General features: G+C 43.6%; 1 protein-coding gene and 1 long non-coding RNA gene across 4 annotated transcripts; one reads left to right on the plus strand and one right to left on the minus strand.

Annotated features, from left to right (window-relative positions):
* Positions 1-16,828: 16,828 nt before the first annotated feature.
* GUCY1A1 (guanylate cyclase 1 soluble subunit alpha 1) lies at positions 16,829-80,012 on the minus strand. 3 transcript variants are annotated; one of them, XM_067737110.1, is made up of 10 exons: positions 79,296-79,486; positions 53,891-54,026; positions 49,341-49,730; positions 42,425-42,486; positions 38,927-38,985; positions 36,910-37,619; positions 34,950-35,435; positions 31,297-31,440; positions 26,489-26,643; positions 16,829-22,650 (listed from the first exon to the last, which is right to left on the minus strand). In XM_067737110.1, the coding sequence occupies exons 3-10, from the start codon at positions 49,596-49,598 to the stop codon at positions 22,449-22,451; spliced, it is 2,076 nt and encodes a 691-aa protein (XP_067593211.1). In that variant the 5' UTR covers positions 49,599-49,730; positions 53,891-54,026; positions 79,296-79,486; the 3' UTR covers positions 16,829-22,448. The 3 variants fall into 3 exon arrangements, with proteins under 3 accessions (XP_067593211.1, XP_067593210.1, XP_067593209.1); XM_067737109.1 differs by lacking the exons at positions 53,891-54,026; positions 79,296-79,486 and adding an exon at positions 79,721-80,012; XM_067737108.1 differs by lacking the exon at positions 53,891-54,026 and having other exon boundaries at positions 79,296-79,456.
* On the plus strand, positions 79,536-90,224 carry LOC137224110 (uncharacterized). Its single transcript, XR_010943252.1, has 2 exons — positions 79,536-79,724; positions 89,921-90,224. It is a non-coding gene; the product is annotated as an uncharacterized lncRNA (long non-coding RNA).
* The last annotated feature ends 53,955 nt before the right edge of the window (positions 90,225-144,179 follow it).

Here is a 144,179-nt window from a genome sequence, read left to right on the forward strand (position 1 = left end):
ACCGAGCAGGAACTGTCTGCTGGTTAACACTCTGTGCCCGAGATGCATGGACACGGTTGACTAGTGTTAGGTCAAGAGTGAGGAAGGAAAGACAAGCCGTGCTTCCAGGCACCAGTCTCACTGGAGCCAAGAAGCCAGGATGAGATTCTATGAGGAGAATAGAGAAAAATGTCAAAGCAATAAAAATTGTACTGACGTCTGTACCCAGAGACGGATGTTGAAACGTAATTGACACAGAAATGCTATATAGCAGACAAATAAGACAACAACCTATAAAAGTACTAATTTCTATCACTAATGGTGGATTTTTTAAATAAGTTAGAGGCTTTCATACCTTATATAATTATTAAAATATTAAACTGTTATTTAATATTAACTACAAATTTTTAACCATTAAAATAGCCCATTACTCTATGCAATCATAAAAAAGCTAGCTACATATTGGTAAGAAAGATGCATTGTTGAATAAACACGTGGCACATGTATGTAATCACCTTCAATTTTTTAATATATAAAATCATTGTATAGAGTAAGGTGCTATTTGGATAATAAGAGCACACACATTGCTATAAACATAACCTTCTGGGAAGATGCCTAGGAAAGCTTTGAGATGACTATTGTCTGTAATTAGAACCAGTGGCTGGAGGAACCAAGATTTTTACTTTTTGTATCATGACCTTCTGTACCTTTTTATTTTTTTCTATGCAGATATAATATTTTATTTAAAAAATTTTTTGGAGTATAGTTGATTTACAGTGTTCTGTTAGTTTCAGGTGTACAGCAAAGGGAATCAGTTATACGTATACATATATCCACTCTTTTTTAGATTCTTTTCCCATACAGGCCATTACAGGGTATTGAGTAGAGTTCCCTGTGCTATACAGTAGGTTCTTGTTAGTTATCTGTTTTATATATAGTAGTGTGTATATGTCAATCCTAATCTCCCAACTTATCCTTCCCCTTCCCTTACCCCCGGTACCCATAAGTTTATTTTCTACATCTGTAACTCTTTCCGTTTCGTAGATAAGTTCATTTGTACCCATTTTCTATATTCCACATATAAGCGATATCATGTGATATTTGTCTTTCTCTGTCTGACTTACTTCACTCAGTATGATAATCTCTAGGTCCATCCATGTTGCTGCAAATGGCATTATTTCGTTCTTTTTTATGGCTGGGTAATGTTCCACTGTATATATGTACCACATCTTCTTTATCCATTCCTCTGCTGATGGACATTTAGGTTGCTTCCATGTCCTGGCTATGGTCAATAATGCTGCAGTGAACATTGGGGTGCATGTGTCTTTTTGAATTATGAGATAAGACAGTCTCTTCAATAGTGGTGCTGGGAAAACTGGACAGCTAATGTAAAAGAATGAAATTAGAACACTCCCTAACACCACAAAAATAAACCCAAAATGGATTAGCGACCTAAATGTAAGGCTAGATACCTTAAAACTGTTGAGGAAAACATAGGCAGAACACTCTCTGACATAAATTGCAGCAACATCTTTTTTGATCCACCTCCTAGAGTGAAGAAAATTAAAACAAAAATAAACAAATGAGACCCAATTAAACTTAAAAACCTTTTGCAGAGCAAAAGAAACCATAAACAAAACGAAAAGACAACCCTCAGAATTGGAGAAAATATTTGCAAACATAGCAACCGACAAGGGATTAATCTCCAAAATATACAAACAGCTCATGCAGCTCAATACCAGAAAAACAAACAGCCCCATCAAAAAACGGGTGGAAGATCTAAATAGACATTTCTCCAAAGAAGACATACAGATGGACAACAGGCCCGTGAAAAGATGCTCAACATCACTAATTATTAGAGAAATGCAAATCAAAACTACAATGAGGTATCACCTCACACCAGTCAGAATAGCCATCATCAAAGTGTGCAGATGTAATATTTTTGTAACGTGTTAAAAAGCCCTGTTGTTATATCTCAACCTGTCTTCCTCTGAACAACAGTTGTGTTGTGTCTCAGTCCAGAGCATGCTGCAGTGTCCTGCACCTTAGACTCTGCAAGTAAAAGGGAGAGCACATTGCTCTGTTGTGGTGGAAAATGAGGAAAGTTCACCCGGAGAAAGATGGGAGAGGAAGTGAGCGATGAGCATCCCTGCCAACTGTTTTCCCTCTCTGAAGTTCACACTTCCGCCCACATGGACCTTTTTGTCCAACAGCCATTTGCATTTGTCAGTATATTATACTGTCTGCTTTTCTAATTATCTCATAGTCACCTGAGTGTAAAGGAAACTTTGCCGATGTTCCTTTGGCCCATGGGTACTACAGAGGATGTGACATTTAGGGAGAGAAGGGAACCTGCCAGCCATGAGAGCCCCAAAGCGGGTCGCTAGGCTTCTGCCAGCGCCCTATCCACTGTCGCCACTGCTGCCATGGGAGCGGAGCAACCGGGTCACAAGTAGATTGTGCTGTGTTCTCGGAAACAATCTGTTACTGGGCTCCCTTCTGGATGGCCAAACTGAGGAGAACCAGCTACAGAGGAAAAGGAGGTGCTTGGGGAACAGCTTAGCCTGCCCCCCCGCCCCGGAGTTAATGCAAACTACTTGAAGATCAGTCTAATGCATGAAAAATAAATAAGTAAAAAGGCAATATGTGGCTTTCCAAAATGTCAGCTGAAATGACTCACATTTTCAGCTGATAAAAATAAATGCGTTGGGTAAGTTGAATATTAAGAGTATTGTAAGCATTGTTCTCAAGGCTTTTCCAGTGATGGGAAGATAACGAACCTTAGGTTGGGGATAAAGAGGAAACCTTCGGGGGCTGTTTTCGGGTCTGTGCGTTGTTTTTCAATGCTTTGGTGTTTTTCCAGATTTTTTCCTACCAGGGAATTAGGGCTTCTATTTTTGGATCATGTCGTAGAGCATCGTGTGCTTTAATTTCAACAATTCCTTATACAATGTTTTGCTTGATATTCACATGCTTCTTTCATCTGGATGGCTCAGAGCCCGATTATTTTTTTTTTCCTCCATAAAGCTTCTGCTGCTTAGTGCTGGATAAGCACAGAGTAATCACCCCTCCTGTGATTTTCACTAATACAGCCACTTCAATACTTCCAGCAGAGAATTCAGAATGCTTATGAGCAACGAGGAAAGTAAGTTCCGGATGGCATGTTATGTGATGGGGTTCTGGACCAACGGAAGAAAGGAGATTCAATAATTCAGATTCCTAAAGAGGTGGCATTCAGATTGCCTTTTAATTTGCAAATCAACTGTAAGTTTAGTCACATGAAAAGGGTATTATTGAATATTAAAAGAAGCACTTTCTGAAGTTACTCTTCTGTACCAAATTCCTTTCGATGTTTATAGTGCCATCAGAATTTATAAACAAACAAAAAAATGCAGTCACACACATATACATATATATGTTCACGTATATGTATATATATACGTGAATATATATATACACATAAAATGCTCGAACTCTGTAAATAAATGGAAAGAGATTTAAAGAGAATTTAAAATGATGCTTCGTATTGATGTTGTAATAATTAGAAGCTTAAAGGTAAGTCAACTCATCACCTATATTTATACTGAAATATACGTAATTAAATAAAATATATTTTATTTCTGAGAAAAGCTTATGAAAACCATATTCAGCTCTCATATGCTTCTGCAGTCAAATTGATTAAAATAAAAACTCACTGAGCTTACCTTGGCCACAGTCCATACTTACAGAGTTTTTTAAATAGAAATAGATCTACCACCAACATGTCAAAGATTCATCCACTTTGAGCTCGGAAAGTTATTTTAAAGGCCATTTGGTAAAAACCTTCTTTCTCTATATCAGGAAAGCTCTATGCACTTTGCTTTGTCAGGGAACAATGAAAATTTTAAATGTCAGCCATTTATTTAAGAAGTAATAATGAGCAAAGTAATGAATTATTGTCCTCAGAAGCCCTGGAGGATTTTAAGATTCCCACGAAGCCAGGGCTAAATATACTTTCCTCTTTTCTCATCCACTAGTGGTTGGAATCTAGCACTTAAGCTCCGTGTGTCTTTTTCAAAGCGGTCCACAGCATTAAGAAGCCTCTAGATACCGCGTTAAACTTTTTAGTCTGTGTTCAGTTACAACTGAGCATTACTGATACAAAAGGAAATAGGGGAGAATGAGAGCCACAAATTCAACTGTTTGAATACCTTACTTTTTATCTTTTCTTAATTGAAAAAGAAAAGAACAAGGTCAGCTCTGGGGACAAAATATAGTGTAGTAGTTAATTGCACAGATTCTTTAGTCAGACTGCTCGTTTCCCACCACTTAGTAGAGGACTGACACTGAACAAGTCACTTTATTTTTTGAACCATAGTCTTCTCTCTTATCAAATGGGGAAAATAACAGATCAATACACTCCAGTGTTGAGAAGATTAAAAATATTACCAGCCTCACAGGTTTATTGTGAACAGCAAATGGCTTAATGCAAGTGTGATGCCTGAGCAGTGAAAGGCAGGTCTGAAGTGCTCAGAAACTGTGCTGACAGTGCTTTTGACATTGGCTGTTGCTAATATTGCTGTTTCTAGAATCAACCACTACTGTGGCGAAGCTCATAGTGTCCACCTTATAGAGGTGTGATGTGTCCACTGGCACCAGATGCGCAGTGAAAAGAGCTGACACCTGGCGGTTTGAGCATCTGGATCAGCACTGCTGGTTTCCTGCTTGGCGAGTTAGCCGGGGTCTGCAATCCCCCCTTTTATAACCATGACCAAAGTGCCTGGCCCACTTTCCTCGGCTAAGGTGCCAGGGGGATCAAAGGAGACCTGTGTGAAAGCTTCTCACAAACTGTAAAGAGCTGCCCACTCTGTCCCTTACTGACTGGAGTTCGTAAGTGAGTGGGCCAAGGACTCAGGTCGGAAGCAGTGGGTGACAAGGGACAATCTGACGATCTCTCGGCTGCATCTACCTTTCATCTCCTGAATTCTGTCCTTTTCTCTTGTGTTAAAAATTAAATCCAAACCTAACTAAAAGATACAATATTATTATGAATTTTCTAACAAACAACAGTTAAAAATAGTGAAGAGGAAGCAAATTATCCATTAATCCATTCATATAGAGCACGAGCTTTTTTTCCGGAAGGGGTGCTTTATTAGCAACGTAAAAAAATTGAAAATTATCCTCTGCTGATGTGATAAAAACCTTCCTCAATTTCACTGACATTTGAAGCAAAATAACTGTGTTGAATGTACCCATTAGTATGTTTATCAAACATATGTATTTATTACAATGGCATTTAGAATGTATTTTGCAGGATCATCCTTCACATGACAAAGAACATGAAACCTAAAAATGGGCAGAAGACCTAAATAGACATTTCTCCCAAGAAGATATACAGATAACCAACAAACATATGAAAGGATGCTCAACATCACTAATGATTAGAGAAATGCAAATCAAAACTACAATGAGGTATCACCTCACACCAGTCAGAATGGCCATCATCAAAAAATCTACAAACAATAAATGCTGGAGAGGGTGTGGAGAAAAGGGAACACTCTCGCACTGTTGGTGGGAATGTAAATTGATACAGCCGCTATGGAGAATAATATGGAGGTTCCTTAAAAAACTAAAAATAGAACTACCATATGACCCAGCAATCCCACTACTGGGCACATACCCTGAGAAAACCATAATTCAAAAAGAGTCATGTACCACAATGTTCATTGCAGCTCTATTTACAATAGCCAGGACATGGAAGCAACCTAAGTGTCCATTGACAGACAAATGGATAAAGAAGATGTGGCACATATATACAATGGAGTATTACTCAGCCATAAAAAGAAACGAAATTGAGTTATTTATAGTGAGGTGGATGGACCTAGAGTCTGTCATACAGAGTGAAGTAAGTCAGAAAGAGAAAAACAAATATCATATGTTAACCCGTATACATGGAATCTAAGAAAAAAAAGAAAATGGTTCTGATGAACCTAGGGGCGGTTCAGGAATAAAGACACAGACATAAAGAATGGACTTGAGGACACGGGGAGGGGGAAGGGTAAGCTGGGACTAAGTGAGAGAGTGGAATGGACATCTCTACACTACCAAACATAAAATAGATAGCTAGTGGGAAGCAGCCGCATAGCACAGGGAGATCAGCTCGGTGCTTTGTGACCACCTAGAGGGGTGGGATAGGTTGGGTGGGAGGGAGACACAAGAGGGAGGGGATATGGGGATATATGTATACATATAGCTGATTCACTTTGTTATACAGCAGAAACTAACACAGCATTGTAAAGCAATTTTACTCCAATACAGATGTTAAAAAAAAAAGAGTGTTGATATGGAGAGAGTACTCAGGATTTTCTGAGCAGGTCCAGTGTCATCACAAAAGTCCATGTAATAGAGAGTCGGGGGTGTCAAAGCCAGGGAGGATGTGCTGGTAGAAGCAGAGGTCAGAGGTGTGGATGGCAGTGGAAGGTCTCCCGCTTGTTCCACATGTCCTGTCACTATGTGCATCTGTCTCTTTTCCCCTGTTGGCTGTGCTGTGATTCAGAAGTACATCTCAGTGATGTACCTTGTATATGATGTAGGACACCCACCCTGGAATGGACAGCCACAGCCTTCTCTGAAAGAAGGATGTTTCCCCAGGATTAACTGTCATGGAATTTGGTCTCTCCATCAGTCAGAGTTCTGTATTGCAAGCAACAGAATCTTTGGCTGACTTAAATGTAAAAGAAATTTAGGAATAATGAGAATCATGAGGAAGACTATGAAAATAGTGGGGAAAACGTAAATTATGTGTAATTCTACTCGTTTCCTTCTTGAAAGGTGACCCAAAAGAGTCAGTTGTGTTGCATGTATTACATAAGTATGTGGATTGGGGGGGTGTGACTTTTTTACAAGGATATAGCGTTATTTAATAGTTTTTGGTTTGGGGAGTTCTTTGTGCTGGTAAGTGCATTACAGGGTCTAAAGTATTTTCCTGCCTGTCTTTTCACCATCAAAATCCTTGGTCTGTTTCCAAACACTGTTTTTTTTTATTAATATTGTCACATTTGAACATCAGGAATATGTAAAGGGAGATGGCTCATCCCGAGAAACAGCCAGCAGTGAAGCTCGAAGGCTGGGAAAAGAGAAGGTCAGCAGCAGATGAAAGTCTTCATCTTGGGGGCAGAGAAAAAACCCACAGGAAATGAGTCACGTTTCAGGGATGAGCTTGGGAATACAAACCAAAAACTGATTTATCACGGATTGCGCTGAAGATACTGATTGTACAATTGAGAACAAATGCAGGAAGAAACCCCTGTGGACCCATTGGTTGGCATTTCTAGATCCTGGTTCTACTGTTTCATCTTTGGTCTGTGGCTTAGTGACCACCCCGTGGCACAGGTTCTTACTGACTGTCATTTTGTCTTCCTGATGGTGTGTGGTCCAGCATGGACGGTCTATCTCTTCTGCTCTAGACTCAGGGTACTGGACCAGGCGGACATCCCTCTAACCTACTGAGCCGGGGAGAGAAGCCCAGAAAGCTTGAGGTCCCTCCACCTCCGTGACTGTGGCTATGACCCAGGAAGCAGGGAACTGCGGGTTGCAGTGCTTACATAGCAAAATCCACGTGGCTGGAGAGGTATTTGCAGTTAGCAGACCCTGCCATCGGTGGGTAAACACTGGCAGAGTTACCCAGCCCTTTGAGGAGGGCTGCAGGGGTCTCCTGGAATTGAAGACTCTGATTAAAGAGATCTCTTGAGGCATTTGGCTAAAATGCAGATTCTGGGGCCCCGACTCTGCCATTCTAATTGACAGGTCTGTGGTTGTTCGTGCAAATCTGCAACTTTACCAAGCACCCCCTTCCTCCAGTGATTCTAAAGCAGGTGGTCCACATTTAGAGGTCCTCTGTTCGGTCCCCAGGGTACGTCTCATGCTCAGTTCTCCTGGCTTCTCTCCCTTGATGCCAAGGTTGGAAAACGAACGGCAGGAACTCCCCCTGGAAAACTACAAGAGGTTCTCAAGCAGGGTGTATCGGCGACCAGAAAGTTCTGTGCAGACAACATCCAGCCCTGGCAGCAATAAGCTTCCGTTAGCATAGCAGTCGCTTGGCAGGCCCCTGCTCTTCGTGTGACACTCATCCTGGGAAGACACTTCCCTCAGCGTGCAGCGTCCACGGCCTCCTGACGCGGGAGCGGGGGGCATCCAACTCCCTCCGCAGAGGAACGGGTGGGTTTTGCCACGTTGCGATTCTCTCTCTGTCACCTACTCTGCGGGTGTCACCGCTCCTGGCAGCACTGACGACAGGCCTGGTCCGGCCCACATCACTCATCTCCTGGTTCTCTGGAAACTTCCAGTACCGTGTAGCACTTCTTCCTGGCGCCCCTTCCAGGGAGGCTGGCCACGCCCTAGGGTTCCAGCCAACGGAGGGGCATGTTCGCCTCCAGCCCTGGACATAACCCTCCACAGGGGCTTGCCCCTTTTCTTTCCCATCTGCCGACGGGGTGGGTGTCTGTGCCCGGGGGGACACTGCTTCGTCGGTCAAGCCCTGAATGGCTGGTTATGTGAGAACTAAACGGCTGCTGTGGGCGCCAGCCCTCGGGGGTCTGTTTGAGGATCTGCCTGTCTTAATGAACACGGCACCGGCTGGCAGCCTTGCCAAGGGAGGATTGCTTACTCTAGGGATGCTGCTGTTCTCTGTACCGCACACAGCCTCCCCGGGGGCAGGAAGCTGAAGAAAGGGTTTCCCCCAGGCTTTGTCCGTCCAGACTCGGGTGGGCCTGTGCCTGCCCTGACGTTAGGGATCCAGGTTGCAGTCAGGACGGCTACTCTTTCCGTAAGCAGGAAGCACAGGTGTGAGCTGGGACTTTGGTCTCAGTCAGAGTCGTCAGGCAGAGGGCTTGGGATGTGTCACGGCAGTCGAGCAGTGGACCCTCTGAGGACTGAACCCAGGGCTGTTAAATCCTGTACTATGGCCAGTTCCAGGATGCAAACCGACCACCACTGCGGCATCTGCAAAAGAGACACACACAGCTGTCTCCTGCCAGTACTAGGGCAGAACTGTGTTAAAGCGAACCTCACGGTACAGAACCTGTATTCTCGACAACACACACAGTTCTCAAGACCATGAATCACATTTAGTCATGCCAAGGGGAGGAGTTTAAGGCAACCCTAATATGAACTATGGGAGTCGACAGAGGAGGGCTGTTGACATGGTGAACAGTCCTTTTTATCATAATTCTCACAGAGCAGGTTTTGCTCTACTAGGGAGGTATGCACAGACCATGGCTCTAAAGCCCACGGGGCTGCAGGGGATGGAATCTGATGGGGCAGTGTGGGCAGGTCTGTTACCCAGTCCAAGCTCTTACGTTCACCGCTGGACAGGCCAACAAATCGAGAGCCGAACTGTTGGCACGAGGAAAAACGCTGTTACTGGGAGGGCCAGCAGACAGAGCAGATGGTGGGTTCGTCCCAAAGAACCATCTTCCCCACGTTAGCATTCAGGCTTGTTTTACACTAAAAGGGGAGGGGGTGTGGCTAGTTGTTGCAAACTTCCTGGTGTCCGAATCCTTTGTTCTTGCAGCTGTTATGCTCTGCTCTGCAATTTTTTATCTCTATTTGAATGTAAAGTGTTACCTTTAAAGGTCAAAGCCTTGAGAAGAGGCTACCTCCTATATTTCAGGCTGTAGGCAACATTCTTAACTTGTAGCAAAAGCAAAGGAATACACAGGTTACAGTAAAAGAAGCCGCTCCAAGGTGGGGTCTGTTCTTCCCTAGCACAAGTTTCAGACGACAGGGAGTGTTGGAGACTGCAGTGGGCTGCCGAAGCCTTACCAGCCCAAACGCGGCAGCAGCGATTCAGGGACAGATATTCCTTGATAGGACAGTGATGCCAAAGGTACTGAGATTCCCGAGTGAGATCTGTGATCGAGGCTTCTGTGCAAAATGGTCTCATTTAAAAATGTTGGCACCCTATCCTAAACACATCCCACTTGCAAGCCAGCAAGCTAGCCTAACGCTGTTTCAAGGATCCTGGCAGAAGACACGACACTCCTAGAATGGTGGTAAGCACTGTATTCCCCACCGCCATGGCAGTAGCCAGAGAGGTCAGTTTCCCAAGTCCCAGTTCCCACAGGGAGACACAAAGAAGGCCAGAGGACAGCTGTGCGTGCAGCGGGCTTTCTTCCAGGATAGCAGCCCTGGGCTTAGGGAGTTGAATCCTATATACTGGATGGTAAGCATCCCTCCCGCTGCTCTAGAGGGAGATACTGTCTCCATTTCCAAGGTACTTGGCTATACACACACCCTTGGGAAGACAGTGTGGACCAAAGGCAGTCAGAGCCTCTGGTCGTGAGATGTGCACACGTATGAGGGGCCCGTGGAGAGCTGTCTCGCGATGAAATCTGCCCCTCGTTCTACACCATCGTGGCATCTGGGGAAGTCTACCAATACAGCACTTGGATCAATCTGACTAAAAGATCTGCACCTAGATTTGTTCAATTTGCCTCATACAGCCTTTAAGTCCAGGTACTGTCAACAGGAGTCCAAGCAGCTATTAGGCCACCCTGCAGGGCTGACCCTAGGCACGCCCTGCCCCCCGATGCTCTGGCCGGCGGAACAAGTCCCAACGACCGCCAGGCCTGTCTTCCAAAGCCTGCACTCTCCAGCCGGTCCAGCTAGTGATGGCTCAGACTCCACACTGACCGCAAGGGGAAAGTCCAGGGCAGTGTTAGCCATCATTCCTGAGGACCCTGACCGCTGAGCTGAGCCTGAGTGGAACGCCTCCAGGACCTGGGTGGTGTCTCTGACGTCAGCTAAGACCAGCCGTCTCATCACAGGGGTAACAACCTGCAGTAGATGCATAGAGAATGCGTCAGTTGCCCTCCCTGAGTAGCCAAGAGTGGCCTCACTCCAGGGCCTCACGTCCAGGCCTCTTCATCAGTTCCTGGTGGTGCACCGACCACTTGAAGATTTGGTGTTTCTTCCTAATTCCTCCCTGCCCAGCAAGCTGGGGGGCGTGAGGGTTCCTGGTTTAGCTGTCTTTTCTGATGGAGGTCCTGCCCGAGGGCAGCAGGCCCTGCGTGCGTGCCCTACAGACCCACACCAGCAGCTGAAGACAGCCATTTGGCCCCGGAAAAGTCCAAGCAGCAGCTACAGGAGTGGGTGGGGAAGACAGACAGGTGTGTAAGCGCTGCAGAGCTGGAGCTACGCCCTGCTGCGCCGATAGAACGCGTCAGGTTAAGGGGAACGGGAGTTAAATCGTGTTCAGAGTTGTCTGGCAGGAAACGGCAGCCCCAGCAATCAATACAATTCAATGCATTTAAAACAGTTTGGGTAGCCACCCTGGGGCCTTTTCCTTTGTGAGAAAGGCTCCAGGGTTGACGATGGATGGTAAAGACCATGAATACCCTTCGCTCTGCCGCATCTGCCGTACCTCCTGGGGTCAAGGTGCTCCCCCCACAGGGGCCACTGACCACCATGGCTGCTCCTCGACCACCCACCGTGAATCTGTGGTCCTATTTCAGTAGCCATAACTTCAGCCTTTCCCCAGTTCTCCCAGACCACTCACCTGGAATAATCAGGTACAGGAAACACAAGGGCATTTTTTATAAAACCTAGAGACATGGGTTCTATTCCCCGCTCGTGCCCGGGTGAGCCACTGTACGGGGACTCGACGGGAGGAAGCTCAGTCAGGAGCCCTTCACCCCTGTGATCTGGGGCCGGGTCACTCCCGCAAGGGAACCCAGGCGGATGAACCAGAATTAAGTCTGAATTTTCTAGGTCTTCTTGTATCTGGGCTGCCAACCCAGAGGCTGTATAGCTGTGCTGGCCTGGTTTCTGCTGGGAGACAGAGGGAAGCATCTTGTGTGGAAAAGCTCAGAGGAAAATCCAAAATTTTCAGATGACGTCTCTTTTTCCCATTATCCTTTTTTATTGGAGTGTAGTTGATTTACAATGCTGTGTTAGTTTCAAGTGTACAAAGTGATTCAGTGACACACACATACATATATATACACATTCTTTTTCAGACTCTTTTCCCTTATAGGTTATTACAAAATATGGAGTATAGTTCCCTGTGCTATACAGTAGGTCCCTGTTGGTTGTCTATTTTATATATAGTAGCGTGTATATGTTAATCTCAAACTCCCAAGTTTGGTAAGTTTGTTTCTATGTTTCATATGTTTCATATGTTCATATGTTTCATATGTTTTCTATGTCTGTGGGTCTGTTTCTGTTTTGTAAGTAAGTTCATTTATATCTTTTTTTTAGATTCCGCATATAAGTGATAGCATATGATATTTGTCTTTGTCTGGCTTACTTCACTTAGTGTGATAACCTCTAGGTCCATGCATGTTGCTGCAAATGGCATTATTTCGTTCTTTTTCATGGCTGAGTAATATTCCATTGTATATATGTACCACATCTCCTTTATCCATTCCTCTGCTGATGGACACTTAGGTTGCTTCCATGTCTTGGCTATTGTGAATAGTGCTGCAGTGAACACTGGGGTGCATGTAACTTTTCGAATTATGGTTTTCTCCAGATATATGCCCAGGAGTGGGATTGCTGGATCATATGGTAGCTCTACAGTTAGTTATCCTTTTCATCCTTATCATTTTCACTACCCAGGAAGCAGCCGAGGGGAGATGATTCCTTTCTTGAGACAACTGCACTTAGTAATCATGCTTCCTTATCAAAGTGTGTAAACCGGGAGGAGGTGACGGGGGTGGAGCCAAAAGAAATTTTAGTCGATTTCTGAGAAGCCTGCTCCCGTGATCAGCAGTCCCAGGCGCTGGTGGGTGTAGGAAGCAAGGAAGGCAGCTGAAGAACTTACCTGTTAGCACATAGCTGAGTGGATTTTGCAACAAAAATACACCATTGTTAGACTGTAAATGTTCCCCAAACCTGAAGACGATATTCAGTTTACTTTCAAGGGCTATAATAATGTGACATCCGTGAGTCGATCTGCCTGGAACTTAAGCACTGTGACCTGAAAAGTGTCAACACTGATGGTGCAGCCCGGTGGCTTCACGTGGGGTCGAAGTGTGACGTGGTCTGTCTGCAGGAGGTGGGGAGGGCGGGTGCTCCAAGCCATTTGGCCACTCTCACCAGGAGACAAGTGGGGCCACTTTCGGCGGGAATCACAAGCCTAGCGGCAGGGGTAATCTCTGACTCCGAACCATATTGGCGCCTGGCCTGCGATGGCAACTGTGTTACGTTTGGTACAATGACGGATCCAGGCGGTGATGGCGGGAATGTGCGTGCAGCCTCCCACAGCCCCGGGAGTCCGGGCGGCATCCTCGAAGAACAGGCCCTTGTCAGAGGCACCTACACGCGGTGCAAATAGCGTCAGAAACTGTGACTTGTTTCCACCGTCAAGACCCCAAATACGGGAGCCTTTAGTCTGCTGGTGTGTAGTTTTTGAAGGAGCTAGAGTATTAGCAGTAACCCAAAGATAAGTGAAAATACAGCAAGACCCTGGGTTTCAGCTCAGCTGAACCATCAGTGAACCAGGCCCAGACGTGTTGGAAACCCCTGTGAACCGAGGGCTCAGTTGAACCAGTAGCTTTGCTGTTAAGTGGCCGAGGGCGTGTAAAGCTGCCCCCAAGGTGACAGTTGCCACTTTTTCCTGTGAAGCTGAGAGGCCGAGGGGCCAGGCTAGTTGTGTTCCTGAACAAGCCATTTCCACTTCCCAGGGGAGGCTGGGGGCCCTTCCCACCCTGTTACTTGTTGAGACTGAGTCAAGCTGCCCCAGTGGAAGCGGAGGCTGGAGAGCCCCACGGCCCTCCGGGTCAGGCGTTCGGCTTTAACAGAAGACCCACAGCAGCAGACCAGTAAGGTGGGCAGTAGGGGCTGCAGGTTGCTGTCGGGGGTGACAGGTCTGACCCTCAAGGAGGACTCTCGCGGCGAAGGCTGACTCTCTGTCAGGGCTCTAATCACCAGAGTTATCAGACCAGAGACCTGCAGCTGCTGAGTCGTGGTGTGCACGTCGCATCAGGCGAAGCCCCTCGGGCGCTGAGGCCCAAGGAAGCAGGGGGCGGACAGGTCAACTCCAGATGGACATTCGGACAGGCGTGTAACCACAGCACAGTGAATGAGCCTAAAAGGCCCCCCACGGGGCGCATGTGCGTCCCTTTCCACTGTGATTCTTGCCTAAACCCCGTTAATGTAATTCACATGCCCGTCGCACCGGGGAACCAGCTGGGTGGGCGACTTGTAAACAGCACAGTCGTAAAACCTCAATTCCCTTCACTCTCCCTTCCCCACCCCGCAATATTCAGACCCCTGACTACACACACACACACACACACACACACCAGGGGCAGGGAGACCCGGGCCTCACCCCTAACCGGCTCTCTCCTGAAAGAGGCGTGAGTAGGAAGGGCCAGGGAATGCAGAGGGGCAGGGCCGCTCCAGCCCGCTGAGCAAGGAGCCTTCGCTTGCAGTTTGCAGCCAGCTCGTGGCTCCACAGAGAGCCTCTGAAGTCTTGGGTCCGGCACCCTGGAGCACGAGGCCGGGTGCTCGTGACTGACACCGTCCACCTTGGCCTGGGGACCCTGCTCTCAGCAGCCCAGCAACGCTGAATCCAGCCTGGGCCGTGGGGCTCGCTCATTCCAGCTGATGAGGGGCTGACTTGCATAGCAGTGACTTCTTTTTAAGGGGATCATTTTAATCTGGGGCACGAGTTGCCCTATTACTAAGAAAATATCCTTAAATTCTTGCCCAGCTGATGTGCAAGGTCTTCCAGGGCCGTGGGTCTGACCTCAGTCATTTGTCTTTGTCAGCCTGTCTAGTCACTTGAATCAGCAGCGCAAATCCAATTCAGGGCATGAAAGGTCCAGACACTGCCTACCTGACTTTGCTAGGGTTGCCAGAACAGCGTATCCAGGTGCTGCCACTGCAGGAATTTACTGTCTCCCAACCCAGGAGACTAGAAGTCCAGGATCAAGGTGTCGGCAGGGTTGGCTCCTTCCGAGGGCTATGAGAAATACCTGTCCTGGGCCTCTCACATAACTTCTGGTTGGTTCCGGCAATAACTGATATTCTGTGACCCGTGGAAACCTCAGCTAGATGTATGCCTTCAGCGTCACGTGGGTTCTCCCTGGGTGGCTCTGCGTCCAAATGTCCCCTTTTTCCAAGGACACCCGTCATATTGGATTAGGGGTCCAGTCTATATGCTCTGGGTGACCTCATCGCAACTAATTACGCCTGCTATGACCCTATTCCCAAATAGGGAATGACACCATCTACCTCCACATACGGATTCTGGGGGGACACGGTTCAGCCCACAGCAATGCCTTATCTGTGGTTTCCACAGGAGTTTGTGTGTCTCCGGGCAATCCCCCCCAAAGAACCAAGCTCCCTTATGGCAGCCAGGACTACGGAAAAAGTCCAAGACCTCTGACTGTCATCTCTGCAAAGATCTAAGGTTGGCATGAAAGTCTGCAGAAAGAGCTCAGCCTCAGACTCCCTTGTTGCCATCCTTTCCCCACAAGCACGATGCATCCGCAGGTGAACTAGCCAACGTTTCCGTTTCACCTGGTTTCTGCCCACAGGGCATGTGGATTGTCTTCCTTTTCACTGAGTGTAAATGTCCCTCTCCATTACTGTTGTCTGAAGACGGCTGGAACCTTGCTCTAGTCCAGGACTGTTCTTTGTACTGGTTATGACGATGACATACATCTAAGGCTGGCAACCTGACTGGGGAGAAAGGCTCACATCCAGAGGGTGTCAGCAACAACACAGCCACTGTTGAGACAGCTGAATTTGCACCTCCCGCCCGGTGCGTGACATGAAACTCCACCCCCAGTCCTTCCTCACTCGCAGACAATAAAACAGACGACCACTTACTACCCTGTGGAACGTGAAACTTGGTCACCATCTTTGCTACCGAATCCCATGGACTCTTCCTTCAAATCCTGTCGATTGGCCCACAAGAGCCTCGTCCATCCTCTTCTATGGAGCCGTGTCTCCATCAGCATCCCATCCTTGCTTCCAAACCGTCAAGAACTAGAAGAGTGAGATTTTACTCTACCTGTGAGGTAACAGGTTGAACTGCTGTAGTGTCGCGAATTCTGGCGGAAGACGCGAGATCCCTGGGTCAGAGGCAGAAGACTTCACCACTCAAAACGACGTCCAGAGACACACGGAGAACCAGCCTCATCTTGCACTGGCTTCCTGGGCCCTCACTTCCGGAGGACAATGTGATCTCTGCACACACAGTGGGCTGCATTATAGGACAGAAGCCCTGAGCTTAGGAATGCAAATCTTGCGTAACGGGCAGGAAATATGGCTGCGCTTTTGCTCTGCGGGAGGGCATTATCTCACTTGCTAAGGCTGCCTGCTGTACAGACGTTCTTGAAAAGACCGTGTAAAGCAAAGGCAGCCAGTCCTCCTGCTTCTCTACAAAATGCAAGGCAGTGATGGAAAAACGTCTCCTAGCAACCTGCGGCCAAAGCAAATGGACCCCAGAGCTCGCGCTACTCACCGTTACACTTGGATAAGCTGAGCGCAGTTTTATTCTCAAATGTAGGTTTTCAAAACATGTATGGCTTTCGTTTTATTTGTGATTTGGAAAACTTGAATATGAGTTTTGTTGGAAATAGGAGTTTTACAGACTAAAGAAATGTATTTTGGTTATACCGGGACTGTATTCAACGTTAACTTTTTCAAAAGGGATTTTGGGTACACTGACCTATACACAGCAAAGGCCTGAATTAAGAGTTTGGGGTCCTTTTTCTCCCCACTGTTGTGTTGGAGGTTTCCTCTGTCTGAAACGGCAAGACCCGCAACAGAACAAATGTATTAAATAGTTTTTACTTGATTCGATGGTTCATTTTCTTTTTAAACAGAACTCATTTTTTTTTTTAAACAGAACTCATTTTAAATTTTAAGAAGATTTTTATTTAACACTTTTATTACAATATTTAAACGGCAACAATATCTAACAAGCTTCTGAGACACAGGATACATTTTTGATAGACTTTGCGACTCTGCCAGAAGCAGATCTCAAAATAAAGTGTTATTTAAAGCAACTGTGAAAGTAATCATAAAAGAAGTGTTGTTAGTATCAAGGTTTTCAACACGAGGTTCACCAGCTATCCTATTTCACGTAGAGGAAAAATGAAAAGAAGTACTTGAACTAGAAGAAAAAGTGGGATACCAAGAGCAGTGCACATTTACCAAAAACTTGAGAAAATGTATTGAGAGATATGTTAAATATTTGTTAAAAAGAAAACTTTAGTTGCTCATATGTGAAGCCCCATGAATCAATCATTCCATAGAATCAGGAGCAAAAGAACTTCTTCCCTTTTCTCCTCAAAAATCAAGGGGTCACATCTATGCCCAAACTCACAGACTTCTTCTAGTTCTTCATTCTCTTCTCATTTCAAGTAGGATTTGCTGTTTTTTCCCTTCTAGATAATGTTATTAGCCTGAGGGTCTCTGCTACCTCCCTGCGGTAGCCTAGGAGTACATTCCAGGGAATCCCCCAACCTCTGGAAATACACATCAGTCTTGGGGTGTAAGGGCATATGCACATTTTTAGAAGGGTGATGGCCTATATCTTTTATCCAGTTCTCAAAGTGATTTGTGACTCAGTGAAGGTGGAGACCCACTGGCCTGATGTAACAGTTTCTAGAGTCAAATATAAAGAAGATTCACTGGGGTAAGTGAAGAAAATACTAGAATTTCTATTCCTATTCATGCTTGCTTAAAAATAAGCTTATTACTATATTATTTCAGACTGAGAACAACATATTATATATTTATTAATCATAAATATTAATAATACTTATAGGATAAAATTTATTTTTATATACTTATAATAGATTGTCAACGTTCTAAAGATCTTACTAATGGTGTGCAGAATACAAGCGTCTGGAGAACGCTGCTCTAGGTTACTAACTATCAAGCTGTGTCCTTAAGCTCTTGCAGGGCATCTTTAATTTGCATGTGGGAGGAGGTGAAGGAACAGTACATTCTCAACGACTAAAACGTTTTTATCCACTTCAATTTTCCGACACACAATTTATCTGGGGAAGAAAGCAGCTCACTGTGATCGAACAGCCCTGGATGCCGCCTCGTGGGGCATCATTGTTTCCAAAGGCACCTGGGAGCACTGTCACTGTAACTTTCCAAAAGGTTCAGCTTTACCTTTTTATTCGGGCGTGTAATACGATGGATTGTCCGACTTCTGTAACAGCATTTTGTTTTGCTGTAGTTTTCCCTGAGATGACCTCATAGCTCTTCCCTCAATACAGATGGGTTTGGCAACCTTTCAGACTAAACAAACATCTTAGCTGATACTTTATAAGATTTGGGCATTATGCAAACTCGTTTTCTGCCAAGTGATCTTCTTCACGATCTGTAAGGTTTAGTTGCAATTTAATATATTTTTTGTTATATACATGTTTGTTTTAGTTTTTAGATTCTGCATATACGTGATAGCACACAGAACTGGTCTTTCTCTGTCTGACTTACTTCACTAAGCCTGATACCCTCCAGATCCATCCACATTGTTGCAAATGGCAGAATGTCTCAACATTAAATACTTAAAAAAATTGAAAGGCAGCACAACCTTATCGAAAATCTTCTAATCTCCAAAATATCTGAGCTTAAGTCCTAGATCTGCAAATTAAATTTTGTCCTGATTTCGATCCCTGTGTTTAAATCTTAGATATTAACATTTTCCTGAAACTAAGTTTATTACGATGAAAATGAATTTGCACTGATAGTAAAAGAAGCCTAGCGTTTAGAATATCACATTTTTCCCCGTTTGGCTTAGTTTTAAAATTTGAAAGCTATGCGTTTATGAAACCTATGCTATCTTGGTTTTGCAGGCACCGAATACAGGAAGAACAGTTTTAGAGGTAAAAGTGTGTGGATTGTGTGTGTGTGAGTTGGTCAAAACAGATGCAGGTGTGACAGGTCAAGGGCAAGGCTGCTTCAGGAGAAATATAGGTGGCAATAAAGTGTAAAATGTTGCAGGTGGCTTAAAGTACGAACACCAAGTGAGTACACGTCACCAACACCATAAAAGAAGCATTAAAGGGAGCCACACTTCTGCAGTCTGGAAGCGAACAGGCAAAGAGCAAAAGGAAACTAAAGGCAGCCAGGACTGCAGAGGGCTAATCCCTTCCAGAAGTTCTCGCCTCTCACAGTGGGACGATTATTCTTCCCCTCCTCACAAGAGAACACAGATTTCCCAGGATTTGAGGAAGAATTCCAGCAGAGAATGTAGGTCGCAACACTGTAAACTCTGGTTTACATTTACCTCTGGGTGTTCTCTGCTGAGTAAAGCAAGCTGTCCCTGCTTTTAGCCTCTGTTTGGACAAGGGGATCGCACTTTCCTATCGTCTCTGCAGCAACCTGAGGATTGGTTTTGCAGGACGTGTTACGTCCTCCATTACAGGATTTGCAAACCCTCTGGCCCAAGCCCCTCCGGACCGCCCTCCCCGCGCCCGTGTGTCACGTGTGTCACACCGCATCCTTCACCCTGCAAACCGGCCTTCACTTCACTTGTTCCCACGCAGCCGGCTCCACGGGGAAACGCACCCAAGCCCACCAGCAGGCACGACAGTTCTTTATGTTCTGTGGTTCGGGGAAGGGCCGTGTCCTTTAGAGTCCCTTCCACTGAGGAATGACGACTATCCAGGTAAAGCCCACCATTTACAGCCACAAGCATCCAGCGGCTCATTGGGCGTGGCTTTCCAGCCTCACGCAGCCTTAGGCATCGCTGGGGCTTCGCAGGTGGCGCTCGCGGGGCGAGGGCGAGTCTGCCCCCAGCCACTCCCCACGTCACTCCTCCTTGCTAGCCCACTGGCCCCGGCCAAGCAGCCTGCTCTGTGCCTCACCATAGCTGCCCCGGAGGGACTGGCAACGTCAGGGAGGAGGGATTTGGAGGACAGGCCAGTAGAACGCTGCAACGGCCCTTCCCACCCAAGAAGTCACGGAAACAACAGAACCTGAAGAGCAGCTCCTGGCGTTCTTAGGAGGAACCGGTGGCTTGGGACCCACATTATATACATTTTAGGACAGTTCACTTGGCAGTAAGATTCGGAACCCTTGGCTCCCAACCCTGTCAGAGACCCTCTGTGTCCATCCTTTTCTGCATCCTCAACCCCACGCCAGCCTCAGGCCCCCGTCCGGGTCCCTCACTTTCCTTGCGAACATACCCTCGGGCTCCGTCCCTGCCTACCCTCAGTGGTCTGGCCATGAATACGTCTCCCTCACCTCCACCCTCCAAAGTGGATCAGACAGAGATGGAAAAGGGATTCCTTAAAGTTTTCAGCATCCAAGTTGCAGATTTTGAGTGCATTCCATCATGGAGATGTTGTATGTCCATCTTGCTGAAGGGCTCTGAGGTATCCCATAGTTAACGAGCCTTTGCAGGCTGGTCTGGGGAATCTATCACAGATGACTTAATGTTTTCGAGAAAATACATTTTCGGTAACTTTTTATTTGGATAAAATATCAAACTTATGGAAAGGTTGCAGGAATAGTACAAGGAATTCCCATGGAGCTTTTGCCCAGATTGTTCACATTTTCCTCCATTGGTTGTGTGTGTGTGTGTGTGTTTACACACACACACAGAGAAAATAGTTTTTGAATTCTAATTAATTTACAACTTTTGGAACATAAATTATTAGCAAATTTGGGTCTGCTTAAATAGGTGATAAATAAGACACATTATTTTATGCTTTTCAATTTCCCTTAATTCCTAATATTTTCCCTGTAATAAGGGCTCATTTCCAGAAAGAAAAATGTATTTAAGTCTTTACTTTCCTTTTAAATACTTTTATTAACTTCATATAATTGTGAGACTATGTTTTCCCGAGGCCTGTGATACTCTCCAATAATAGGATTGGTATTTAATGAGCCCTGTTCAGTACCTCGAGACACTGGAGCATCACTGAGTAAATAATAATTATTGTGATATGTATAGTAATACGCCAGGGATGCTGGAGGCCAGCCAGTAATGGCCTTTATTCCCGAGGTCACCATGGACTGGCCTGGGGGCTAGTGGAGAGAACTGTTAAAAATTCCAGCTGACTTACCCCTCAGATCCCCAAATAAGAGTTCAGTGTATCTACAGCTCTGCTAATACTGATTTAAACACTGTAATGTTCAGCTTTCTCTTGCTTCGAAGTTGCGTTCTTTTTAAAATCAGATCCTTATCTCCAACCAAACTCTGCACGTTACTTAGTTCACCAGAGATCTTAGACTAACATTATTAAAAGTTCACTTTCCAGAAAAATGTTTTGAAATTTCTACAATGAAATCACAGCATAATTTTCTTCATCCATATTAACATCCTCTTTAAAAATATCATTGAATTAATTTCACTAGAATAAAAAATTCACAGATGTGTACGTAAGACAAAGAGTCCTGATGGTTCCAAGGACATATATACACACCAGAGTGTTGAACACAAACACTTAAAAAGTAAGCTATCAGCAAAAAGAACAAGTCTTATTTCCCACTTCTGAACTTAAGATTTTCCTGATGGAACTTATATACGGCTCAGCCTGGCAATGGAGGGTGTCTGCTGAAATAGGTCCAAATTACTGCTGTACGTTATGATTCATTCCCTGAATGCTGCCTTTACTCCATATTGCTTCTGGGTAAAGTAAATTAGAATAATATTATTGCATTTTAATGTAGGCTGTAACCCTCTTTTATCCTGAAGGTTATGACACAAAAATGAATTAATAGAAATGAAATTGCTCTTATGAATTAAAATGGCCTTTCCCATATATAGACTTTTTAAAATGTCAAAAAAGGAAATATTTATTGTTACGACACATTACGTTGTGGAGAATATTTTTATAAAATCATCTTTGATATTTACAGAAGAACTACTTTAGATTCATATTGCATCTAACCCATAATGGCTTATTTTCTCTAAAAAAAAGAAAAAGAAAAAAGTGCAACAGAAGAAGCCTCAATCTGTTTTGTTATGTACGCTAACAGTTAAATGAGGAAATGTAACAAAATGCGGACTTGAAAGGTTCAAGGAGCTTAAGGTATCAAAGACTATGGTTTCTTTTCAAGAAGCGTTTTTCAGGCAACCAACACTATGAGAAGCGCTTTGATAACCAGGGTGTTTGGCCAGGGCAGAAGGCAGGCGACTCCACCAGGCTGTACAGGTCACTACAATCGCCCGATATATGAACAAGGCGCTCAGTTCTGAGTATAGGTTATAAGCTATTCTTATATATCAGAAATACTCCCCCAAAGTCACTTTTTGAGGCTTCCTTCTTTCCTTCTTTCTTTCTCTCTCCTCTCTCTTCCTTTCTCTCTTTCTTTCTCACTGAAGAGTTGAACATTGAGGTGAATACATTTTTGTCATGTTAAGTGGAAGGAAAAGCAGGTGGTGACTTAGCTCCCAAAATGTTACCACCGCTCCTGAGCTCGCTGCCATCCCAGTGTGCTCTCAGAAGGTCCACACACGCTCCAAGGACTCAAACCCAGAGACTAACAATTGGGTGTGTATTTGGCTAATCTATTCCCGATGCTTTGCCTAAAAAATTGGCATTGGCTTCCTCAACATCTTTCTTCTGGAACCATGGCTTTGAAGTTGTTCCTTGTTGATAAGCTTCCAGAAAATGACAGATTCCAGGAATGTCACTAGGAAAGTTTGGTGGGAGTTCCTCCCTTGATCGAGGTGTAAACACAAAACCAGGACAGTCTTTGAGTAATCTGGAAATATTGAAACACAAATATTAATCATAAAACTTAAGACTGACGTAACTGTCTAGTCAAGAAAAGGTGACATAACTAAAGGAACATTCCTGAGAATATTAATAAACCAGCCATCTTCAGTGTCACTGACAGGAAAAATCCTAATGATGTTTATAAGCATCTTCACAGAAGAACGGCAAGGAGTCAATGCCAGTAACAGAAAGCCCTACCAAATACTGTAGTTCACTCATATTAGGAAAGATAACTATCAAATAGTCTTGTAAAGGTATCATCTATAATCTATAGGACAGTGCAATTCACAGCAGTGAGGAAAAAAAACCCAAACAATGCCAAAAGTCTAATAATACATGAAAATAATGTTACAGAACTGGAGGAGTTGAAAGAGATAAGACATTGTCAATTCATTCCTTTTCTAAATGTTACTGAGAAGTAAGCTTGGGCAAGACCTTGTGAAAGAAAATTCTATATAAGATATATATCTACATATAAAATGTGAGAGTAACTTTGGGATCTCGCAATAGAATTTTTATGAATTCTAGGTTAGTAGGACTAAAGTGAGATTTAGTTGTATATATCGACACTCTACTTACTATCTGATATTTGCAATATATTTTCTTCTTAAATTCTTAAGAATTAAATTTCACCTTAAATTCAGATGTTCTACAGGCTTTTATTATTTGCTGCATTTGTCCATGATGATAAACTCATTTGAAACTCTAATCATTTTGATTAAGTTACTGTCTCCTCTTCCCACTTGCTTCCCTAGCTTTCTGTCAAATGCAAACTTAATAAGCATCTCTCTGATCTATTATTCAGGCCGTGGATGGAAACTGGCTGTAAACCAGCTTCTGCAGAAAATCTCTCCTCGTATCTCCCCTTCCACTCCCCAGTCTGCAGTGAAAAGAGTGACGATGCTGCACGAGACTTGGGGACGCTGACGCCCCTCTGTGTGCTGAGGAAACCGCTGCACAGAGGTGCAGGTCTCGAGGATCACAGACCTCAAGCAGAATACATGGGAGTGTTCAGTCAACTAATTTTTATCAGTGCACCAATGAATATGTAGTCTGCAAAATCATGAGACTAATGAAATGATGTTTTAGTCATGGATTTGTAAATATTTTGAGTACCTATTATTTTTAAGGCATAGTATTTGGTAATATATAATGAAAAATTACAGAATTCCACACAATTGAAAGTATAAGCTTCAAAGTCTGGTAGGTTTGAATAACAGCAAAGATGTCAGATTTCTAGCCTTTCAAATGGGGATTAAAATAATACATGTCTCTTAAGACAGCTGTGAAGATTAAATAAATTGAACAAGATTAATTAAGCATCAATTAGATATCACATAACACCCGTCATATTGGCAACAATCAGTCTGATAATATCAGTCACTGGGAAACAGAAACCTTCAGACACCGTGGATTCTATTGGTACATATTACCAATATATACCAATAGATTGGTGAAACCAATCTGGACAGCTAACGGATGCTTAGTAAAGCCGAAACTGGGTATAGCCCACGATCTGGGAATACCATTCGTAGGTATATTATCTAGACACATATGTTTAAGAATATTTATCAAATCACGTTGTGTAATAATGAGAAACTGGCAATCCTCTAATTACCCATGGATAGAAGACAGACTGGCTTATTTATACTCTAGAATACATATTATGTCACATGCACATATGGGGACATGCTAGATTTATCTCGTACCAGCTTGTGAGAAACAGCTGTTAAACACTCTGGAATTCTGCAAGCCAGTTAAACCATCGGTAGCCTGAAACCTGCCACGGTGATAGTATTTACACCTTAAAAACTGGTAAAAGCTAGAAGTCAGGGAGTATCCACTTCACTCCGCAGGCTGGTTTACCAGCACACCACTGCGTTAGGAATACTGTAAATAAATGAACCAGATTTTTATGAACTGGATTTATATTTCATCAAGAAAAAAATCTCAAAAACATAGTATTGAGTGGATTGAAGGCAAGTTGTAAAAGGGAACGGGTGGAATCTATTTTCCTCTGGTTTTATTCTTCTATCTGGAGCATTCAGAAGTGGCTTTAAAGCAAATCACTTGAATGTATGAAGAGCCTCGCTCCAGATCGCACATCTGGTAAGCCCTGTGCTGTAGGACATGTCTTCTGCCTACAAATCCCATGCTTTTTAAAGAGACTTACAGATGTTTTGTTCATTAAATCATCTTTTTAAAAAGATCCAAATCTGTAAGAAAAACAGGTTGGAAAAATAAAACCATTTAGAAGAAAGCTTGCGTAAGATCCAAGAATAGTAGCCACAGTCCCAGGGCAGATGCTCACATGTGGAGGGAGGTTTTCTTTACCCTCCTGACCGGATGCGGTTTCCTGCAAGCAGCTGCACCAACTCTCCTAATTCGGTCATCGTCCCATAATCCCTTGTTCTCCTTGTTCCCTGGTGGACTTCAAGTCCTGCTTCTGTGCCACTGGTCAACTTTCCCGCCCGCACGGGGCACCTGCCAGTTTTGTCTTTAATGATCCTGCATCACTGCACGCAACCCTCCCTTTAATCCACTGACCCCAAACTCAAACGATATTGAACCTAGTGTCTGCGTTCTCTGCACTTCAGTAAAAACAAACAAAAATGCGGGAACTGTCCCCTAGAAGAAAACTCCTCATGACATTTAAAAGAAAGGAATGTCTAATTGCCATTACATTCTAAATTACTGATCAGAATCTGGAAGTGGAAGTTTGAAGGAAATGGATAGTTTTGGTTGTGCGTATGCAGTCTGTGTCCTAAAGTTACATGTGCTTCATAAATATATCAAGGAAGTTAACACTTCCTAATATTATTGTATTGGGAAACGCCATCCCTGAATTCAGTGTACTATCAATAAAGCTCTGCAAAGAAATAATTACCTTTCATATTTGTATAACTTCTCATAGAATCTCCACTTGTCCTGATCTTAAGAAACACAGGATGAGCTGAGATGAGCACCTGAGGGTGTGTCCAGGGCGGGTGAGGAATGTGTCTGTGAAGACGCGGCCTCTGACTTAAGGTCTGGTGTGCGAAGGAGGAAAGCAGGGGATGACCCGGGAGAGAAACGCAAAGCACGCATCCTCCATTCAGGAATCGGTTTGGCGAGCGTGATGCATAAAAACGAGGCCGGGTTGCAGGAGATCCATGAAATAAGGAGGGAGTGGAAGAAACCTTGGTGGTAGGGTCTGGCAGGACTCTGGTCAGAGGGAACACGTGAGTCCGTGGTTGCACGTTTAATTTTGTTCTGGCTTGTAAGGCCGGGGGACGGATCTGGCCTGTGCTTCACGAAGAGAACATGGGTACCACGTGGAGGGGAGCCTGGGTGTGAGTAGCGCTGCGTGCAGCACACTCATCTGCAGCGGGGTCGGGGCACGCACGGGGAAGGTGAGGGCATGCCAGGGTGCTGGTCCCAGGAAGCAGGTGCACGGAGGCCCTCTACCACCCAGTCAGGAGACTGATGGAGCTTGGCCGGTGGGAAGTGGGTGTCTTCGGGGGGGGGGGAATCAGCTGTTCTAATAGGATCACATTGCCTGTAATGGGCCAATTAGTCACCCGAGCAGAAATACAGGGCAGAGCTTACGAGTGGAGATTCTCAGTGGAGAATCATGGGTCGGGCTGGAGATCAAAGTTCCCGTGAGGCTAACGCGCAGTTTAAAAAAAAAAAGTTAAAGTGAGGATGATACAAGTTACGGCTTTTCTCTTCCTTTAAGATGGTTTAAGCAAGAACAAGTTATGAAGAATGAAACAAACCAATAGACAAAAATGACGACTGCGTATGAATGAAAATAGACTTCAGGCACTGAACGGGATCCGTACCTGTAGGTGGTAGGGCTGACGTTGATTTTCCGGGGGACACTGCAGGACTCGAACTTGTTAGCCAAGGTGACATTATTTCCAAAAAGGCAGTAACGGGGCATCTTAACTCCAACAACTCCGGCAAAAACCGACCCAGAATGCAGTCCAATGCGCATCTGAAAGCAAGAGCAACGCAACGTCCGGTCATGGGTGAACACTGCTGCTAGTCAGCGCCGGCTGCGTGCCTGTCCAAACCACCGGGCTCCTGGCTCTGCCCACAAGCCCTCCTTCCTCCAAGCCTGCAGCCCATCCCCTCTCCTCGCCACCTCCTCAGCCCCGCCTCTTCACGCTGCTCACAGAGCATCCTTTATCTCAACTGTCCTCCGCATCTGAATCGAAGCCCCCCACGAACGGACCACAGTCACCATGGTGACCAAAGTGCCCGTGGACTGTTGACGTGAACCTGCTCTGTCCGTCGGTGAGAGAGATCTGACTTCCGGCGCCCAGAAGTTGTTTCCCAACACGGTCAGAGGGGGCCAAGAAGCCAGTGCTCAGGATGCAGAGGGCGGGTTTTTAGGTGTTTTGCTTTAAAAGGGCCTTTGTACCAAACACTACCTCACTACTCAAATGATCGGGTGCAGAAAGAGAATTGTAATATTTAGGCAGAAAATGACGGAGGAAGCGGAAAGCTGGCATTGCTGACGCCTGCGTCACAGTGACTACACACACGTCAGTCAAAAACATCTGGACTCGAGGAAAACCAGAGAGTCCTGCCGCATCAGGATAGGCTGAGGTAAACGCTGAGGCACCCTGAAAGCTGTCAATGATCTGGAGAGCAGTTAAGACAGTGTTTTAAAGTGGGATCTTCCGGAAGCTCCAATACTGGCCGATCTCAGAGGAGGTACAGATTTTAAATTACTGCTGCAACGAAGCAAGTTAAAGGGGGGATGTTTCAAATGACAGTCAGATACCCTGCACGTTACTTTCAGTTCTATGTTTAGCTGACCATTTGAAACAAGTTTTATTAGATGTGCGTATTGTACACAGAGGCCAAGTACTCAGTGACTTAGATGTCCTTTAGAATCCAGAAGACTCCAGATCTCCCTAGTTTTACAGCTAATTTCAGATCTCTTCTAGAAACTTCTGAGAATCATTGGCTTATAACATGTCAAATCATGAATTCTGCAAAATTTTCAAACAGAAGCCCTACATCATGAATCAGGATCTTTGTATTAGAAACCAAAATTGTGCTGATAGCTGGTGCTCTGACCTACAATATTATATTAGTTTCAGGCGCACAACACAGTTATTCCATATTTTATAGATTACACTCCCCGCAGAGTTGTCATAAAATAACTGTACTCGCTGTGCGGTCCATGACATCCTCGTAACTTACTTATTTCACACCCAGTTGTCTGTACATCTAACCCTCACTCCCACGTTCCCCTCCCTCCACCCGCTTCCCTCTGGGACCACTGGTTTCTTCTCTGCATCTGGTAGTCTGACTCTCTAAATCTCCAAATCTCCCTTGTACTCTTTCCTCACCTAAAAAATGCAGGGTTGGATTCTTTTTAAAGTTCCTTCTTCATCCAAGTTTTACTTTAAGCAGAAAAACATAAATGTCTATTACATTCTGGCTTTTTCTTCCTTAGGAGACTACGGTTCTATATGTAAACACTATGACAGTGAACAATGTAGACACATAAAATAAGGTGACAAAAGGCTATCTTCTGCTTACAAATATCAGGCAGAATTTTAGAAGTTTTTACTGACTTTGGGCACTCTTCTGGTTAAATCAGTTTCTCTCTTTGTACCTAGTCACTCTAGCTTTTTTTTTTTTTTTAACATCTTTATTGGGGTATAATTGCTTTTCAATGGTGTGTTAGTTTCTGCCTTACAACAAAGTGAATCAGCCATACATATACACATGTTCCCATATCTCCTTCCTCCTGCGTCTCCCTCCCTCCCACCCTCCCCATCCCACCCCTCCAGGCGGTCACAAAGCACCGAGCTGATCTCTCTGTGCTATGCGGCTGCTTCCCACTAGCTATCTACCTTACGTTTGGTAGTGTATATATGTCCGTGCCTCTCTGTCGCTCTGTCACAGCTTTTAATACGACAAGTTTACCATGGCGTTTTACTGTTTCTTTTGCATAATTAATATGGAAATGCGTAAACATTTCCTCTTCGTAAACATCCAAACAACGCAGACAAAGCCAGTGTCTCTGCTTCCTCCCCTGCCCCCCAACTCCCCTCCCCCAGCCCTGAATCTCACTCTCAACCCCAAAGCTTCCTTATACGGGAACTTTTCAAATTTACAAGCACAATAATGGTCCAAAGTTTAACAGGCCCGTCACGCCCCCAGTGGAAACCTGCTGGGGAGTCTCCCCTTTGGGGCCACTTTTGATGTAGCCCCTCTGCACTCAGGTTCTGGGGCTGGGAGGGAGGCTCCCAGAGCCTGTGTCGGAGTTCGCTCTGCACCTTCTGACTCAGCCTGGCCCTGGTCTCCATCATGAGATAGCGTCCACCCACCCACCGTCTTCCAAGCCTCAGTGGGTGGACGTTAGTGAGGAAGTCGGTAGGAATAAGTGCATAGATGGTTTGTACGTACGACACGCTGGAGAAAACATAGAGTTTGTAAAGAAAAAAAGGAAATATTTCCTATTCTTTCACTGTGATTCCATGCCGTGGGGCAGGAGGGTAAGAAACACATGACTCCAAATCTGGATCCGTGAGAGACTCGACTACTCTTGTCTAGCAGTGAATTGTGGATGCCTTCTCATAATGTTGTTATACAGATTTTAAATAAGATGATGCTTAAGTCACAATCTGCTCCCTGTGATACACGTTAGTGCTTCTCTCTCTACTGAAACTACTCTGCACTTCTGCGTCTGTGATATTTCATGAGTAGCCCCTAAGGCTGTCAGGTACTTCCTAGGACTGCAGGTCAATACAAAGAAAAACGTGGTTTCACGTCTGACTTTACAGCTCAGTAAAGCTACTCTTATCACCCAGGTAATTATCTTTGAAACTAGCTATAAATAATTCTTGCAATCGCGAAACTCTAAAAGTGTATTTCTACAAATATCAAAAACCCCCCATGCCACTAACCCCCCTGCCCCAAACATACACATCTTATTACAAAATCCATTTATGTGGAGATCACTGGTTTTATTATTAATTGGGATATTTTAAGCATTTACTTTGATGCTATGAGTTTCCTCACCAAAAAAAGACAAAACAACAACAACAAAACACAAAAAAACACATAATTCTCTTCTAAAAAAGTATAGAAGTTAAGCATCTGGAAAAGTCAGATACTGTGAAACTTTTAAAGCACAGTGGAAAATTATGTCGCGCTCTTCCTATTGAAACCTGGGGTCTCAGTCTTCTCCCCTGTGGGCAGGCTTAGGGTTGCTGTGACCATTAGGACAAAATGGATGTGTCACAGTGTATCTCCTCAGGCCAGGGCATAAAGGCCATGCAGTGGAGGCAGACCTGTTCACCGGGACGTGGCCCCTACGTAAGAAGTGGGACGGCCCTGAGGCTGCCCCAGCAGAGCGTGACAGGTGAGCACCTGGGCTGACAGTCCCAGCTGGGCCCCGCCCTCCGCCAGCCCCACCCAGGGAACCAGGCCGGCGAGGGAAGCTCTGGTTCAAGTGGTGTAATCCCAGCTACCTGACGCGCCCTCGACCGCTGAGGTGCCGGATGCTGTGAGAAAGGACGAGGTATTCCTGCTTTGCCTCATCCAAATTCCGACGCACAGAACCAGTGCAAAATCAAAGCTCTGTGGTTTCACGCCACTAATTTAGGGAAGTGTGTCACACATCGGTATATAACTGGGATGAGGGTTGACTTAGAAGACAGTTGTGAAGGCTTACGCATACGGCTTCTAGTAACGGTGGAGAGAGCCCTGGCTAAACTTCCAAGTTTTTTCCTCCTTCTCTCTCTATTTTATATCATGCCACACAGGATTCCGTATTACTTCAAAGACCCATTTCTGAAGGTCATCAGCTGAGACTGTTCTAAGGCAGACTCACTTCAAGTGGGACAGATAAGGATATTCCACTCACATTTTATCTATGAAATCAATGGTTAGCATGTTAATTTTATTTTCTCATCTGCTATAAGACATTATTGTTCTGGGATATGGCTCGTCTAGAAATTTTGGAATTTTATGTGTCCTGGAAAATATTGGTGGGTTAGCAGCCCACTTCATTCTCGTGTAATTCCTCCCCTGCAGGGCTCAAAAAACTAAACATTCCATTTTCCAAAGTCCCTTGAAGGTTCTAGATGTACTTAGGTGTGATGAATCGGAAGCCCTTGCCTGAGCTCCGGAAACCTGCATTTCTGCCTGCACTCCCGGTGTGAGCACGGCTGGGGAAGCCTTTGTGTTCTCTCTCCCCTGCTTAGCAGGGAGCCCAGTGGCCAGTCATTCATTTTGGAAGAGTCGTGATGCGGTATTTCCACGCTGCTGATGCAATTACAGCAGCTGCAACTCTTCTGCAGCCAGCAGTGGACGCAGCTGCTTTCCAAGCACAGTGGTTCCCTGCCTGGCTGTGGCTGTGTGGTTCTGGAACCAGCTTCCAGGTCACGGAGGAAGCTGTGGTTCTGAAGTGCGGGTTTGGGAACCATTTTTTCAAAGCTCAAGCCATGGATGGCGTCTTTGGTCTCTAAGTGACCTGTAAGCCATTTAACACCGCGTAGTAAAGCAAGCTGGAGATTCGCTCTCTGCCCCTAAACCCTGAGGGACGCACCATTCTGTTGGGATCTAACTAACCAGCATTTACTGTCCTGACATCTCCTGGCCAGGACGTGATACGCCTCACCTTGATGGGCTCTCCGTGGGGAGACACCACTTCATCGGACAGCTCCATCATCTTCAGGGCCATCAGTGCGATCCGAACAGCGTGGGTGTCGCTCTCTTTGTGCAAGCCCCCAGCCACACAGTATGCATCGCCGATGGTCTCCACCTACGCACAACAGATTCTCCACGTTACAAGCAGAAGCTGAGGAAGCACCACAGGGCATATCATAGAGCAGAAATTAAGAATCATGCAGCAGACACCTCAGCGCTCAGGGCCAATGGAACATCAGAGCAAATCGCAGACTCTTGGAAAAGGCTTTCCTTCCCAGGAAACGCACAAGGTGAGCGGCGGTGTCGCGCTGTGAACACAGTTTCGGGAGGGCTTCTACTCCCAGGATCGCCACTGACTCACCTCCTTCTTTCCCCACCACGTGAAAGGGCTTTGTAGAAGCAAATGACGTACTCTGGGTTTATACTAAACTGTTTAAGATACTGGGTGATTTTATACCCTCTCAGCATAAAATACAGCTTTCTGAACAAAGTCACTACTGAATCAAGGCCCTATGAATTTATTAAGGATGTGCCTGGTTAAAACTGTCATTTTAGCTTTTCAAAAGGACATTTGGGGTTGTCATAGCAACGCTAATCACAAAGTGTAGAAACCAAGATGTCAAGCCCAGAGGCAGACAATGGTGACTGGAAGCTATTGGAAATCAGGCTCTTCTGTAAATTTCATGTACATTACTATCATTTCATGATTGCTGTTGCTACCAGTGATTTTTATCTGTCGGTGACCCTGAGTACAGAAAGCTAATGTTTACTTTAAATCCACAAATAAGCCACCAATTTGTAATAGGTACATTTTTCTCCTCTAAATATTAATTGTAACTTAACAGATCATATCACTGTTCTGATCCAGAGCTTCCAATCTAGGGGGACGGAGACGAGAGAGGAGAAGAGAATGGGGACAAATTTCAGTGACTCCCTATTTCATGCAGAATAAATGCCGGCGCCCTTAACATGCCCCCCAAGTTCTTGCCCTGCCTTTCTGCTGCCCCCAATCCGTCTCCTAACTCTCCCTCTTGCGTACTGTGTTCCAAGCCAGCGGCCACCTGTTTCCCCTCAAACATACCAAACACTTGCTACTCCTCGGTCTGGAACAGTCTTCCTGCAGGTGGCCACCTGGCGTGTCCCTGGTCTCCTCGGGCCCTGCTGACACCCACCTGGCGAGGAAGCCCGATCCCGCCCACGGCCCGTACCGGCTCCATTTCCTACCGGGAGAGCACACCAACAGGGATGCTGTTGGAGTTATGCCCGTTTGTTGGCTTTTCTCCCAGTAGGACACAAGCTCTCGGAGTCTGTCTCATCAGCTCCTCCATCGCTGGGGCCCAGGCTGTTCACCAAGGACACAGCCCGGCGGCCGGGCATCCCGAGAGCATCTCCTCAGCACTACAGGCAGAGAAGCGCTCAGGCTAACGGCTCACCTGTCACAGGGCTCAGGAAGTGTTACTAAGTAGGAGAAGGGCACCCTCGCCCCTACTGGGTGTTGGGTGCTGTCCTCTGTGCTGCTGCAGCCCCTGCAGAGGTGAGAGTGGTATCGCGTCCCCAGTGTCACAGGGAATCTGCCCTGTGCGTCTCTGTGTGTCCCTCCCCTGCCCGCCCCCTGCCGTGGACTCTTTTCACAGGGACTGTACCCCCTCCCACGCTGGCCAACGCTGGAGGACCAGTAAGGATGTGCTGAAACAACAGACAGATACACACTCAAATAAGCAGAAAATGACCGAGAGATTGAAAGACAGAAAGGAAATGTAACTGAATGAAGTCCTGGTCCAGCCGGGTCCTGGAATAAACAAGCCTGACTGTTCCTTGGAAGCCACCACGGGCACAGGTCAGCCCCTGATGAACACTTTCCATATCTTAAGGTTATTCTGAGGTGAGGACCCTCCCCCGTTTGTTCACAGCACCTCCAGGTGTTTCCACGCGGAGTCGGCATGAAGAGCAGGTGAAACGAGGATGCAGGCTCTCTGGCTGGGGCTGCGGCTGGGCCCCCAGGGGTCTCTGCGCCCGCACCCTCATCGTGAGGTACAAGATTCTGACCACTGGAGAGAGTGACCCATATTTTAAAGTTTCAACAGGGCGAACCGTGCAGCAGCGGGCAGCTTCTGCAAGCAGCCACAGCAGTTTGCAGAAGACAGGGAGACCTCCCAGTTCTGAGAGGAGATATTCTCAAGGCATAAACTGTCTACAAATAAATACAGTGAATTCCACAAGAGGCCATGAGGCTTAACCTAAGTGAAGCCAATTATTTTATCTGTAATTATGCATGGACCTCTTTTTTCCTAAGGGAATCATAGCTCTGTCTGGAATTTCCTGTTACAAATTTTTTAAAAGGCAAGTTTGACTTTGAGCATCTAGATTGGAACAAAGGAGGGGCTTATAGAGTCCCATAAATCATTTTTGTTTCCTCTTTAATCATTTGTTTGTTTTCATGTTGCATTAAGCTCTGAAATGCCAGAATTTTACGTGGCAAATTAAAAGATGATTCAAGCCACATAAATGAGAAGCATGCTTTATTCCTTATGCCAGTATTTAGGACAACGTAAAATACTTTAAATCAGCAAGAAAATATGTTTTACTTCTAAAGAAATAAGCTGAACACAAAGTGTCTTCATTGGTTCTCTTATTAACAAAAGTTACATTTAAAAAATAGCTTATTATGTTTCAGGGACAATCCCCGTGCAGCCTCGGAGCCTAGAATGATGGCTGCTACCCTGTAGGCACTCAGTGCCTGCTGGCTGATGAAGGACAGATTATTTTTTTACCGTAATCTTTGTAACAGTCGTGTTCACGAAGATTACGGGACATAATGCATGTTATTCATGCATATAAACTCTGTGGGTGGGTATTATATCCTCTGTTTCAGAAATGAGAAAGGTTATTTAACTTTCTCTGCTTACAAAGCCAATAAGGCAGTAAAGGAGATTGGAAGACAGCCCTCCTTCTGCCCTTGGCCTGGGTACAGTAACTCCCTAAGCCGCTGACTTGGGTTTCTCTTCCCCGGCTGTGAAAAGGATCCCGTTACCCTGTACTGAATGAATCCGTTCGAAGACAATTTGTGCAGTCCTCGTGCTTCTTTCCTTCTGCAGACAGAAAGGATACGTCCTCCCTGTGCAAGGCTGACCTTGAAACATCTCACCTTAACAGTTCATCTCGGGTCTCACAGTCGAGGCTCAGGCTCACTGTCTTTTTTTTTTTTTTTTTGCGGTACGTGGGCCTCTCACTGTTGTGGCCTCTCCCGTTGCGGAGCACAGGCTCCGGACACGCACGCCCAGCAGCCATGGCTCACGGGCCCAGCCGCTCCGCGGCATGTGGGATCTTCCCGGACCGGGGCACGAACCCGTGTCCCCTGCATCGGCAGGCGGACTCCCAACCACTGCGCCACCAGGGAAGCCCAGGCTCACCGTCCTTTAAACTTCCCCTCTCTGAGGGTCCGAGGCCCGCCCCCTCGCTCTGTCACCCCTGCACTCTGTGCTTGTTCTTTGGCACAAGCTCGTCCTTTCTGGAATGCGTGGCTTCGGAGCCCTTTCGGGCCGGAGGCCACGCGCACGGCCGAGGCACGCCGCCTGCTCCCGGGCTGGGGCCCCTGGCCTCGCCCTGCCCCCCGCAGGCCCCTACCTTGTAGACGTCCAGCTCCCCGCACTGCCGGTCGAAGCGGGTGTAGAGCGCGTTGAGCATGGTGATGACCTGCAGCGGGGAGCACTGAGAGCAGATGGCCGTGAAGCCCACGATGTCCGAGAAGAGCATGGTGACGTCGCCAAACCGCTTGGCCTGCACGGCTCGGCCCTGCCACAGCTGCTGCGCCACCTCGCAGGGGAAGATGGAGCACAGGAGGTCCACCGTCTTCCGCTTCTCCTCCTCCAGGGCCTGGTGGGCCTGCTCCAGCGTGGCCTTGAGCTTGCCCAGCCTCTTCTTCAGGCCGTCCTGCGCCCTGGCCTGCTCTCCGATCAGGACCACGTCCCGCAGTGCGTTGTGGATGGGGATGTCCGAGAGGTAGAGCCCCCGGCCCGTGAAGTCCTCCAGTCTGTCCACGCAGGGCGAGCCCAGGAACAGGATGGCGCTGGACTCCACCATGTAGATCATCTGGCCTTTGAGGTCCATCACCTGCGTAGGAAGAGGCACCAACCGTTGTGGCCTATTCAAGTTCCCAACACCTTTTTGAGACAAAAGGTGAGGCGGGTACAGGGATAATCCCCTTGGTTTTTGTGGCTGTACCGTGAGGCTTGCGGACCTCAGTGCCCCGACCAGGGATCGAACCTGTGCCCCCTGCGGTGGAAGCGTGGAGTCCTAACCCCTGGACCGCCAGGGAAGTCCCTCCTTTTATTTTTAGACTTGATTTTTTTCTACTGGTCAACAAAAACAATATGCTTTCTTAGCGTTGCAATTTACTATGAATTCTAAAATGCATGCAGACATTCGGAGAATACACTGCAGTACAGGCTACACAGAAATCATGATTTTCAATCAACAGAGCCCCAAATTCTTGCTTCAGGGCTTTCTCACTATGTGGCATGCTGATGCTTCTGCTACTGCATTCTGTGGACAGCAGCAGAAAGGATGGCACAAGGAGCCCTGAGCAAGGGGGCTTCGTGTGTTTGTCCTGGATGACAGGGTTACTTGTGTGAATGAGACAAACGTGTACATGTGTGTTCACGGCAGCAAAGTGGAAGGCAGCCCAGGTGTCCTTCAATAGTGAACGGTTAAACGGGAAACCACACGATGGGATACGACACAGCCTTTGAAAACGTGGAACAGACAGGTATCTAATGACATGGCAGGAGGCCCATAGGTATCGTTTAGTGATTAAAAAAAAAAAGTTGTAAATAGTATATTTTGTTTTAAATTAAAATGTGTAAAATTAATATTTTTGAGTTTGCAATGAACATCTTTAAGTATTACCTATTTTTTAAACACTTAGCTATACTACTTTTATGATAAAAAGTAATAAAGCTGTTTTCATTTGGGGGGGACAGACAGCATGTCTGCTGGTTTACATGTGTCCAGAAGTTAGATGCGTCATAAGCCTTTCTTTGAGCTTGCTTGTACTATCGGCTGTGATTTCCCAAACATTTTTCTAAATCATTACCATGGTTATCTATTATGAGAGCAGAACATTTTTCCCCACATTCTCTAACAGTTAATCAAACAAGTTATTGATTTTTTCCATGTCTATTAAATATTGAAAAAATCCATTTAGTTGCCGCCTGTAAGAAACAAGTTGTTTCTTTGTTGTAGAATCCCCCTTATCATTCCAAATTAAGTCAGCTACTTCATGATGACTGAAACCATACTTTTACATCAATATTTTTCTAATTCAGTTATAAAATACTCCATAAAGATTGTAAAAGGTAGACTGCATTCAACAAATATCTGTGCAGTGATGGCTTAAGTGAGCAAATGAATGCAGAAAGAATCTTGTCTTAAATTTATTCCACCCTTCGAAGTGTTTTAGAATTGTCTTAAACAGAAATGCTGTATTAAAACATCTCAAGTAATGCGTATATTTTCACCTTTATTTCTAGTCTTTAAATATGAAACAACGGATTCCATATTCACAACAGTGTAACGTTCTTCTTACCCTGGAAGATTTCTTCACGGCGTTGTCCCACCTCCTCACGCGGACCACAAACTGCATGTTCAACATGGTCATGATTCCGCTGAAGTTCTGGCTGATTTTTGGAGTGAGAATCTCGAAGTACTCGTCAAAATGAGGCTTCCCTTGCACGTCTCTCCTGCTCATCAGCCTTCTGATGCCGTTGCCCAACTGCAGGATGGTCATGTCTCTGTCCAGCATGAAATGGAAGGGGAAGGTCTTGCAGAAGAGCGAGGTGGGGATCACCAGCGAGGACGGGGGCTTCCCCGGGGGTGGGGCCGGCCGGGGGGTCTTGACGTGGACGGAGTAGAGCAGGCAGGGCTGGTCCATGAACTCGCTGCAGTGCTGGTGGAAGCAGGGGGGCGTCGAGGACACCTCCACTTCGGTCTCGTACAAGATGCGAGCAGCTGCCTTAACGATGCCGGGGAGAATCAGGGAAGTGATCCTCTTGGGGAAGAAATAGTAAACATTTAAGAAATCGGGATCTTTATCCAGGCACAGGATGGACGCGTCCTCAAACCTGCCCTTCTTCTCTGCTTCCTGGCAGTGACTGCTCTGTCTCAGAAGGGTGCTGAAGCTATTTAAGAAGTCTTTCAGGGTTCCTCCGACCACCCCTAGGATGTATTCATCTTCTTCGTAGCATATTTTAAAAAGCTCCTCACCGAGAGATTCTCTGATGATCTCCACTGGGACTCCTGAAAGCACATAATACATTTTCTGCCGTATCAAATGCGCCATCTTAGCAGAGATGTGCTGTTACTGGTTTTAATATTGTTCTAGCTGACGAGTTAGTTTGCTTTATATCGGCTAATAAGATTTCCAACCAAAATTAACTACCCGTGTTTAAATTATCTACATAAATGAGTTTCTAAAATTTGGATAACTCCTAATATGAATCCCAAGTCAGTTAATTATAAAGAATGATCAACTGAGTATAATATATGACTTTTTATCTCCCTGAAGCTTAACTATAAAAGAGCAATTGGAATCACAGGACCAAGTCCATTTCAGAAAAAGCTCTCCCACCTTGTTAACAACGGAAACAGTGGTACATGTTGCTGAAGGGGTCTTGGCCCCCTTGAAGTATAAGCATCAGACACAGGAATTAATCTAAATCACTGGTGGTGAAACTCAATTTTGTCATTTTTCCTTAGAGACGATATGAAGTAATTTTTTTCCAGTAAAACAGCATTCTTGTTTGATGTTACCTGACTGAATAGGTGTTTGGAATATATTATCTACTTTGCACAGCTTCTCCCTCTAATGTCCTTTGTTCTTTACACTCTGTGTACCACATTCTTCTCATCTGTGACTTAGGGAAACCCGAGTGCCCTGTCCACAGCACTGCCATGGCAGGGTTGGCGGGCACGTTAGGATCGCGCCTGACCCGGAGGAAGGGCTCAGTACAAGTCAGCCATCGCCACTGTCATCATCATCATCATCATCAAGTTCTTCATATCTTGTACTTTGAGAAACATCTAACCTGTTGGTTCATGTACTCAAACTTTGGAAAGGACAGTATGACAGAGTCACTCATCTGCTTGTTTCCTCCAAACTAGGATTAATGTGAGAGCACTGCTCACCTTTTTTCCCATGATTGCTTCCAACCTTTAAAAAAATTACTTCTTTTACTTTGCTGAGTAGAATTTTTCATGCATAAATGAGGAACACTTAAAGTTCAAGACCAAAGCCTGTGAACGCCTATGAGTCAGCCTCCCACACAGCTTTATCTACTTCTCAGCAAATAAACATTGTAAGAAGAGGAAATGTTTGAGGTCAAACAAAGACATATAGTGCGAAAAAGTTGTTCTTTGTGTTAACACAAAACATGATATTGAACATTTCACACTGGAAGCTACCAGCAAATAAATATGAATATTTTAAAGAAAATATTTGTTCTCCAGCTAAATATTTTCTAGGAATAGAAAATCTTTGTTTACGGGTAAAACATTAGTTCTACAAGTATAATTATTTCCTAATTGCATATACTTAATTCTATTACCTGCTGCAATCGCTTGGTCTGCCATTATTTTTTCAAAGTCTTCTCTTTCCAAAGATTTCCTGAAATTATTTCAATATCTTAAATTATAAACTGACATGTGAATGCTAAAATTTCAGATTATAACATACAGGAATGATAACAGAAAATAATTTAAACTACCTTTTCTGTAGAGGCAAATCTTGACTGTCAAGTTTACAGGAAAGGAGCAGTGACGCGTACAAACCCAAAACAGTGTTGGAAAAACCCTGAATATACCTGATTTAGAGTGTTTCATCATTTCTTATGAAGTATATTTACCTTTGAAGCTAACTTCATATTGGCTAATAGTATAGAGGCTGTACTGGCAGAAAACCAGTGGTATGAAATGGCCAGGAAAAGATGATAATAAGTCAGCATGGGGTTTTCTGATAACCCAGCCAAGAAGAAAAATCTCTGTACTGAGGGATTTCACTTTTAAGTAAGTTCTTAATTATTTTATAAAGCAAATACATAGTACATCCTGCTTTTGAGTTTTTGGTTCTATATATTTAACTCTCAGACATCATTGCATTAAACTTTTATCCTTGATCTTACATAAAAATTAGTAACTAAAGAAACCTATTCCTTATTCAATTTCTGCGCTGCTTTACGTAGCACAAAAGTTGATAATATAACAGCATACATTTTGACTGATAGAAGGTTTTTGTAATTTCAACTGGACAACTTGTTGATTCCTGTTTGCCTAATTGTTTTTTGATGATTTCTGACAGTGAAGACTGATTATGACCAAATTTGCCAAACTACTGAAGTGATTAAAAGACACCCAAGTTCTACTTGTGGTTCAGCTTGCCATTAGACAAGCCAAGAGGAAACAGGCATGAATTTAAAATGTTAAAAAGGTTTCAGTAAAGCTCGATACATGTAGAGAAGTTTCAAAAGGAAATATTTTTGAGAAGGAAATTGCTCTGTTGGCTACTTGATTGCATAAAGGTATACTGCTTATAATTATTTAAAATACTAGGTTGCTAGAAATATATATTTCTGTATGTTCTTATCTGAATAGTTTGAATTACATCTAGTTTGAATCTAGAGACCCCCCAACCCTTTGTTATATATTATGTTATGTTTTCAGTCTTTACATTTGCTCCTTCTTCTCCCTTAAGCAACTTCTGGGTTTTTTTCTAAAGAAGGAGAGCAAAGCTGCTCAGAGACCTCTTCTGCTAACTCCCAGCAAAGCTTAGCTAATCCAAACAACACATAGTGCGATTCAAAATAAGCTCCCTGGGACTTCCCTGGTGGCACAGTGGTTAAGAATCCGCCTGCCAATGCAGGGGAAACGGGTTCAAGCCCTGGTCCGGGAAGATCCCACATGCCGCGGAGCAACTAAGCCTGTACGCCACAACTACTGAGCCTGTGCTCTAGAGCCCGCGAACCACAACTACTGAAGCCCGTGCGCCACAACTACTGAAGCCCACGAGCCACGACTACTGAAGCCTGTGCGCCTAGAGCCCGTGCTCTGCAACAAGAGAAGCCACCGCAATGAGAAGCCCGCGCACTGCAATGAAGAGTAGCCCCCGCTCGCTGCAACTAGAGAAAGTCCAAGCTCAGCAATGAAGACCCAGTGCAGCCAAAATAAATAAATTTATTTTAAAAAATCCAAAAAACAAAATAACCTCCCTCTCTTTACCCTCAAAAAAAAAGAAAAAACGAGAAGCTGTAAGCCTGCATGGACACCAGCAAATGTGCATATATTGTACACAGAGACACACACACCAGCCACAAGTTCACACGTGATGCTGTGATGTGATCAAAAGGTCCTAGAAAAAGAAACACACCCAAAGCTCTCTGTGCAACCAACCTAAAGAGGTATCATAACGGGTTGTACTAAAACTCATTCACTTAACAGAGGTGGCGGACGGGGCATTTAAGGTACCCTCAGCGGGCAGCAAACTGACTGCAGTAGAAACAGCAGCTGACCTGCCAGAAAGATGGGGAGAAAGGCCCAATGTCCCGAAGAACTAAAGAAAGACAGCAGAGAGAAGCCATTTAGCATATCAGCAGGCAGTCTCATAAGAAAAAAGGTCCTTCATCTTATTTCAACAGTGGAATAGTGATGAGGACAATTTAAAAGTGTGAGCAACTCTAAGAAGTCAGGGAAGCGGTAATAGATTTTTTTAAATTTCCAAATAAAATAATTTTTTTAAGTTTTGAGAATTTCTTTTTAAAGAGATAGGTCTCTGGGAACACATCCTAACGGAATATCTGCATCTAGCTGAGGCACGTTTCAGGACACAAGGCCCTGAGAATAAATTCTGAGTAAACTGTCTGGCAAAGCCCTAGGCAGACAGACATAGTAGCACAGCTACAGGACTTGTTGGCTATCTTATCAGCCTGCCTGAGAATTAAGGTCAGAGGCGTTCTGGAATGCTTTCCGTATCACTCTGTAAACACAGCTTCTGTCAGACACATAGGTTCACACTCTCTCTTTTTGGACCTGTCTCTGACCCCTTCTTGCCTTTGCCTGCTGCCTACAGTGTGGGACCAGTTAGTCAGCAAGGGAAATTCAGCCCTGATGATCCGCAGAGCCGATTACCCACTCCTGAGCAGCAGACAGATGAATGAACTCGTAAAATATTCCCGACAATGACACTGGTTTGCAAAACTTCCAAGTTCGAGTCTGAAAATTTGAACTCAAGTGTTTATTGTATTATTTGCACATGAAATAATTCTTTGATTTCAGGAAAACCAAAACAAGGCCAAATCAAGTTGTCCACCGGCAGGAAATGAGCCGAGATGTATTTTTAAAATGAACTCTAAAAGTCAGGTTGTTTTTTAAAAAAAAAATTACCTTATATATGAAACGGCTACAGAAAGCTTTCTTAAAGAAAATTTCAAAGACAGAGTAGAAGAACAAATACAAACGGAACTGGTATTCGCACACCAGTATAACCGAACCAGTTAGGAAAATACCGAAACACGTCCCTGAGTACTGCCCCAAACCCCTGAGTGGTCCTCCTCTTGCCCCTGTATCCTTTCCCGTCCTCCTGATGCAGGAGCTGAAAGTTTAACCTGTGGTCGAGGCTACGGGGGAGGGACAGGCAGGCCCCAGCCTCTCGGTAGTGTTCTTCAAGCAAGGACTCTGCTCTGACCCACGCCTTACCTTTGTAGAACATTTCAGAATATCCCTTGCTAGGAAAGAACAGGCCTTCTGGGAGCTTTTTAAAAGCAAAAGCACAGGGCAACATGGTTAAACTCATGGGCTCTGAAAAACCCAGGCTTGAAACTCAGTTCTGCCTTTGCCTGAACAGCTCTACGAGCCCAGATATTTTACAGGAACCTGAGCTCAGTGATATATACAATGTGAAAAATGAATACACTTGCTTTCATATGAGTGTTAGCCCAGTTCCCGGCACACCAAAATGATTCAAAACCCACGCATACATCACTCAGTGGTGGTTATTAGTAGCTGTGTCAGCGATTGCAACCAGAGATTCATGCAACTAAAGTGATTCAACTTACCTGCTTTCCTTTATTTTGTGTTTTGCCAGTGTTCTCTGAAGGGCAAGATTCAGCCGCTCAAACTGAAAATTGAAAGGAAAAGTTTTAAACATTCCCTTAAATAATCATATTCTTGAAGATACATACTTTACAGAAAATTGGTGCTGAAAGCTCCTTATGAAGAAGCAGAAGCAGTTACTTTAATAAGTGCAGTGAATTGACACTGTGAAAAAGGGGATAGATTTTCTACGGGCTTTTCACACTTGGGCAAAAGCAAAGCTCTCAGACTCACTTGAGTCTGGATGTGGGCTTTGCCCTCGGTGGGCGCTCACTGACAGCCACAGAGCTGGAATCAAACAGGAGACCTGGTTTGGTGAAGTCAAGCCTTCGTGGAGGAATCGCGGGCACCCCTTCCTCGGGGGCCAGAAACCCCTTGGGTGTGTGGCCAGGACTTCAGTCTCAGGGGCGCTCAAGCCAAGAGACTCACACTCCTTCCACAGACCCACGCCAGCTACCCCAGTGACCACCACCCTTCCCACAAACCCACATTTCTGTCTCATGTACGGTTTACGTGTCCTGCTCTAGAAAACTCCCGAGTTTGTCTCTCCCCTTTCTTTTTTTGCGGTACGCAGGCCTCTCACTGCTGTGGCCTCTCCCGTTGCGGAGCACAGGCTCCGGACGCGCAGGCTCAGTGGCCATGGCTCACGGGCCCAGCCGCCCCGCGGCATGTGGGATCCTCCCAGACCGGGGCACGAACCTGCGTCCCCTGCATCGGCAGGCGGACTCTCAACTACTGTGCCACCAGGGAAGCCCCTCTCCCCTTTCTTTTATCCCTTAAATCCAATCTGTCACCAAGGTCGGTTGATCACTGATTGAAACAAATCTCAGATTTCCCCGAACTTGCACTCATTTCCTTTCTTTGAACGAATAATCTTCACCAAATACTTGCAGTGTTCTTCTCTTCTATTGATTTCTGAGTATCTCATGAATCTTCCTAGATTGCAAAATAGTTGTACATAAGCCTGCATAGTTTTAAACACTGGCTTCAATACTATTAATCTCTCTTAACAGCTTGTTGATAAGTGGGAAGTAAAGCACTGGTAATTTCTTTGCATTCCGTAAAAAATCGTATGTATCTATGTGTGTATATAGCCACCAATGCTTTGTGTAGTTTACGCAGAGGACAGTGGCGAATTCTCTGGCTATATCCCAAGTTGTGAAATTCCTTTTTCCTTGAGAACTATTTATATTTCTCTTGGAATTTCCACTGGTCAAGTGAGACAGTAAAGTTAAGCAAAATAGACCAAGCTTCTGTTTTAATAAAATGAGTCATGAAAATAAATTTTGGTGTTTTTTTAAAATTTATTTATTTATTTTTGGCTGCGTTGGGTCTTTGTTGCTGCGCGCGGGCTTTCTCTAGTTGCGGCGAGCGGGGTCTACTCTTCGTTGCAGTGCGCGGGCTTTTCATTGCGGTGGCTTCTCTTGTTGCGGAGCGCGGGCTCTAGGCACGCAGGCTCAGTAGTTGTGACACGTGAGCTCAGTAGTTGTGGCTTGCAGGCTCTAGAGCGCAGGCTCAGTAGTTGTGGCGCACGGGCTTAGTTGCTCCGCGGCATGTGGGATCTTCCCGGACCAGGGCTCGAACCCATGTCCCCTGCATTAGCAGATGGATTCTTAACCACTGCGCAATCAGGGAAGCCCCAAAACTTGGTTTTTAAAGAGCATATAGAGCTTAGAAAAGAAATGTGAAATTTCTTGAAAGAAAATGCAAGGGCTGCAAAGAAACGAGAACTTAGATTTACCACGTAGAACCATTTATCTGACGGTTCCGGTAAGGAGAGCGAGGACACATCTGCCTCAGGAGGAAAGAAGGGCTGGAACAGTGGGCAGATTCCGACCAAGGGCCGGATGCCTGGCAGGTGGGGAACGGCTTTGGGAAGAGAAATGGGGGCCTGTTCCTCAGAGCCCTTGAATCGGGGAAGGAGGAAGGGAACATTAAACCCGAGACCGTAAACAAGGCAGCTCAGCCGGGGGTGCTCAAGGATCTTCAGTTTCTCAAGGGCCTTTTTTCTTCTCTCATATATTGCGTTTTATGTCCATAAGCTATATTTTTTTCAGTGAAACCCTTAAAGTCTGTGGATTTTTAATTTTAAGTAGCTCTTTCCAAATTAATTTCATAGAAGTTTGTAGCAATTGGCACTCTTATCAGTTATATATGCGACTGCCAGTTTAGCTCCGCCCCATCCATCTTTCCGTAAAACCTATTCATATGGGAAGAGGGGTCAGCCGCGTAATGAGGGTCACTGCCTCTGCACGAGCCTGTCTTTCAGGCATTTGCTGCCTGACATTTGTTTCTTATTTTCTGTCTTCTCCACTAGAATAGAGACTCCAAAATGGCAGGGAATACCTGTTTTGCTCACTACTGCGTGCCCAGCACCTAGATAGTACCTGACCACGGGAGATGCTCACTACAGTGATGGGATGAATGAATGAATGAATGAATGACCATCACCCCCGTGCCCCCATCAGCTATTCAGTCTTGAAGGCTTGGTCTATAACATTTCTATCAGTGAGGAGATATAAGCCAGCACAGAGGTGTTGCTCTTTCAGCTTGTTCAAAAATGGATTTAGATTGTTTCCAATTTAAAATAGTTTGATTACATTTGTTTATATATGAATTGCTGCTCTGACCAGGAACTTCGCATGAGCAATGAGAAAAGAGAGTCCATCCAATTCTGGCACCAAAGACTTTTTCCTTCCTCACCCCGAGCGCTAGTTGAGACACCACCCTTCTCTCTCCTCCTCTTGACCTTTCGGTTAAAACACCAAGTACATGGTTTTATCCTTGCCAGTCTGTATTCTTCCTGGTCTATCTATTTCCTTCCCACTGCCACCAGGAACTTCTTTTTCTAGTCCTTTCCTCCTAGCATATATGCTGCCATTGTAAGCAAGGAGAAATGGTCCCTCTCTCGTTGCTGGGGTTTGTGGAACAGGTGTCTTCCAGACTTTCCATGTTGAATCAGAACTTAGGCCCTGCTGTACAGCACAGGGAACTCTACTCAATACTCTGTAATGACCTATACGGGAAAAGAACCTGAAAAAGAGTGGATCTATGCACATGGATGACTGAATCACTATGCTGTACACCTGAAACTAACACAACATTGTAAATCAACTCTACTCCAATAAAATTAAAAAAAAAAAAAAGAATTTGCTTTTCTAAAGAAGAAAGTCCCAAAGTCCTAGCCAAGCTGCAGTAGCATAAGCTGGTGATACTGTGGTTTACCAGGCTTTCCTGTCTACTTCCATCACCCACCACTGCACCTCTGGAAAACTGTTATAAATTCAAAACAAGACAAAACAAAAGCAACACGTTTTTCAGACAAAACACGCATTGGTAAAGGCTGCTGGTGCATAGTTTCCTACCTTGGTGCGAGGGCTTCTACGATACAACCTGAGCCTAGACCCTGAGATGACGCAGTTCACAAGAAATCCACGAACAGGACTCAACGTTCCTGAGACCTCAGGCCTCGTGACACAGAATCAATCACTGCAAGACAGCCCCCGAGGATACTCATATATTAATACCTCAGGTACAACTGCTGTTTGATGCCATATTGTCGGGAACACGCTGAATGGAATTTCATCGGTCTGGTTTATGGATATGTTGCTATTTCAGTTGATTTTTAACTTTTCTACAGTTTTTTTTTTTTTTTGGCCTGGAGGCTATATTAAGAAAGTTTATTTTTATGTTAGAGCAATGAAAAGTCATTGAAAGGTTTTAAGTATGGCAGGAGCTGGGATGGGGTGTTTTCTACAGTTTTTAATGATTTTCTAGACCAAGGATATTTCCCTCATAAGGATGTTGTAAAACTGCTTCTCTTCTTTTCTTCTTGCAACACAATATTTTGCAGCACATGTAGAGACTTCAGGAGTGCCCTCAGACCCTCTTAGTCTCACAAGGTCTTGGATTTGGGATGATATCCTTTATATAAGCATATCTGACTCAATTGATTCAATTCAGGAAGTGGGTTCTGATTTGCTACAACTGTGGCTAATACCATATCATAATTTCTTTAAAGACATTCTGCCTGAGGAGCTTACAGGATTACTGGGGAGAATATTCAAGAAAAATCAGCTAACAATGTAACAGAAAGAGCAACAGATTACGAATGAGGTGCAGAGAACATTCCAGTCTCCTCCTCAGTTATCTTTTACTTAAAGCAAGTGGCCTTTTATGTGTCAATTTCTTCAAACTAATGAAAAGTTTGCATTAGATGAGCAAAAGGACTTCTGTAACCTACGATTCCACAACTCTGGAAAGCCATCTCCCACCCTAAATCTGCTAAGGATATACTTGTCCCCCCATAAAACATAATTGGGGAGTTAAATCTGATTATCGAAAGCAAGAACTAGGGTACCATCAAATACTATTTGGAGTCTCTTCCTTTGGGTTACTGATAGAACTGAAACTGAACAGTAGGCTAAGCATTAAATCTGTCCCCTTGAAAAGAATCGGCTTAAAAAAAAAGTCCTACTTAATCAAAGACACGTAGATGTTCGGACAGGGGATGAAGTAATCTACACGGCCCTGGGACATTCCCTGTTTTAATGAAAGTGGCCTCAGTTGTGGGAAAAGAGTCCTGGTCCTTGATGCCAAGGGTCACCTCCTGCCTCTTGGAAGGCCTATGTCCTCGCCTTCCCTGCTACGTGACAGCGCAGTCAAACCTTGATGATTATTCCTGTGAGCTCAAGAACAAACAACACAGATCCTTCTAAGTAAAGAAAAGGAAAACAGGAACATATATGTTTGGTGTTCAGAATGTTTTGAAAAGAGGTTCCAACATGTGTATGACTTCTATTGTAGGAACTCAAAACTTATCAAACAGAATAATGACGCCAACATGGTAATGACAAGACCCAGGGAAAGCATGGAAGGTCTCCAGCCGTCCATCCTCACCATCTGTTCATCCCTGTGCATCACGCTCTGTCCTTGGAAATGAGAGTACCAACCGCTTCCCAGACTGTGATGCCAGCCACCTGCCTGAGAAGGGCTACATCCCTCACCCCAGCCAAAGCTGGCTGGCTAGTGACTGGAGCAGAGAGAGAATAATTAAATATTTCCATCTCAAAGGCCACGAACCAAAGTACTACTGTGTTTTTTTATATTTGACATAAGTTCCGTCAACGTCCTGCTAATTCTAATTTATCCATCCTTCAAGCTTCCATTCAAGTCTCTTCTTTGTCACTCGAGTCCATATTGTTGACAGCAGTAATTGCTCTATCCTTCCAAAGCTGTGTGCCTTTGGTCAAGTCACTTAGCCTCTCTAGTCCTTCTTGGGAGTGAAACAGGTTTCTCTCTGACGTCCCTTCCACTCCTAAAAGTCCCCAGTCTGTGGTTCTTCAGTGCTCCACACAGGCACAGGGGTGGTGTGGAGTCAACTGAAACTCATCCGTGGACGATGAGAGCTGGAGCCTGATCACATCAATCCCCAGCCTCCCAGTTGATGCAAATTTATATAAAACCGTGAACACTGACAGAGGGAGGAAGACGCACCATGAAGCCTTTCAGCAGCTCTTCTCTTTAACCCCAAGGGGCAATGAACCCTCCACATGCCCCATCCATTGCAAAGATATTTTACCTGGTCTATGCTCTGTCCCCAGGTTCTTTTCCCCCCCCCATTTCATTGGGAACTAATTGACATGCATCACTGTCTAAGCTTATAGGGCACAGCACGACGGCTTGATTTACATAGAGTGTGAATAATTACCACAATAGGTTCAGCTAACACCCACCTTCTCCTATAGATACAGTAAAAAGAACAGAAAGAAAAACAAAGTCTCCTTGTGATGAGAACTCACAGGATTTGCCTAATGACTTTCCTACACATCACACAGCAGGGCCAGGTAGTCATTTATCTTGTAACTGCCAGTCTGTACTTTCTATGAGTTGTTGCTGTTGTTCTTAAGATTCCACATATAAGTGAGACCTTACAGCATCGGTCTTTCCAGAATTCCCTTAAGGGCTGCGCTCCACATCTCAAAACGGCATCAGGCTGTGCAGCCCAGCCCACAGAGCTACATCAAGATGTGTCTGGGGGCTTCCCTGGTGGCGCAGTGGTTGAGAGTCCACCTGCCGATGCAGGGGACACGGGTTCGTGCCCCGGTCCGGGAAGATCCCACATGCCGCGGAGCGGCTGGGCCCGTGAGCCATGGCCGCTGAGCCTGCGTGTCCGGAGCCTGTGCTCCGCAACGGGAGAGGCCACAACAGTGAGAGGCCTGCGTACCATAAAAAAAAAAAAAAAAAAAAGATGTGTCTGAGCTGAGGGCAGGTGGGTGTCACGGGCAGGCCCGTGACCCTGACTCAAGGAAGCAGGCCAGGCCTGGCGTGAGTGGAGACTTCAGACTCTGAACCAGCAGGATGTGGCGGTCTTCCCAGCTCAGCAAGTTGCCAGGGAACAGACGATGCTCTTAGGAAAACCCAGCAGGGAATAAGCTATTCTTCAAGGAATTCGGTTCTAAAAATACAGCTAACGGATCCATAAAAACTAGCTTGGCATCCATGAGTAGAAAACGGGTCCTTGTGGGCGGTGAGAGCTGTGCATCGTTTCACCGAATGCCCGTGCAGACTCCAGGTGTGAGCATTTCCATTTTCAGGTACGGATGCTGAGGCCAAAGGGTGAAGCGGCGGCTCGAAGCCATAAAGCCTGTCAGAGTGCAGGATGCTTTGGAAAAGCACGCAAGATTTTAAACATTTTCAGATTAAACACAATTTAAGAAAATGACTGCTTTAAAAAAATGTTTTAAAATGTTTCCAGAAAACAGTCTACATCGACTGTAGCCTTGAAAGTGAGAGAGCAAGCGTTCACATTTTCCTTAGGAAAACGTCCTTTTGCCATTTTCAGAATATCAGTAAAATCTCGAAAGGCCAGGGACTCACCTCCGGGAAAATCAGTTTGCAGATACTCTCGGCCAGCGTGTGCAGGTAGACGCGGCTGCGGCTACTCTTCCTCTGAGGAAGCCCTCCGGGCGGCTTCTTCGCGGGGTCGCCGGGACAGAGGCCCTGCCCTCCGGCCGGAGCTGCGGGCCCGCCCCCTGCCGCCTCGCCCGCGGGCTCTTTGGGGACAGGGCCCGGGGCCAGCAGCGAGAAGGGGCAGTCCCCCGTGATCTGCAGGTCTTTCAGCTTCGCGCAAAACATGGTGATCACCTCCTGGCGGCTGTTCTTACGGGGACCGACCCACAGAAGCCACTACGGGACCAGGGACACTGGTGACGGGAGCGTCCAGGGGCAGCAGAAGGTCAGAACAGAAAGAGGGGCGACTCTGGATTCCTACGGAAACAGAGAAAGGCAGGTGTGAGAAAGCAAAGACCATCCAGTGCTATGTCACTTTCAAGTAAGAAAAATTCTGGTGCAAATGTCAATGAATGGACGGAACATCTGGTAAAGATCTTGATTTAATACGGATGCATCCTAGTATACTAGTACTTCCTTTTAGTATTTTAATATTGTTCAAACGGAATGCAACTTTCTCCAAAATGTCTTTAGCACAAACTACTGATTCTCATTTTTATAGCCCATTTGGTCCTGTGTGATTCCACAAGAGTGAAACACTAGGGTTTTATGGCAGACGCTGAGTCTCCATCTATGTCATGTCACTGCTGGTACTGCTACGTTCTCACTGTGCTGTCTCTTCTGAAAAATCAGAATCGCATGTCTAATGTCTCCTAACCATACCTAAAGAAAAAAATGTATAGAATGAGGCCCAAGTACATGTGATTAGATCTGAAACACTGACTTTTACATGAAAAGAATTACATGAAAAATATTAATTGAAATGATTACTGGCAAAGAAGATACTTGTCTCTATAAATAGTAAAATAACTTAAAAATATCACCAAAATGAAAAACACGTAATAGTTTTTCAAAGAACTCCTGATTCCTAAGACCATGCCATTGGATTTGCCAGGGTCTCTGGATCCGAATCCAGACAACACCGGGGTAAACCAAGAAAGCCTCTCTTCCTAGGGGTCCCTGAGGTCACCCGCACGGCCCTTCTGGCCGACTTTCCCTCTTACTTTTGTTTTTTTGATGTTCTGACTGAGTCTCCACACAATTCGCAACCCATGTCTCATTAGTTACTTTTCAGTGGAACCGTGTGGTTGTAAATTCAGCTTATCCACAGTACAATGATCTTGGGCTTCCCTGGTGGCACAGTGGTTAAGAATCCGCCTGCCGATGCAGGGGGCATGGGTTCGAGCCCTGGCCCGGGAAGATCCCACATGCCGCAGAACAACTAAGCCCGTGAGCCACAACTACTGAGCCTGCACTCTACAGCCCGCAAGCCACAGCTACTGAGCCCGCGAACCTCAACTAACGAGCTCGCGTGCCACAACTACTGAGCCCGCACGCCTAGAGCCCATGCTCTGCAACAAGAGAAGCCATCGCAATGAGAAGCCCACGCACCGCAATGAAGAGCAGCCCCCACTCACCGCAACTAGAGAAAGCCCGCGCGCAGCAACGAAGACCCAATGCAGCCAAAAATAAAAATAAAGAAAATAAATTTATTAAAAACAAAAACAGGGCTTCCCTGGTGGTGCAGTGGTTGAGAGTCCTCCTACCGCTGCAGGGGACACGGGTTCGTGCCCCGGTCCGGGAAGATCCCACATGCCGTGGAGCGGCTGGGCCCGTGAGCCATGGCCGCTGAGCCTGCGTGTCCGGAGCCTGTGCTCTGCAACGCGAGAGGCCACAGCAGTGAGAGGCCTGCGTACCGCAAAAACAAAACAAAACAAAACAAAACAAAACAAAACAATACAATGATCTTGATTAGCTTGGGTCCACCAACTATTTCCATACTTGGAAAATCAAAAAGCACAAAAAAAGTGAAAAAGAACCCATGGTTACTTAACCCCACTAAGTGCCTGGTACAGGGCTGGGAACTCTGTATTTACGTTTAAGCCACACAGCAACCATTGGGAATAGGTATTATTATCTCCAATGGGCCAGAGGCTCAAAGTTTAGGTCATTCCATTTGAGATGCTAGGAAGTGCCAGAACTAGGGTTCAAATGTGCGTCCATCTGCCTCCACGGCCAGTGCCTTTCGATGAACCCAAACTCACTTTACCAAGTGAGACTGGCTTCTAAATAGTCAGGATTAGTTTATCTTAAAGATACGGGTTTTGTTTACATTAGAAAGCAAACAAGAGCATAATTCTCCTGCTCACTGGCTCGTGGTACTTGAATCATCCGGGATAAAATCTTACGTCATGGGTATGTATAGCTGCTTCACTTTGTGTAGAGCAGAAACTAGCACACCATCGTGAAGCGATCATACGCCAATAAAGATGTTAAAAACAAAATCTTATGTTTCCATCTTTGGAACTGGAGTTCGATTATTTTCTTGTCTTTTCTATGCCCCTCCGTGCTCTCAGTATGTTCCTAATATGTATAAGCATCAGCTTGTAACTTGTCACAGATAAGTTACTAACAAGCTTATAACAATGGACAATTCACTTCCTAAACTGGGACAAATAAGGAAGCTAAATTCACATCCGACAGCCCCTGGGGTGTTGCTGGGTTATCGGGTTTGAGGAGGATGATGGATGCTGACTGGCCAGAAGAAGCTGCCAGGACTCTCTGTTTCTTTTTCTTTTTTAAAATTTTTATGTTATATTGGACTACAGTTGATTTACAATGTTGTGTTAGTTTCAGCAAAGTGACTCAGTTATACATATATATACCTAGTTTTTCAGATTATTTCCCCTTATAGGTTGTTACAAAATATTGAGTAGAGTTCTCTGTGCTCTACAGTGGATCCTTGTTGGTTATCTATATAGTAGTGTGTGTATGTTAATCCCAAACTCCTAACTTATCCCTGTCCCCCACCTTTCCCCTTTGGTAACCATAAGTTTGTTTTCTATGTCTGTGAGTCTGTTTCTGTTTTGTAAATAAGTTCATTTGTATCATTTTTTAAGATTCCACATATAAGTGACTCTCTGTTTCTTAAAGTCAAACCCCAAATCTGTGATCACACGTCATTCTTTTTTTGTTTTATTTTTTGCGGTACGCGGGCCTCTCACTGTTGCGGCCTCTCCCGTTGCGGAGCACAGGCTCCGGACACGCAGGCTCAGCGGCCATGGCTCACGGGCCCAGCCGCTCCGCGGCATGTGGGATCTTCCCGGACCGGGGCACGAACCCGTGTCCCCTGCATCGGCAGGCGGACTCCCAACCACTGCGCCACCAGGGAAGCCCGATCACACGTCACTCTTATTCTGCGGGCAGAGAAGAGGGCACTTCTCCGTCAGTGGGCTGCTGAGTGGCCCAAAGGAATCTGGTGATGCAGGAACGGCTACTTGGATTCTGAAAAACCTACAGATCTAGGGCTCTCAACCAGGCTTCGTTTAAGATTCAATTCTACAAGTGTCTGCTTCTCAGTCTTTAATGTATCTCAACATAACTGTTACTGTTTACTAATTCCTGTCCTCACACACACTGTAGATCAGGGTCAAACCTTCCCGTAAAGGGCCACAGGTCACTTCAGCTTTGCAGTCAGTGGCTCCACTCCCCATTGCTGGCAGGAAAGCGGCCACAGCAGAGACACAGAGGGCCGGGCATGGACGTGTTCCCATAAAAACAGGCTGCACTGGGCCCACAGGCCACAGTGTGCTGACTGCTGTTTGCAAAAAGCTGAGCAAATTAACTGAAGCATTTAAATCCAAATATAATTTTGACTATAGGGTCAGAGTTACTTCCTCACCTCTTCTCCCCATCCCACTCCTAAAATAGAGAACCTCTATGGAGCCAGTTCTGTACAACTTGGAGATAATAAAGGAGAGTATAGTAGATAATATTAAGTAAATATTCATTCATAAAAATTATAATACCATTATTTCATATGAATTTTTAGGAAGAAGGACCGTATTAATTGAATGCCATGGTTTCAGTTATGTAAACATATAATACGATAACTAGAAAAGAGGGCACTCAAAAAAAAAAGAAGGCCACAAAAAACACAAGATTATATGTTGGAGCCGATGCAGGTCTGGAATTTCTTCCTCAAACAAGTTATCCTGGTACCTATTAGAATTTTAGTATTGGAACTAGGAGTTTGACATAATGTAGTTTATGAAAATTCTTCCATTATGCTTAATCTTCTCATTTAAATTGGATTTCAACCCCTGTCCCCAAACCCAATATTTTACCCTCATCTTCTCTTCAATCTCACTAGAGCAGGATACAACTGACCAGTCAACGTTCCTGGAAATTCTTTCTTCTCCGAGATGGCGCAATGCTCTAATTTCCAGCCAATGTGCCTACCGTGTTTTTTTTTTTTATTAAACTGAAAACAGCAACAGGAAACAAGTTGTGCATACTGCAAGATCACTTAAGTGTTTAGTGTCATTAAATCACATATGTATCAACAAACTAATTAGCATCCTTCTCTGCTCAGCTGATGAGATTACACTATGAACAGATGCACCCAGTGCTGATACCTTGGAAACCCGTGTTTGTCTTGGGTTTGCCGGGAAGACAGACTATGTTCTTCAACAGAACGAACGATGATTTTTACGTGTAACATTAGCAGCAACTTCAGAAACGGTTGGGTCAGTTCCTGAATCCAGTACAGAGCTGGGTGTAGAGATGGTAGTGACAGGGGAAGGAAAAAACAAGTGAATCAAAGTGATAAATTTGGTGACAAGGCCTTGGCAAGCAGTGGGAGAGAGATTCTCAGAAACTCGGAGGGGTATTTGCCATCCCCAGGGTTGATGATTAAACGGCCTCCAAGTCCATTGACTGCTCTCTCCCTTTACTGGTAAGTGATTAACTCCACTAGGGTGAGAATAAAGACCCAAGTACTGGCCTCAAATTAATAACCGGGAGGCAGAAAGTGGATCTATGTGTGTGTATAACTGATCCACTGTGCTGTGCACCTAAAACTAACACAGCATGGTAAAGCAACTAGACTCCAATAACAATTTAGAAAAGTGATGAGGATGCCTTGCTGTGCAGGTAATGGGATTCTCCATCATGAACCTCTAGCAGAGAATGAAGCCCCAAACCCTTGTTTCCACATGTAAAAAGAAAACCTGAAGAAAGCACCCTATGCATACTCCATCACACAGAAAGCCTGTTTTCCAACAGCAGGTCATATGCCAGACTTAGCGCCCAGCCATGCCGAAACCTGTGATTCAAGAAATGAAAGTGTTTTAAGATTAAATTCCAAAGTCCAGCTTTTGAAGAGTAGCTGAAAGAAGAGAGAACTTCAAAACAAACTGCCTCGGGAAGGATAAAGTGTACCAACCCCAGCCCAAGCTGTAGCAACCATTTTCATAAACAAACGTCAAGAAGACAGCTTCATGTTCAGAAAATCGAACGTTTTCATTCCTTAAAAGCTGAAAAATTATTAAATAAAAATCCAAAAATCAGGCCTTTAAAATACGTTTCTTTTCACCTGGCAGTAAGCAATGTGTATAGAACTTTCCCCTGCGATAGATCAGGACAGCAGGACAAAGTAGTAGAAAAGCTGGTGAGAACTTCCAAGTCTGTGCAGTGCTGGGCAGAGGGAGGGCCAGCGAAGGCCCCACTCCCAGCTCCCCAGTCCCCTCTGCTTCCCCTTCTGGTCACGGTCCCTGGGCTGCGCTCACCCCCTCAGACGAGATTTATTCCTGTGCCTACGAGGCCCTGGCTTTGCTTCTACCGTGTCACTCAAACCTCCGTTTGCTAAATCCAACCGTGCGCTCCTGAAACTTAAAGCTCTGCACACACCTGACTCCCCGTGCTGCTGGCACTTTGCTTTTCATAACCTCCACTCCCACGGATTCTTCGATGCACTGGATTGCTTTCTGCTTCATTACTTCATTCCTCCACTTGTTCACTTTCATTCTGTTCAATAAGCGTTTATGGACAGCCTAACTGTGTGGGACCTTCTTCCAGACGCAAGGGCAGAGCCACACACAAAGGACATCACAGCCACATGGAGCTTACAATCCAGTAGAAAAACTATTTCTTTTTTTTTTTTTTGTAACTCCTAATTTATCCCTCCCCCACCCCTTTTCTCCTTTGGTAACCCAAGTCTGTTCTCTATGTCTGTGAGTCTGTATCTGCTTTGTAAATAAGTTCATTTGTACCGTATTTTCGATTCCACATATTAGCAATATCACGTGGCATTTGTCTTTGTCTGTCTGACTTACTTCACTCAGTATGATAATCTCTAGGTCCATCCATGTTGCTGCAAACGGCATCATTCCGTTCCTTTTTATGGCTGAGTGATATCCCATTACATATTCGTACCACATCTTCTTTATCCATTCCTCTGTCGATGGATAATTAGGTTGCTTCCATGACCCGGTTACCGTAAATAGTGCTGCTGCAAACACTGGGGTGCGTGTGTCTTTTTGATTTATGGTTTTCTCCGGATAGATGCCCAGCAGTGGGATTGCTGGGTCATAACAGCAACTCTATTTTTAGTTTTAAAGGCACCTCCATACCGTTCTCCACAGTAGCTGCACCGACTTACACTCCCACCAGCAATGTAGGAGGGCTTCCTTTAGGAAAACTCCTCCTGACACGACAGTTCCCAGTGTGATGTGTGCTATTAAAGGACAGCCACACTGCGATCTAGGAGGGACACGAGGGATCCAAACCCAGTCCCAGCAGGAAGAGACGGCGAGCTGAACGGGGGCCACGAGCCAGGTGAAGAGAGCCCCAGAGAGAACAGCGCGCTTGGAGGCCAGGACGGACCCAGTCACGTTCCAGGAACTGAACCAATCCCGGCCCGGCTGGAGCAAGCGGTCGGGGAGCTCCCGGGGAGGCCAGGACCGTCCAGACGCGAGCGTGTAATCCACGCTGCGTAAGCCACCGCTCTCTTCTGAGGGCAATCAGCCGAGTGACTAGAGGTGAGATCGGGATCGTATTTTTAAAAGATTATCTGAAATGCAGAATGAGGGCTGCATCAGAGTTGGGTGGGATTACGGAGACACCCTGAGGATAAAAAGTGGATCAACCCCTGCAGTGTTTCAGAGACAGATCCCACAGGCTGTGTCTCCCGGGGAGACGTGGTAATGAAGGGAAGGGAGCCCAGAGTCCCCGGACTCACCTTCTCAATACCCCAGCCCCGCGGAGGGGAGACCAGGGTCCAGGGACGGCCACCAAAACGGTCTGCAGTTCACTTCGCAGGATTTGGTCATTAGGCCATCACTACGCCCAGATGTGCAGTTTTCAATATTGCGTAACCCCTCGTGGGGGCTGGATGCTTCAACTCTCCTACTGAAACCCCCTTTAGGGAAGCAATTCTTCCTTCTTCAAAAGCCCAGACGTGGGCAAGCTGACTGCCGTTCAGATTCCAGGCCAGGGACCCACCCTCCCGGGGCAAGGCGCCTCTAGCTCTCTGCAAGAGTAGAGGTTGCTTTTCTTAAATATTTTTGTTCCTAAGAGCCAGTACTGGTCACCCTCCCCCAAACTAAGGGGTCAACTCTAAAGTCCACGGCGACCTCAGCTCTGGGGACCCAAAATTCCAGCATCCCCCACTGGAAACAACTGCCTCACTAAAGCTACACTACGGGACATAACTTATGTTTAACACACTACATTAATCCTTTCTTGAAAAAAGGTGGCTGTGATCCATACCTTTCTTATTGCATTCAGCAGGCAATTCAGTGACAAGTTTGAAGTAAGAGCGAAGTTTAGTGCACTCTAGAGTAGGGAGGTTTTTAACTCTAAGAATGATCATTTTTTGATTCTCAATTGTTACAGCAAAATGTCTACAGGATGCTTTATAACTAATTAAAGAGTAAAACCTTTGGGACTGTAAATCCTGAATATCTGTGCTTTTAACGATCACCACTGAAATCTGAATGCGTACAGTTACTATCTCTTCAAATTAAATATCATTCCCACTTAATGGCAGGTCACGAGGAAATCAGATAAACATTTCGATATTTTGTTCCTCTAACACATGAAATAATCTCCAGCTATTCCTCTAATCCCTATCATAGTTACACTGCTCAAACAGTTCCTTACAAGGACATAGTCATCTAAAAATACATTTACAGGGGCTTCCCTGGTGGCGCAGTGGTTAAGAATCCGCCTGCCAACGCAGGGTACACGGGTTCAAGCCCTGGTCCGGGAAGATCCCACATGCCGTGGAGCAAGTAAGCCCGTGCGCCACGACTACTGAGCCTGCACTCTAGAGCAACAAGAGAAGCCACCGCAATGAGAAGCCCACGCACGGCAACGAAGAGTAGTCCCCTCTCTCCGCAACTAGAGAAAGCCCGTGCACAGCAACTAAGACCCAATGCAGCCAAAAATAAATAAATAAATAAAATTAAATTTAAAAAAAAAACATTTACAGAAAATATAGTGATTATTATGAAAAGGGTTAAGGGAGACGAGTAAGGCCTTTTTACTCTATGAAAAGCCATCTTGTTTTCATCTATTTGCAGATAAACACTGTGTATTTCTGTATTGTGGTTTGGCTCATACTAATAAATAGGGGAATAATGTCAGCGTAAAGTAGCGGTCACATTTGAAGACGCCCACCCACCCCTGCAGGTCCCCTCATCTCAGTCTGAACACACGCCCTGTCTTGGAAAAACCTGTTACACAGTTTCCTTTATTGGTTCCTTGTCTCAGCAGGCTCTGTGCTTTCCTATAATATAGTCTCTTCCAATCAAGCTACCTTTTTTCCCTTAGATCAGTCCTATAATTACTGTAGCGCGGTATTCATCAGAATTCAGCTTGTCTTTTAAACTAATCTTGTATATTTGTTAGGACTGTTATAGCTTTTGTTAGTGTCCATAAGTGCTGACTGGTTTCACCCCAACATATTTTCTTCCCATAAATCCTTTCATTTTTAGTGTGTAGTTTTGCAACATACAGCTCTTTAGGAAGTTATGTTGTATAAGAAGTGCCTATATTCTCAGCAATGTTGTTTGTTTTTTTGTTTTTTTTGGTACGCAGGCCTCTCACTGTTGTGGCCTCTCCCGTTGCGGAGCACAGGCTCCGGACGCGCAGGCTCAGCGGCCATGGCTCACGGGCCCAGCTGCTCCGCGGCATGTGGGATCCTCCCGGACCGGGGCACGAACCCGTGTCCCCTGCATCGGCAGGCGGACTCCCAACCACTGCGCCGCCAGGGAAGCCCCTCTCAGCAATGTTTGATTTAAATTTACAAGTAAGGCAGGAATTCCCTGGTGGTCCAGTGGGTAGAACTTGGCACTTTTACTGCCCAGGGCCCAGGTTGAATCCCTGGTTGGGAAACTAAGATCCCCCAAGCTGTGCAGCCAAAAAACTAAAATAAAATAACAGGTAAGTTGAAAAGCCTACTTAACTACACGGGAGAAAACCCAATAAAGTACATTCTCTAAGGCTCTACAGATCTCGTTATGACTTAGGTTGTAAACCCTGATGAAACTTTCCAAACGGACCCCACGTGAGGAGCTGAGTGAGGCTCCGGGACCAGAGGCTCCACCTTTGCCTCTTCCTCTACCCTTTAGCAGCTCTGTGACGTGAGTCAAGTTCTTAGGCTAACTTCACCTCCACTTTCTCCATGTGGAAATAGGGATCCTAAAAACAACGATTTCATCCACGTGCTGTGAAGGTAAACATATAAAGTACTTAGGAAAGCACCTAGCACAGTATGTGCTGAATAAATGTCAACCAGCACATTTCCTTCTCAGCAGCAGTGTGATACTGAACCGTTTTCTTAACTTCTGAGCTTCTGTTACCTCACCGGTAAAGTAGTATGAAACGGGGATATACGAGGGATCAGAGAAAATATATGTAAAGGCCTTCCACAGAACAATCACACGCACAGAAGGTCACTAAATAAATGACTGACAAATGTATTCTATCTTCTCAGAAAGACAGGTACTGTTTTCAAGCTACGACATTTTTTCTCTTCACTTTTCAAAGCCAAGGGAACTCTGATTTATATCAGGTGCTTGGTGTCCCACAAATATAAAAAACATTCTCCACTTGAAGAACACGACTGCACACCAAGAAAGTTGTTATCTATGTCAATAGTTAGGGCTCCTTTCATTGAATTACCAAATAGTAGAGTTTACAGCACAGCCCAGGGCACTAAGATGCCATTCTGGTTTCATCTTATGTAATTCTATCAGCTAATAAGTTGCATGCCAAAGTTCTTTAATAAAATATTAGAATAAACATCGAAGAACTATGCTAGATTTTAAATCTCTTTTTCCACTCATTAAACCAAACTCGTTATATCAATCGAGCAAATATTATGTCATTGGAGTGCATACTATTTTCAATAAATACACATTATTCCCAATGTGGAAATTTTTTAAACAAAATAAACTCATAACAACCAAGGTAAAATGGAAATTCCATGGTATCTGATTTTCTTTTCCTAGAAGTACATTCTGGGATTGACTGTCATATCTGCGGAGCATCTGATTTAACATTTTGAACAATGAGGAGGCATTAAGGTGGCTTCTCCTTGATGGGAAGGAAGGGTGACCCTACGAGCACAGAATTCCCTCTATGGTGGAAGAAAGTCAAATCATCTGGGCTCTAACCTGTCATATTTGGAAGGAAGATGATGGAAGAAGACACAACAATGACTCTGGATTCTTCTAATCCAGCCCTTGGAACTTTTCCCAAGATCCTTGAGAAGAAAGACCACAAACTAACAGAGTCCTAAAAACGTAAGATCTGCGAGCATTGCTGGAGACAGAACCTTCCCAGCCTCACCACGAACAAATCAATCAAGATGCGTACGCCTGGCCACACAGGCACCAACAAAGAGAAAACCAAGGAGACCCGAAGAAAGGCATGGCAATGGAGGCGCGGGTGGTGAGCCAAGGGGAGGGTCAGACGAAGCTAAGCCAGCCCTGAGCAGGCCGCTGGGCACTCATGGGGTCGGCCTGTGGGGCAGGTCCAGCCTACTGCCCGGTTTCGTCCAGCCTTTGCGCTAAGAATGGTCTTCGCATTATGTAATGGAGGCAAGCCAAAAGAACATCTCGTGATGACCGAGCACGAAATGAAATTCAAATTGCAGTGTCCACAAATACAGCTTCACTGGAACACAGCCCTGTTCTGCCGTAATAAGAAACATAGTTGGTCTCTGCCCACTCTCGCCCTTTTCTGTTTCCTGGCTCGCAGCTCCGCAAACCCTTGGAATCTCCAGAGGGATGGTGTTTTTTACGCAAACCTGGTAGCTGGTGGCTGGAGGCCCCTGGGCAGCCTAGGACGGGGCCTCCTTGCCAGGGAAGCCAACCTGAGATTAGAAGGCTGGAACTTCGCATCCCTCCCAGATCTCTCGGGGGCGGGCAGGGGGGTTGGAGGTTGAGTTAATCACTAATGGGCAATGAGTTAATCAATCATGCCTACATAACGAAGCCTCCGCAGAAAACCCCAAGCGCAGGGGCGAGCTCCGGGCTGGGAAACACGTGGAGGTGTAGAAGGATGATGCGCCCAGAGCTCACGGAACCTCCGGGTCATTCCCCACGCCTGCCCTGTGCGCCTCTTCCATCTGGCCGCTCTTGAATTGCATCCGTTTATAATCAACGGGTAATATAGTAAGGAAGCTGCTTCCTGAATTCTGTGAGCTCCTCTAGCATAATGTGGACCTCAAGGGGTGGGCCGTGGGAAGCTTCCATTTAGAGTTGGCTGTGGCATGAATTTGAGATTAGGCTCTGAAGTTGGGGCGGCCTTGTGGGGCTGAGCCCCTAATTAATCTATGGGATACGGTCTCAGAACTGAATGAAACTGTAGGACACCCAGATGGCGTCGGGAATTTCCTGGGGAGGAAACACACACAGTTGCTGTCGGAAGTGAAGTACTGATGAAAGAAGGAAGACGGGGCTTTTCAATGTTTACAAGTTCATCCATTTACCTGTGGCCTAAGGCTGCTGCTTTGGAACAACAGTGGCGGAGCTGAGTAATTGCGACAGAGACCCAAGGCCAGCAAAGCCTAAAATATTTACCGTCTGGTCCTTTATAGATTCCGTTTGCTGACCTTATAAGACATCATATACATTATCTCATCGAATCTTCACAACCATCTGACGGGGAGCGAGTGTGTATATGTTACACAGGAAGAACCTCAAATGTAGATTAAGGAACTCGTGCTTGGTCATTGCTAGTGAGTGGCAGAAACAGGCGGTGAACCCAGGCCCATCTGGTTATAAAGCCAATGCTCTGGGGTGACGTTGAAAAATGGGGAACTTTTACATACCATAGTGATTATTACTCAAATTGTTCTGGCAGTACATACAGTCGGGGAAGACAAAGGTTAAATTTATCTGCTAAAATGGAAGGTCAGACTTTTGGGCCTGGGACCGAGGGAATGAAGACATCCCAGAAACGCAGGTGGGAGGGGCCCTCTTGGGACCCCCGTGAACTCTAAGGAGACCCCGTTGTGCAAAATTTCACTTTGAGCCTCTTTGGTTTTAGGAATCAAAGTAGAATCAGAAGACAACTAGAGGGGCTTCCCTGGTGGCGCAGTGGTTAAGAATCCACCTGCCAATTCAGGGGACACGGGTTCGAGCCCTGGTCTGGGAAGATCCCACGTGCCGCGGAGCAACTAAGCCTGTGCGCCACAACTTCTGAGCCTGTGCTCTAGAGCCCGTGAGCCACATACTACTGAGCCTGCATGCCACAACTACTGAAGCCCGCGAGCCACAACTACTGAGCCCACGAGCCACAACTACTGAAGCCCGTGCGCCTACAGCCCATGCTCCGCAACGAGAAGCCACCGCAATGAGAAGCCCGCGCACTGCAATGAAGACCCAACGCAGCCAAAAATAAATTTATAAAAAAAAAAGACAACTAGAAAGACTGTGGTTGTCTCTGACACACTTAAAGCATCTTTATTGTAAAGGAGAGGAATAAATTATGGGAAAGTATATTTTTCTGAGAAATTTTCTTTTAAAATCCTAGGGAAAAGGCTAATAACGGTGAAAAAAAACCAGAGCTGGATTAGAGTAATGTTGACACAGAAGAGAGTTAGATTTTTTGAGTTAGATCTTCCCTCTTCTGTGATTCACCCAAAGCTCCCGTCCTGGAGACCTCGGGCGGGGGGAGAGAGGTTTCTCTGGCAGCTCCGGGGAAGTGGGGTACACAGGCCACTGACTGGTTAGACGCTGCCGGGCAGTCACGGGCCTTCTAGAGTTTTCCGTTCAGCTCTTTCTGATTCTTGAGACAGAAAATGGTCTTCTGTCACTGACACTGAGACACGGTCCTTGAAGCTTATGCTGGAACCAGGCCAGCCGAAGAAATGCAGCAAATTCCAACAGAAATTCACTTCTTTCTGAGTTTCTACATTAGGATCAGTTCAGAAGAAACCATTACCAGAAATGACACCTGGCTTCTGAACACGGATTTGCAGGTGTGTGTCTGGACACCCCAAGGGGCATGTTGAGAGAGCAGGTTCTTTCCCATTAAACCCAAAACCACGACTACATTGTTTTAAGGCCTTCTCATCTCTGACCAACTGAAAACAGGGAGGGTCCGAAGAAACTTTCCTGTTCACAGCGAACACAAACAATGTGTCTCCTGCATTTCAGTATCTTTTACACAAAAGTCAACATAAGGACACAGGCACTTACATGATACAAGTTCAGAACTTGAGACCTTAGAGGCTGTTAACTGCAGTCCTTCCCACTCGCAGATGGCAGAACAGAAATCCAGATTCTCGTGACTTGGCCCAAACCCCAAAGCTCCTGAGGGACAGAGGTCGCTCAGCAGCTGAGGCCACGTGATCACTCCACACTCTGGTCACCTCCTCAGCTGAAAGGCAGAGACGCCCCCGCCATCGTGGAGGCCCCGCAATGGCTGCGATGCTTCGAGAACACGTCCACGCTCCGTCCTCTGAGTTCGAGTCCCACCCCTGTTGATCTGAGAGTTACCACACGTGCTCCACGTTAGTCCAGTCGGAGGGTCACCCGTGCTCTTCACCTCGCACCAGCATCAACACTCGCTGCTAAACTGGCTTGGCTGTCTACAGTTTCTGAAACATTTCCCCAGGCTCTTTTCCACGATTTTCTCATCACCTCCTGCACTTTCTCAAGAAGCTATCTTTAGTCCTTTTTTAATTCTCTAAACATATTTTCTAAATAGCCTGACTTACTCATTACCCTGTCTTTGCCACTTAATTGGAAGTTAGGTATGTTTCCAGCCTTAATCTAACTAGCCAACGTAGATCACAATTTATCTGACTTTAGGCTCCTAGTAAGTTAATTTTATGCTGAAATTAAAAGACAGGACTACCGGCTTGGAGTCATCTGGTATAAACGTGGATGGGATACAGATATATTAAGTCCTTATTATATGGTTCACTCAGTCTTTTCCCTTTATTTTCCCTGGATCCTTCTGTACGTGCAGCACAAATACACATATGTAAGCAACACACAACTGGAGAAGAAATCATTTTCAGAAAGTTTTCCTACGTATTTTCCTTTTCTATCTTAGTTTGTATGAGCTGTCCTATTCGTTTTTACTATTTTTGTCCAATTATTTTCCTTTTCTTTTTTATCACTTCCATTATTTTATTATTTAATGTTTACCTTTTTTGGAAAGGAAGAATCTCACTACTCATAGAAATGCATGAAATTCACTGAGCTCATTTGAAAATGACAAGAGATTGGACATGAAGCCATGAGCGAAAGGGCACGCCATGGAGGAAGTACAGCGAGGTGAACGGGGCGGGGGGAATGCAGGAAGTTGTGGGAAAGGCAGGAAAGGGTGGTGCTAGAGATACTACAAAATTAAAGTTGGCATCAGTGGCAAATGACTAGGTCTGAGAAGCAGGATGACTCAGGTTCTGTCTGGAAGGATGTTGGGCCATTGATAGAGGCCCCAGAAGCCGGTTTGACAAAGTGATGGTCAGCTGTGCTTTGTACACGTGGACCTTGAATTCTTAGCGGGACATCTGGGTAGAGATGCACCTGAAAACTGAAGTCTTTAAGGAGTGTAAAGCAGATTAGAGATATGAATCTGTGTCCTCTAGATAGAGGAAGCCGTTTAAATCGGGACTTTAACTCAAACCGTTCAATGTCAAAGGGCCGCAAAAGAGAGATAAAACGGCCACGTGGATGACTGGGGAATATTTGTACTTAAGAATTGAAGAAGGATGTTAGGACTCAGATGGAGAAGCAGAGATCAGAAAAGTATGCTGAGAATGAAAAAGAAGAGGACACACGTTCAAACAGAGGGGTTTGTTGGGAGACCGAAGAGGGTCGGGGGGTGTGGTGGTCAGCCAGGCCTGCTGTAACTCAGCACCACAAACTGGGTAACTGGGTGCCCGCGACAACCTTAACACGTCTTCTCAGGTTCTTCAGGCTGGAAGTCAATGGCAGGGTGTTAGCATGGACGAGTTTTGGTGAAAGCTGGCTTTGTGGCTTGCAGATGTCTACCTTGTCACATGGAGGGGGGCAAGAGAGAAGAAAGAGAGAGACAGAGACAGAGAGAGAGAGAGAGACAGAGGGAGAGGGAGGGAGAGAGAGAGCGACAGAGGGAGAGGGAGAGGGAGAGAGACGCGATAGTTCTCAGGTATCTCTTCTTAAAAGGGCACTTAACCCCATCATGAAGTCCTGTAACAGGGAAGAACAAGTCTGACTCCGCGTTGGAGCTGCTTCTTTTTCTTTAACCTTTGTGTTCTGTTGCTTTTTGCTACAAGGTAATCGCTATAATCAAGTTGCCTATAAGCTTAAATTATCCATAATGGCCCATCTCTGGGAACCCGGCCTCCCAGGTCATGAGCATTAAGCTAAAATAACTTTGTTCAGCTCACAGGCCCACCTGTGAACGTCTGCAGCAAGGAAGAAATTCGTACATCCCCTCCGGAGTCTGAAGCGGAAATATCTGCAACAACCTATTACCTTTTTCATTGTACTTTACCTCCTCACCTCCCTCTCCTTGTTCTATAAAAGAAACTAGCATCCAAACCTGGTTAAGATGCTTCTTCAGGACCCTAGTCCGCCATCCTCTCAGTCTGCAGGCTTTCCGAATAAAGTCCCTATCGCCTGCGTCCACACCGCGTCTTTCGATGTATTGTCCCGTTGTGTGGCGAACGGAGCGAGCTTGGACTCGGCAACACTCCCACCCCCACCTAAACCTAATACTAGCCAATAAACATCTCTTTATGTTCAATAATATGAGACAAAAGTCATGAGACAAAAACCCATTAGAATGTCTAAAATTTAGAAGTCTGACAATGCCAAGACTTGATGCTGATGCGGAATAACGGGAATTTTTCGTAAACTGCTGGCGGGAAAGTAAAAAGGAGCAAACCACTTTGGAAAGCAGTTTGGTGGTTTCTTAAAAGGTTGAACACACCCTATCATACCACCCAGCTATTCCATTTCTAGGTATTGACTCATGAGAAAGGTAAATACATATACAAACAAAGACTTGAACACAGACATTCATGAAGCAGGTTTACTTGTAACAATCAAAAACTGGAAACAACTGAAATGTCTTCGATCACGTGAATGAATAAGATGTTGTATAGCCATATGTGCAAACGACTGTTATCCAGCAGAAACATGCAACAAAGAAGATAAATCTCAAAATCATTATCTGAGTGATGGGACTGCACACACGAGAGTCCACACCGTAACAGTACTTTGTATAAAATCAAGACACTGCAAGCAAACCCGGACTTACAGACAGCAGATCAACGATCGCCTGGAGATAGAGGAGGGGTGCTGATTGGAAAAGGACACAAGAAATTGTTTAGGGGTGACGGAAACGACTTCTATCTTGATTGTGGTGACGGGTTAACGGGTGTATACACCTGTCAAATCTTATCCAACTGTATATTTTTTGTATTTGAGGTTTATTTTAAGTGTCATACCTTAGCCAGGTCATTAAAAAAAAAAAAAAAAAAAAAACCAACTCAGTGGAGGACTAAAAGAACCTAAATGAACTAAATTCCAAAATAAATAAATAAGAAGCCATGGAAGAGATGAGACCTGGGCTATTTTCATCCCAGATCAAGTGGTGGAAGCTGGCAGAATCTCCCACAGGCCGGGGTCAAGAGTGGCTGGTTAAATGTCTATCAGACTTTTAGCTGCTGGAGGAGAGATTAGATCACCAAGGACCCCGAAGCTAAGATGGGCTGGTCTTCCACACTCGCAGCCTAATATGTGTATGTGGTACATGACACACACACCTGATAGATGACATGAGAAGAGGAAGAAAATGTGACCCACGGTCAAGAGAAAACAGTCAACAGAAAGAGACCAAGAAGTGACCAAGATGTTGTCACCAGACAGGAACTTTACAACACCCGTGATAAACATACTAAAGAATCCAGTGGCCTAGTTGAGTAGCAGGCATAAATAGGGAGCTTCCATTAAGAAACCGAACATAGAGGAAAAGAAGCAATCGGAAATGCTAAAAATGAAACATCACAGCAAGGGAAATAAAGAATTCCATTTACCATCAGAGGAAAGGATCAGTGAACGTGAAGTCAGGTTAACAGAAAAAACCCCAACAAAAACACAAAGAGAATAAAGAGTGATAAAATGGAAAAGCATCTGAAATCTGCAGAACAATATCTAAAGGTCTAACATACATGTATCGAGAGTCCAGGGAAAAAAAGAGAGGAGATGGAAGCAGAAAAATATTTGAACAAATAATGTCTGGGAATATTCCATATTTGATGATAGCATCAAACACAGATCCAAGAAGTTCATTAAACCCCACACATGATAAATACAAAGAAAACTACACCTAGGCATAATGTTATCAAACCTCTGAAATTCAAAGATAAAAAGAAAACTTTCAAAAAGCATCCAGAGGTGAAAAAAAGAAATATAATAAAGAGGGAGTAAATGATTTTTACTTACTTTTCTCCAGAATAGAGAAGAGCAGGTAATGCAAAAAAACGTACGGGCTGAAAGAAGAAAACTACCCTCTGTACCTTAAATTATAAATCCAACAAAATATTCTTCGAGTTAACATGAAAAAAAAGAAGTTTCCTAAACACTACAGTCATAACTTTGGTGGAGAATTTAGGTACTTTAATTTAACTGAATTTCTATCATTTGTATTAAATGTATTAATTTTTTTCTGGTTTTATGTGTTTTATTTGGAAGTTCATAGATCAGCAAAACCTAACTCTAAAGCTCATAATGCTATAGAGTCTAATCTATTTTAAAAACAAATGCTACTGATTATATGTAAAATCATATACAAACCAACAGAAAAACTGATATGTCAGCCATTAAGGTGGTAAAGCATAGTTTTTTTAAAATTAAATTTAAAATTAAATTAAAATTAAATTAATTAATTTATTTTTATTTATTTATTTTTGCTGCATTGGGTCTTTATTTCTGCATGCCGGCTTTCTCTAGTTGCGGCAAGCGAGGGCTACTCTTCATTGTGGTGCGTGGGCTTCTCATTGTGGTGGCTTCTTTTGTTGTGGAGCACGGGCTCTAGGCTCATGGGCTTCAGTAGTTGTGGCACGTGGGCTCAGTAGTTGTGGCTTGTGGGCTCTAGAGCGCAGGCTCAGTAGTTGTGGCTTGCGGGCTCTAGGGTTCAGGCTCAGCATCTGTGGCGCATGGGCTTAGTTGCTCCACGGCATGTGGGAACTTCCTGGACCAGGGCTTGAACCCGTGTCCCCTGCATTGGCAGGCGGATTCTTAACCACTGAGCCACCAGGGAAGTCCTAAAGCATAGTTTTTAGAGGATGGACCCTGCCTGGCTAAAAAGACTGGTTCCACCACTAATTCAATGTATGACATTTAAGCAAATTATTTTTCTACTCTTGACTTTGTTTCCTGACCTTAAATTAAATGATAAGGGTAGAACATTCTCAAGGGTTTCAAGAAAGGTAATTGCGTTTTAACAATGCTTGGAATATAGTATGTACTTAATGAATGTTGACTATTATGACCTGAAATTAGGTTTACATTAGCCCCTTGATGCTACTTTGTTCAAGGCTTGGTTAACAAAGCAGTAGTTGTCAAAGGGCTCCAAGTTCTGCGCACCCTGGGGTGCCCCGAGAGCCCCTCCTGGAAGATGCAAGGTCAGAACTGCTTTCATAACAGCACTGGGATACCATGTGTCCTTTCCATCCTCATTCTCTCTCAAGTACACAGCAGCTTTCTGGAAGTTAACACGACATCTACAAGGTCATCATTATGCAGCTAATGAAATGCATGCCCCTACTTCTACGTAGTAGGTTTAGGGTACGAATGTGTATATTCAGGTATTAACCCCGTTTGTTCTCCGAACTTCTACTGTGGTCTTTCTCCCTTTCATTCGTTATACTTGCTCTGATCTCTGTAACCTCATTATTGCCCCCAAAATCATTATTTTGAAATTCCCAAGTTCTTCTTGTATCTACATGTAAACACAAGAAGTAACTACCCCTTGGGATTTTGTTTTGCAGTGATATTATATTATATTAGCTTTTCTAAAGTTAAAAATTTTATTTTAACAGTTATTATTTTAGAATTTAATAATACTTATTCTAATGTAAAGAAAAAATTATTTATACTTTTCCTTTACTTAAAGACAGATTTTTTTGCTTAAAAAGAGGGAACTGGAAAATTTCCTCAACCCACAGCTGCACCATGTACATCTGCCATGGTAGCCTGACAGCTTCCCAGTACTGATGAGATCAGTGGTGATGTTAATTAATGTGATTATTTGATACTGTATAATATAAAATGTAAAGTTTGTCAACATTTGGAAGACCTGCAAAACAAGGAGAACCAGTATTTTCCAGTGACCACGATGTTCCAAATTCATGCAGGAATAAAGGTTCCATTCACAGAACAATGGATTTTAATGGTTTCAGATCCCATGTGGCAAGTAACCTTTATGAAATGATCACTTCTCAAATTTTGAATTTTTTATGCCAAAAGAATATCTACAGTTGTCTTAAAACATATTAAACCCCTCCTCTCTTTTCAACTATGCATCACTGTAAGGCTGGTTTTTTTCATACTTCCACTAGAGCAACCTGAATGTGTTAAATATAGAAAACATATTCCTTTTCACTTCAAACGATTGCATATTGACTGTGGGTTCTTCTACCAAATGCATAGTTACTGCTCACACATATTAAACTTTAAGTTTCAATCTCACTAACCGTGTGGACACACCACCGCTTTACCTTCACATCACACTGCTCTCCATCCGGCAGTGCACACTTCTATCCAATGCCGGACAAGACCATAGCTTTCTCCTTTAAAGCTGATGTTCTGCTCTGGACTCCATCACAGATGCTTTCTTTAAGACCTTTCTTTCTAATTATTCTACCTATGTAAAATCTTTAATCTTTCTGTCTACCTGAATTCCTGAATTTACCCATCCATCCAACCATTCGTTTATTCATTTGTTCATACATCCTGCAAATTATTTATTAAGCACCTATTACTACATTCTAAGGGATGAGGTTTCAGGAATTAAAAACAAAAACAAACAAATACAAAGAAGCCAACATTAAACCCTAAAGGAGGGTCTCATGTAGGGGTTGGTGGGTGAACAGGATAAAAACACACAAATTCAGTGAAGTGTGAACTACCAGGACATGTTGTGATGGGGACACAGAAAATCTGCATCAAATGCTGACACGGTACATTGGTAAGTGCTTCCTCAAATGAATGACTCTTAAACTGAGCCTTGTTGAATGAGTAAGAAATAACAAGGCATAACAAACAAGAAAAGCTATTCCAAGGAGCAGAAAAGTAGGCGCAAAAGAGAAAGACAAAACAAGGAAGAGTTTGGTGACAAACTGCAGCTGTGACAACATGGCTGTGACACAGTATTCTAGTAGGAGGGTGACTGAGACATGGGAGCAGAGTTAGAGGTGAAGTGCGGCCGTCAGATCACCCAGTGGGAGCTGTGAGCGCTGCGCCGTTTCTACACCGCTTTACACGCGTGTGACACGCAGCGCGCAGCAGCACTTCTTGGTACCCAAGCAGTGACCAACGCTCATTTGTCAAAGACAGCTAATGCAGACAGCCACAGCCGAACGCCACTTTACTGTGTGTAAAACAGACTGACGGCACACAGCTCCCAACACCCACTGTGCACTGAAACAGAGCCAGGATTAAGACAGGAATAACTAAACAGATTTTACTCCAGTTGGATTTAGACAGATGATCAAGGCTGGTGAGCAAAAATGTTCTAACCATCCCCAGCTAAGACGTTTCTTCACCAGCGAGGAAGGAGACTAACAGGGAAGAAAACGTGTGAAAAAACAGCCCTTCCCAGGGCTTCCCCGGGCCTCCTCGCTATTTAAGCGGCCTGCTGCCCAAGGCACCCGACTCACCTGCCTTTCTTAAGCCCCACATGCGACGTCTACCACTTTCCTTTTTCTCTTGACTTTGAAAGTCTATATTCAGGAAACCATGGTCTTGATTGAAGGCAGAAGGCAACATAATCAAAGTGACGTCTGCTCTTGGACAAACAAGCTTGTGCTGCTTTTCTGGGTAAAACAGTTCCCCGTGGCCTCCAGAGATACACTCCACGGGACCGTTATCAATCCAACTGAACTGGCCACAGGGCAGGGCTGATGGGAGAGAAAGCTTTGTGCGGTGTGGCCTCACGATACCTGCGGTACACAACCTTCTTGCTCCTGGCCAAGCCAGCAGGTGAGCTGCAGGTGACAATGCAGTCTAAGTCAGGATCAAGCCTTCGAGCGTCAGAGGGCACGGGGAAAGAGAAGCATCGGAAGAGAGCAGCTTCACTTAGGACGGCCTGCTGTGCAACAGGCTCTGCCAACATCGCGGCCCTCTCACACACCACCGGGAGCCTTTTTCAGCACAAGATGGCGCAACAAGAGCTTCAGAATATTACTCTAAACCGTCCCCACAGAAAAGATCCACAACAGAGGCTGTGGCACACTGTTACTTGGAGTAGAGACGAACAAAGAAGAGTGTTAGTCATTAGTGACTGCAAAGATTTTAAGACAATGAAAAGTGAAATTTTACCCAGAGTTTGCACTGGGAGGATTGCCTGTCGCTAAGCACATTTGGAAACGTACAGCGTTGATCGAGCGTAAGAATCTCTTGCCTCGAATCTTGACCTATCAGGTCTCGACTATGTGACTGTGTTTATCCAAGTATCTTCCACGTTACATTTGTAATCCTCTAGATTCTGAGTTAACCCATATTGATTCAGTTTTATATTCACCAATACACAACTTAAAAGTTCATATTATACCAGTGAAACGTTGAAATTCTTTGTCCTATGTTGAATTAAGTTAATCATACGAGCCATGTATCCTTTAACTACTTGTAATAGAGGATAGCTGAAGCTGCAGAATGAATGAGAAGAAGCAGCTAGCAATTTCAGTGCGTTCATATAAAATTAGACTAGTAACATAACCAAACTCCTCTAATAAAAATATGCATTATTAAAGTCCTAGGGTTTGTCAGCCTCATGGATGGAAACTCCTGATGCAGTGTGAGGACTCAAACAATTTCCCTAAGTCTAGAGATGCATCTAAAACTCTGAAGGGTTGGAATTGACTGTGAAGGTCTAACGAAAAGTAATGCAGATGCCACACATCCTTTCCCCACAACTCTAAACAAACAACAAAATGGTTCCCAGTCACCTAACAAAGAAAGGTTCAGTGGACATCCTGGTCTAGGTGTCACCTAACCCCTTTTAACCTTAACTCTGTTTATCGGTATTTCCCAGCACTCACTGCTCTGAGATGCCCACTTCACATCACACATTCCGACCGAACGCTCGTGATCCCTGGAGCACTTTTATTACGTGTCTGTGAACAGAATGGGAGCTAAACTGAAATGGCATCTCCTCCCATTGGGGAGAACAGTCAATTCAGCAAGTGATTACAGCGGAAGATAAGACGGTGAAAGACAAGTACCATATGACATCGCTTATAGTGGAATCTAGAAAAGTGATGGAAATGAGCTTGTCTACAAAACAGAAACAGACGCACAGACACAGAGAGCAAACTTATGGCTGCCAAAGGGGAAAGGGGTGAGGGATAAACTAAGAGTTTGGGATTCACAGATACACACTACTGTATAGAAAACAGACAATCAACAAGGACCACTGTATAGCACGGGGGACTCTACTCAATATCTTTTAATAACCTGTAATGGAAAAGAATCTCAAAAAGAGCATACATATATATACATGCATATATATATATGACTGAATCACTCTGCTGGACACCTGAAACTAACACGACACTGTAAATCAACTATACTTCAATAAAACAATTATAGCCAAGGATAAATAGCAGCATAGGGGATGAACAGGGAGGTGCAGGGAAACATAACAATGCCCTCGATTCAGACCCGGAAGAGCGGGGAAAGTTTCTAGGAAGTAGAGCCTAGCTTGAGATATAACGTCTGAGTAGGTACCGGCCCCTCGAAGACCCAGCAAGGGGCCAGGGAATCTGGAAGAGGAGGGGAGGTGGCCGTGTTCCCCACAAAGGGATGCTGCAGAGTGTGCGGTGAGAAGTGGCACTGCCGGTTCTCCACCCATAGGTTCGTCCCCCCCACACACACACTCACACTCTCACACAGCCCCTCACACACGCTGTCACACACACTCACACCCCGCCCTTCCCACTCTTTAAATCCCACAGGTCCTGCAAAGTCCGGCACCCTCATCCTGCTGTCGAATCTCTGCTCAGCGCCAGGCCTTCCCTAGAAAGCCTCCTTCAGCGTTTCCCTCCTGTGGGACGCTGGCTTTTCAAGTTCTGGAGAAGTTTCTAAAACTGCAGCACAGATATTAAGCTCCTGGTAACGTGCTGACATGTGAAATTCCAAGGCTGTTTCTGGGTGGTTATCTCCACGCACAGACTTTAAGCCCCTTCAGGCAGGAATGTCATAAACTTTGCATCTTCCTCAGTAACACGCAAAATCCATAATACACTTCATCCTGAGAGGTACAGAAAAGTGACTAACCTCTGAAAAGTGTGTCACAGAACATAACGTAAGCTGAAGCTTTCAAAGACTACAAATTGAAAACAAATTCTTTTAATTCTTGTTACTACTGCCAGGCACAGCGGTGCTGACGGCGTTTATTAGCTATAGAGGAGAGCACACTGACTGCGGGGGACGAAGAAATTCAGATGAAGGTGACTGACTGGACCAGCTGGTTTGGCTTCATCTCAGTTCCTCGAGAACGTATCATTATAACGGCAAAAGCAAGATAAAAGTCAAGTAACAAATTTAAGGCCCAAGCCATAGTATGATGTTCAATATCCTAAATGAGTTTAAATCCATTAATTGGGAAAAATTTCATCACAAAGTACTGAAAGCACGTGTGGATGTGATAAGGGAACAGTTACAATCATCTTTTAAAATGTTCCGTGAAGGGAGGGCTGACAGGGAGCAAAGAAGCCAGCCATGGTCTCAATTTTCAAAACAAAGAAGGTGGATTCCAACTTTAGCCTTGAGAGCTAGACACTGATTCCAGGCACGCCTCCCACGAGATTCTTAACATTATCATCTGTAAGCGCCCAAAATGTGAAGTGTTGTTACCTACCAGCTAGGGAGAGGTCAAAGGAACCCATCATTACAAAGGAACCCAGGGCTATTTCGTTTTGTTTTCACAGGGTTACTTCATAGCTCTTCTGCAGAAAGTGGAGATGCAGTGCAGCAAGGAACCTGGCTGAGTCTGTCACAGAATGCACGCGCCCCGCCCACAGGAAGGAATGTAAACGCTGAGGAAGGAGAGTCGCTCGACTATCACGCTGCCGGAATGGCCGTATAAAGACCACTCATTCGTGGGCTCCTGCAAAGCAAGGGAAGGCGTCTAGGACCAAACGTCCTGCCCGTTCTCCACTCGGCATGGTTATTGGATGAAGATATTAACTGCATCCTGATCACATCTGCTCGTGCCTCTAAATGGGGAAGAATAGCTAATCTGTATCATGGAACCAACATCCAAAAATATCCTGACCTCCTGGAACAACAGGCTAATGAAAGGTGAAGGTGACATTTAATTGCAATAAGTATTTTTTAAAGTCCCAAATCTAGTAGCCAAATGTACAAATCGAGGAAAAGAAGTATACTTGCAGAGAAGTATGCAGAAAGATGCCTCATTAAACAGTGCAGTATGGATGCCAAAAATATAGAAGGGGAGAGGACAGATTTGACTTTAGAATGATTTACCATGTGGTACCCAGAGGAGACAGCCAGACAAGTCCAATGATGTTAGTCCGTTCCTGTTTGCTCAGCTCTCAGGACCACACTTTCAGAAAAACAGGAATTCATCCAAAGGAGAAATTCCTTGATGATAATGGGATTCTCGACCTATGCCAATTAAGGACAAGTTGAAGGACATGAATATTACCATAGAGATCACAGACATATTATATCTCTGTTATGTAGAAAAGCTTTCTGTATAAGTATTCTAAGAGGTAAAAATTGGGATAGGAATATTATAGAGGCAAATAGTACAGTTCACTATAAGGAAAGAGTTCTTAGGCTCAGAGCAGGTCAAACAAAGGAATGCCTCCCGCGTTCAAGATGAATCTTGATCAACAGCTCGCCAAAATTGATCTTAACATTCTCCTTGAATTTGGAAATAAGATCATCTGCTAAAAGTGAAAAAATAAAGATAATTTGGACTGGAAAACCTGGAGAACTCCGGAACATGTCTTATGGGGAATTTGATAGAAATTATCCAGGAAAGAATAGAATAACTTCCGAGCAATGTTAACCATCCCTGAAGCTGAAGGTGGAGTGAATCAGGTGCTGGTAGGCCTAGTGGCAAGAGATTAAGGGATGGAGCAGAGCTGACATGGCTGTCCAACGTCAGTGCGCTGAGCAAAGAGGAAAACCGGAGAAAATCGGGACTGGCCAAGGTGCAAAGTCACAGGACAGGAGGGTGTGTGCGGTGCTGAGTGAGGGGCTTACTGGAAGGACAGGAGGTGGGGTCAGAAAGAGAATACGGAAGGCTCAGCTTTTTCAGCTGGGCAGCCCTGAGTGATGGGAAGGCCCGGAGGGCGGGGGGCGAACACCAGTGGATTCCCAAAGTGAAGCAGCGCAGGCGGAGGTCCTGGGGACCCAGCGCGCAGATGCTGAATGAAGTTCTCAGCAATGACAGCTGACCAAAGTGTGGGAAGCAAATCCTCTGTTAGCGTAGGTTCCCAAGGGAAGTGGAACATTCAGGAAGTCAACAAGCACTGGTCACAGGGAGAGGGTAACACCCGTGAAGCGTGTAAACTTAGAAAGACCCGGGGTAGCTGGGCGATGCTGAAAGGATTAACAGTTAGGAGCAGCTCTGAACAGCCTGCAGGCCCCATGGGAGAAAAGCACAGGCATGTGTGTAGGACCAAGACCACAATAGTCCACGTAGGCTCCTTGCAAAACAGATACTAATCCTGACATGGTATCGTCGAACAGAATACCTACAGCACCAAGGCATCAAAAAACTAAAATCAATAACTAGGAAGACACCCACTATGTGCCAGGTACTGCGAATCCAAGGATGAATACCCTGAGGGAGATCTGGGTTTGGTAGCAATACAGACATCTGAACAGGTGTTTGTTTTTCCACTGCAGTATGTTGATTTACAATGTTGTGTTAGCTTCAGGTGTACAGCAAAGTGATTCAGATGCACACACACACACACACACACACACACACACACACACACAAATCTTTTCAGATTCTTTTCCCTTATAGGTTATTACAAGATATTCCCTGTGCTATCTAGTAGGTCCTTGATGATGATTTGCTTTATATACAGCAGTGTGTATCTGTTAATCCCAAACTCCTAATTTATCCCTCCCCGCCCCTTTCCCCTTTGGTAACCAGAAGTTTGTTTTCTATGTCTGTGAGTCTGTTTCTGTTTTGTAAATAAGTTCATTTGTATCTTTTTTTCCCCAATTCCACATGCAAGTGATACTGTATGACATTTATCTTTCTCTGGCTTCCCTGTCTGAACAGGTATTTTTATTTTTAATTAATTAATTTTTTTGGCCGCACTGCGCGGCATTAGTATCTTGGTTCCCTCACCAGGGATCAAACCCGTGCCCCTTGCATTGGGAGCGTGGAGTCTTAACCACTGGACCACCAGGGAAGTCCCTAAAAAGGTATTTTTAATGTAAGGTAGCAGAGTGAAAGGGGACACATAGCTATGTCAGACCTGGAAAAAATTCAGGATTAAGAAGCTTTCCTGGGGGTGCCCAGACCCCTTTCCTGGGGTGTTCACTCCCAAAGCCACTGTCTTCTGTTGGCTTCTTGCTAATTCCTACTGTGGTGAGAAGGAAGAAGTGGTACCCGAGTGAATTAACTTAAGTTGCCTTTGATTTTCGGAAAGGGAGAGTTTATTTTAATAAAAAGATTATTAACAGCCAGAAAGGATTCCAGGCAAGCATCTACACGCAGTTGATAATCACATTTCTGTGGCTGGGCCTGGGGGAGGGGGGATCATGGCCCAAAGCCCCTCAGGGTTCATAAGGGCATCACTCTCCTACTGCTGCTGGGCGGGGACTGGCCTAAAGCTCAGTCCTGGCAAATAATTCTGTTCATACCCTGTAAGCCTGAAGGCTGCAGAAGAACAAGCCTGTGGGCCTAGCACTCAGGGGAGAGAGAAATAGATGAACTAGGTCAGACGCTTCCAAACTGTTTGAGAGAAACAAAAGAAGCCAATGTGAGTCAGGATAGCCAAAAAATCACTCCAATGCCAAACAAGTCAACTAATCTATGCGCGGCTGAATTGGTTCATCTAAAGACCTAAAACTTGCCAGAAGATTTTCTTGTATCAAGATGGAGAGCCCCAACCAAAACTGCTGCACAGGCACCTAACGAATGTTTACTGAAAACATCTAGATGGCCTAGGGACTAAAAACGAGTGAAATTATTGATATTTTAGAAAGAAAAGCAACTGTTTCTACAAATATGCAGAAAAGTAATAAACTGTAATGTTTAAGAAGAGTTGCTTGGGTAAATATTTATAATTAAGTGGTATAAAAATCAATGATACAGAAGTTATATATCCTAGCAAATAAAAGGAAAGTTAAGCAACTTCCTGGAAAATCTAACATTCCTAATGGAAATAACAATTTGAGTTATCACTTACTTCTTTAGTCTTTAGTCCAATATTAATTTAAAAAGTTTTTTAAAATAATGCTTTAACACAAGATCATTTTATAAACCATAGTTATATGAGATTTGAGGACCACACCTTGTGAAGCTACGTCTCCTTCTACATTCTCAAGAACGACAAAAAAAAGTATCTTGGACATGTTATTGTATACCCGGGTACCTAGTAACGGGGACTTAAAGGGGCTTTTTATATTCATACACTATGAAACACCACACCAAGCATAAGTACTTTCTATTTGTGTTGGGTCTCAAAGAGAGAAAAATAAAATTCTTATTTTCTCTGTCATACATTAGAAAAAAGATCCTACAGCACAAGGAAAAACAGAATACCCATCTATTCATTACAAATTTCTATTAAATAAACTCCAGCTACTTAAGTTTCCTCGCTGATACATTTAAAAACATACAAGTGGGTCTGTTTTATATGAGATGTTTAATTACTGTACCAATAATTATTCTAGAATGTTCCCTACTACTTTATGTCTACAGGCTTTATGTAAAGAGCCTACTGTTTTGACGTGAAAAGTACAGCTTATTTATTTTAACTCCGTGCTTCTTATTTTTCTGTTGGGTCATAGATCCCTTTAGATATCTGAGGACTCTGGATTATCACCCTAAAAATGCAGAGACTCAAACGTTTAAATACAATTTCAGGATCCCCGGGAGCAATCCACAGACCGAGCTGTGTAATAACTGAACAGAGAGCACAGACTGCACGGGCAAACTCCACCAAAAGCATAACACTGTTAACATGGCTTTTTGACAAATTAAGATTTGCTTCTAAATTTTAGACATCATATTTCTGTTAATTGCTGTTATTATTGATTTTTGTCACTCTTCATAATATAGTACCTGAAATGACAACTCCCAAAGAAAACAAAAAAACATAGCCGTCTTAGGAAAAGCAACAGATTAGCTCCACACTAGGAACCAAGGTATAAAAATCTACATCCATCACTGAAGGCTCTAACGCTTATCCACGTGTCATCAGAGGGTCAGCGATGTTCCTCCCAAGAGCAGTTCTAGTTAGGAGGTAAGCATTTGATGAAATCACTATCACAGGGCTGACCCTGATATGTTATAAGTCAAGCTCTAATTTAAAACTGTATATATGACCCGTTCTACTTAAAATTCCAGGGGGTTTCAGTGTGTTGGAAACCAAGACGCCCCGGTCACAATTAAGCGACACGTTCAACCTTCTGGCTTACTTCAGAAGATACACACTGTTCACCAAGTGCAAAATGAAGGCGCAACCCTGGGAACGAGGGAGTAAAGGAAAGACGCACGGAATGCATAACCTGAAATCACATGACCACTCGCAGCGGAGCGCCCACACAAGTGCCGCCGCGAGGCTGCTCGGCCCACCCAGGACAGGCTGAGGGCACCGGCCCGACGCCAACCGCTCCCCAGGGCGCCGCGGTCACAGTGGGCATCGGATCCCCAAGCAGTAATTAACACGCGCGCGCGCACACACACACACACACACACACACACACACAGACACGCGCACACGCACGCAGACACACGCACACTCCCCGGCGGAGCCCGGCAGCCCCCCTGGAAGTTCGCGGCGGCCCCGCTGAGCGATCCCGGGGTCGCAGCCGCCCGGCCCCCAGGAGCGCGAAACGCTCACGCGCAGCGTGGCCGGACGAGGCTGCGGTGACGCCGGCGCGGCCTCACTCCCCGCGGGCCCTCCGCCCTCGGCCGCCGCGGGGCCCCGGGGCGCGGTGCTGCCCCCGGCGTGGGAACCGGGCCCGGTCCCGGGAGCGCAGGAGGGCTTCCTGGGGGGCACGCGAGGGCCCGGACTGGGGGCCGCGGAGAGGGCCGCCCCCCGGGAGCCCGGGCCGGCGAGGGCGCGCGGCGACCACTTACTCGGGGGCGTCTCGACCTCGGGCTGCGTTTCCGGCTCGCCAGCAGCTCCGGGCGCGCCTCGCAGATCCGCGCCGCCCGCCCAGGAGGAGAGTGGGCGGCGGGCGGCAGAGGGGGGCCCGGCGGCGGCACCTGCCGGTCCCTGCACCGGTGTCCCCACAGCCGGCGGCCGCCGCGCCTCTTCCCGGCTGCCGCTCAACAGGCAGGGCGGGCGCGGCGCGCAGCAAACCCGGTTCCCGCGCGGCGCCCACGCTCAGGCAGCCCCGGCCCCGGGCTCCCGCTCTCTCTCTCCCTCTCTCCCTCCCTGTCTCCTCCCCCCGCTCTCAGCCCTAAGGATCCCTCGCAGCGCCTCTCCCTGCGGTCTTTTCGGAACCCCTCCCCTTCCCTGCACCAAAAGACTGAGAAAGAAAGCAGCGGTTGAAACGCACCATGGTGAGGTTACGCCGGGCTCCTGTCCGCTCGCGGCGCGCCCTCCCCGCAAGTGTCGGTCGCCTGGGGGGCGGGTGTGCTCCCGCGGCGGCTCCCTGCCTTCTGCGTGGACTCTAGCAGCCAAAGTGTAGGGAAACTACACCGAAATCTGCTCCTGGAAAGCCAGCTCGGGGCTGAGTGTCACCCACTGCGACCATACTAGGGCAGGGGGACTGAGTCCTCCAGCCGCCCAGTCGCCTTCCCAGCAGTTCCTGTGTGGAGACGGAGACCAGGGAACAGGGACAAAGGAAGAGAAAGGAGAAAGAGGGAGGGAACGCAAGGAAAATTTGGCCGACTTAAAAAACAATGTTTTCCACTATGCACTGGGCCGGAAAAACCTCAGTTCTCCGTAGTTAGAAACTCCAGCATTTCTGCTGGGAAATTGATGTCTCTGCATGGATGGTTTTCGTGCCCTGGTTCTCAGGTTAAAGCCAATCTGCTCCTTTGCAAATGCAGTTCTATGGCTGCCGAGCATTTACATCTTTCCAGTAAGGTCCTGATTCTGCTTGGTTCGGTACATTTAGTTCTGTTTGTTGGATGTGCGGTGTGTGTGTGTGTGTGTGTGTGTGTGTGTGTGTGTGTATTCCAGAACAGAAAAATAAGTTCTTATATAAGCGTTTTGAGTCACCTTTCCGACCTCAAAAAAGCTCATTATGCTGTTTCATTTTGAATTCATAATTAGTCATGATTATTATGCGATCTTTCTTCAAACCCAGGAACTCTGAGATACATTGTTCGTGGTTATCTCCAATTCGTATATTTCTCCCCAAACTTACCCACATAAATCTCTCCATTTTAGACTCATCTCGCAGCCTTGACAACTATGCTGTCCTCCAGACAAACATCAGTCAGAATAAACATACATTTAAATAAGAAAAAATACATTTAAATAAGAAAAAAGGGCGTTTAACTAAAATTTGCCTTAGTATCGGGCAACTGGTCCAGAGCTATAAGTGCATTTTTTGGCTCTGCCATCTCTGAAACCATCTGTTTCTCTACATCTGATGCATGATAATCTCTTAGGTCAAAAGGGCTTTTGTCTTCAGAGAATTTAAGTGCTAGGAGGAAACAAATAAGTAAGAAGTACCCAGTATCGCATAGTTGAAAGAGGATTTCATAGTATTTTAAGAAAGATAAAGCTAATGATTTGAAGCTCAGAGGAAGCACAGATACCGTCTGACTGGAGACTATTTCATATCAGGATGGCAGTAGAGTCAGGCCTTAAAGCACGGATCATATCTGGGAAAACATAAAATAGAGGAAGTTTTTGTCTTTTGTGTTTTTCAGGCAGCGGCGAACTTGTGAGCAAAGGCTTGGAGGTGGGAGGGTAGGACCCTGCTGTTCAAAAAGGGAGTGGTGATCACAAGGGTCGGAAAGGCCACTGTTTCTGCAAATAACAGACGCTGGAGAGGGTGTGGAGAGAAGGGGACACTCCTCCACTGTTGGTGGGAATATAAACTGGTGCAGCCACTGTGGAGAACAGTATGGAGGTTCCTTAAACTAAAAATATTGATAGAACTACCATACGATCCAGCAATTCCACTCCTGAGCATGTATCCGGAGTGAGCTGTAATTCGAAAAGATACATGCTCCCCTATGTTCGTAGCAGCACTATTTATAATAGCCAAGACATGGAAGCAACTTAAATGTCCATCAGCGGATGAATGGATAATGAAGATGTGGTGCATGTACACAATGGAATACTACTCAGCCATCAAAAGGAATTAAATAATGGCATTTGCAGCAACAGTGGATGGACCTAGAGATTATCATACTAAGTAAGTCAGAAAGAAAAAGACAGATACCATGTGATATCACTTATATGTGGAATCTAAAATATGACATAAATGAACTTATCTATGAAAGAGAAACAGACTCACAGACATAGACTTGTGGCTGCCAAGGGGGAAGAGAGTGGGGGAGGGATGAATTGGGAGTTTGGGATTAGCAGATGCAAACTATTATATATAGGATGGATAAGCAACAAGGTCCTACTGTACAGCACAGGGAATTATATTCAATATCCTGTGACAAACCATCATGGAAAAGAATATAAAAAAGAATGTATATGTATATATATAACTGAATCACTTTTCTATATAGCAGAAATTAACACAACATTGTAAACCAACTATACTTCAATAAAATAAATTTAAAAGGGAGTCATTTGCAAAGTACACCAAAAAAAGTGTAAGCAGATGAGGTAGAAAGGTAAGTTGAATCCAGACGGCCTCATCTGCCCGCCTTCTAGTTGTCCTGCATTGCAGCCTCATATAAAACCTGCTGTTTCCTTTTTTGTTTTCCTCTACTGTCATTACTCTTCTCAACATACTCTTCGTCCTGGATCATGACTTGCTTGACCCATTCATTCGTGCCTTTACTGGCCTCAAATTCTAAGGCACACAGACTCCTTGGTAATGACTACATTGAACCTCAGTGCTTTCTACCAGGACCTACCCAGGTTCACCAAGGGGAGCTCTCAGGTAGAGAGTCCTATGCAGACACTTCCTCAGAGACATAGTGAGTTCAGTTCCAGGCCACCAAAATAAAGCACATATCACAATAAAGCGAGTCACACAAATTTTTTGTTCCTAGTGCATATAAAAGTTACATTTACACTGTAGTCTATGAAGTATGCAGTAGCATTATGTCTAAAAAACAATGTATCTGCCTTGACTAAAAAAATACTTCGTTGGGCTTCCCTGGTGGCGCAGTGGTTGAGAGTCCGCCTGCCGATGCAGGGGACACGGGTTCGTGCCCCGGTCCGGGAGGATCCCACATGCCGCAGAGCGGCTGGGCCCGTGAGCCACGGCCGCTGAGCCTGTGCGTCCGGAGCCTGTGCTCCGCAACGGGAGAGGCCACAGCAGTGAGAGGCCCCCGTACCGCAAAAAAAAAAACCAAAAAACTTTGTTGCTAAAAAATCCTAACCATCAATGAGCCTTCAGCGAGTCTTAGTAGTAAGTCAAAGATCACTGATCACAGGTCACCATAACAAAATACAATAATGAAAACGTTTGAAATATTGTGAGAATTACCAAAATGTGACACAGAGGCATGAAGTGAGCAAAGGCTGTGGGAAAACGGCACAGATAGACTTGCCCGATGCAGGGTTGTCACAAACCTTCAATTTCTAACAAAAATGCAATAAAGGGAAGTACTAAAAAGGTCTGCCTGTGGCCCTCCCCCGTTCTCTATAGGGTGTGTGGGGAAAGCAACCAGCCTGGGGTACAGGAACCACCAAAGCGTGATTGTGAGAGACATTCTCTAATCTGGATGACCGATACGCCCTGAAAAATTACTAAGAGTTCCTTGATGTTGGGAAGTAACCGTTCCAGCCTAAGTGCTTAGCGACGAGCATGGATCACAGGAGGGATTCGGTAAGATCATTGACTGGATAAATGAACACCTGAATATTTCATCACCTTTGAGATCTGTTCTGTCTTACAGATGACGTGTAGGTTAAAACCTACCTGCCTCCACTTTACTGAGAATAGGAAAGTTGTCATGGCAACTTCATCAAAATGTTAACAAGGACAAGTATTCAGTTTATAGCGACTTGACTTTCCATAACTTTGTCTCTCAGGCAGAAAAGCTCAAGTTTTTCTTCTCAAGAGGCTTCGTTTTTCCTGTATGCACAATTGGCAACAGCACACAGGCATTCAACTGTGTATTCTGTTCACATTTGCAGATGACAATGGCAATCAGAGGTGCGATCTGACTCCTTGCTACTCAGAGTGTGGCCTGTGTGTCTGCAGCAGCAGCGTGACCTGTGATCTTGTCAGAAGTACAGGCCTCAGGCCTCACCCCACACCTACCGAATCAGAACCTTATTTAACAAAGTCCTGGTTAACTCGTATGCGTGTTACAGTTTGGGAACCACTGGTCTGCAGTCGGCTCATTAAGTGTGCTCCACCTGGAAGTGGGTTTTATGAATCTGTTTAAACCTGGGGATTTTTACAGCAAGGCTCGCTCTTTCTTTCTGGGATGTTATTACCATATCAGTTCAAATCAACTAATGGGACTAATGGATTCATCCTTTTGGCTTCTTGGTCTAGTTCATAAACAAAAGCCACAAACCAAGGGAATTTAGAAAAGGGAGAGGGTGGGAGGGAAGGAATGTGAGGAAATTGTACGCTAGTGTACAGGTACTTTTTAAAAATATGTCAGAGGTAGAACTTCTCTTTACTTTTTAGCAAACAGACCATTACCCGTACTGTTTATCCCATCAAGGTAACTTGTCAAACTTCATGATCTTTGTTTTTCTCTTTATTATTCTCTTTTCCTCCTTAAGGTCGTTTACTTTCAATTTGTTTGCAACGCACCTAGTTAGATGTCTTTTGCCCTGGTAACCTGTGATCAATCATTGGGACCACATTAGCATCCCACATCTCTTTTGGAATGTGAGGTTTTAATTAAGAAAAGCAGAACGCAGGAGGTCGGAGTCCCTAAGTTTCTGGTCCTGACATACATGTTGACGAAGCAACGTGGGCTTTAAGAGATTCCAGTGGGGATGGAAATAGAGTTCATTATATTTTCTCAAAACAGGTGGTGTTTGTCAGCGTTCAGTAGGGTGGTTGGCAGAATAATGCCCTCACGCCCTGCACCCCGGCCCCAAGATGCTGTGTCCCGATCCCTGAAACCTGTGAATAGCTTATGTTTCGTGGCACATGGCGAGGGGCAGTTAAGCTTGCACACAGAATTAGGTTTGTAACCGGTGGACCTTGAGGTGGGAAGATGACCCCAGATTACCCGTGTGGGCCCAATCACAGGGTCCTTATAAATGAAAGATGGAGGCAAGAAAGTCCGGGTCCGAGGCAGAGAGAGTCACAGAGATGCAGTGTAAGGAAGACTTGCCCAGCGATTGCTGGCTTGCAGGTGGAGAGGGGCGAGTAGCCAGGGATGTGCGCAGCCTCTGGACAAGAGTGAGGCTAGAAAGCCCTTCTTCCTGAGCCTCCAGAGGAGAGGCAGCCACGTGAGCGCTCTGCTTCTGGTCCAGCGAGACCCATTTCAGACCTCTGACTCCCAGAATTGTGAAGCAATACGCGTGCGTTGTTTTAAGTAACTAGATTTGGGCAATTTGTTACAGCAGTGATAGGAAATTAATACCGATTTTGGTCCTGGGAAGTGGGGTGTTGCTCTAAAAACTACCTTAAAATGTGAGAGTAGCTTTGGAGGGGGCAGGCCGGAAGAATCTCGTGGAGAATAATTTTTTAGAAAGCCTAGGTTGCTTTGAGTGTACTGTTAGTAAACATACGGCTGTTCACTCTTCTCTCAATGAGTCAGAAGCACGGCAGAGAAAACCTCCATCATCTTAGAGCATCCCTAACAGGTCACAAATGGTCAGCTGGAAGAAGCAGGGGTGGTGAAAGCACTGCCAGTGAAGGCACAGCTATTGGAAAACGGGGGAAAGGAGATCCTTATACAGTGGCAGAAACTCAGCAGAATTGTAGTCCGCAGGTATGCGGGAACAGGGAATATTTAAGTATTTACCAGAGGCCAGTTCTGAGCAATGTGTTGAAGACACAGGCTGGTTTCCTCTTGCTGCTTCTGGTAAAAGGTGAGAGGAGAGAGATAGCTTGAAGGAAGAGAAGGAAGCAAAAAGGAACCAGGACTTGGTGAGTTGGGAAATCGTCAGCTTATCTGGATGCTAAAGCATGGCATGCCACCCTTTTCTGGGTAAACATAACGTACTTGTGCTTTGGCGATCCTGAGAGGTTTTAATTCTCATATTTGAAAAATCTGTTAAATATATTGACTCAACAGATCCCCATATTTTAATTTGATGTCCTAGAGTAATAATTATAGTGACTTTTTTGGCCCTGATATCACTACATAACCCTGGTATTCATAAATTGTTTGTGCTTCAAAAGGAGGCCAAGGGGCTTCCCTGGTGATGCAGTGGTTAAGAATCCGCCTGCCAATGCAGGGGACACGGGTTCGAGCCCTGGTCTGGGAAGATCCCACATGCCACGGAGCAACTAAGCCTGTGCGCCACAACTACTGAGCCTGTGCTCTCGAGCCCGCAAGCCACAACTACTGAGCCCGTGTCCACAACTACTGAGCCCATGAGCCACAACTACTGAAGCCCACGTGCCACAACTACTGAAGCCCGTGAGCCACAACTACTGAGCCCGTGCGCCTAAAGCCCTTGCTCCACAACAAAAGAAGCCACCGCAATGAGAAGCCCGCACACCACGACGAAGACCTAATGCAGTCAAAAAGAAATAAACAAAAATTTAAAAAAAGGAGGCCAAAATGGTATCCTATAGATCTCAATATATTTAATGCTGCTTTTAAAGTGCTCCCCCCTTAGGAATAACTTACAACTGCATTGACTAGAGGAAATTGAAAGGAAAGCATAAGGTAGAAACAGTGACATGAAAAGTTCCGAAGATGAATGGGTTAATGGATACTGCAAAATAAAGATCTGACAAACTAGTTCAAAGGTATTTATTGAGTGTAACTATGTTTACTCTATCCAGTAAAAGATATTTCACACGAGCAAAACTGACAAGTTTAAAAAAAACAGGTATGTTTTCTGTAAAGAGAGAAGAAAAGAAAGAAGTCCACAGCTAAGGTTAAGCACTCATTCTAACTTAGTTAAAAAATACACGTAGTTTTCAATGTTGCTTTTTCTTCCCCTGCATCTTGCTCTTGCAAGACTTCTAGGCTTTCCAGAATTGATCATATGAAGACAGATTCTGTTTTCTGAGTCCTTGGCTGTACTCTTTCTTAAATAGAAAAACTACACTAGTTGCCAACAAAGAAGTCATCTGAGTTACTTATAATAACTCCAAACTGGAAGCAGCTCAAATACCCAGCCACAAATGAGTGGCTGAGCAAATTATGGTACATGCATACGATGAAGTAGAACTCAGCAGAGGAAAAGAAGAAACTACTAACCCACATGGCAACACAGATGAATCTCAGAAACATTGTGCTGAGGGAAAAAAAACCAGGCACAAAAGAGTACATATGGCATGTTTCCATTTACATGACATTCTAGAAAGGGTAAGACCAATCTGGTAGTGACAGAGGGCAGACCCCTGGTTGCCTGGACCCAGGGTGGGGAATTGCTGGTAAAGGGACAGAAGGGACTTTCTTGGTGCTGGGAATGTTCCACATCATGATTGTGGTAGCGGCGATGAGGGTGTATGCGTTTATCGAAACTCATCGAATATTACACTTAAAATGGGTATGTTTTATCGTATGTACGTGTATCTCAATAAAGTTGGCTTTAAAATGAGAGCTGAAAACATCAACAACAAGCAAAGTTATTAAGAGAAGGATGAATGAATTTTTTTCTGGGGTTCTAAAATGTTGTCAGGAAAGAACCATAATAGTTGGCACTGCAAGATGTAATTATGTATCAGACACTATTCCAAGCACTGTATGTGTTTGGTCACTCCTTTCCTCTAATAATCCTTTGAGGTGAGCTTTACATTCAAGGAAATTGAGGTATAGGGAAATTAAGCAATCTCCCCCAAATCACGCAGCTAGCAAGTAGCAAAAGCAGGGCTCAAACTCAGGTGGCCTGGTTGGGAACCCTGGGTGGGAATGCCTCTGGTCATTCTGCAAAGAGCTTGCTAATTACGCAAAACAAAAAACCCCAGCTCAGGCTGATTAGATCAGATTCTTTGGGTACTGGCAGGTCCCAGGAACTTACATTTTAACAAGCATGTGTAGATCATTCTGATATTTGAGGATCACGTTGAGAAACCCCAAATATATCTTGGTAGTAAAGCTGTCTTAGTGAAAAATTGCCTGGGCGGGGACACATTCCCGACACCGTTATGCAGTGGGATTCTCAACATTGGCACTCCAAACTGTTTATATACTCCTTTAGTTTCCTTGTCTGACTTTAAGCTACATGTGAGCAGTGGAGAACATGAGTTTCAACAGCTTTATTTCCTAATGGCAAGGTTAACTAAATTGTAGTAACGGATTTCCATTTATTTATGCATTTATAGAATGAAAGAGAGGGAGAGACTGAGGCAGAGAGACAGGGAAGGAAGGAAGGGAGGAAGGAAGGGGGGAAGGAAGATTCCTGAAGCAGGTAGGCAAGGCATTGGAAGTATATTCGTAAAGCTGCTTATAAAAGAAAATATTAAGGAAATCACACTCAGGTAACCTTATCCCAATTCTTCAAACGTCATAAAGCTTGACAGGTCCCTGCTTCCCTTCATGGCAAAGCATATTAGAAAATAAGCATCAATTACGTGTATGCCTTTTACGAAGAGCTGAAAATCCCTTAGCACCTGCCATGTCTGGTCAGTGGACTTGGAAGTAACCCCAGAGCTCCTGCAGGTGAAGCTCCCAAGCACCTTCCTCGCCAGGATGCGAGTCTCCTATTTCAGGTGGTCCTGCATTAGCTGAATTGAAACAGAGTTAAAAACATCACAGCCTTAAAAGCATATCACTTTTAGAAGAATGCATTTAATCCAAATGAGGAGAGTTTTTATATGTGAATCCAAATATGGGAAAATCTATGAGCCCTTAAGTTTTAAGAGAAACATTTCAAAGCCACACGACCTACTGACCTACGGGAAAGAGCCAGCTGTGTAGAAAGACACGTTTGCAACTTTTCAGATACCGGTGAAAGGAACGAAAAGTATAGTCTAGTCAATAAAGTGCCCTCTCTCCTTTCAAATATTGTAACAGATAAACATGTTTCTGCTTCCAGTATAATACTGCATAATTTAAAGTTGCAAAATGGTATGAGGAAAGTAAGATGCAGCTCACTGAGCAGTCCCCTGGGAGGGAGGCCTGCTAATCTCCATTGTTCACTCGCCCTGATGATGCGCTGTGCTAGTGAGCCAGTGCGTCTGTGCCAGAAACATCTAACCCACGGGTGCCGCTGTCGCTTTTGTTTTTCTCTTTACTTCCAAAGACAAGATGTTTCCTTTGATCCCTGCTCATAAGTGTTCCAGGTTTGCTTCTCCTTCTGGCAAACACGAAGCACATAGACCTCAAAACTGCCAAGGAGACTAAGATGGTCTTAAGGGATCACCTTACCAGACGGGGCCCAAAGGCATATCCTGAGCCCTGGTTCAAAACAAGAAAATGACTCAAGTTTCCATGTAGAGAGACCTCTGTTTTGACATAAAGGAAACACAAATTATGCAGAGGCAGACTTGTTGAAATCTCACTTTCTGAAAATGACAGGTATGGGTGCTTCTCTTATATTTATAAAATACTGTGTTTGAACGGTCGACAATATGACCTAGGGGAAGTAGTGTCTTACCAAACTCTCCTTCCTTTCCAGAGGATCTACTTTGGTCTGATTATAAAAGTGATGCAAGTGATAAAAGGGGCTTCCCTTTCCAACACCTCAGGAGATGTACAGAGAAACCCTCCCCAGTACAGAACACCTGGCAGGGCTGGATAACATGTAAGCACGATGTTAGGGCTGAAGCAGGCCGGATGTCCAGGAAGGGGAACAAGCTGCAGCCAAGAATAGAGAGAAAAAAAAGGCTTCACTGGTAGGAAGCAGAGTAGCTGGAATTCCTCGGCTGTCACCACCTGCAGCTGGTGGACAGAGGACTGGGCTGGTGGAAGCAGGTACAAGGGGACAAGACAGAACCAGCAGGGACAGGAAATGATACCACAATAGAAATCCTGCAGGCGTGTTTTCTCTCTTCAGTGTTGGCTCAGAATGGGGAGAACACAGTCTCTCCCAAGTATTCCTGCACATGCACGGTTTTGGCTCAGAAACGCATAGACATTCAGTGGCTTGAAACTCGCAGGAAGAACCCTGAGTTTAAAGTGGTCCTGTGTTGGGAGCACTGCAGGAGCCTGGCAGAAGCAAACACAAATTCTCACCAGAAAAAAATAACATTCCCTCAGAATCACTCATTCATTCAAATATTTTTATTGAACACCAACCCCACAGCAGGCACTGTTCTAGAAACTGGGGACTTAACAGTGTGTAAAACAAAGACTTTTGTTGTCATGGTGCTTCCACTATGGCGGACAACTAAAAATATGAACAAACAAAAATATAGGACATCGGATGGTGGTATGGGGTGTGAGAAAAATACAGCAGAGAAGCATGATGGGCCGGGGGTGGGAAGGTGGGAGGGGAGGGAGTTAACCGGCTCTAACCAATAAGTCGTGGATGTTGTTTTAATATCTCAGTCTTATTATGACCCCTACGTCAGATTGTGTTTCTGCAGGAAAACAGACATCACTTGACCCTTGATGCATTTGAAACAGAGCTGTTGGAAGGCCTTGGCGAGGAGTGTAGGGACCGGAGGAAGATATCAGTGATGCCAGATGCCTGCTTCTTCTCTCTTCCGTCTAAGCCTCCGTGAAATCACAGGCCGGTCTCAGCCCTGTTGGTGAAGGATTCTGGGAACCGTAGTTTCCATGCTCCCTGTAATTTGGAACGCTGTAATTTGGAACGCTGCAGACTAGTACCCTCCTCAGATACTCATTAATTTCCAATAAATCGTTTGTGCTTTACTTTGAGCTGCTCAGTTACTTTTCCAAAACTTTTACATTTTCCTTGTGAGCCCTTCTCTACACCTATTTTATGGTTAGCGGCTCGACATACAGCAGTCACACCAATTTGTCAGAGACCCACTGTTAGCATATTATACGCTTTCTAACACCCCGTGTCTTAGCTTCCCCTTCACATGGGGCGAGGGTGGGCCTGCGTCATCTCTGCAGCTCTTCCTGTTACAATCTGTAACCATATAAGCATCGTGGGAAGGTTAGGGTGTGGGATAAAATTCAGAAAACAATCTTCTCTTTCCTTTCTCCCATATGTACTAGAAATATGCTTGCATAAACCAAAAGAAGGAGTCATCTATTAAGTAGAAATTAAAATTCTAAGCTCAAATACCTGTAACTTAACCTTGATTAAAGTTAGGTTAAGAAAAGAGGGTAAAACTTCAAAAACGACACCTTTAACAGAAGAATAACACAGTTATTGATGCTAGTTCTTTGAGAACAGGTAAAGAAAGCACTGGATAAACATTGCCTTTTGTTCAGGCTAGAAAATATTTCTATATCTGTGTGCATATAACAAGTTTAATTTATATTTATTCTGTATTTTATGTCAAAAAGCTATTTTACTTTAATTGTATTTTCTAAAACAGGCAAAGAGCATTCCTATTTTTTCTAATATTTTCAAGGGCTTCGAGCTGTACCACTTGACCTTGTCCCACAGGTCCTTTAAGCTATCCTCACTCTTTCGTGCTTTTTTCTTTTTGCCGCTCTAACTGGATGAGTTCCACTGTCCCACCTTCCAGCTCACTGGCCCTTCCTTCTGTTTTATCTAGTGTGCAGCGGCCATGGCTCACGGGCCCAGCCGCTTCGCGGCATGCGGGATCCTCCCGGAAGGGGGCACGACCCCGTGTCCCCTGCCTTGGCAGGCGGACTCTCAACCACTGCGCCACCAGGGAAGCCCCGGGGTGTCAGTTTTTTGAAATTTATTCTGCTTGGTGCTCTCCTAACTTCCTGTATCAGTGATTTGGTGTCTGTCATTAATTCTGGAATGTTCTTCACCATTATGACTTCATATATTTCTTCTGCTCTGTTCTCTCTTTCTTCTCCTTCTGGCGTTCCAATTATACATACGTTACACATTTGAAACCTCCCCACAGTTCTTAAAAGTTCTGTTCTTTTTGTTCATTCTTTCTTTGCCTTTACATTGTGAAGATCCCATTGACCTAATCTTCACATTCCCTGATTCTTTCCTGCGCTGAGTCATATTCTACTAATAAATCAGTCAAAAGCATTCTGCATTTCTGGTACACTCTTTTGGATTTCTATAATTTCCTTTTATTAAAATTTTTATTGGAGCACAGTTGATTTACAATGTTGTGTTAGATTCAGGTGTACAGCAAAATGAATCAGTTATACTTCCATATATATCCACTCTTTTTTAGATTCTTTACCCATATAGGTTATCGCAGAGTATTGAGCTCTACAGTAGGCCCTTATTAGTTATCTATTTCATATGTAGTCGTGTGCATATGTCCATCCCAATCTCCCAGTTTATCCCTCCCCACCATCTTTCCCCCTTGGTAACCATAAGTTTGTTTGCTTCATCTGTGACTCTCTTTCTGTTTTATAGATAAGTTCATTTGTACCCTGTTTGATTCTGTCTTAGAGTTCCCACTTCTCTGATTACCTTACCCGCCTGTTCTTACATGTTGTCCCCTCTTCATTAGACACCTAAACGTCCTAATTTTAGTTATTTTAAATTCCTGCTCTGATGACTCCAACATCTGTGTCATATCTGAGTCTGCTTCCGATACTTCATTTGTCTCTCCCGACTTTTTTCTTGACTTTGGCATGCCTTGTAATTGTTTGGAGAAAGCTGGACATGTTGTACTGAGTAATAGAAACAGAAGAAAACAGGCATTTAGTGTGAGGATTTATGTTATGAGAAACATTGGGGTTTTCTTGATGTTTGCTTTAGCTGTAGGTGCCAGAGGCTTCAGATTCCTTGAGCGTTCTTGTTTTTATCTCCTCTTGATTCTGGGCTGCATGTTGCAGCAAATTTCCACTGTCATCCACTCTCGCTGTACGAGAGCCCTGTTGGTGTGGTGGTGAAGTGGGGGAGAGGAGAAGTGTTCCATAATCTCAGGGTGAAATCTCAGCCCCGTAGCGGGATGGGACTTGCACAAGTGTATCTCCAGCAGCACAGCTTTTGTTTGCTCCCTTGGGTTATGCCGGAAGGTGGAAGTCAGAGGAATGCCCTTCCTCCAGATGAGATAAGGATCAGGTGAACCCTTTTCCCTGGAGAAGACACCGGACGTGTTTCACAGCCACGGCTGGGAGGACATTTTCCTTGGAACTTCACAGGATTCCTAGATGTGAAATCCACAAAAGCGTGGGGATCCTTTGAAGACCGTGGACTCACCCTGGTCCAGTTCAGCATTTTCTTCTTGAAAAGATGGGAGTGATAACTTTTAAGTTCTTTAGAACTGTCAGAGCTGAGACTGAAAGTTCTGCTTATGTTACGGTCAAGATAGTCAATATACAAAAGAAAAAAATACCGTTCTTCTTTGGTTTGTCCAGATATGCTACTTTTAATTTAAGAAGAAAATGTTTTGAAAATAGACATAGTTTGAAAAAATACATATCTCCATAATATACAAAAGTTGTCTTATTAGAAAAAAATGAACATTTCAAAAGTTATATAATTTCAGTTATTTTCAGTATCCTCTTGCACTCTCAAAAGTGCTTGGTTTGGACTATAAGTTATATGAGAAGACTCAAGCACCTGCAGTTACAAAGCCCTGGAAAAGTGTTTGACTTTAATGCCTTCATTTCATCTGCAGAGACTCACTATCTTTTATCATTACAAGATCCAAATATTTGATAAATATAAAATCATGTCCTTGGGTTGTCAGAAAATAACATAGTCTTGTCAATAAGTAAATTATGCTTGTCTATCTTGTGTGCAAAGTGCAAATATTCCCATCAAACTGTTGAGACTGTGGTTTAACATCTGCTTCTCTAGATGGAGCTAACCAATTTCTGTGATGAGGAATTTTCTTGGATTTGTATTAAATCACTTTTATTCCTAGGTGAGAATAGATGTTAACAATAATAATTTTCTTAGAAGTTATGGAAAAGGAAACGTCTGACTTCCTCTGTTTATGACAGAGATTTCCTACGCCCCACATTAGAAAGGCCTGCGCTTCAGAGCGCTTGTCTTTGTCAGAAGAAAATTTTTATCACTGTCAAGTTAGATACATCAAAAGAACGGCAAAGATGAAAAAGTGGACACTAAGGATTTTTCTCTTAAGTCTTGCTCTTGAAAAAGCCAAGATCGCTTCCCTTTGGGTATTTGAGATTATAGAACAGAGGGTGCAGTGGAAAAGGCCTAAAACATCTGCTTTGAGCATTCCATGCTGAGATTCAGAAACGGGGAATATCACAGGAGACACAGGGGAGGAGTGTGTCAAAGATAACTTTTTCAGATTGAGTCAGTGATAATTTTTATTTATTAAATAAAGTCGAGACCAGGTACACATTAACAAAATACAGTGGTGAGCAAAACAGTTCAATACTTTGCCGATTGCTCCATAGTTAGTGAGATGGGAAGCAACAGCCATACAATTAAAAACAGCCCAAGTGCTATGAAAAAAAAGTGCAGAGAAGTATGAGAAAAGGAGAACCTGATCTTTGCAGGTGCAGGTGGAAGGTGGAGTAGTGGTCAGAGGGGGTGAAGCTGGAGCTGAGATATGGAGGGTGTGTGGGAACAGAACAGAGTGTCGGGGAAGGAAGAGTGTTTCTGACAGAGGGAACGGTATACGCGAGCGCCCTGAGGACAGGAAGTGCAGCATGTCAGAGAACTGAAAGCAGTTGAATGTAGCTGTTGTGGAGGCTGAAAGGAATAAAGAACCGAGACTAGAACGGAGTAAAGAATAGAGACAAAAGACCGAATGGAGAAATGGTGGCCTAGGCAATGCACGAGAACAGCATCCTCTGACTTTGATCTGTGGTCCAGGGAGAAGTCAGAGACCACGTTCTGTTGTTCCCACACCTGTTTTGGACCCTGCCTGTACTCCGTTCTCTTATACATCTGTACTTCTCCCCAGAAGGCATCTCCACCTCCTAGATGTGTTGCGAGCAGCCCCAGTTGCAGTGCCTTGCAGACCCTTCCATGGAGGCTTCTTCCCACCCTCCAGAGATCAGACAGGCCAAGAGTAATGCTGACACCATCCTGGATCCCAGCTCCCTCGCCCGCTCTCACTTCCTTTCATGTGTGAGTTCTTCCCTTTTGAAGCCCAAAACCTGAATACAAGTTGAGCCTGCGTCTTGTCTGTTTTGCTCATATGAGTTTTTAGGACTTAGAAGCTTTATTGCAGCATTTTGTGTACCCCTGTCTGCACTACTTGACTACAAGTCCTTTGAGGTCTGAGCTCCCTTGACTGGTCTGAATTTGAGCGTGGAATTTATTCTTCGGAGTAGAGATGCTTTTCCTTGTCTGCCCCACACGGAGAATGACGTGCCCCGAGCCACACACTCGTGGTCTAGGAGGGATGAGGTTGAGACCAGCGAGGGCACGGTTCACAGAGCTTTATGCCACTCATGGTGCTGTCATTCCTCATCTCCCGCTCAAGGAAACACTGCCACATGAATTAAGGGACACTGCTGTAGGGAGAATCTTGACTCTTGGGTCCACTGTCACTTATTTTTCAAGAAAATCTTGCACATACTTGAGTGCTTTACTAAAAAGTAAAATTTTGAACACACTTCAAGACTGATCTTCACATGCATACTATTACCTATAGGATGGATAAACAGCAAGGTCCTACTGTAGACCACAAGGCAACTATTCAATATCCTGTGATAAACCACCATGGAAAAGAACATGACAAGGAAGGTGTATATATATGTATAACTGAATCACTTTGCTGTACAGAAGAAATGAACACAACATTGTCAATCAACTATACTTCAATCAAATAAATGTCTTTAAATTTTTTAAAAAAATAAAAAGCTGATCTTGACAAACCGTGACTTAGAAGTTCTCTGAATGAGACTGAGTAAATCTTCTCTTAACAAACCGAGGGACAATCTTGACATAAAATTCAGAGTCATATCATAGTCATACTATCCCATTTTCAATCTTCAAAACTACTGATCCAAAGATTGATATTAAGCCCTTTACAGGCTCTCAGGGCTCCAAGCGTCGTGAGAGTTGCACCCTGCACAGCTCCAGAGCCCCAGTCACACGTAGCCTTCAATTGTACGGTTTAACTCAGGGTTGCAGAGTCTCTGTGGCTTCTTCCTAGGGGAGGATGTGATGTGTCAATACCAGGTTACTGATCACTGCTTTACCAACAGTGCATTCCAGATGTTTCTAAGTCCATTCATTAGATTAGTTTTCTATGGTCTTTTGATGACAATATTATTTGAGAGGAAATCAAATTGTCAGCTATGGTCTACCCATATATATCTGTGAATGTATTAAAACTTCTAAATTTTAAATAGCTCTTTGTTTAAATGATTGCTGTGGAGTGACATTTTAATAGTTCTATTGTTATCTAGTAAAATCTTAACAGCATGTCATATAATTAATTTAGAAAACCTCAAATCATTGATTTCTGGTTCCAGGGGCAGAACTCTCATTCTCCCCGACCAGTACGCTTCAGTCACAGAGGTTACGCCTCTTAAGCTCTCTGGTGGTCAGCAAGGCCACACAATTATAGCATAAGTTATTTTAATTCTCATTTGAAATATGTGGTTATTCAGGAGAGATTGACAGTGCCATGGTCTAGCCCGTGAACTGGGAGCCTTTCTGGGCCAGCAGAATATTTTCTATGGTAGAAACTACAAGTTCATTCAAGGTGTGTAATCAGTGATTTGTGTAGTCTAAATATATTTTAATGACTATACAGTCACAATTATACCACATGTACAATACAAAATCAACAAATAGCAATTTTTTTTAACATAAAGAGGCTTTTATAATTAGCCATCAAAGACTTATTAACTTGATTCAAAGTGAGTTTTAAGTGTGGACTCTGCAAAGAGACATATTATGTGCCGGTACCAAACACGCTTCTGAAGCCAATATTTTCAGATGTGTTTTATTTTAAATAAATAAATTTATTTATTTGTTTATTTATTTATTTTACTTGGCTGCTTTGGGTCTTCATTGCTGCACGCAGGCTTTCTCCAGTTGCGGCGAGCGGGGGCTACTCTTCATTCCGGTGCACGGGCTTCTCATCGCGGTGGCTTCTCTTGTTGTGGAGCACAGGCTCTAGGCGCGCAGTAGTTGTGGCACGTGGGCTCAGCAGTTGTGGCTCGCCGGCTCTAGAGCGCAGGCTCAGTAGTCGTGGCGCACAGGCTCTGTTGCTCTGCGGCATGTGGGATCTTCCCAGACCGCGGCTCGAACCCGCGTCCCCGGCATTGGCAGGCGGTTTCTTAACCACTGCACCACCAGGGAAGTCCTTCAGATGTGTTTTTACCGGAGCTGTAGTTTTAAGATCTCACACTGTAGTGCTATAGACAATGAGACATTACTGAATTTTTCCATGGCAGTTGGAAATCGATTCCATGCTGTTTGCTAAGAACTGTGCACCACAGTAAAGCTGCCAAAGGTTCCCAGCCAGGGGATACAGTGTAATACTCACCAAGCAGCTTATGACAAGTATCAGAACTGGAGCCGACCAGACACTGACTATTACATGATAACTAAGATGAATCTGTTGAAAATTTGACTTGAAAAGGGGGCAGATATAAAATGTGGTCCAACAGACGGAATGTATAAAACAGAAACAGCTGCTTACTGTCAACTTGTTGACTTGAACAAATCTCCTTTCCTAGTCATTAAAACACTTTTCTCAAGGCCATGTACAAAGTTTGAAATAGCTATTTTGTCAACACACATCTGCATGGTCTCAAAAGCTACATGGTGCGATTTTACGATACAATTAGTGAAGTTTCATCTGGAAGAGTCCAAAGGAATGTGAAAAAGAGGAAAATGCCTTTCAGTAAGAGGCAAAAGGATGTGTTCTAGAAGAATAATGATAACTTTCCACATTAGTGCACAATAAACGTCCATTTTATTACTGCTTTACAAACAGTGATGAAAAGATTAGCTGAGATATGAGAAAATAGGCTGTAGTCATGGAAGTGATAAAACAACGTTTGCATAAGATTTAAAATCACCTTACTCCTTCCTTCCTAAATTAACAGTTTATTTGAAATGAGTGTAGGAATAATTGCTAAATAAGCATTTAGTGATTAACAATTAGCAAACACTTCATTATTCTTGGATGGTAGTGAAGGGTGACAGAGAGAGTACTGGTGGGACAATAATAATTTATCATTCCATAAGCAGTGTTAATACCTGTAAAAAACTAGGTTGTTGCCTATAGCTTTAGTGCTTATAGCATAAGTTAAGTTCTGAGGAAGATTTTTTTACGTTCAAAGATAAAATTTATGGACAAGATACATCTCCTTTAGATAAAGTAGGATGAAATACATTTGATTATTGGTATTTATCACCTATGTAGACTGCTGGTCTCAGGGTGGCAAACAGGTAAGTGATTTGAAGGGGCTTCCTGGGGCGTTGTGTTGAGAAAGATTCTGAGGACTGACTGAGAAAGTATATAATGATAGTGATGTTTGGGGTGAGTGTGGTGATTGATGGCCCATATACCTAATATTTATTACCCCTAGAGGTTGTATAGCTTAGAAATTAATTCAAAGACAAAAGTAATTCTATTACTTATATATCCCTGAACATATATTCAACATTTAAACTTAAAGAAATTTAATTAAATGTGCAGTGAAGGTTTAAGTTCTTTTAATCTCTAAATCATAGTTGGTACTTTCTGTGGTATATGATAAATTTTATAACATTTTCGTGTTTGGGGTGCATTTTGGTTGGGAAGATAAAATGAAACAAACGTAGTAAAGCTGAAAGCATAAGCCCCACTCTTGACAAAGTATTTACAATAACACTTGACATACAACCAATAATCCAAAATTTCCCATAAGCTGCTGGGATAGAGGGCACTAGAGTGATTTTAAATTGGAGTTTACAAGAGCAAGACACATAAGCAATGACGATGAAGGTTAGCTCTAATCTTAAATAAGTAAAAACTGTTTGAAAGGGGATCATAATTACTGTCTGAAATTGTAAAGTATAGAAAACAGAGTCACTGGACCGTTGGCAGTGTCAACGCTCTGATTCCTGGCTTCTCATCTCTAGACAAATCTTCTAGAATTAATGTTCTTGTAAGTATGTGGAGGTTCAGAACTTTTGGTTAATACCGAGAGCTCCATAAAAAAGATCACTGAAATCCAATTGGAAAATTTAACTATTTTTCCACCATTTAAATATATCTGCCTGAAGGGAAAAATACATATATTAGGGTTAGAGTTAAGGCCACAGGTTAACTCATATGTTAATAATGATAGACACCTTGAAAATGATCAATGTGAAAAACAACAGTCTCACTCCAACAAGTTCTATTTTCCTTAAGTTTCTTTTTGAAAGGAGCTGACCCTTATCTGATAGCTGGTTTTCAAAGGGAGAATGAGTCATGTCAAAAATGTTGTCAATTTTGCTTTTATGAGATTTGGCAAAGGGCTTTCTATTTTCTTCATATTTTATGAGATCTCAAAATAGATTTTGGAATTTCCCCTCCTAGGGTGAACACTGTAATACCAACGTGTTTAAAAGATACTTTCAGTTTTCAAAGAGCTTTCACCCATAGCATGCAGCTTTCCCAGCCCTGACAACCTCCTAAGGGAGGGAGTCGAGATGTTAGCACCCCTGTTTCAGGGTGAGAAAGTTAAGACACGGCTGATTGAGGGGTTTTCCACAGACACATGGTTGCTAGGAGTGAAGGTGGAAGTTGAAACCCAAGCTGCCTGACTCATGATTTAATTGTTCTTCTGACCATGTTATGTTGAGGGTGGTGGGAAAACCTGGGATTCTTCCTCGGGAACGATCGCCCTTCCTCTAGGACAGAGTAATAAAAATAGGGGGAGGTATGCGCTTAATAAAGGCCGAAGAAAATCTCGGCAGGAAAAATGGTTCTGTTGTGCTGCCTTATCTTTTCAGCTTTTCCCCTCTTCTTTCACACATCGCCCAGATGACATCAATCGTTCAGCTCAGTTTGATCCTACATCCTGATAAGTCCCGGACGTACAACTTTAGCTCAGATCTCCCTTCCTTCATAACTTTAGACCTAAGTATATACTCATCTACCGGATGCCTCTGCTGGAATGGCTTCCAGGAGAGCCAGACTCAAAATTTCCCAGATGGAATTCACCATCTTCTTCCCCAACCTGACCCTGCTCTGTATTTCTATGTTGGGATTGACACCTTACTTCTCGGAACTAAACAAAACTTGGGAGACTTCCCTGGTGGTCCAGTGGTAAAGAATCTGCCTTCCAATGAAGGGAACGCGGGTTCAATCCCTGGTCGGGGAATTAAAATCCCTCATGCCTCGGGGAAACTAAGCCCGCGCGCCACAACTACTGAGCTCGTGCGCCTCAACTGGAGAGCCCACGTGCTGCAAAATACTGAGCCTACACGCTGTGGAGCCCAAGCCACAACTAGAGAAGGGAAAACCCACATGCCACAACTAGAGAGAAGTCCGTACCGCATCGAAAAATCCCACATGCAGCAACAAAGACCCAGTGCAGCCAAATAAATAAATATTAAAAAAAAAAACCCCAAAACTTGGCTGCATCTTTACATCTTTCCCTGTTAATCCCTCATATACAAGAATTCCCCAACCACTGCTGATTCAATTTTCCAGACACCTCTTAAATTCTGTTGTCTTTTTCCTCCTGCCTTTATTCAGGTCTCATAAATTTTCACCTGGATTAAGGTCCACACGTCCTCCAATCTGGCTTCTCCCCAATCCAGTTTCCACACTGCAATCACCCAGCAAATCTTACCCGGCGCATCTGTGATGAAATTCTCCCTCCTTAAGGTGGCCTGTAGAGCCTACGTGACCCGGTTTCATCCTTGTCACTCTCTGTTTCACCATCTGAGATCACTCAACGCTGCAATCAGTGTAAGTCTGAGGCTGTTTCAACTTCTATCCTTGTTCTATTGCTTTGTTTACAACATTGATGGGTGGTCTCACTCATCTGCTACCAAGTCCAGCTCACAATGTGGTGTCCCTCCCTGCCCTTTGGAAATTACACATCCTTGCCTGGTGGACTTGGCCGTATGGTTTACTTTGCCTGGTGAGATGTAAGCAGAAGTGGCACGTGCCACTTTGGGATGACAGCTCTGTGCTTCAACGCGATGTTTGCCTTCTGCCACAAGACAGGCGATGTCCCGGATGAAGAATGACCTGTCAACTTGTGTCCTGGAGAAGAGAAGGCAGGGAGCACAGCAGAGCTGATACCGAACAGGGTACTTGGCCTCCTTAATCAATAGAAATGGACTAGATGTGCACTGCCTTGTGTAAAACAGATAGCTAGTGGGCACCAGCTGTATAGTGCGGGGAGCTCAGCTCTGTGCTCTGTGGTGACCTAGATGGATGGGATGGGGGTGGGATGTGGGGAGGGAGGGAGGCACAAGAGGGAGGGGATATAGGTATATGTATAGCTGATTCACTTCACCGAACAGCAGAAACTAACACAACATTGTAAAATAATTATACTCCAATTAAGCAAAAAAAAGAAAGAAAGAAGGAAATTGACTAGAGGCCAGACAAGAAATTCAGGCAAGGCTTAACTTGGGCCCCTGCTGCAAGAGCGGGGAGCCAGAACAAGCAACAGGGGCCCTTGCTCACTCCCCGAGGCGGGGCGAGCTGCCTCCTTATTTGGGGTGAGGGCAGGCGCGTGTCCCGGGGTTGGGCAGGAGGCGGGGCTTAGGTGGTCCGCCCACCCCTTAGGTGGTGCTGAGTGCAGGGGTTGTGGGCAGTGCCCTGTTTTTGCTCCTGGCTCTTCAGAAGTGGCGGCTGGGTTTTTGATCTTTTTGTATCTTGTTGTCCATAATTTGCCCCAAGTGCACATGCACGCAGTTATTTTTAGTCTCTTATGGTTTCTTTGTGTTTTGTTGCTCCAGGAGAGGTGTGTCCAGGTGCCAGCAGTGCAGCAAAGGGTCCCAAGTCCCAGGTCCCAGCCTGTCTCACAGCTACAGCCAAACCATGATGGACACATAAAGCCCAGAGACCTGGAGGTCTTTTCTGTTATTTCAGCATGATTTAGCCTCCTTGAGTGACGCACGTGTCTGCAAGAGTCTTCTCCTTTTGGCTCAGCTAACTCCCCCCATTCACTGTCTCACTGAAATGTCATTCTCTTCAAATCTACTTCTAAGTCCTCGATTGGGTACAGCTTTTGTGTTTCCATAGCACTCCGTACTCCGCATAACAATAACACTCACTGCATCGCAGTTATTCTGTCATTGTTTGTATCCCCTCCTAGATGGTGGACTCCTTTCTTTTTCACATCTTTATTGGAGTGTAATTGCTTTACAATGGTGTGTTGGTTTCTGCTGTATAACAAAGTGAATCAGCTATACATATACTTATAACCCCATCTCTCCTCCCTTTTGCATCTCCCTCCCACCCTCCCTATCCCACCCCTCTAGGTGGTCACAAAGCACCGAGCTGACCTCCCTGTGCTATGCGGCTGCTTCCCACTGGCCTCTTTGTGGGAACAGCTCCTTTCTTGCTCTTAACCACTTTATTTCCACCTCTTAGTACCTAGTGCATAAGTGTTCCACAATAGCTATGTTGTATGAATGAATGAGAAATAAATAAATGGAGGAAATGTAGTCAAGAGTAAACCAGTTGTGTGGGTCTATTTCTGTTTTGTATATAAGTTCATTTGTATCATTATGGTTACCAAAGGGAAAGTGGGGAGGGGTAAATTAGGAGTTTGGGTTTAACACATACACACTACTACATATAAAATAGATAACCAACAAGGACCTAACCAAGGGAACTCTGCTGAATATTTTGTAATAACCTATAAAAGAAAAGAATCTGAAAAAAATAGATATATATGTATGTATAACTGAATCACTTTGCTGTATACCTGAAACTAACACAATATTGTAAATCGACTATACTTCAAAAAAAAAAACAAACCCAAAACAACAAAAGAGTAAACTGGTTCTCACATGCAAATCTTGTGGAAGGTTTTCAGCTTCAGAGCTGCCTGAGCAGCAATGATACTCGGGGATTCTTGCTGCAGTGACAGACAGAACGCTAAAAGAAAACCTGTCATCACTGACCTCTCACCTGCACTAGCCTCACTCTCTGTTCTCACACATTTGCAGAGTACAGAGCTGGGAGGAAAGTTTTATTCGTAGACTATAACCTCAGCTACGCTTTTGTCCCATGAATCCCCTGAACGTGCTCGATGTCATTGTTGCAGTCACGCCCCGTGATGACCCCACGGCCTCGGTGGGCAGTTTATCCTCCAGCACAAATGCCAAGGCAGACCTACTGGAGGCAGGCAAGGAGGCTCGACAAATCGGTCTTCCTTACCTCGGCTGATGGACACACCTCCTTCTTCATCATGTGTGTTTTTATCCAAGATGGTAGACAGTATAATTTTAGTCTAGAACTGTGACAATTTTAGTTTTACATTCAAACCACTGCATAGCTTGAGGTGCATATTTGCGTTATATGTTGCTGACTCTTTAGTGACATACAGGCAGTAGGTTCGCAACACATATTTATTTTCAGTCTATACTCTCCTCTGACTATTGTTTAGACTTTTCCTTCACTATCAAACATCTTGAAAGCATTAGCAGAATAATTTACATTGTTCACATTCATTCTCTAATATCTCATTCACATTTTAGCCCATCGTTTTTTTTATCTTTTACCTTTCAGACTCCATTCAAACTGACATTCACACACAGACACACAGAGACAGATACACACACACACACACATACACACACACAGCCAGGTCACAGTTTTTTTTTTTTTTTAAATGTATTTATTTATTTATTTTTGGCTGAGTTGGGTCTTCGTTGCTGCGTGCGGGCCTTCCCTAGCTGCGGCGAATGGGGGCCACTCTTCGCTGCGGTGCGCAGGCTTCTCATTGCCGTGGCTTCTCTTGTTGCGGAGCACGGGCTCTAGCGGCGCGGGCTCCAGGGGCGCGGGCTCTAGGGGCGCGGGCTTCAGTAGCTGTGGGGCACGGGCTTCAGTAGTTGTGGCTCGCGGGCCCAGCCGCTCCGCGGCATGTGGGATCCTCCCGGACCGGGGCACGAACCCGTGTCCACCGCATCGGCAGGCGGACTCTTAACCACTGCGCCACCAGGGAAGCCCCAGGTCACAGTTTTAACGCGAGGTCATGATCATCCCATGACAAAATTCTATTAAGAGAAATTTCCTAGAATCTCTCTCTGCCTCATTGATATTTTTCTCTTGTCTGCATAAGCCCTTTATTTTTTTAAATTGAAGTATAGTTGATTTACAATGTAGTGTTAACTTCTGCTGTGCAGCAAAGTGATTCAGCCATATATATATATATTCTTTTTAATATTTTTTCTATCATGGTTTATCACAGGATATTGAATATGGTTCCCCGTGCCATACAGTAAGGCCTTGTTGTTTATCTGTCCTATATATAATAGTTTGCATCTGCTAACACCAAACTTCCAGTCCAACCCTTCCCCACCCGCTTTGGTAACCATAAGTTTGTTTTCTATGTCTGAGAGTCTGTTTTGTAAATAAGTTCATTTGTATCATTTTTTTAGATTCCACATATAAGTGATATCATGCAATATTTGGCTTTCTCTGTCGGACTAACTTCACTTAGTATGACAATCTCTAGGTCCATCCATGTTGCTGCAAATGACATTATGTCATTCTTCTTTATGGCTGAGTAGTATTCCATTGTATATATGTGCCACATCTTCTCTGTCCGCTCACAGACACTTAGGCTGTTTCCATGTCTTGGTGCCTAAGCCCTTTAGATTGCTGATTTGTTGGGTGGTCCAGTCAGCTTTGATTCAGTCTTCCTAAGATGATGTCTTGGGTTACCCTTCTGCACCACACCTTGTAGTCCACAAGTGAGAGATGTCCTGTACTGTAGTTGACCCAGGCTCCCAGATACTGCACCTGGACCTGGCTCAACATTTCAGGTCCTGATTTCTTAGGAGGGGAAATTGGAGAATCACATGCTCATGGCTCCCCTCCAGGAGCCTTGAGCACCTCTGGAGTCCTGCTGGGATCTCTACTTGACTCCAGGGCTCTCTGATAGTTTAGCTTGAATGTTACAACCTGGAAAACAGGCATTTCTGAAGAAAAGTCATAAAGTGTCAGGAGTAGAAAAGATCTCATGCCACACAGACAAACACCTCATCTCATAGGTGAAGACTCTGAGAACCAAGGCATGTTTAATGGTTTACTGGTTTACTGGAGCTAATTAGTGGAACGTGTGCTAGTAGAACCCAGGTCTCCTAAGTTTTTATTGAGTGCTCTATTATTTACGCCATCTCATCTTTTCTTCCTTTCCTTCCTTCCTTCCTTCCTTCCCTCCTCCTTCCTTTCTTTCTATTAACAGTGACTATTTCTCAAATAGTTTCTGAGCCTCATTGGACTTACTGCTGTTGACATTTTAAGTGAAGCCTAGCAGGGGACCTGTTGCAAAGCCCGGGCTTTCTGTACACGGGGTCGCTAGTGGAGAATAAATTAAATAAACTGATATCTCAGATGGACAATTTGGATGGGAACATAGGAACCAGAGTAGGAGTTTACTGAGAATTAAAAATAACTCAAGGTTTTCAGCCTGGTAAAAGGCTGACGGTACAGATGTGCCTGGGATAATGTGGCATTAAGGATTTTTCGGAAAGAGGAGAGGGAAGAGTATGCATTTCGGTTTAAAGATATTGAATTTGGGATGACAGTAATTCATCCAAGTGGAAATATCTGTCAAGCAGTGGAGATTAAAAAAAAATAGATGAGAAGAAGAAGAAATGTCCGATTGATAAAAGAGGTAGACTGGGAGAGGTTCGCTCTTATTTGAAGAAGGAAGACTTTGCTGTCTTCCTGCAGAAGATTGGAGGTGGAACTGTGCACAGTGTCTGCAGTATGAGAGCAGCTCTAGCCACAAGGACTTGTGCTCGTCAGCTTCCCATTGCCTATGGGGCCCCTGTCTGCTAAAAATTGACTGTTTTTCCTTAGGATAAGACTGATAATAATCTGAGTTTTGTATTGAATAGTTCTCTACTTCTGTGGGACTTAATATTCTGGTGTGTCTCCGTAACTTGTAAGGCAGATTACAAGTAATGTATATGAATGATTTATCTGTTTATTTTATCTGATCTTATCATTATTACTTTTTTTAAACCTTTTGAACCCCTTCACCTATTTCTCCCATCCCCATCCCAGCCTCTGGCAGCCCCCAGTCTGTCCTCTGTATCTAGGACCCTGGGTTTGTTGTTGTTTGGTTTAAATTCCACATGTAAGAGATATCTTAACGATATTGGTGTTTTTCTCTCTCTGTCTGGTTTATTTCACTTAGCATAATGCTCTCCATGTTCATCCACGTTGTCACAAATGACAAGCTTTCATTCTTTTTTATGTCTGAATAATGTTCGATTATATCTATATACACCTCATCTTCTTTATCCACTTATCCATCGAATGGCACTTAGGTTGTTTCCATATCTTGGCTATTATAAATAGTGTTATAGTGAACATTGGGTGCATAGATCTTTTCAAATTAGTATTTTCATTTTTTTCAGATAAATACCCAGAAGTGGATTTGCTGAATCACACAGCAGTTCTGTTTGTAATTGTTTGAGGAGCCTCCGTACTGTTTTCCACAGTTGCTGCACCAATTTACATTCCCACCAGCAGTGCATGAGGGTCCGCTTTTCTCCATATCCTGACCAACAGTTGTTTTTTTTTGTCTTTTTGACAAGAGCCATTCTAACGGGTATGAGGTTATATCTCATTGTGGTTTGGATTTGCATTTCTCTGATGATGGATGACGTTGAGCATCTTTTCATGCACCTGTTGGCCATCTGCATGTTGGTCTTTGGAAAAAGGTCTGTTCATATCTCCTGCCCATTTTAAATCAAATTGTTTATTTTTTTGCTATTGAGTTGGATGGGTTCTTCATATATCTTCTCTATTCAGTAGGCTGCCTTTTCATTTTGTTGATGGTTTCCTTTGCTGTGCAGAAGCTTTTTAGTTTGATGTAGTCCCACTTGTTTATTTTTGCTCTTATTGCTTTTGCTATCAGATTAAAAGAATTATTTCGAGACCTATGTCAAGCAGCTTATCACCTATGTTTTCTTCTAGGAGATTTATGGTTTCAGGGCTTATATTCAAGTCTTTAATCTATTTTGAGTTAATTTTTGTATATAGCATAAGATAGTGGTCGAGTTTCATACTTTTGCACGTGGCTGTCCAGTTTTTCCCAATAACGTTTATTGAAGAGACTGTCCTTTCTCCATTGTATATTCTTGGTTCCTTTGTCGTAAATTAATTGACCGCATATGAGTGGGTTTATTTCTGGGATTTCTTTCTGTTCCATTGATCTATGTGTCTTTTTTTATGCCAGTAACATACTATGTTAGTTCCTAGATATTTGGGTTTTTTTTTTTTTGGTTTCATACAAATTTTATAATTATTTCTTATTTTTCCATTAAAAAGGCAACGTTGGAATTTTGATAAGGATTGTATTGAATCTGTAGATTGCTTTGGGTAGTATGGACATTTTAACAATGTTAATTCTTCCAACCCATGAGCATGAAATATCTTTCCATTTATTTGTGTCTTCTTCAATTTCTTTTATTAACGTCTTTTAGTTTTCAATATAAATGTCTTTCACCTCCTTGGTTAAAATTATTCGTAGGTATTTTGCTTTGTTCTTTGGATGTAAATGTAAAGAGGATTGTTATCTCTTTTTCTCTGACACTTCGTTTTCAATGATGTTAATGGTGGACTTGTCACTTATGACAGCTGGGTTGCACCCCGCAGGCCTGGAAGCACAGCTTTGAGACCAATGAAAGAGTCCAGAGTCAGCGACAGAAACATCAATGGTTTATTGGACAGGGGATCTTACACATATGAAGCAAGGTCCTGGAGCGACACCCCCCAGTGTGCTGTGGACGGGCTGGCAAGACAGGACATGGCAGCAGTCTTTGCTACTGGGGGGAGAGGGAGGTTACCAGTTATAAGGGAAGTTGACATCAGGTTGGCTCATGGGTTTCCAGGGAAACCAGCAGAGGGAAATGTCCCTCGTAGCCCTCACAGTAAGGACCAACATAGGCAGATATTTTCCCTTTGATAGACTATCACAGTGGATCAATAACTAGCTGGGAGGAAGGGTGGAGCGAGCACACAGGCAGCTACTGATTGGGCTCTGAGATTAAGAGGGAAGGTCGGGCATGTGAGTGGGTGTGGATCAGACAGGGACTGGTCGGGCGGGGATGCACAGAGAACAAGAGCAGCCCTCGTGCGTGGCCTGGCCATGCCATGGCCTCTATGATGTGGAGGTACCTGCCCTCTACACCTGCTTTATTAAGAGTTTTTATCATCAGTGTATGCTCAATTTTGTTAAATGTTTTTTCTGCATCTCTTGTGATGATCGTATGACCTTTACACTCTGTTTCGTTAATGTGGGGCATCACATGGACTACTTTGCAGATGCCAACCCACCCCAGCATCTCTGGGATGAATCCCACTTGATCACGGTGCACAACCTCTCTGTTCTATTGAAGATGGCCAGCACCAGTTTCTGTTGCAACAAAGCACCTTGTCTGACACGCAGGGTGGCTTCCTGTTATTTCCGGGAGCCTAGAGAGGTACGGTTTCTGCCAGTAGCACGGCGGGTGGCAAGGATGGAGGAGGGGATATATTTAAAGATGAAGAGGTCTTTGAAGATCTTAAGGGGGTCAGACTCAATGGTCTGTGGAAGGTTAGATGTTACACTGTAGGGGTCAGGCAATGAGTAGCTGGTGATTTAAAGGAGGCCATAATACAGACGAGTTTGAAAAGTCTGAAATTATTATTGCCTTCAAGTTTTGTTATGGAGAGGGTGTGCATGTATGAGTGGTGGGGTTCAAACATCACTGTGAGAAAATCAAGCACGGCGGAGTTGGGGTAAATCAACCAAACACATAACAAAGTGTGTTGGTGGGAGTGGGGTGACCGAAGGTGGAGAGAGAAGCATTATAGCCACTGAAACAAATAGAATAAGTTACACACATTAAATTTTAATGTGATGGGTTTTACTATCATCTTCCTCATTTGTACTAATACCACAACTGAGATAAATTACATTACACCAGGAAAAAAGTCAACTAATTGCTCCCATTAACCTATTTTTGATATAACCCAAACATCAATGAAAGCAGGATAATTATTGTTTAAGAGGGTAATTTTTACCAGTTCTTCCAGATACCTAAATTGTGAAACACTTTTGACATCTGGAAACCCCCTGTGTGGGATTAGGGAAATATGCCCAACTAGTGTATGAAAATCATTATTTAATGCAATGATTAGGTTTCTTGACATTTTAGCAGATCTCATTTATTTTTCCATCAGAAATCATATTTTAGTCACATTTAGCATTCGAGGCAATATGATTACATATAGAATAGCTTTCGTCTTCTTCCTTTGCTGTTACCACAGCTAAATCAGCCATATTGTGTGTGGGATCTCGAGCAAACTTCAGCTTTCAACAAATCTGTGAAACGTTGCTGTTAATTCCATGAAGAGCCTTGCTCGCTTTTATGTTTCAAATATAGTTTGAATTAATTTGAAGTAAGGACACTCTAAAGTCCAAGGAATATAAAAAATTAAGTTATCAAATGTAGAGTCTACAAGAAAGCAAATCCTAAAAGGGGACATTAATTCTTTCAGCTAATTTCTGGACAAGAAAGGTTAACATATGTGGACATAGACACAGAGTGGATTCCATGGCTTCGTGGAGCCCTAGTCTTTCTGAAAGGCTCACCATTCTGTCCTCAGCACACGTGAAATTCTCAATAAATATTGGTGAGTAAGTGAATAAATGAATGGGTAGATGGTAGCTTTAGAAAATAGCTTCATTACATGACTTATATGTAATTAGTTTCTATAATTTCTTTTTTTAATGTATTTTTTTATTTTTTTAAATTTATTTATTTTGGGCTGTGTTGGGTCTTCGTTGCTGCGTGCAGGCTTTCCCTAGTTGCGGTGTGTGGGCTTCTCATTGCAGTGGCTTCTCTTGTTTCAGAGCACAGGCTCTAGGCACGCGGGCTTCAGTAGTTTTGGCACATGGGCTCAGTAGTTGTAGCTCGCGGGCTCTAGAGGGCAGGCTCAGTAGTTGTGCACAGGCTTAGCTGCTCCGAGGCATGTGGGATGTTCTTGGACAAGGGCTTGAACCTGTGTCCTCTGCATTGGCAGGCAGATTCTTAACCACTGCACCACCAGGGAAGCCCCCTTTTCTATAATTTCAACTCATTATACAAAAATTCCAGGGATGGAATGAGTATGATCTCTTTATCTCTACAAAACTGTGAAATTTGTTTACCAAACAGACTAACATTAAGAATCTCTGCATCTAGCATGCATTGCTAATCTTTTAGCAGGATGCTTTGGGCATTAGTATATATATATATATATATATATATATATATATAGTATCACACACACATAATTGTAAATATATTTGAAGCTAAAAAAACTTGCTTAAGGTTCTTGTAGGCTCTTAATAAAATTAGCCATCCTTTTTTTTAAAAAAAACAAGAAAGGCTTATCTTAGAAAAAGCCTAATTTTTATAATAGCAACTTGTTTTTGTACGTGACAATTACCATTTAATGACCCAGGACCCTATACCTAAAGAAATGTGTGACTTTGAAGATATTGAGACTGAACACATTTCTTTACATCCTTTAAAAGCTTTTATTCTCTGAGAACTGAATATTTTAAAAATTGTGCTATCATTTGACCAAACTAAGTCAAGAGATATGTGGAGAAAAATGGAGAGAAAGGAAAAAGTGCCGTTTTGTGTGGTTCTAAACTTGTGGAAGAGCCATGATTTAATACTATCTTAAGAGATACAGAAACTTGCATTTTTCAAAATATGTTTCATCATGATGAAATTTCCACAGACCACATGTCCTAAGATGGGAGATATTATCTCTAGTCCAGAAAGAAAATGTCAGAATGTCAGAAGGATTAATTGACCTGATATCAGTTGCAGAATTAATAGAGAAACAAATCAGGGGCTAATACTCAGAGTCCTACTAAATAAATGTTCGTTATATGCACCTTATTTTCTTCTTTTATGCTGTGTAGCCTCCTAGCACCTTCCAGCAATGGAATACAATCGTAACAGTATCATTAAGGGACTGCTGTATTCAGGTCATCATATTAACTGGAGAAAGACATTAAGTATGTTTCCCCTGGTTTCCCCCAACACCAATAGAGAGTGGATACTTTTGTTACTAGTAAAAGGGTCATCTATTTCCTAGACACATTGCAGATCTTCAGAGTATAGGGATCACATAAAAAATAAAATGACCCCAAACAATAGCTTATGGGTGTGCTATTTCATAACTGTTGGAAGCTACAGGATTGAGCAATAAAATATTTTACTTCCAAGTCAGAGGAGTCCTTCAAAAGATTTCATGGGTTACACTTTTCCTTACATCATAATATCTTCAATATCTTTCCAATTCTTCCTTCTTCAGACATTTATTCCTCCTACAGTGTGTAGGAAGAGGCAAGGTTTATCCAATAAATCTTTCTAGGGCCGGGTTTTCATTTTTATGTCCTCTATTAAACAAAAAATGCCACTTACGTCAATTGCATTCAAGAACATTCATGACTGAAATAAGGGTTAGGTTTTGCTCTTATGATCCTATCTACATGAGAAAAATTAATTTTCTATGGGAAAGGAGAGGAACTACAGTTCTAGAAAGTATCTAATGCCTGAGGAGATCTTAAAGTCAACTAGCTATAAAAACAAAGGAAGGAAGAAGTCTTTAAAGACTGGTCCCCATGTCTACTCAACCTTGAGTAAGACTGTTAGATGCCTGTTTTAGATACACAGAACGAAGAAAAAGATTCCATTTTCCTGCTGGTCGGCACAGACTACTCTAAATGATTGAATGTGAAGCTCCTACGTGATTCATTTTTCAGTCCTTTGAGCTTAACCTTCATCAAGTGTTAGACCACTGAATACAGTCTTCCCTCGGTGTACACAGGGAATTGACTGCAGGAACCCCATCAAATACCCAAATTCATGGATGCTCACGTCCCTCCTATAAAACAGTGTAGTATTTGCATGTGACCTACACCCGACCTCCATACACTTTAAATCATCTCTAATTACCTGTAATACCAAATACAATGTAAATGCTACGTAAATAGTTGCCAGGTGTAAGGTAAATTCAAGTATTGCTTTTTGGAACTTTCTGGAATTTTTTTTCCCCAAATATTTCTGATCCACGGTTGGTTGAATCTGAGGACAAGGAATCCATGGGTAAGGAGGGCTGAATATATGTCCCGGGAGTTCCAAAGTCCTTGGTATTTTCAAACATCTTCACCAATATGCCCAAACCTCTGTTCAGACAACTGGTAACAGTGAAGACCATCGTTGACTAAAACGCATTTTTTTAGGACACCTATGTCCTCTGGTTTGTGAAAGATGATGTGTGTGTGCGTGTGTGTGCATGTGTGTGTGTGTGTCTGTTGCGAGGGACAGAAGGGAAAGTTCTTTACTGAAATCAAGGTGGGCAGCACTGGATTAGATGAAGTTAAAGCATTTATTTAACACTGAATGTTCAAGCCATGAATGCATCAGTTGCATTTCTAAATCATATGTAATCACTAACGCTGCTACCCCGACCTTCCGTTCCTACCACTGTGGCCATCCTGTAAATGCTTGGCGGGGCTGTAGTGCCCCAGTGACCCCTGGCCTAGAAAACGTGGACGCAGAGTAGGCAGCTGCTGGCCCAGTGTCGTGTGCAGCAGCTCTGCAGCCCCTGGAATGCCCTTGGCCCCGGGAAGGGAGACTTTCTTCATATGTCCTGGTTCCTGCTTTTCTGTCAGATGAACAAAGCTGAAATAACCTGTCCCTATGGTCACGTCCACCCCCTCACATAGGGTGAAACTGGCTTATTCTTCAGCCCCCAGCTATTTAATTTCTATCAAAAGCATCGCAGATTTTTTTTTTTTACTTTGTTCTTTCCTGATTTAGAAAACAATTATTTCTCAAATCTGTATATTTTCTCTCTAAAGCCTACAAAAGCAGCAACACGACATCTGACCCTCTCAAATTTTCCCTGGAAAAATGACCATTTCAAAGGTTTGTCTGTGGCCCATTTTCTAGCATTCTATTACTTATTAGTTACTCGGGAAGGGAAAGGTATATTTTTCTAGATCATTTGATATTATCTCCCTCATGATTTTTTTGTTAAGATCTCTCCATGACTGGAAATTTTTGCTCAAAAGCAATGAAAGAAAAAAAAGGAAATTCAGTAATAAGAATACAAGTCAATCGTAGGTTGAAATTCCCAATTACTTTCTCACCTAAAAAGGAAATGATGTAATGTTGGCCTTTCATCAGGTTAACTGGCAAAATGACAGAAATAACCACGGTAAGAGTATTGTTAACATTACAATTTGTTTGGAATTAGGCTGTGGGAAAGAGGAGTTTCTACAGAAAGTTAAGCCAAGTTAAACAGAGAAGGGAAAAAAATACTGTTATTCCCTTTACTCCAAGTCTGGGTTAAAGGGTTGATTATGTGGGAAGATGCCAAAGGGTCAGATATTCAAAACCAATGGAATCTGGCTTCTTGACGAACAACTAAATATAACTTATGGCTTCAAGTTCTTTTTTTCCTATTTTGTTCTATTAATTTGGAAATTCTGATATAGATAATTATAAAACACAAAGAAGTTTTTTCTTTCTTACAAATGGTTTAGATATTTACAAAGTAAAAAAAGTTAATGTTAGAAGATATTTTTGCAAACATTTGTATGGTTTTTATAGACATCATATTTTTCAGATAAAACGTAAGATATCCATTACACAAAGAGCCCCTAATGCATTTTTTTTAAGATTCTTTTTTTTGACGTGGGCCATTTTTAAAGTCTTTACTGAATTTGTTACAATATTGCTTCTGTTTTATGTTTTGGTTTTTTTGGCGTGGAGGCATGTAGGATCTTAGCTCCCTGACCGGGGGTCGAACCCTCACCCCCTGCATTGAAAGGTGAAGTCCTAACCACTGGACCACCAGGGAAGTCCCCTAATGCATTTTTATACATGCACAATATCATGGTTTCATTGAATCTTTAGAGACGATTCAAAAATAAAATAAAATATGTAATATGTTCTCTACTTGAAATTACATTAATTTGATAGTCTTGTGTAGTAGGAAATTGACTTAAAATGGAACCACTTAATATGAAATTATTGAAACCAGACTGTGGGAACGATTGCTCCATTTACATCGAGTGTCAGTTTGAGGATATGCATGTATGTTGTTATTAATGGAAGCTTACACTGTAAAATAACTCCTCTGTGGTCAGACATGTGTTGTGTTGCCTTATTTTAGCACAACTTTGGTCCAGTATATACACTGTTCCATATTGCAACATCAATATAGATATTATTGGATTGTTGGTATAGTAGATCGCTCAGATGTACTGATTATTTTATGAAAAAAGTCTTGATTCTTTGCCAAGAGTTGTAATGCTGTTATTTTTGGTTAAGCTTTGTATTCTTTGGGTTGTGATTTTTAGACTTGAGAAATCTCCTAAACTCTCTTGAAACATAAAACAATTTTTTCTTTTCCTTTTCCTCTTTCCAGCCCAATGCCTTACAGCTGCCCTGATTTAAATCTGTTTTGGATTAATTGTTCCTTTGACCAACAGCAAATAAATTTTCCCCATGGACCATTCAGCCTACTTTAGGAAGTTCAGGATGTTTCTGGAAAGGATTGGATATGTTTTCTTTCTTTGCTAAGCGCGGGTGCCTGTCATTTGTTCTCCATGAGTTAGGAAACAGAAATACCAGTGAGTGTGGAGCTGCGACTAGACCCTAGGTCAACAATTTAATGCGAAGGAACATGCCAGGCACTTTCGTACTAAAAATCTTCCTTCAGTATGTTTAATTTTGGCTTCACGTGTCACTGCTCTGGAAAAGGTACAAAAAGATCTGACTTTTTACAATTAGCCTCAAATACATATAGCACAATTTCAGGTTGGACTCATTGACTCTGGTATAAAGATGTTTTTAGATGTAATTAATAACTTCAGTTAAGAGAAATGGAAGAAACAAAATTTTAGTTAGGTGGAGAGAAGAAAAGTAATGTGGTGAATTCTATAGTTAACTGTCTGGAATCTGTTTTTCTCTTATCAAGTAGAAAAGTACAGAAGGTGGGACTGTTTTCATTCTAAAAGGAGAATGCTGCTTCTTCTAGCAGGTGTGAAACTCATAAGAGAATCTGACTGACAATTTCCTTTTTGTGTGTTGATTTTGTACAATTCATTTATATACATTTCATACATAGGGTTTAAAAGATAATTGACTTCTAATTTTGTCATTTTTGCAAAGATAGAAAGAAATAATAATCCTCAGTCAGTATAGGAATTTAAGCCTCAAAAGGCAAAATGTACTTTGAATGATAGTCAAAGAAAATTAAATCAGTCTATATGGTTTGCATTCTTACTTCGTTCTTGTGAAAAATATAATTTCTTTAGAAGGAAGTATAAACAACTCTTTGCCACCTGAGTAATATCTATTCCTCATTAAAATCTCTGCCAAGACAGAGTTAAAAAACATTAACTTTGGGCTTCCCTGGTGGCGCAGTTGTTGAGAGTCCACCTGCCGATGCAGGGGACACAGGTTCGTGCCCCGGTCCGGGAAGATCCCACATGCCACAGAGCGACTAGGCCCGTGAGCCATGGCCGCTGAGCCTGCGCGTCCGGAGCCTGTGCTCCGCAACGGGAGAGGCCACAACAGTGAGAGGCCCGCGTACCGCAAAAACAAACAAACAAACAAACAAAACATTAACTTTAACCAAAAAACTTTATAACAACACAGAGTAGGTGTTATATTGAGGCAGGTGACAGTGCTAAAACAGGATATTCCTTAAATGGAAAATTTGAGACAAACATGAAGTTGTTATCTTGTTCTTGAATACACAGAAGCAGGTAAAGGAAACTATTCACTTAGAAGCTTTGAACTTGCAGTCTCTGAATCTCATTTCTGACCATACATACCGATCCTCTTCCAATGTCAGTGCCAGATGGAACTACCATACAGCTGCCCCTTGAACACACCGGGGATTAGGGGCTCTGACCCCTCACAGGTGCAAATGTGCAAACTTCCGTGTCTGCCTCAAAAGCAAAGGAATTGATAAAGGACTCGCCCCAGGGCAAGAAGCTGAAACGGTTTGGTTAGAATCAGGACTCAAACCCTAGTTCTTTTGATTCCACATACCGCGATCTCTCATCAGAAGCAGACTACCCCCCGCCACTTTGTTAATCTAAAGATCTGTTTTACTTTAAAAAGTCCACATATAAGTGGGCTCCTGCAGTTAAGCCCATGTTGCTCAAGGGTGAACTGTAGTTTAATTTTTCAGTGCATTGTTGTTGGAAATACCTTGACTTGTTAAGCAAAGGTATCAATGACAATGTGCAATTTAAAGTTAACAGATCGCGTCAATTCTTCTTCTGACGGATGGGTCTCTATGACTTGCCTATTGGTGGAAAACCTCGAGACCCTCAAAAACAGTCATGGCCCATGTCCTTCAGATTTGCTTCTAAGGTGAAGGTCCCATAGCATCGGGTGGAGAAAACTTTAGTAACCTAATGGAGTAAGAAGGACAAAGCACAGGGAGATCAGCTCGGTGCTCTGTGACCACCTAGAGGGGTGGGATAGGGAGGGTGGGAGGGAGACGCAAGAGGGAGGGGATATGGGGATATATGTATATGTATAACTGATTCACTTTGTTATAAAGCAGAAACTAACACACCGTTGTAAAGCAATTATACTCCAATAAAGATGTTAAAACTAAAAAAGGACTAAGCAAATTCCTAGCAGAACATAGCAGTTAGAACCCTACCCTTTACGTCCTTTGACTCCTACCGTTAATTTTCAGTAACCACACTGAAACATCAGGACACCCTAAACATGTCTTTTGGGCATGTTGTGCCTGCTGGGAGGAGCCACAGGTCTCTGGAAAGACATAAGCTTCTCTACAGTGGGTGAAGTGAGAAGAGAAGGAAAGGAAAGGGAAAATTGGCTGTGAGGGAGAAAACTAAGCTGGAGCAGGAGTAGAAAGAGAGAAGAAGCGCTCAGGAGGTGTGCCAGAGGAAAGGGATGAGTGGTCAGGAGAAAGGGAAGGGAACCGGAAGAAGAAAATGCATAGAAGAAGAAAGGAAAGGAGAAAAGGAAAGGAAAGAAAGGAGCATAAAGAGGCCGCGCGCGGTTAGACGCCAGTGGCTAGCTGTCTGTGGGCTGAAGTTGTGCTCTCTCCCCTGGGGGCTGGTCCCTTCCTGTGATGACATGGCTGCTCCCAGGCCCTCTGGGTGTCTCTGCCTGCGCTGCCTCCCCAGGGGCCTTCTGTCCTGGGCCCCGAGGTCTGGGCGCCTACCTCACAGGCATGTTTCAAGCTGAACAGGTATGCTGCAGCACTGCTGAAAGATTGTGCTCCGTCGCCAGGAACCTTGCTGGATTGAGAAGGAAACCTCTCGTATGACCAAGGAGAGCGCGAGCTGAGACCTGAGCCCTCCCGTCTGCCCTCACGTGTCAGGTGTCCCTTTCCGGAGAAAAGCAGAGGAGAAGGCAATTGCAAACGAGCGGCAAAGGTATCTCATTTTTACTGTGGTTTGTGTAATATTCATAATCATCTTAAAAGGATTTAACAGTAAAGAACTAAAAACACACTTACGGATATCCATAATCTATACTTCTGTGCTGTAGGCATTGCAGAGTCCATAAAAGGTCTTTCCAAATTCAGGAAAACACATTAGATCCAAAACTCATCATCGGCAAGTTGCCTTTATTCTTGTATGAAGAACTTGGCCTTGATCAGTCTGAGAAAACAAAATAAACGGAAGATTTTCAAACTCTGGCATAAGAACATAACAGTTGTCATGTATCTACGATCCGGAATTTTGGCACTGGCGAGCAAAAAAATGACATTCTCTTCTAGTCTGATTTACTGATAAGCATTAACAAAAGTTTCTCACAGTAATTAGTTCTTGCGAGGAAAAAATTTTTTTAATGACATTAAATTATAGTCATTACGTGGGACCTTTTTTAAATTAATAAATCTTAAGCAAATAATATGTGGAAAAGTAAACATGTACATTTTTAAAGAATCTGAACTAAAAAAATATATATGTATATATATATATATATATATACATATAAAAAACTGAATCACTTTGCTGTACACCTAAAACTAACGCAACATTGCAAATCAACTATACGTCAATAAAAAAATAAAATTAAATAACATTTAAAAAAAGGAGAAAGGTAACAGCTCATATGCATGGCAGTGTTGAATTCAGTCTGTGCCCGTGTTCAAACTTCAGCGAGACATTGCGACCACCCACGCAAGCATAGCCCTCTGGATTTCATGGACAACTCATATTAGGATGAATTTTGTGTGTGTCTCCTAAACTATACGGTGTTTACCAGGACTTACAAATCTTCCCCAAATCATTTCCCTTCAAAGCCTTTTACTGACAGGTGCTGATCTACCTTCTTGTCCTCTCTGCATATGCTGTACTGCGAACAACAGCCCTCTTTCCTGCATGGACCTACAGGCACAGAAAAGTGAGGCCAAGTGTCCTTTGCTTTCCAGCGAGTAACGTGAGCACCTTCAGTCTTTCCCATTAATTCTGAGAACAGACCACATAAACGGATACCTCACGTTTCCTTCACGATAGTCATCTAAGCCCAGATACAAAATGCAGCTTCTGATAAGCTTTTCATAAGATCAGGCGGATCACAGAGTCATGGTTACATGGGAAATGTGGATTCTCTTTCTTTATCTTAAAAGTGAGGAAACTGAGAACTAAAGATGTTAAATAACATAAACGTCTACGAACCACAATTGCTCCATGATTTTGGATTAGGTCCTCAAATTGTGCATGGAGTTACTAAAAATTCAGATGGATGGCTCACCAAAAATACATCCCTGTACATTCTTTTGATTATTAATGATTCCACATCTGAAATTTGTATTCAAATCAAAAGCTTAGGATGATATTTAAATATTGTGAATTGCTTATTTTTTTATTAATACCAAGGACACAGAAGCTATGTTCAAAATCGTCTCTGGCCAGAAGTGTCACCTCTGAGAACAGATCCATTGGATTAAGTTCATTATTTCAAAATAACCAGTGATGGACACAGAAGTAGACAGTAAGAGTCGGGTAGGGGAGCAGGGCATGACTTAAGGATTCTAACGTCAGTGGTGAGACGCTGGATTTATGTTCTCTCCTGTGAGAAGCACTACTCAGAAAAGAATGCTGTCATCTCGTAAACGGTGTTCCAGGTCCATGTGAATCGGCAGTTATGAATGACAGGGACTGCATCAGAAAGAGACGCTGGGTCCTGTTAGGACAAAAGGAGTCTCACTTTTCCCGACAGCTGGGGCTAAGGCATGATGGAAGTGTATTTCCACAGATGAGGGGAGGCCTGCATTTCTCATCTCCGTCGACGTGGAGATTTTGGAGAAGGGGAAATCGTACCCATCACTGGGTCCCATTTGGGCTTCAGGGTTAGACTGAGGTGCCCTCCCAAAGGGCCACCAGAGTGCGGGGCTCCTCTGATGAATGCGTCACAGAATGAGGGTGGCTTACGGGGAGGTGAGCATGTTTAAGCCCTCTCTGTTTACTCAGCTCTTCCATAATCCTCTATTCTGCCTGCTTTACACAAAGTTACGGCGCCTCCCGCCATGCCTCAAGACCTCAGGCGTATTTAGGGGTACGCCCAGCTTCTGTGGCGTGAGTCAGAGATGTGACTCCCTGGGGCTGCTGGGTGGGCCGCAGTGGCTTCCCTGGAGTGGTGGCCATACGGGTCTGCTTAGTCAAAGGACCCGGGAAGCACCCACTGCCCCGGGCCAGTCACCTGGAAAGCACGAAATTCTAAGCTTCTTCTGCTTTTCCCCTTCGAAAGGTTCCAGTTACCAAATAGTACCAGTTGCTGGTTTGCTTTTTTTTTCTTTTTAAAGTATTCCGACTAATAATTGTGAAAGGAACGAGATACTTAGAAAATCACGAATTTGGGACTTGTCATGAAATAAATGTTGCAAGAAACAACACATATCTGCAAGCTAAGGCCCAGAGGAGAAGTCCTGATCGTGGGAAAGCAGCTATGACCTGACGGGCCTGCGTGTGGCCCTGCCTTGGGTTGTGCTGCCCGAATGGTTCTGCCAGGCTCTCCCTAACTCTCCTCGCCGCAAGTCCTCGTCCATCCCTCCTGCCTTCCTTTCTTCCTTCCTCTTCTAGTGGCTGCTGACTGAGACCATGTTGGCGTCGGCACTGAGGACATGAAAATCCAACCTCCTTTCTTGGTTCCGTTCCTGAGAGACAGTGTTGAATAGAGAAGCACAAGACCAGATTGGAACACCCACTGGATTGGAACACCAGCTCCATCACTTTCAGCCTGGGGGATTTCAAACAGGTGACTGAAGCCCTCTGAGCTTGAGTTTTCCATTTCTCTGCGTTGCTGTGAGGATAAGTGAGAGAGAACTGTATAGCACCTAGAATAACCACGGCAGGTAGCAAGCGCTGGAGAACGGTGAGCTCAGCACTTTCCCACCCCTCTGCACCTCCGCCCACGAGGGAGTTCAAACACAGCTTCCGTGCTCACGCCCTCCAGTCTGGCCCTTCTGCGCCTCTTGGACCTGGGACCTGGACCTCCCGTTTTACCTCGGCCTGAGCCGCTCCTTTTTCGTCACCCACTGCCCCTCGAATCACCTGTCTGTTCACCCGTCACTGAGAAAATCATGAGAGTGGACTCTGGTCCAGCGATTCCAACTTAGCCTAATTAGGCAGAAAAGTCTTGAATGACAGGAATCAGCGTGTGCACCACTTTTGAGTTTTATTTTTATTTTCATGAAAGGTTGAAGCTGTAGATGTGATTGTGATACTCGATATACCTTGCAAACACAATATACATTTGAAAATATACTTTCTTCCATGACCTGATAACTCTACTGATTAAAAATAGTTTTTGGTTGGTTACTGGCAAGGAAGGAAACTTCTCGCCTCTCTCTTGGTCCCGACCCTCTCCTTCTTCCAGTCTGACGCTGACAGATCTCTGTAACTCCTGAGGTCTGTGAGCACTCAGAGCTGGGGCAGCTGGCTGTTTTCCAGTCTTCATATTTTCTTTAATATCATTTGCATGATCTGCAGTTTTTAACAGTCCTGAGGGTTTTAATCCCTCCCTTTCCCCTAGTTGTACAGGTTAGAGGATTCCTAATAGGATAAGTAGGGTCTGATGGGTTTTGGGTGGGTGTTCTAAGTGCCAAACCACTGAAGAAGAAGCAGAGTTTACATCAGAGGCTGTTTCTCCTTTTCTCCCTTTAGAGGCTGTTTCTCCTTTTCTCCCTTTAGAGCAGCTTCAGTTTCTTCAGCGCTTTCTACACGAAGGCGAGGCAGCAGGCTGGTTGCTGGTCTGACACTGACACTGACCAACAGAGTGAGGTTCGATTACCTACTTACTTCTGCATCTAGGACTTTAAGATTCGTGACCTGACACTGAGGTCTTTGATGTAGATAATGTCTTCCAGCTCTTACATTTTGTGACACTGTTATGACCTTTTGCTACTCCTGGGAAATATTGTGAAAATTTGCTGTAAAGAATTGTTAAGAAGTCAGGTGTGGTGAAGGAAAAAAACTGGGCAAGGTAATACAAATAATGGTGGGATTCTCTGGGTTGCGGTCAGGGATGGCTTTGCTGAGTAGGTGATGTCAAGGTGCAAATGGCAAGACGGAGCCTGCCTTACCAAGATCCTTAGAGGCAGAGAAAACAGCCTGTGAAAAGTCTCTGAGGAAGAAGGAGGTGGGAGAGGGAAAAGGGCAACCCCGGCTGAAGCCTGGTAACGTGGAGACAGCAGTAGGAGAGGGGGTAGAGAGGGTCCGCGGTCATGGTGGGCTAGGGCAGATGTATTTGAGATGGCCCCTCCAGGAGCTGTGAGTTGAGCCAGGGTAGAAATCGATTCTTTAAATCTGGAGGAAAGTTCACCAGGAATATCTTCAAGAACAGTCCTAGAATTCCAATACTGTGATACGCTGCTAGGTTGACTTTTCAGAAGGCTTACATCCAAAATTCACCCTAGTGCCTTTTATCTAAGGATGATTCATGTGAAGAAAATCAGAGTTATATTCAAGGCAGTCTTTTTTTTTAACCTGGATGCTTTTGGTAAAAGGCTATTGCCTAAAAATTCCTAATAGAAATAAATTACAAACTTCAATTCGTAATATAATGTAATTCTACCATGCCACTGAATATGAATGTCCGCTAGGTAACCGTACTGGTTTTACATAGAGAAGTGAATATCATATTATTATTAATTTATTTTTTATTTAAAACATGGCAGGCCGTATCAACTTTTGCTGCTGGAGATGTCAACTCCAACTCCAATTTGTGGTTTTGTAATTCATGATATGATAGGATGAGTCACTTTCCTAATTAAGGAAATTAATGAGCCTACATTTTGAGAGTTAAATGGTACTGGCCGTATTTCATAATGTAGACCGAGGGGCAGTATTGGATATTAATAACCGTGGCTTGATAAGAAAACAGTGTTTCTTAACGTCCTAAGTGTGATCTGGTAAAATGGGTAAGTGCAAGACAGAGAGTTTTGTGATCCAATCCCTCTCACAGAAGAGTTCCCCGCACTGCCACATCTGATTTCGCTTACCCTTGGTAACTTTATCAGTAAAGTGGGAATGATCTCCATCTCTCAGAATGAGTTTTCTTTCGCAGGTGAGGCGGTGTTTGGAAGGGTCTGCTGGTGAATTCGTAACTAGTGGTCCTTCCACAGTTCACCCTGTAGGAACCCAGCCCTCCCTGCTGTCACTTCTCTCACCCCCACCCTGGCCACCAGTCACGTTTATGGAAGGCTTTGGGGACCAGTATGGGTCAATAATGTGGTTAGTTTCATTTGAGTTTGGCGAGTTACTTTTTGTCAAAATTTACGATGCATAATACTGCAAAATAGCTTTGTAGAAATAACGGATTCAATGCCTGTGTAGTCCTTTCCTGACAGAAAAGGTGCCGTCACAATGATATACGAGGGTTTGTCTTATACCTGACAAAATAAGAATTCCTTGAAAACTTTAGCACAATCTGATACTAAAATGGCTCTGCACCCAAATTCCAACAGGTGGGCGAGGGGGAACTTCCAACAAGCAATGGTCTGGACATCAGCTGGGTGTCCTACAATTCAGCTCAATTCAGGTACTATCTACCCAGAGAGAACATCGAATTCCACAGGTTAAGGGTTCAGTCCTACAAGGCCTCCCACCCCCAAAACACACACAGTTCAGCCACCAACTGCAAGCCCAGATCATCACCTGTTTTCTGACCAACTGGCTACGGACTGGAGGTTCCCACAACGCCATCCAACTCAGGTTGCCAGCTGCAAGCCCAGGTTGTTACCTGTACTTCTGACCGACTGCCTGTAACCTAGAGCTTCCCGGGGGCTTAATTAATTTGCTAAAGCAGCTCACAGAGCTCAGAGAAACATTTCATTTACTAGATTACCGGTTTGTTATAAACGGATACAGCCTAGGGCAACCAATGCGAGACACGCACAGGACGCTCGGGGAAAGGGCATGGGGCTTCCACACCCCTCCAGGCACGCGCTCTCCTGGAATCTCCACGTGTTCACTGGCCTGGAAGCTCTCTGAACTCCGTCCTTCTGAGTGTTTAGGAGGCTTTGTCAGATAGATATGATTGATTAGATCATTGGCTGTTGGTGCCCTCCAACTCCGGGCCCTCTGTCCTCCCTGGAGGCCAGGGTGTGGGGCTGAAAGTTCCAGTCCTTGAAGCCCAAGGTGGCTTTCTTGGCCACCAGTCCTCACACTTAGGTTACCTAAGGCCAGTCCAAAACCCACCTCATCAACAAATAAAAGACAACTTTGTTGCTCTTATCACTTAGGAAATCCCGAAGGTTTTGTGACAAAATACTAAATATATATTTCCTCTTATAAGTCACCATATCACAAATATATACCCCGAAACAATGGGAGAGAATGGACCATGTACCAGTGTATATACTAAGTATCAATATAACAATGTAACAAGTACTGATGTACATTATATGTAAAACAGCTGCTGAGGTCATTGATGCTATTACACTGAAAGAATTGATGAAAGAAAGTAAACAGGTAATGAAAATAACCATGGATATTTAAGGATGAGGATAAAGTTTCATGGAGAGGAAGCTTTGACTGTTTCAGGCTCCCAAAACCAAGAGCAGGACACATGCTCTATAATTCATGAAAACAGAAATCTTATCGTCTGTCTGCCAGACTGAAAGAAATGACATTTAATGAATTTGTCTTCCTTGTTCTTTTGCAGTGTTTCGAAGCCTTATCTCAAGGACCATACATGCGCTTGCTTTTTAGTCAATTTACTGATTAAAGGAAGGAAAGCTCAAAGCGTGTGTCCCCAAATTTGGCAACTCATTTCACATTACACAGATTAGACCCTGCCCTGCTCTGCACCAATGCTGTTATCCACACAGCTACTTCCTTGCTGGAAGAAAAATCGGCTATGCTCTTCTCTCTTTGTATTATGAAGTAAAATGCACTTTAAAAAATAAACGGGAGCAAATTTTAACAAAAACATTACCAATCACTTGTTACTAATTACTTATTAATTACTATATTGTATATCGACATATAATTATTAAAAGGGCTGGAATGGAAAACAATCTTATGTAAGGACGAAAATGTAGGAATAGGTAAGGTTATCAAAGGGTCAAAAAAACCCCAAAAATCCTCAAACAGGAAAAGTAGTGAATTGCAGTCGGGAATTACTGGGCTTGCCTGAATTGTTAGTAACCAGGCAACCTAGCAACAAGCTGGTCCATATTTCTGGGCTGCCGGTGCGCGATATTCCAAGGCCACCATCTGGGAGCCTTAGAAGAAGACAAATTTCTCCCGGGAGAGAACATTTTTCCTGTATTGTTATTGTACATATTCACTATTGTGAGGTGTTTATCTCACAACAGGTATTTCTGTGCCTTTCCCTTACCCTGATGGGCAAATCCTTTTTTTTTTTGCGGTACGCGGGCCTCTCACTGCCGTGGCCTCACCCGTTGCGGAGCACAGCCTCCGGACGCGCAGGCTCAGCGGCCATGGCTCACGGGCCCAGCCGCTCCGTGGTACGTGGGATCTTCCCGGACCGGGACACGAACCCGCGTCCCCTGCATCGGCAGGCGGACTCTCAACCACTGCGCCACCAGGGAAGCCCCGGCAAATCCTTTTTACTTTCCCTCCCACTGTCTCCATCCCTTGGTAAATCTGATTATGGTGTTCTCTTCAGGGGTTCCTTATTTGATAGAGAAACTGGCTTTTCCCTGAAGGAGTTTTGACTCCAGTCAGCAAGAAAGTAATGAGTTATTTCATAAGAAATGGCAGGAATAATTGAGATGGTAAAGCAAAATGCATGCTTCACATCACTGCTGCAAATAAATGTACAGAAGCTAACTTAGAGCTTGATAACAACCGTGCTTTGCTCACCATCAAGTCAAGTGGGACAGCTACAGGACACCCCGAAGTCACCTGAACAGCATTTTTACGTGGAATTTCTATTAAAAATATCTGGTGAACAGGACACTCTATTTCTTATAACCTACAAAATTCCATCATAATGTATGTTCTTTTTTTTATTGTGGCCAAAAGACACGTAACATAAAACACATTCTTGCAAGAGTTTTGTAACGTGTATTCTTAATGCTGCTCTTAGGAAGCCAGCAGGATTGTGAAATGCCTTTTCTGGCTCAGCAGAGATGAATGCATTCAGTACAGCTCGAGGACGACATTATTTGCTGAAGTTTAATACTTTGAGAAAAGCAAATTCATATTGAGTGCTGCTTCCCCCCCCAAACTGGCCACATCTTTAGAATTGCCTGGGGAAGAATCTGTTAAAGGTAGAATCTTCCCTGGAGACTTGGATTCAGTGGTTCTGGAACAGAGAGGGATCTGGATTTGTAACAAGGGCCCCCAGCTGACTACTTAGGCCAGGCTGATTGGGAAACACAGAAGCAAAAAATGTGTATTTCTCTTTATGAGTATACCTCATTCTCCATCTGTACTGGAAAGCACGTCGTGAATACTGTCTTCTTTCACGCATTACCGAGTAACAGGAGTTTTCTTCACTCCTGTAAAGTCGGGACACTTATGGGCTCTGACAGGCTTTGCTGCCACCTGGATCCTGCTCAGTCCTTGTGACACTTGGCACTCACAGCGAGAGCTGTCATTATGAGTGACATCTCCCAGGGCCCTGGCAGGCCTAACACATTTACCAGCCCCTTGTGAAAAACCCAAAAGGGCAAGTTCCTGAAACAAAGCTTTAGAAAAATTGTCCACCACAAAGAGGTTCCAGAAATAACTACCCAAAGGTAAATATTCATCCTGAATGTTTTATTTGGAATGCAGACGAAAATTTTGGATACTGTGTCTGTTTCTTTCTTTGTAAATAAAAATGACTTTTCTATTTATAAACTTTTGACTCGTTCCTTTCAGTTGTTAGGCTTAGTAATATTAGCCAGTGATAAACATCTAGCTTTTAAACAGGAAAGATGTTTATGCAAGCATAACTTCGCTATTAAATTATAAAAAGGGAGAATTGAAGCTATTAGAAGCCTGTTAACTGAGTTAAAACAGAAAAAGAAAAAGCAAGTTTACAAAATATGTACAATTTAATTACATTATTTTATAATAAAAGTACACATACAAAGACCTATACGATAGAGAAAAATAGACTGGAAGGAAATATACCAAAATGTTAGTGATAGTTTTCTGATTCTGAAATTATGGGTAATTTTAGTCTTTTCTCCTTTTTATTTTGTATTTTCTAATCTTTTTAACAAGATGCATTGTATTTATAATAATATTTTTTTATTTTGTTGAAAAAAATCACTTGCTTTTCCTGAAACATTACTGAGGATAATATTTTGGCAAACTTACTTTTCAATTCCTCCTTTAAAATTGACCTTGGAAATTTTGTCTGATTTTTGTACATCAACCATAGCAGTAGATTTATACACCAAAAATCCAAAAAATAGCTGCAGAAAGTTCAGAGTGAACAGTGTGTTTGATAAGATGACATTAATAACATACTGTCAATTCTATATTCATATATCTTCCAACTCATTTGGAAATTTTTAGCTCCAGATGAGTATGATTCAATCTTTGATGTGAAAAGAAAATGGGAACAGTGTTTAGAAGAAATAATTTAACAAAAGCATTAAGGAAAAGGTTATGCATATAATCACCTCATATATAAATGATTTTTTAAAAAAATACAAAGCTATTTACTTTCAAAGTACAAGTGCTATTTTTTGACATGGTTGTCTAGAGAAAACATGTGGTTGGATGCAGGGAGCTGGGTTCTAGAGCAGGAATTTCCACCAAAGGAGTGGGGTGATCATAGATAGTATGGATTTCCTCAAAGGTTCAATGTGAATATAATTATGCTCCCTTTAAACACCTTATAGAGGTCGGATAAAGTGAAATAGGGAGAGATTACTTCGAAGTGTTAAAAACACACTCTGAAAACCATACATGGTCCAGCCAAATTGAAATAAGATGGTCCAGATTTACTCTCCCACCAGAAATGACCAATACACAGAAGAGAGTATATGAAATACTGGCAATCAGAGTCTAAGATCAGACAGCACAGGGAGTGATTTCTGGAAGAAGGAGCGGGTCCTGTGGTCTCCCCAGGCTGGGCAGACAGGCGGGCATCTGGGGATGCCTTGGAAGGAATGAGAATTACAGAGGCTGGAGGCGTCTCCTCATTTTTGGCTGAATACTCATCAGGTCATGCACGTGAGAGCTTTACTGGATACGGGGAAATAACCACTCCTGACCCTCAGAGCTCCCAAATTGCTGAGAAGAGCTTGTGTTCTCAGCTGCCAGAGAAGGGAGGCTTTTTCATCCACAAGGTATGTTACTTAGGAGAGGATTGCCTCAATACTAAGATAAATTAGCCTTAGACTATAGGCTACACTGGGCCCACCTAAGAAAACTGAAAGTTTAAAATTGTTTTGGAGGACCTTATCTGCACTGCAGAACACATCTCCAGAATATTGATAGAAATACAAAAATATCTAGCACAGAAAATAGTATCAAAAAAGTGAGAGACATACAAAGTAACAGAAAAATATAGATCCATAGCTAAGACAAAAATCTATCAATAAAAATAAACTGGGGCTTCCCTGGTGGCGCAGTGGTTGAGAGTCCGCCTGCAGATGCAGGGGACACGGGTTCGTGCCCCGGTCCGGGAAGATCCCACATGCCGCGGAGCGGCTGCGCCCGTGGGCCATGGCCGCTGCGCCTGCGCATCTGGAGCCTGTGCTCCGCAACGGGATAGGCCACAGCAGTGAGAGGCCCGCGTACCGCAAAAACAACAACAACAACAACAACAAAACTGACAAATGCCCAGATGATGGAATTAGTAGATGTAAACTTATAATTCTGTTTCATATATTCAGGAAGGTAGAGGAAACATGTTGAAGAGAAACCAAAAACATATTTAAAACTCACAAAAAAACACCCATATAAAACTTCTAGAGAGGAAAAAACAATATGAGAGATGAAAATACACTTTGTCTAAAATATACTTAATTGGAGTCCCCAGAGGAGAAGAGATAGGTGCGGAGCAGAAATAAGGACAGATCATTTTCCAAATTTAATGAAAACTATAAAAATGCAGATCTAAGAAGTTCAAAGTACTAAGTACAAGAAACATGAAAAAAACTATCTCAAGGAGCATCATAATTAAATGGCTTAAAACAGTGATTAAAAGAAGAACTGAAAAGCCTTCAGTGAAAAAAGAAAATTAGGTACAGAGGAGCAAAGAATGGCAGAACTTTCCATTGGAAACCATGTAAGTCAGAAAAAGTAGCACAGAGTCATTAAAGTTCTTAAAGGGGAAAAATAAAGAAACCCAAAAACAAAACCCAAACTGTCAAACTAGAATTCTATATCCAGCAAAAATATCTTTAGGAAATGAATGCCCCCAAACTGACTTTTCCGGATATATAAAAGTTGAACAAATTTGTCACCAGTAGACGTGAACTATAATAAATTAAAATGTTAAAAAAGTCCTTCAGGCAAAAGGAAAATGATATCAGATGGAATCTTGATCTACACAATGGAATAAAGAGCAGAGGAAATGGTAAATATGTGGATGAAAATAAAATATTTTTTCTATTTCTAAATCTCTTTAAAATATAATTGACTGTTTAAAGCAAAAATAATAGTTACACATCATTGGGAGCTTTATAACACATGTAGAAATAAAATGTATGACAATATTAGCCCAAGTTGGGAGGAGAAACGGAAGTATTTTGTTACAAGACTGTACTTTAAATGAAGTGTTAGGTCATTACTTAATGGTGGACCGTGATAAGGATGTATACTATAGACTTGAGTTTGACAGACTTTTTCTGTAAAGGACTACACAGCCGATCTCTCAGGCTTTCTGACCAGCATCTGCTGCAACTGCTCATCTCTGCCATTGCAGCAAAGATGATACTGAGTAAGTTGTGACTGTGCTCCACCAAAACTTTACTCACAAGACAGAGAATTAGGCCTATGTGCTATAGTTTGCTGACCCCTGATACAGGCATTAAAGTATCTACTTAAAAAAAGTGAGTTAAGAAGTTTGTTGGTTACAAGTCAATATGTAATAGTCAATTGCATTACTACATAGTAGCAATGATAATCATTCATTAAAATTAAATTTAAAAAACAGCAATACTATTTACAGTAGCCTCCAAAATATAAATTATTTAGGGGTAACTTTAAGAAAAAGTGTAGAAGAATGAAATACGAAAACTAAAAAAATATTGCTGAAGAAAATTAAAGGTCTAAACTAATGGAGATATATACTGTGTACATGAGCCAGAAGAATCAATATTGTTAAGATGTCCATTTTCCCCAAATTTATCTGTAGGTTCATCATGAATCCCAAGTGAAATTATAGCAGGGTTTTTAATAGCAATTTATAATCTGATTCTAAAATTTATACAAATATGTAATGTACCTAGAATGTATGAAACAACTTTTAAATAAAGAGCAAATTATTGGATATAAACTGTGTGATTTCAAGGCTTATAAGCATACAGGGATCAAAATAGTGTCATGTTGGTGCAAGAATAGATAAGCAGGTCAGTGGAACAGAAGAGAGGTCAAGAAATAGATCTAAATAAGTTTGTTTGTATCATTTTTTTAAGAGTCCACATATAAGCGATATCACATGGTATTTGTCTTCCTCTGTCTGACTTACTTCACTTAGTATGATAATCTCTAGGCCCATCCATGTTGCTATAAATGGCATTATTTCATTCTTTTTCATGGCTGAGTAATATTCCACTGTGCATAAGTACCACATCTTCTTCATCCATTCATCTGTCAGTGGACACTTAGGTTGCTTCCATGTCTTGGCTATTGTAAATAGAGTTGCAATGAACATAGGGGTTTATGTATATTTTCAAACTATGAACTTATGGTTACCAAAGGGGAAGAGGAGGAGGGATAAATTAGGAGTTTGGGATTAAAATATACACACTACTATATATAAAATAGATAACCAACAAGGACTTACTGTATATCACAGGGAAATAGACTCAACATCTTATAATAACCTATAATGGAATAGAATGTTAACAAGAATATATATATATATATTTATATATAACTGAATCACTTTGCTGTACACCTGAAACTAACACAGCATTGTAAATCAACTATATTTCAATAAAAATTTTAAAAAGAGAAATAGACCTAAATGTAAGCGTTTAAAACTATAACATTTCTAGAATACTACATGAGGAAAAATATATGGACCTTGGGTTTAACAATAATCTCTTTAAAAACACACAAAAGGCACAAAATATACAAGATAAAAATAAGATTCTCAAAGTTGTTAGTAAATGCAACTTAAAATCACATTGATTAGACCACTGAATGTAGAATACAATGTCTAGAATTAGGAAGACTTACCATACCAAGTATTGGTGAGGGTGTGGAATAATTAGAACTGTCATAAATTGCTGGTGGTAACACAGAATGGTATGATTACTTTCGCACATAATTTAGACATTTCGTAAAAAGTAAAGTATCACTGAACTCCTAGAAATGAAGCCCATGTTCTCACAAAGACTTTTATGCCTTTGTTTGGAATAGCTCCCAAATAGAACCAACTCAAACATCCATCAAGTAGTGAACAGAAGAACAAATTGTAGCTTAGCCACAGAATGCAATACTACTGTGCAATATTCCCATACAAAGATATGAGCTACCATTACATATTTTGTGATCTACATAACCAAAAAGCCAAGTATCAGTATATAAACTGCTTCATACTTACAAGGGCTAGGTGAAATACTTACATTTTATAAGTGAAGGACTGAAAATAAATTTTGAAAAATGACTTGCTTTAAATAATAAAGCTATTATAAAGCAAATCTGAGGTTTGAAGCCAACACCAACAAGGCTGAATCCGCATTGTCCTATTCACTATGCTGTCTCCTAACTGTGTCCGCATTTCCTTTGCTCCCGTTAGAGTTTCTGCCAGGCAACCAGAGAGACTAAGTCCCTTTATTATGTGAGTTTCTTAATGACTATTAGAGGTCATTAGCGTGACTATTTTTTCAATTTTGGTAAGCTCGAACAAGTTGTAAACTTTGAGAATCATTTTCAATATACGTGTGTAGACTGAGAGATAGAGTTGCAGACAGATACGCAAGGACCTAAAGTAACTGAAACAAGCTTGAAAAACAGTTGTTGAAAAAAAATTAATGAGGGATACACGTCGTTTGACATTTGTCCAGATACATAGATTGTACAATAGCAAAAGTGACCCTGATGTCAACTAGGGAGTTTGGGTGATGCTGATGTGTCCATGTAGATGCATCCGTTATAAAAAATGTACCATCTGGTGGGGATGTTGTTGGTGGGGGGAAGCTGGACATGGGTGGGGGGAGGGCTAGATGGGAAATCTCTGTACTCAATTTTGCTGGGACTCTAAAAGGGCTATAAAAATTAGTCTTAAAAAATGCACACGTACACACCAACACATACATATCTTTTAGAAATAATTATTTGTTTTTGGCTGTGTTTGGTCTTCGTTTCTGTTGCGAGGGCTTTCTCTAGTTGCGGCGAGCGCGGGCCTCTCACTATCGCGGCCTCTCCCGTTGCAGAGCACAGGCTCCAGACGCACAGGCTCAGTAGTTGTGGCTCACGGGGTTAGTTGCTCTGCGGCATGTGGGATCTTCCCAGACCAGGGCTTGAACCCGTCTCCTCCACATTGGCAGGCAGATTCTTAACCACTGCGCCACCAGGGAAGCCCCAACACGTGCATATCTTTACCTGCATAGTTTAGCGGTCTTAGCAGATAAGAGGAATTTCTATAGTTATGTTTATAGCTCTTAAAATAACCAATTTGGAATCCTTAGAGAAATTATAGAATTAAATTTTATGAAATAACTCCTATCGTAATCATTATTGTAATTAATAAAACCCATGTTTTTTTTTTTTTTATAAGGGATGTGGGATATATACATAGTGCGACTACGATAATAGAGATAATGACAACTCAGAAAAATATGATGTTGAAATCTCTTCTAAAACAGCGACAGGCATTCCTCTGGGGCCTTTTTTTTTTTTTTTAATGTTCTCTTTTTTTATTGAGAGTTAACTTACATACACTAAGATGCATTATTAGTCTTAAGTGTATAGCTCCATGAGTTTGACAAATGTATACACCCCTATAATCACCACTCAGATCTTGATGTCCCACCCCCAGTCAATCCCCACCCCAGAGGCAACCATTGTTCTGATTTCTATCATCATAGATTAGTTTTGCTTAAACTTGAATGCCATACGAGTGGAGTCATAACCATATACTTTATTGTATCTGGCGTATTTTGCTTACCCTTCTGCCTGTGAGGATTGTCAGGTCACTTTTTTTGTTTTTTGAAAATTAATGTTAAATTTTTATTTTCAGTCAACTATTGTGTATTTTCCAGCTCCTTATTTATGTTTTTTTAAAAATCTGTTTCTTTTCTTTTGCCTGAGTTGGGTCTTGGTTCCTGTTTTCTCTAGTTGTGGTGAGAAGGGGCTGCTTTTCCTTGTGGTGCACGGGCTTCTCATTGCAGTGGCTTCTCTTGCTTTGGAGCACGGGCCCTAGAGCGTGCAGGCTTCAGTAGTTGTGACTCGTGGGCTCGGTAGTTGTGGCGCACGGGCTTAGTTGCTCTGCGGCATGTGGAATCTTCCCAGACAAGGGCTCGAACCCGTGTCCCCTGCGCGAGCAGGTAGATTCTCAACCACTGCGCCACCATCCTCTGCGGCCTTTTGTGCACAGCCCAGAGTCAGGGGCTGGGAGGCAGACTCCAAGATGGTGGGCCCATCAGGCCAGCTCTCTGAGGCAGGTCTCAGAGGAGCCCTGCTACGAGGGGCATAGTTTTGAAATGAATCCCATGTCAAGGACTGAAAGAAAAGTTGTACAATGAGGAACAAAGTAGAAGAGGATGATCTTGAAATATCGTTCCTTCAAGATGCCAAAAAGAGCAGGAACCAATAATAAGAAGAAGGAGGTGAATCCAGAACAAAGAGAAAAGTTGGTCTAAACGTGATTCTGCACCAGGAGCCGCTTTGGGATGAATCTTACAGACGCCAAGTTCTTGCAGCGGCAAACCTCTGCAGAAGGGATTATTATCTCTCTCCCTTCAGATGAGGTGAAGGTTCTCAAAATGGTAATCAAGACCACCCTGGACATAACGAATCATTTAACACCGTCCTAAATCCAGGGGAAATGGAAACACAAAGTATTACTTAATGGTTGTTGCTTACCTCCTTTTCAAGCTGTAAAAACAGATTTGCCAGATTTACCAGGTGGAATCTTATGTAAAAGACATGAATAATAGACCTTGCTTTTTTAAAAGGAAATGAAAACCTGTATATCTGTGATCCACAGTTCTTTTTCATACTTTTTTAACCCTGCACATTTATCCAGACTAAAATATTGGAGCAGGTTGGTGTTCAAAAACTGTAAAATATTAAGGTTCAGAAATCAGTGACTCTTTAAGGCTCATATACAAATAATGCATCTATTCCTGGTGTCAGTGATATAACCCGTGTCCACTGAAAAACTATCTAACCTGTAATCAGGTGAAATAAATGACCCATAAACATTGTGAAGAAGAAATAAATCTTAGTCCTGGATGAAGGTTTTCAAAAGATTCAATTTTACTGTTATTTCTATAAGTTAATTGAATTTCTCCTTTGAGTTTTTCATTCTACTGTGACAAAAGAAACTGAATTTCAGAAAATTAAGACTTTCCCTGCTTTACTTTCTCTGGGACTCTGGCACCATAGGAATTGTCAGGCATTGGTCTAAATGTGTGATAACATATTCCACCCCTGCTTGGGCAAATCCAGCCTCCAGGTCATCATTAGAGTCCACATAAACCTAAATATTTCTTCTAAGATTTAAACAGCAGCAACATCGGTGCTTTGTGACCACCTAGAGGGGTGGGGTAGGGAGGGTGGGAGGGAGACGCAAGAGGGAGGAGATATGGGGATATATGTATATGTATAGCTGATTCACTTTGTTATAAAGCAGAAACTGACACACCATTGTAAAGAGATTATACTCCAATAAAGATGTTAAAAATAAATAAAAGAGCAGCAACAATGATACTGCAACCCGGATGCTTCCAAATTCCTGGTGTCTTTTAGATAGCGTCCGCAAAAAAAAAAGGAAGGGGGTTGGAGCCTCCCTTCCACATATAAGTGGGAAGTCCTGCATTTTTCCCTTTGAGAGTATCTTCAAGAATTCATTAATCACTTATTATTGTTTTGCCTGGGTATCGTATTTCTGCAGCTCACCTACATCTCCAATCTCCTCCCTGCCTCAGTTTTCACTTACTATTGACAAAATACTCGCCACACAGTACAAACTAAATGCTTCTTTGTTAAATAACAAATTAGCTTTTAGCTATTTGACTCTCAGGAGATCACAGTGGAACATAAAGCTTAAGTATCTCTGTGATTCCTTTTATGCATCGTTGGAAAGGCATCAGACGTCTGTCCTTCAGTGGTTGCCTGTGACTCTGCGTGTGTGCATTTCCTGATAATCGTTTGCCACATTTTCTACTGCAGATGACACTTGGACTAGGTATTCTGGGTTTGCGTTTTCTGAACTACATAAATTCACAAACAATTCATTTAGATAAAACAAATCTTGACAATGGGACTCAGGAAAGTACGAACCTTAAACCTGAACTTCGTTTTTATGCTCGAGACTACTATTGGAAATACTGCTGTAAGGGGAAAATGATACTCTTCTTTTACATGGACCTTTGTTATGAGGGAAAACTGATTAAGTTCCCTGGTTTGCAAACAATTATTTGCTTCTATAATGTGAGGCGGAAAAAATCCATAAATAAGGTACAAGAATCTCTATGGGGCAGCTGTCAGGAAACCTCTCCCTTCATTTCAACCAATCGATATAAGGTTAGTTTTATTTTCTGTTTTGTTGGTTTGTTTGTTTATTTTACTGGAGTATCATCGATTTCCAATGTTGTGTTAGTTTCAGGTGTGCACCCCAGCGTTCACTGCAGCCCTGTTTACAGTAGCCAAGACAGGGAAGCAACCTAAATGTAAGGCTAGTTTTAAAAGTTCCATATCTTCCCCCATGGAACTCTTCCACTCAATACACGTGACTAGCTCTTTCACAAGGCCCGGCTGCCTGTTACCTGGGTTGCAAGGCCAAACAACAGATCCTTAACAGCAGTCCAAGCTTGAAGTTTTAGAAAGAAATATCGGCTTTTTTGTTGCAAATTAAAAAGTTCTTCAGTGGAGAAACTCATTCTGTCTTGCGTTGGTTCTACCTTAATGATGCACAGGAGCCTCCAGCAGAAGCCCCCCCGCCCCGCCCCGCCCCGCCCCGCCATCCACTCCTCACTGCAGAGACGCAGACCCATCTCCTTGTGTCTAAAAGTGGCCTCCCCTCCCCTCTGGGAGAATAACAGAGAGGATGATGCCCAGTGGAAAGATGCTCCCACCCGCAAACTGACTTAATTCTGGGGGAAAGAAAAAATCTCTCCTTAGGACTTACTGGAAAGAGATATTTCATCACAGCAGCAAATGTTCAATCAATTTTCCTTTTCTCAGTTTGCTAGAAGACTACGATGGAAAAGAATCTTTATTCACTTTATTTAAGTAAGGGCAGTCTGTAGCTCCTCAGAAAGGAACTACAGTTACATGGAAACAGAAATCCTAGACATCTTTTCCCTGGAAGATACAGAAGTACAGCCAGCCGTGGAGAAGAGATTCATAGCAGAGATCTAAGGAATTGAAAAAGGCCAGCAAACATTAACAAACAAACACATATTCTGAGAATGCAATCAGAATAGCACACACAGCCTTGGCATGAAAAAGCCGAGAAAATTCTGACAATTTAACCTTGTTAGGAGGGAAACCAATTCAAAATAAGAATGAATATTTCCTTTGAAGCATCAGGAAACTTGGTTAGATGAGATGTCCCAAACCCACCCCAGGCAATTCAGTTAAGAAGTGAGTATCCGGTGGGTATGCAATTTCATAGAACTCATACGATGATCATTAAATATATAGTCCACTAAGCTATATCACATAATAAAATGGAAAAAAAAAAAACACCTTAGGACTTCCCTGGTGGTGCAGTGGTTAAGAATCCTCCTGCCAATACAGGGGACACAGGTTTGAGCCCTGGTCCGGGAAGATCTCACATGTCGCAGAGCAACTAAGCCCATGCGCCACAAATACTGAGCCTGCGCTCTAGAGCCCGCGAGCCACAACTATTGAGCCCGTGCTCCACTACTACTGAAGCCCGCATGCCTAGAGCCCATGCTCCGCAGCAAGAGAAGCCACCACAATGAGAAGCCCGCACACTGCAACGAAGATAAGTCCCCACTTGTTGCAACTAGAGAAAGCCCGTGGGCATCAACGAAGACCCAATGCAGCCAAAAATAAATAAATTAAATAATAAATAAATTTATTAAAAAAACCCTAACATGTTAATACAGCAAAACTAATCAATAAATTGAACTATACTAGTTCTTATGGCTGAGACAGTTTTTAGGAATGGATCGCAGATCAGATCGCTCTAGATCCAACATTAAAACTTTGAGCAGAAGAGGGGTTAATGCTGTTTGGCCAAGGATGCTTTCCTTTCCAGCTTTATTTGTACACAGGCCAGAGCTCTGTCTCTGAGCATAGACTAGGGGTCATAAACTCAGATTCCAGGAAATGTTAGTTAGCTCAGAGACTACTAACATAAGAGGATATAACACATCTGAAGACACTCTAACTAAAAACAGACAAACAAAAACAAGCCAAAAATACTGTGCAATCCAACCAAACACGTGCCCACCTTACAAACAGTGGGCACCTCTGTGCCTACAGCTGTATCTGGCTCAGAATGGCACGAGGTGAGTGTTTGGTGTGGACGGTCAGCTCCCCACTGGTGAACAACACAACATGTTGGAGCTTCCTGAAACAGCTTAATTTCTAGAGAGCAGGAATTGCACTTCGGTCCACAGAGAATTAATAATATACCTCAAAGTGAGTTTAACATTTAATGACATTCTGAAGTCTATTCTCTTATGGAAGAAGATGAAGTCTGCATAGAGCCAGCACTCATCCTCGACATCTTCCTTGTTTTTGTTGATTCCCTTTGGGCTCATGTTTTGAACCCCTGCCAATGCCTAAGCAGTTCTACTAAATTATAGATAGGTGCCAATTAGCCACTTAAAATAAAAAAAAATACTGACCACAGCATGCTAATCACAGATGTATTGGAAGGGCTGCCTATAGAAGTTGATTACACATGCCATGAATCTTACATAAGCCTCTCAAGAGGCCCTTCTGAAGGAACATGAGTAAATTCAGCTATTATGGGGATTAAGAATGCTTACTAGTCACCCTCAGTGGTCCATCCAGCTTACCTGAATGCTTGGTCCCCTGTCCAGGTGGGCAGTGATCTTGATTTGGAAGCTGTGCTGGAAATGCCCCATTGGCCTCTTGAGATCCACTCTCTACCATTTCCACATTGCTCTGTGTACTGGGAGCCTAGCCTGTGAGAAATACACCAAAGGTCTCCCTTGCTTTCTGGTGTCTGGTTGGATCATCTGATGAAGGATACTGAAAAAAGATCAGAGGATGGAGAAGCATGAAGTCCTGGTATTGTTTCCTTGGATCCTCTTGTAATGGTGGACATGAGTGGGTCACATCCTTCAAGGTCACATCCCTCACATCCCTCAACATCCCTCAGAGATACAACTCCCCTCATGGGACCTTCCTTCAACCAAAGACACAACTCCCCTCAGGGGACCTTCCTTCAACCAAAGACACAACTCCCCTTGGGGACCTTCCTTCAACCACAGACACAACTCCCCTCGGGGACCTTCCTTCAACCACAGACACAACTCCCCGTGGGGACCTTCCTTCAACCACAGACACAACTCCCCGTGGGGACCTTCCTTCTCCACACAACTCTCTCGCTCTCTGGATCCCGGGAATGGCCCCCTCTCCTTGCCCCTTGGAGAATAAGAATAGTTATGGCTCCATGGTTACCATCCTGGAGCATCCCTGTTGCTTCTCCTAAGGGCTGCCCACGTCTTTTAAAATAGTCCTTATTTACTGCTTGTTCCTCAGTTAACCAGCTTGCGGCTGCCATCTATTTCCTGCTGGGGGTCTAATTCACGTGCAGAGTGAGGGTGAGAAGCATTTGGTACACGAGCAGGAGAGGGTTGGCCTGATGCTGTGGACAAGGCTTTTCGTGCATTGATCTAAATAATCTGCCATGTAGCACAAGAGTGTGTGCAGTTGAGGGTACACATTACCAAAAAGAAAAACTGCCTTAAAAAGAGTCCTAATTACTCTCTGAAACTTTTAGTTAAATTTAGTTAAAATCACATGGTGATGTACAGCTTAATTTGATTACTAAGAGAGTCTTAGTGAAACTTAAAGATATTCTTTAAAGTGCTTCTTCATGTACATTATCCAATACAATAATGGACGAAGAATTAGCAGAAAAAGATAGTGAGAAAGTAGATAAATATGGAAAAGAAGAGGAGCCGGGAATAAAAGGCTAACATTGAATTAGTCATGAAGTTATTAATTGTTATAGCTTTATTTTTTTTTAATTTATTTATTTTTGGCTGTGTTGGCTTTCTGTTGCTGTGCATGGGCTTTGTCTAGCTGCGGCGAGTGGGGGCTGCTCTTCATTGCGGTGTGCCGGCTTCTCATTGCGGTGGCTTCTCTTGCTGTGGAGCACAGGCTCTAGGCACTTGGGCTTCAGTAGCTGTGGCACGTGGGCTCAGTAGTTGTGGCTCACGGGCTCTAGAGCACAGGCTCAGTAGTTGTGGCTCACAGGCTTAGCTGTTCCGTGGCATGTGGGATCTCCCTGGACCAGGGCTTGAACCCGTGTTGCCTGCATTGGCAGGCAGATTCCTAACCACTGCGCCACCAGGGAAGACAGATGTAAATTGTTATAGCTTCTTACTGAACATGATTTTGCTAAAATTTCCAACAAAAACAAAGCCTTAACAAAATGCCTTTTTTGAAGATTTTATATAGGAACCAATTTAGCTCTGTCCCAGTGTACTTTTACTGAGGGGATAAACAGAAATAGTAAAAGTGTAGATTGTCCATAAACCGTGAAGACCATGTGTTCTAGGGGGATTACAGAGTGAAGGTTCTTATACGGCAGCACCAAATGACCTTATGCCCACAAGCAGGAGCTTGGGTGGGGTGAAAGGTAATGGTGGCCATGTAGCCGGGCCGGCTTGGAGTCAGCTCACTGCATCTTAGGGTGTCTCACTTCTGGAGTAGTATTTCTCTGGTTGAGTTCTTCTCGTCTGTTAGTTTTGCCATCTTCTTCCTGTTGAGCAGCTTCATCTGATCAGAGATTATATTAATAGCTAAGCAGAGCCTCTGGTCACTTTTCCAATGAGTAGAGCATTTTCTTGACAACAGCTTCTCAGGTAGCAGAGGAGAGAGACATTTGCGTGTCATTGACTTCACGTTGCATTCAGCTTGAACTCGGAAATCAAAGCCTCACGTGCATATCAATACTTCGAACGCTGAAGTGAGCGCAAGAAGATGAGAAGGTCTTACCAGGGTAATCAGCTGGACTTTTTCACTGCTCAAAATGTGGTTTTCATTATAAATGAATTGGCCTTCGGGGGAGAATATTCACAAGAATAGGAACTCGGGTTACTTAATATTATGAGTAAGCACCATCTAAACAAAGTGATCTGCGTAAATGAAGGCGTGAAGGCTGGGATCTGCTGGTGAACACATGTCACAGAGACAGCTTTGTGTAAGACTCACGAAGGTCTGCCCCGCATTACTCAGTGGGGATGTGGGCAGGTCACATTTAGGTCCACCGTGAAGAGATAAGGAGGAAACATTTTACTTCCTTGCAGCAAAAGTGTATCCTATGAATTGGTGGCGAGTTCTCTCCCAGAGCTTTCTGAGAGATGGACAATTCTGTCTCTGGGAAAAAGCTAGTGTGGGCTTCCAAAATCCAAGGAGCAGAATATGGGTATATTTTGATACCTGGAGTCACTAGAGCCCCACTCTCAACCTTTAGCCTTCACCACATTTTACTACCAGTTTAGGGACTAAAGTCATAAAGTCCTTCCAGTGATATAAACACCTTATGTCACTCTTCTGCTGAAAGTCTCGTTGAGGTCCCGTGTTTCTTTCAAAGCAAAAGTAAAGCACTTCCAGTGGGTCTCAAGGCCCTAGCCCCGACGTTTGCCTCTGATTTAGCTCCATTTCACGGCCTCCGTCTGTCCTCGCTTAGGGCTCACTCTGCTCTCACCACATGGCCCCTGTCTGTTCACAGCCTTTGCTCTGGCCTCTCCTCCGCAGGGCTGCTCTCCCCAGGCATCTGTGCGGCCTCTTCCAGTCGGCTGGAATTCATTTGCACGAACTCTGTCCTGCCCACGTTACTTGATGAAGCAAACTGCAACCATCTCCCACTTCACCCTCTTCATCCCCTTTACTCTGTCCCACTTTTATTCTGCTTCCAAAGCATGTGTCACCTTCGAAAATACTATGATTTATTTATCTGTTTATTTTTGTCATCCTCCTGTCTCCCACTGGGATGTAGGTAGCATGACGCAAAGGTCTTTGATCCTTTTACTCACTAGGGTGTCATTAGCACTTAGAGCAGTGGCTGGCTTGTACTCAGGGGCAGATAAATATTTGCCTAATTTTGATAACTGCATGTGTAAACAAGAACAACTTATTCAAAATGCATTTAAAAAAATCTGAGACCTAAAAATATCTCAAACACATGAGTTCTGCTAGGAAGTAGATGTACCACTTAAAGAATTCGTAAGTCTTTAAAGTATACAACTTGCTATTCAGAGTAGTGATCAGCAAACTATGGCCTGGGCCGAATGTGGCTAGTTAGTTAGTTTGTTTTGTTTTGAATCAGAGTGTTATTGGAACCCAGCCCCTCCCAATTGCTTATATTGTCCAAGGCAGCTTCTCATCCGCAAGAGCAGAGTTGAGCAAACCTTAGTTTGCTGACACTGACTTGGATCAAAGTTACAGGCATACATTCCAGCAGTTATCTAAATAAATGTTTTCACCTGTATGTTAGGAGAGTAGAAGGAACCTAAGGGCGGGAGACTGTCTGAAGCGTCTTTGCTTCTGCACTGCAGCTGACTGTCCGTCCCACTCACTCCAAAGTACCTTAAGTGTTTGAATTCTCCAGTGGTCTCTGACCTTCAGTTGAAATTGAAATCTGCCAGAATTCTAAAGTAAACAACTCCTTGAAGTCCCATCAGAGTTGGTTTATTACTCAGAATTGTCTATTTTCCATACTATTATTGGGCATCTTTAACGTATTACAATAACCTGGATTATTCAGTGCCTGTGTCCTCAGTGATCTCTTTCCCTTTAAAAAGCAGTTCCCTTGATGTTCTCTGAAATGTATTCAGACACTATTATACTACATTTATACTTCAATAATTTTCTTGAAGGAAGATATAATTTTCCTTAACATTTAATCCTAATGTAAAATTAGTGTACCCCATATAGCAGTAGCATTGTTACCCTAATAGCTGCATTATAACTAATGATAGAGAAAGGCAGATTAAGATGACAGATTTATCATCATGCTTCACAAAACATAGGATGCTAGTACTTTTAAGGGGATTCATTTAGGTGCTATTTTAAATAACACTTAATTGAATACATTCAAAGAGCTTCTCTTAGCAGAAATTGCAGTCAACCTGAGGCAAGTCTCTGGATAATTCAAGAGAAAAATGATCTTTCCTTAATTCTCTAGATACTTTTAGATGATACTTTACATGTGTCATGTGAATGTGTGTTAAGATAGATAGATAGATAGATAGATGATTAGATGGATGGATAGATAGATGGATAGATGGGTGGATGGATGGATAGATGGCTGGATGGATAGGTAGGTAGGTAGGTAGATAGAAAGAGAGATAGATGATAGGTAGATGGAAGGATGGATGGATAGATGGATAGATGGATAGATAGATAGGTAGATAGATATATGGAAGGATGGATGGATGGATGGATGGATGGATAGATAGATAGACAGATGATGGATGGATGGATAGATAGATAGATAGACAGATAAATAGGTAGGAAGAATAGAGTGTTTGCCTGGAGGTTGGCCTATAGAAAGGCATTCAAAAAATATTATTGTTCTTTTCCTGTACATTCTTTTATTTCTCACCAATAAATATCAGAAGTTGAGAAGACTTTAGAAAATTCTTATTAATAGAATGCATGGAAATAGCCAAGTTGGGTAATAGTGACATTACAGTTTTGGTGTTAGACCTGAATTATCCAGCTAAACGTTTTATTGGAAACATCCAATCAGACAACTGACTGATTCATTTGGAACTCTGTAAACATAGGCTAAAGAAAACATATTTACAGGGCAATTACACCTAGCAGCATTGTTGTCCTACCACCTTAAATACCATTCTTCACGTCATTACAATATTAAAGGGTATGCATGCACATTTGATTCACAACCAATATTTACTTAGCACCTACCAAGGTCAGAAGATAGCTGCTGAGAAACGTGAGCACTGCTGCCTCATCTGCTCCAGCGCCGTCTGTCATTATTGATGGGTGTTGCAGAGTGGCGGGACTAGGGACACACTACCACACTGTCAGCCACGGAGTCCAACACGGTAGGATTTTGAGGTGTGTAGAAGGAAGATCAGACCAAAAAGGGGAGGCTCGGATGAGACATTACTCCCCTGACTTCAGCTGGGAAGAAGATGCGGATGCAGGCGGCATCCAGCGTAGGTGCACCTTCCAGGAGCTCTTCAGTACATGCCTGTACTGAACCTGCAGGCACCCTTCCATCCGTGCTCCACTCTCATCAGTTGCGAGAACCAGCTTGCTCTTTCTTTTCTCGGTGTTTGCTTAGCAAGTCCTTTCCTTGTCTCCTGCTTGCCCAGCTAGTTCCCACACCCTCTTCAGGTCTCAGTTTTAAACTTTCTTCTTAGGACTTCCCTGGTGGTGCAGTGGTTAAGAATCCAGCTGCCAATGCAGGGGACACGGGTTCGAGCCCGGGTCCAGGAAGATCCCGCATGCCACGGCGCAACTAAGCCCGTGCGCCACAACTACTGAGCCTGCGCTCTAGAGCCCGTGAGCCACAACTACTGAAGCCCGCGTGCCTCGAGCCCGTGCTGCACTACAAGAGAAGCCACCGCAGTGAGAAGCCCTTGCACCGCAGCGAAGAGTAGCCCCTTCTTGTCGCAACTATAGAAAGCCCGCATGCAGCAACGAAGACCCAACGCAGCCAAAATTAAATAAATAAAATTTAAAAATTTATTAAAAAAACCCCTCTTCTTCAGAGTGACCATCCTCAACTCTTAGAATTCACCTGACTCTCCAAATTGTGCTCCCATAGAAGCCTTTTTTCATTGCACTCGTAATTATTTGTTTAATGTATATTTTCTTCAACAAAGTAAAATCTCTATCTAATGTGTATGCTCACTGTTCGTGTAACATCTGTACCTCCAGAGATGAAGACAGTGCCCGGTGCTCATGTGTACACATAATAAATGCTTGCTGAGTGAACAGCAGAGAAGTCTGGTGAGAGGACTCTGTAAGTTTCAATGGCATATCATTTAGGTTTGGTGAGAGGCAGACACCAAGATGGGATCAGTCACACAAGAGATTTACCTGTGAAGGGAGTGAGAGAAGGTAGGGCGAGCCTTGTCGTGATGCGGTTCCAAAGACCATTTGAACCGGCCGGTGGGGAGTCCCTGACCACAGGTGCCCACTGGAAGAGTCACAGAGCTCCCTGGAGTGGGTCTGCTGAGTATCCCCAGCGTGCCATTCATGAACTGGGAGCAGCCAGGGCGGCAGCTCCCAGGACGGCAGCTGGGTGACCACTCAGCGATGCTCCCTTTAGGAGGAGACCAGAGCATCACGTTCTGATGACTGCCGTGCAGTAACGCCCAGGGAGATTCCCTACCAGATGGCCTTTGGGGATGATCGCTTACAAAAAAACCTCTAAGAATACATGAGCATAGTCAAGTTAAAGGTAAGGTAACATTGATCACTGTTACATTTTATTTGACATAGGAATTTTGATCTAGCTGTGATAAAGTTTTGCTTCTTGTTTCTACTTTTCCAATACCAAAATAAAATATTAAACTTTGCAAGAAGATGTGAAAAAGAAGATTAAAACAGTGCTTATAAACGGCAGCTTTTCTTGACCCG

Source organism: Pseudorca crassidens, chromosome 4, assembly GCF_039906515.1.
Source record: "Pseudorca crassidens isolate mPseCra1 chromosome 4, mPseCra1.hap1, whole genome shotgun sequence".
NCBI classification, from domain to species: domain Eukaryota; kingdom Metazoa; phylum Chordata; class Mammalia; order Artiodactyla; family Delphinidae; genus Pseudorca; species Pseudorca crassidens.

Bases quoted from the DNA above. Each gene is read 5' to 3' on its own strand.
- GUCY1A1 (XM_067737109.1), bottom strand. From the start codon at position 49,598: ATGTTTTGCGCGAAGCTGAAAGACCTGCAGATCACGGGGGACTGCCCC. The intron at 37,620-38,926 runs GTAATAGAATTA...ATGTGCTTTCAG, and splicing joins AGACCAAGCGATTGCAGCAG to GAGTCCCAGTGGAGATCATC. The intron at 31,441-34,949 runs GTAGGGGCCTGC...TGTTGTGCGTAG, and splicing joins GGGAGCTGGACGTCTACAAG to GTGGAGACCATCGGCGATGC.